General features: G+C 44.5%; 2 protein-coding genes across 9 annotated transcripts; one reads left to right on the forward strand and one right to left on the reverse strand.

Moving 5' to 3' along the window:
* Nucleotides 1–13,902: 13,902 nt before the first annotated feature.
* On the reverse strand, nt 13,903–25,623 carry LOC129699446 (dynein light chain Tctex-type protein 2-like). Its single transcript, XM_055639249.1, has 4 exons — nt 25,429–25,623; nt 20,030–20,248; nt 15,455–15,613; nt 13,903–14,294 (listed from the first exon to the last, which is right to left on the reverse strand). The coding sequence occupies exons 1-4, from the start codon at nt 25,621–25,623 to the stop codon at nt 14,184–14,186; spliced, it is 684 nt and encodes a 227-aa protein (XP_055495224.1). The 3' UTR covers nt 13,903–14,183.
* Nucleotides 24,957–86,400, forward strand: LOC129699444 (endoplasmic reticulum membrane-associated RNA degradation protein-like). Of its 8 annotated transcripts, none has more exons than XM_055639243.1 (19): nt 24,957–25,396; nt 30,620–30,674; nt 33,442–33,639; nt 33,732–33,874; nt 35,852–35,953; nt 38,449–38,538; nt 38,747–38,844; nt 41,606–41,727; nt 43,559–43,673; nt 45,940–46,042; nt 48,694–48,723; nt 65,628–65,696; nt 66,185–66,355; nt 66,443–66,526; nt 72,521–72,600; nt 73,544–73,675; nt 76,336–76,554; nt 79,165–79,278; nt 82,607–83,600. In XM_055639243.1, the coding sequence occupies exons 3-19, from the start codon at nt 33,471–33,473 to the stop codon at nt 82,758–82,760; spliced, it is 1,995 nt and encodes a 664-aa protein (XP_055495218.1). In that variant the 5' UTR covers nt 24,957–25,396; nt 30,620–30,674; nt 33,442–33,470; the 3' UTR covers nt 82,761–83,600. The 8 variants fall into 8 exon arrangements, with proteins under 8 accessions (XP_055495218.1, XP_055495219.1, XP_055495216.1 ...); XM_055639241.1 differs by lacking the exon at nt 24,957–25,396 and adding an exon at nt 25,403–25,541; XM_055639242.1 differs by lacking the exon at nt 24,957–25,396 and adding an exon at nt 25,702–25,895.
* Nucleotides 86,401–144,179: the final 57,779 nt, after the last annotated feature.

The raw sequence follows: 144,179 nt of genomic DNA on the forward strand, positions 1-144,179 counted from the left end.
GTCCTGACCCGAAACATCACCTATTCAAGTTCTCCAGAGATGCTGCTTGATCCACTGAGTTACTCCAGTACTTTGTGACCTCTGCAATATCCAGGCTTTAACTCAAGTGACCTGAAATTGGGAAATTCAGTATGGATACAAGAAACACCAGATTCTGGAAACTTGAGCAAAACACAGTGTTGGGTGATCTCAGCAGGTCAAGCAGCATCTGTGGATGGAGTTCCTAAAGCACTTGCGTTTTGTTGAACAATTTGAGTGTTCATGCTGATAGGTGGCAGACTATCCCAGCAAAATATGAAGAGCTGTTCTTCTCCCCATTCATCTCTTTCTCTTTCCTTCCTATTTACCCATATTTTCTCACGTTCTCCCTTTTTTCCAACCACCAAAACCTCTTATTACCTAGTTATTTTTCCCTCCCCCACCTACTCCAAATGCCGATCATCCATATACTAATTCCACTGGGACCACCTTCTCCTCATCCCATTGTTCCCACCTGCTCACCATCCTTCCCTTATTTGCTTTGATTCCTCCTTTCTCATCAAAATCCATTATCTACAGCTCTTTGTTGTCTCACCAACCCCAGCCTCCGTCACTTTCGCCTCCCTTGGTTTCTTCCCCCCACGTGACTGCATCTGCCAATAAATCCTGCTGCACCCTACTGCTTGGCAGCTCCGGCTCACTCATCTGCGCCCACTCCACACTCTCACCTCTTTATACCGGCTAACTAACCTCTGCTGTACCAGTCCAGATGAAGAGATGAAGCCTGACACAAAATGTTGACTGTCGATTTCTCCCCAGTTGATGCCTGTCCCGCTGAGCTTCTGTTTTTTTGCTGCAAATTCCAACATCGATTGCCTTGTAACTCCAATACGCATTGCAGTGTTGATGGACCAGTTAGCTTGCTCTTATCGTGCTCGTTCTTTCTGCGGCGTCACACACACACTAACCACCCCCCACACATGAACCACACCCCACCCCCCCCCCCACACACAAACACACACTAACCACCCCCCTTGATATATTAATATTATTAATTCACTCCCTTTATCCCATCCCCACCTTATCCATTTCACGCATAGCCCCCAACTCGCAGATGGTCCGGAGAGAGAGGGAGGGAGGTAGAGAGAGGGGGCAGAGACTGAGAGGGGGCAGAGAGAGAGGGGCAGAGACAGAGAGAAAGGGGGGGAGGACAGAGGCAGTGGAGAGAGGGGGGGGGGGGGGGGGGGGGGGAGAGAGGTGGGGAGATATAAGGGGAGATAAATGGGGGAGAGAGGGAGGGAGAGAGTGTTGGGGAGAGGGGGGGCAAGAGGAAAGGGAGAGAGAGGGAGGCGAGAGAGGGGGAACAGAGGGAGGGGGACAGAGGGAGGGGGGGATAGAGAGAGGGGGGGGGACAGAGGGGGGAGGGGGGGAGGGGGGGGGGGGGGGGGGGACCGGGGGGGGAGAGAGAGTGAGATAGAGGTGAGCTAGGAGTTTCTCAGGTACAGGGCTTGACTTGCTTGTTCTTTCTGCGTCTTCTGCTCCCGCGAGCATTCATCGACCGAAGCTCTCGGGAGCTCTCAGGTACAGGGCTGAGCCAAGGCGCAAGCGGGCGAACGTCTTAAGTCGACAGGGCGACTTTTGAGCAATGGTTGGAGGAGGGAGGGGTGGAAGGTGACGTCAATCGCAGTGCGAGCAGATGGCAGGCAGATCGAAAAAGCAGGTGTTTTGAATTCAAAGTTTGATCGGATTTGTCATAATTTTTATTAATCTCAAGAAATAAAGCACAACATTTTCAGGTAAACCGATTTTGGACGCCAGAGGGTAAATCTCTACCAGAATGTAATGTCTTCCATAGGACCTTTTTGTGACCAACACAATGAATACACATCCGACATCTTGTATGACATTCGATAACAATCAGAGCTGGAGCACTTCAAGGCTGACTGCTCAGCCCCCTGCTGTACTCACTCTATACTGTAGACTGCGTCATCGTGCAAACTCCATCATCAAGTTCGCTGGTGACACCACTGTTATGGGACATATCTGATGGGGATGAGTCATAGTATAAAAGAGAGATCGAGCGACTGTCCATATGGTGCCAGCAACATAACCTGGCCCTCAACACCAGCAAACTGATTGTGGACTTTGGAAAGAGTAGGATGGGGGCCCACAGTCCCGTTTATATCAACGGGTCGATGGTTGAAAGGGTCAAGAGCTTCAAGTTCCTGGGCGTGCACATCTCTGAAGATCTTTCCTGGTCCGAGAACACTGATGCAATTATTAAGAAAGCACATCAGCACCTCTACTTCTTGAGAAGATTACGGAGAGTCTGTTTGTCAAGGAGGACTCTCTCTAACTTCTACAGGTGCACAGTAAAGAACATGCTGACTTGGTTGCATCGTGGCTTGGTTTGGCAACTTGAGCGCCCTGGAGCGGAAAAGACTACAAAAAGTAGTAAACACTGCCCGGTCCATCATCGGCTCTGACCTCCCTTCCATCAATGGGATCTATCGCAGTCGCTGCCTCAAAGAGGCTGGCAGTATCATCAAGGACCCACATCATCCTTGCCACACACTCATCTCCCCGCTACCTTCAGGTAGAAGGTACAGGAGCCTGAAGACTACAACGACCAGGTTCAGGAATAGCTACTTCCCCACAGCCATTGGGCTATTAAACTTGGCTCGGACAAAACTCTGAACATTAATAGCCCATTATCTGTTTATTTGCACTTTATCAGTTTATTTCTTCATGTGTGCATATATTTATATAATGGTATATGGACACACTGATCTGTTATGTAGCCATGCCAACTATGTTCTGTTGTGCTGAAGCAAAGCAAGATTTTCATTGTCCTATCAAGGACACCATATAATATAACCATATAACACATGACAATAAACTCTCTTGAATCCTGAATCTTGTAGGAAAAGTTTAATCTGCAATCAACTGAAACTTCTCGAAGGTCACTTGACCTTAGTCAAGAAAGGTGCCAGCTTCTGCTTCTGGCCTCAAGGGGACTGGCCTTATATATTACATTACATATACATCATATCTCCCCCTTCACTTTTACATCATATCTCCCCCTTCACTTTAATTACATTACATCTCTCCCTTCACTTTAATTACTTCACATCTACCCCTAATATCCACATAAGGATTTACACTAGACTGAATTAAGAGTGCTGCTGTTTTTCAATCTAACCTCAAACTCTAGAAAATCTCTTTGCCTTTTGCTGCGACTGGGAGACTGGCTCCTGCCTGCATCTCAGCGCATCGTGTCTTCTGGGGACTTGCCCAGGGGAATTAAAGTGAAGGGGGAGATGTAATGTAATTAAAGTGAAGGGGGAGATGTGATTTAAAAAAATTCCCGTTTGTGCGTCGTTTTTTCGAGATGTGATCAAACACAAACAAATAAATACACACACACATCCAAGATCTGAGTTTTATAGTTATACCAGACCAAGTGGGACCATTTGAGTCCCGTCCCCTCAAAGCGCAGTTGCGATGGGAGGGGGCGGCCTGCGGCGTCACATACACACTAAGCACCCCCCCGCACACACACACTAACATTGAAACATAGAAAATAGGTGCAGGAGTAGGCCATTCAGCCCTCCGAGCATGCACCGCCATTCAATGTAATCATGGTTGATCATCCAACTCAGTATCCCGTACCTGCTTTCTCTCCATACCTCCTGATCCCTTTAGCCACAAGGGCCACATCTAACTCCCTCTTAAATATAGCCAATGAACTGGCCTCAACTACCCTCTGTGGCAGAGAATTCCAGAGATTCACCACTCTCTGTGTAAAAAATGTTTTTCCCATCTCAGTCCTAAAAGATTTCCCCTTTATCCTTAAACTGTGACCCCTTCTTCTGGACTTCCCCAACATCGGGAACAATCTTCCTGCATCTAGCCTGTCCAAACCTTGAAGAATTTTGTAAGTTTCTATAAGATCCCCTCTCAATCTTCTAAATTCTAGTGAGTACAAGCTGAGTCTATCCAGTCTTTCTTCATATGAAAGTGCTGACATCCCAGGAATCAGTCTAATGAACCTTCTCTGTACTCCCTCTATGGCAAGAATGTTCTTCCTCAGATTAGGAGACCAAAACTGTACGCAATACTCCAGGTGCGGTCTCACCAAGACCCTGTATAACTGCAGTAGAACCTCCCTGCTCCTATACTCAAATCCTTTTGCTATGAATGCTAACATACCATTCGCTTTCTTCACTGCCTGCTGCACCTGCATGCCTACTTTCAATGACTGGTGTACCATGACACCCAGGTCTCGTTACATCTCCCCTTTTATTAATCGGCCACCATTCAGATAACAGTCTACTTTCCTGTTTTTGCCACCAAAGTGGATAACCTCACATTTATCCACATTATACTGCATCTGCCATGCATTTGCCCACTCACCCAGCCTATCCAAGTAATCTTGCAGCCTCCTAGCATCCTCCTCACAGCTAACACTACCCCCCAGCTTCGTGCCATCCGTAAAATTGGAGATGTTGCATTCAATTCCCTTGTCCAAATCATTAATATATATTGTAAATAGCTGGGGTCCCAGCACTGAGCCTTGCGGTACCCCACTAGTCACTGCCTGCCATTGTGAAAAGGACCCGTTTATTCCTACTCTTTGCTTCCTGTCTGCCAGCCAGTTCGCTATCCACATCAATACTGAACCCCCAATACCGTGTGCTTTAAGTTTGTATATTAATCTCTTATGTGGGACCTTGTCGAAAGCCTTCTGAAAGTCTGAAAGTCCAGATATAACACATCCACTGGTTCTCCCTTATCCACTCTACTAGTTACATCTTCGAAAAATTCTATAAGATTCGTCAGACATGATTTACCTTTCATAAATCCATGCTGACTTTGTCCAATGATTTCACCACTTTCCAAATGTGCTGCTATCCCATCTTTAATAACTGACTACAGTTTCCACAATACCGATGTTAGGCTAACTGGTCTGTAATTCCCCGTTTTCTCTCTCACTCCCTTTTTAAAAAGTGGGGTTACATTAGGTACCCTCCAATCCTCAGGAACTACTCCAGAATCTAAAGAGTTTTGAAAAATTGTCATTAATGCAGCCACTATTTCTGGGGCTATTTCCTTAAGTACTCTGGGATGCAGCCTATCTGGCCCTGGGGATTTATCGACCTTTAATCCATTCAATTTACCTAACACCACTTCCCGGCTAACCTGGATTTCACTCAGTTCCTCCATCTCATTTGACCCCCGGTCCCCTGCTATTTCCGGCAGATTATTTAAGCCTTCCTTAGTGAAGACAGAACCAAAGTAGTTATTCAATTGGTCTGCCATGTCCTTGTTCCACACGATCAATTCACTTGTTCCTGACTGCAAGGGACCTACATTTGTTTTAACTAATCTTTTGCAGTCAGTTTTTATGTTCCCTCCCAGTTTTCTTTCATAATCTATTTTCCCTTTCCTAATTAAGCCCTTTGTCCTCCTCTGCTGGATTATGAATTTCTCCCAGTCCTCTGGTAGGCTGCCTTTTCTGGCTAATTTGTATGCTTCATCTTTTGTTTTAATACTATCCCTGATTTCCCTTGTTATCCACGGATGCACTACCTTCCCTGATTTATTCTTTTGCCAAGCTGGGATGAACAATTGTAGTTCATCCATGCAGCCTTTAAATGCCTTTCATTGCATATCCACCGTCAACCCTTTAAGAATCAATTGCCGGTCTATCTTGGCCAATTCACGTTTCACACCCTCAAACTTACCTTTCTTTAAGTTCAGAACCCTTGTTTCTGAATTAATTATGTCACTCTCCATCCTAATGAAGAACTCAACCATATTATGGTCATTCTTGCCCAAGGGGCCACGCACAACAAGACTGCTAACTAACCCTTCCTTATTACTCAATACCCACCCCCATTGATATTATATTAATATTATTAATTCACTCCTTTCACCACATCCACTGCCCTATCCACTCACGTGTAGTCCCCAACTCGCAGGCGCAGCTAGAGAGGGAGGGGGTAGGGAGAGAGGGACACAGAGGCACAGAGAGGACCGGAAAGGGACACATAGGCATAGAGAGGGGCGCAAAGATGAACACGGGCACAGAGAGGGACACAGAGGCACAGAAATGGACACAGAGGCACAACAAGAGACACAGAGGGAGGGGTGATGGGAGGGTGAGAAGGACCGTGAGCAGGGTCAGAGAGGGAGCCGGGGTGGGGGGGGGGGGGGGCAGAGATTGAGGAGTGGGGGGGGTGGGGAGCATCGTCACAGGGGAGGGCTGGTTCCTGAATGCAATAATCCCTCACTCCCGGCTGCTCCTGTTTCTCCCACGGCAGGCAGAGAGGGAGCGTGAGGGGGCAGCAGAGAGGGAGGGGGTAGAGTTTGAGGGGAGGGGGGGGACGCGTCGTCAGAGGGGAGGGCTGGTTCCCGAACATCGAAGATCATCGCTGAAGTCTGCTGCATGTGCTGCAAGTGAAGAACGAGTAAGTTGGGCCCTGTATTAGAGCACTCGGTCCGTCTCGGCTCCCAACTGCAGGCTCCGCTCTATAATCTTTGGCAGGCAGGGCTCGAGAACGGGGGGGTGGGGGGAGTGACATCACTCGCAGCGCAAGAAGACAGCGCTCTATGATCGAATGAGAAAATCATTTTTTACACTGAGAGTGGTGAATCTGTGGAATTCTCTGCCACAGAAGGTAGTTGAGGCCAGTTCATTGGCTATATTTAAGAGGGAGTTAGATGTGGCCCTTGTGGTTAAAGGGATCAGGGGGTATGGAGAGAAGGCAGGTATGGGATACTGAGTTGGATGATCAGCCATGATCATATTGAATGGCGGTGCAGGCTCGGAGGGCCGAATGGCCTTCTCCTGCACTTATTTTCTATGTTTCTATGATGTTTGGACAGGGGTTTTTTTCAATTTTTTTCCGGCTGTGACGGACAGGAGCTGAGACGGACCCGAGACCTCTAATACAGGGCCTGGCTTGCTCGTTCTTCACTTGCAGCGCGTGCCACAGTTTTCAGCGATGATCTTCGGTGTTCAGTCGACGGGGCGACTTTTGAACAACAGGGAGGGGTGGGAGGTGACGTCCGTTGCAGCACAAGCAGATGGCACGGCAGGCAGGCAGATCCATTGCACGTCATCAGCGAAAAAAACAGACTTTTTTAATTCAAATTTTGATCGGATTTGTGAAATTGTTTATTAAAAAGTCAAGAAATAAAGCACAACATTTTCAGGTAAACCGATTTTGGACTCCAAGAGGTAAATCTCTACAGGAATATGTAAAAAAAAATTCCCGTTAGCCCGTCGTTTCTTCCAGTAGATGTGATCACACACAAACAAATAAATACACACATATACCCACACACACACATCCACGATCAGAGTTTTATAGTTATAAGTATGATTAGGGAGGGTTTTATTAGTTTGTACAGGGTGTTTGTTGGTGAGGCCACACCTTGATTTCTGTGCAGTTTCCGTTCCATTAAAAAAGCATATAGTGGCATTGGAAGAAATCCAAAAGAAATTCACTAGGCTAATTCCTAGGATGAGATGGTTGGCTTACCAAGTAAGGTTCAAAACGCTGGGTCTGTATTGAAGCATGAAGATAATAATAATAATAATAATAATAATAATAATAATAATAATAATAATAATAATAATAACCATATAACCATATAACAATTACAGCACGGAAACAGGCCATCTCGGCCCTACAAGTCCGTGCCGAACAAATTTTTTTCCCCTTAGTCCCACCTGCCTGCACTCGTACCATAACCCTCCATTCCCTTCTCATCCATATGCCTATCCAATTTATTTTTAAATGATACCAATGAACCTGCCTCCACCACTTCCACTGGGAGCTCATTCCACACCGCTACCACTCTCTGCGTAAAGAAGTTCCCCCTCATATTACCCCTAAACTTCTGTCCCTTAATTCTGAAGTCATGTCCTCTTGTTTGAATCTTCCCTATTCTCAAACATCAACTCTGTCTATCCCTCTCATCATTTTAAAGACCTCTATCAGGTCCTTCCTTAACCTTCTACGCTCCAGAGAATAAAGACCTAACTTATTCAACCTATCTCTGTAACTTAGTTGTTGAAACCCAGGCAACATTCTAGTAAATCTCCTCTGTACTCTCTCTATTTTGTTGACATCCTTCCTATAATTGGGCGACCAAAATTGTACACCATACTCCAGATTTCGTCTCACCAATGCCTTGTACAATTTTAACATTACATCCCAGCTTCTATAGTCAATGCTCTGATTTATAAAGGCTAGCATACCAAAAGCTTTCTTTACCACCCTATCTATATGAGATTCTACCTTCAAGGAACTATGCACGGTTATACCCAGATCCCTCTGTTCAACTGTATTCTTCAATTCCCTACCATTTACCATGTACGTCCTATTTTGATTTGTCCTGCCAAGGTGTAGCACCTCACATTTATCAGCATTAAACTCCATCTGCCATCTTTCAGCCCATAGTTTATAGTTTATAGTTTAATAGTAGTTTAGTATATAGTAGTAGTTTAATATATAGTTTATAGTAAATAGTTTATTAATCCCCTTATTCAGAGGAAATTCAGATGTCCTTGCAGCACACTAATAAAAATACAACATAGCATTCAAGAAGTTTAACATTAAAACATAAAAACATCCCCCCACAGTGGTTCCCAGTGTGGGGGAAGGCACAAAGTCCAGTCCCCATCCTCTTGTCCACCCAGAGTCGGGCCTATTGAGGCCTCCACAGTCGCAGGACCGGCAGCCGTACAGGACAGCGCCCCCACTCGAGATGACATGGAATCATCCAAGATTCCAAGGGGTGTTGACACAGCCAACATTGAGATGTTTTCAATGGTCAAACTAGGGAATGTAGCTGCAAAATAAGGGGCTAGTAGTCATTTAAAACCATCTGGTGTAGACATTTATTTTCTCTTGGAAGGTAATGAATCTCTGGAATCTCTGTGCTGAGGTTGCTCGAGTTCAGATCATTAATTGTATTTAAGGTGGAAATCAATAAATATTTGTAAGATTAATGAAGTTAAGGTTATGGGAAACTAGCACAGAAGAACTCTCCCTACTATCCTACTGTCCTGTACAGTCCCTTGAAAATAAAGTGGAGGACAAGGGCAAGGCTGCTCTATCAAAGGGAGCTGAGGGAATGTTCTGTGCTCTGTTTTACAGAGACATGGCTCACCCCCAGCTCCCCAGACTTAGCGGTCCAGCCTGAAGGGTTCTCCATCCACTGTATGGACTGTACGCAGGCATCTGGAAAAGGGAGAGGAGTCTGTCTCATGGTCAACTCTGCGTGGTGCTCGGACATGGCAGACCTGTCCAACTCCTGCTCTCCACACCTCGAACATCTGGTGGTGTAGTGCCGTCCCTTCTACTTTCCGAGGGAATTCACCTCCATCATCCTGACCGCGGTCTACATCCCACCCCAGGTAGACGTCCGTCTGGCACTGGAGGAGCAGCACGCCGTGGTCAACAAACAGCAGGCGTCTTGTCCCAAGGTGTTTACCACCATAGCTGGGGGCTTCAATAAAGCAAACCTTACAAAATCGCTCCCTAACTTCCATCAGTATGTCTCCTGCTACACCAGATGACCAAACACCCACGACCACTGCTACACCAGCAGTAAGAATGCCTATCGCTCCATTCCTCGCCCTTACTTCTGTAAATCCGACCATACTGCGGTGCTGCTTCTTCCTGCCTACAGGCAGCAATTAATGAGCGCACCCCCAGTGGTGAGGACTGTACAGAGCTGGTCGGGGGTGGGGGGCAGAGGAACAACTCCAGGACTGTTTGGAGTCTGTAGACTGGGCAATGTTCAGGGACTCGGCAACGGACCTGAACGAATACGCCACAGTCGTTACAGACTTCATGTGTGGTGGACTGCATCCATATAAAAACCTTCCGAGTGTTTCCCAATCAGAAACTTTGGAAGTTTTGAACTTTGAGATCCGCACTCTCCTGAAGACCAGACACTGGGCATTCATGTTTGATGATACAGTGATCTACAAGAAGTCCAGCTACGACCTTGTTAAGGCCATAAAAAGGCCAAAAGGGACATCTGCTGCAAGCTGGAGGTTGAGACAGATGTTCAGCAACTGTGGCGGGGCCTGAATGCAATCACCTCCTACAAGGCAAAATCAGGACGCAGCTCGAATGTCAGCGTAGCGTCACTCCCTGACGAGCTCAATGCGTTTTATACACGCTTTGACAGGGAGAACACTGATGTGCCTTCTCGAGCCTCCATTCGCTGTGATGGTATTTCAGTCACAGTCACAGAGGACTGCGTCAAAAAATCCTTCAGAGGGGTGAACCCTCGAAAAGCGTCTGGATCCGATGGTATACCGGGTCGTGTTCTAAAAACCTGTGAGGACCAACTGGCTGGAGTTTTTACGGACATTTTCAACCTCTCACTTCTGAGGTCCGAGGTTCCCACCTGCTTTAAAAGGGCATCAATAATACCGGTGCCCAAGAAGAGCAAAGTGACATGCCTCAATGACTATCGACCAGTGGCACTAACTTCGGTGGTGATGAAGTGCTTCGAGAGGTTGATCATGGCACAAATCAACTCCTACCTTGACAAAAACCTGGACCCACTGCAGTGCGTTTACCGCCACAACAGATCAATGGTGGATGCGGTCTCTCCACTCCGCTCTGGACTACTTGGACAATAAAAACTCATGTCAGGCTGTTATTCATTGATTACAGCTCGGCATTTAATGCAATCATCCCCTCCAAGCTGGTTATCAAACTCCCAGATCTGGGTCTCTGCGCATCTCTCTGCAATTGGATCCTTGACCTCCTCATTCACAGACCACAGACTGTTTGGTGGAAAAGTGTCAGCCTCGATAACAATTAGCAAGGGAGCACCTCAAGGCTGCGTGCTCAGCCCCCTGCTGTACTCTCTATACTCATGACTGCGTTGCCGGTCATAGTGTGAACGCCATCATCAAGTTCACTGACGACACCACTGTTGTGGGACGTATCACTGATGGGGATGAGTCAGAGTATAGAAGTGAGATCAATCAACTGACCAATTGGTGCCTGCACAATAACCTGGCCCTCAACACCAGCAAAACCAAGGAACTGATTGTGGACATTAGAAGGGGTAGGATGAGGACCCACAGTCCCGTTTATATCAACGGGTCGATGGAGGAAAGGGTCAAGAGTTTCAAGTTCCTAGCTCAGGCAGGGGTGGAGATGAAAACTTGGAGGAAGTAGAGAGCCGGCGAAGCCGTGCAGCAAGCAGAGTCTCGGATACGCCACAGAGTCCTGGTGGGAGCAGTGACTCGGGGAAGAGCTGGCCTGGGAATCTTCCCATCTCCCCAGTTTGACAAGGCCAAGGGGAAGGAGAGGCGCAGGCTGGTCTAGGAGGAAGTGAGGGCAGTGGTGGAGGAGGAGAGGTGTACCAGAGCAATTGGATTGAGGCAGGAGGGAGCCTGGACAAGGTTAGAGCAGGCCATGGACAGAAAAGTCACATGGACTGAGCTCTGGCAGGCTGAACCACAGCGCATCAAGTTCCTGGTCCAGGCAGTGTACGATGTCCTGCCCAGCCCATCGAACATCTTCATCTGGGGCAAAGCAGAATCTCCAGATTGCCCGAAATGCTCAGGCAAGGGGACGTTGGAACACGTCCTGAGCTGCTGCCCAACAGCTCTTGGGCAGGGCCAGTACACATGGCGTCATGACCAGGTTCTTAAACCCATTGCAGAAGCCATCAGCATGGGAATCAGCACCTGCAGACGAGCATGGCCCACCACCCAGATGATCACCTTTGTGAAGGCCGGAGTGCAGCTGCCAATAACCACAGCAGCCAGGAATCCGTCAGGAATCCTGGCAACTGCGCAGGACTGGCAGCTTTCCATAGACCTGGTGAAACAGCTGAAGTTCCCACAGCAAATTGCCACGACCACCCTGAGGCCAGATATCCTCCTGGTCTCAGAGGCGACCAAAAACATCATCTTGTAGGAACTGAAAGTGCCGTGGGAGGACCGTCTGGAGGAGGCCCACGAGAGGAAGATGGCCAAGTATGAAGAGCTGGTCATAGAGTACCGCAAGCAGGGCTGGAAGGCAAGGTGTATGGTGCTGGAAGGGCTGGAAGGCAAGGTGCATGGATATTATCTAAATGGTGGCCGACTAGGAAAAGGGGAGATGCAGCGAGACCTGGGTGTCATGGTACACCAGTCATTGAAAGTAGGTATGCAGGTGCAGCAGGCAGTGAAGAAAGCGAATGGTATGTTAGCTTTCATAGCAAAAGGATTTGAGTATAGGAGCAGGGAGGTTCTACTGCAGTTGTACAGGGTCTTGGTGAGACCACACCTGGATAATTGCGTACAGTTTTGGTCTCCAAATCTGAGGAAGGACATTATTGCCATAGAGGGAGTGCAGAGAAGGTTCACCAGACTGATTCCTGGGATGTCAGGACTGTCTTATGAAGAAAGACTGGATAGACTTGGTTATACTCTCTAGAATTTAGGAGACTGAGAGGGGATCTTATAGAAACTTACAAAATTCTTAAGGGGTTGGACAGGCTAGATGCATGAAGATTGCTCCCGATGTTGGGGAAGCCCAGGACAAGGGGTCACATCCTTAAGGATAAGGGGGAAATCCTTTAAAACTGAGATGAGAAGAACTTTTTTCACACAGAGAGTGGTGAATCTCTGGAACTCTCTGCCACAGAGGGTAGTCGAGGCCAGTTCATTGGCTATATTTAAGAGGGTTAGATGTGGCCCTTGTGGCTAAGGGGATCAGAGGGTATGGAGAGAAGGCAGGTACGGGATACTGAGTTGGATGATCAGCCATGATCATATTGAATGGCGGTGCAGGCTCGAAGGGCCGAATGGCCTACTCCTGCACCTAATTTCTATGTTTCTATGTTTCTATGCGCATCGAGGTTGGCTGCAGAGGTTTTGCAGGGCAATTGCTCTACAAAGCCTTGAGTGCACTGGGCATCAATGGAGTGGCGAGGAGAAGAGCCAATGGAGAAGGCCTCGAGATAGCTCTGGATCAAGAGAGAAGGTCCATGGGGAGGAGCGAATGCCACCTGAACACAAGTCGTGGTCTGATCAACCACGGCTGGGTCACCTGGGTGAGGGTGTCTGATGTTGAAAGACCTGAAACACCCAATGACCCCAGGTTACATCACTGATGATGTGTTCAGGAGCATCTATAGACGTATTTGGATCAACCTGAGAAGATTACGGAGAGTCGGTATGTCAAAGAGGACTCTCTGTAACTTCTACAGGTGCACAGTAGAGAGCATGCTCGGTTGCATCGTGGCTTGGTTCGGCAGCTTGAGTGCCCAGGAGCGAAAAATACTACAAAAAGTAGTTAACACTGCCCAGTCCTTCATCGGCTCTGACCTCCCTACCATCGAGGGAATCTAACACAGTCGCTGCCTCAAAAAGGCTGGCAGTATCATCAAGGACCCACATCATCCTGGCCACACACTCATCTCCCCGCTACCTTCAGGTAGAAGGTACAGGAGCCTGAAGACTGCAACGTCCAGGTTCACAAACAGCTTCTTCCCCACTGCCATCAGGCTATTGAACTCAACTCAAACAAAACTCTGAACATTAATAGCCCATTATCAGGGTTGAGGAAGCTGGTGGCCTACTCCTGCTCCTGTTTTCTTCTGTCCAGCAGTTTTTGAAATTTATTTCAGAGTAAAATTGCTTGGATTTAAGTTATAAAATATTTTCTAAAGATTAAAATGAACAATATTTTAATAACATTCAGTTAATTATAGTCTGTGATACTTTCTATTTGTGTCAGATTAGAAAAAAAAACATTTATTCCAGATTAATATGTAATTTATGATATTATTCATAATTACCGATAGTTGCAAATTATCTACTCTTGTATTTATTCCAAAGAAATTACTAAAATCAAAACATTTGGACAAATATATTGATAGGAAAGGTTTAGAGGGTAATGGGCCAAATGTCAGCAAGTGGGACTTACCCAATATGCCAACTTGGTCAGCATGGACATGGTGGGCTGAATAACTAATTTCTGTTCTAAAAGCTTATTGATTAAAACAGAAATGCAGACAAAATTTGGGATTTAGTTAAAACAATTAACTTTATACTCCATGTTTCACATTTCGTTAATGCTAGGTTTCATTTCTTCAACAAAATGTAATTCACTTTTTAAAACGCTTAAATATTTGAACTAAATGGTAAACATTAGATTATATTAGTGCTATTCAAAATATAGAGCATATACAGTCGTTACTACAAAAAATGAGTTGGTTTGAAATCGACTTTCACACCAACTATCATGTTCTGGATCCCATAGAAATCTGCTGGCAATCTGTGGAATGAAAGTAATATCTGTCAGATTGACCATGTCATACGTTCAATTATGTTAAATTGCATTCTTAATTTGATGTAAAAATAGAATCAGAAATAAGAAAACAAGTAAAGGGCATTTGGGTCATTGTGTATTTGCTTGCTCTTCGTTGGAGCGATACAATTAGTTAAGAGCCACTGCCACGCAGTGCCAAAGATCTGGGTTTGATCCTGACCGTGGATGCAGTCTAAATGGAGTTTGCACATTCTCCCTGTGACTGCATGGGCTTCTTCCGGGTTTTCCTCCCACATCCCAATGACAGGTTTATAGGTTAATTAGCCTCTTTAATTGGCTCTAGTGGAATAACACAGAACTAGAATGATGCCTGGGTTTCAGCACCTAAGTTACAGAGAAAGGTTGAACAAGATAGGTCTTTATTCTTTGGAGTGCAGAAGGTTAAGGGGGACTTGATAGAGGTCTTTAAAATTATGGGAGGGATAGACAGAGTTGACGTGGATAAGCTTTTTCCATTGAGAGTAGGGAAGATTCAAACAAGAGGACACGATTTGAGAATTAAGGGACAAACGTTTAGGGGCAACATGAGGGGGAATTCTTTACTCAGAGAGTGGTAGCTGTGTGGAATGAGTTTCCAGAGGAAGTGGTGAAGGCAGGTTAGTTTTTATCATTTAAAAATAAATTGGATAGGTATATGGACGGGAAAGGAATGGAGGGTTATGGTCTGAGTACAGGTAGATGGGACTAGGGGAGAATAAGTGTTCGGCACGGACTAGAAGAGCCGAGATGGCCTGTTTCCGTGTTATAATTGTTATATGGTTATAACTAGTGTGAACAGGTGATCGATGGTTGGTGTGCACTCCGTGTGCTGAGTCCTTTTGCGTTATCATTAAATATTGCCATTGTGACCTATGCACCCAAATCCAAGTTATTAACTCAAATAAAAAATAACAATAGTTTTAACATTAATCTCTGGGGAACCACCAAAACCAATCTCTCCTTCCAGTACAGGTCAGATTACCGGGTCTTCCAGTACAGGTCAGAATACCGGGTCCGGGGATCCAGGCATTTTTTAATAATATGGTGACAAATAAAGTTTAGTATATTTTAAATAAGTACGTTTATGTATTGCCATCTTGTTTTTTTTTAAATGTATATATACTTACTGTTAAGCCTTGATTTTTTAATTCTCCCATGAAAACTCTGGCAATTAGTTTAAATCGTTCAGGTGTCAACTCTTTTGCTATAGATCTTACGTCATCAGAAAGGGAAAGGGTCAATGCCTTAAATTGTTTGGTATCGATTTCCTTATGTCTGAATTTAACCTTTTGAGGAAAATGAGAAATAAAACTTGATATTGATTTTTCGAAATTTTAAATAATTTTTGCTCCTTAATTAATAACTTTCTTTCTCGCAAAGCAAAATAATATAATACAATTAAGATTTTACAAGGTATGTTTTCTTCACCATGGCTGACTAATAAATTTATTTAATCTCTGGCCAGGAAGTGTGACATTCTTTACTAATAGCAGCCGCCAAACAGGCTGCAACAAATCAATACTCAACTGCCTTTCTCTACTATACTGACACTGGAAATATCTAAAAGATAGTTAGAAAGCAATTTGTCCATAAGTGTAACTTTTTTGACTATTTCTTTGAGTTTCAATCTGGCCCACTGAATCTCCATATATGTTAATTACTTTGAAATCTGCTGCCACTACCCCTTTCTAGACAGCTGCACTCCTGACACATTCATTGCCACTATGCTTGATAAACCCATTTGAAATACATTTGGTACTAGGAGCCAATGTGTTTAAATTCCTTCCTCATCATCTCCATAAAATTTCCAGTCATACAACCCTCTGAGAATTTAACATTCATCACACTCTTATGAGCATTGAAATTCTGTTCATGCATCTGTAAATTCCCAAGGAGGCCAGCATGAAGCAGAGTTCCAACAGAATAGAACTTCTGACCATATCCACATTGAATTCTTACTGCCATCAGAAGCTCCAGGATCATATTTTGCCTGAAGTGAAATTTAGTTCTGGAACAAATGACAGCTGTATGGAGTTTCAATCTTTCTTTAAAAAAATGTTTTAAGCTAGTTTCACAATTGATTGATTATGCTGCAGCAACAAATGTGGAACTTACAAATTCTTACCCTTTCCTCACTCCCCTCTCATTAACCCCATGCCCACAGCCCTCACAACACTACGCAAAAAAATATTAATCTGAAACGTTAACAGTTTTTCTCTCCATTAATACTGCAGGATTTACTGACATTTTGTATAATTTCCTGTTTCGATATGTGTATTTTTACAATACTGGAGAGATTTCAGCACAGAACATTATAAATGTCATATCTCCACTGTTTCAAGTAGTATGGTGTTAATATTTTCAGGGATTGGTATTCAAATGTGCAAGAGATATAAGAGATAAAATCAAGTTAGGAATTAAATCAATTCCCTGATTCAACCAGTTTATATCTCAAAAAATATCAATGTTCAGGACACCAAAGATGTGACATGCTTTGACACAATGAAATAAAGAGGCAATTTCTGCATTAATTTAATTTTAATTCAAAAATTTTTCAAGTTTGTTGCTTTGCAGAGATGCATGTTTCAAAGTAATAAGCAAAACGTTTGATGAATTTGGCATTAAGTGCTCTGAATGGCCATATTTCAAAGAGTGTAATGGTGGTTACTCTTAGTGTGCACCCTATTTTAGAGTAACCACCGTTACACCACAACGGTAAATTAAGACCAAAGAACTTCCCAAGGAGATTGAAAATGTTCTAGTTTTAAGAACTCAATAATGAAATTATGAGAAGATTCTGTAAAAGCTGCATGCCAAAATTAATGATGGTATCCACCATCACATGCGCAACACCAGCATTTTGTAGTAGCTATATTTCCATCAGATTATGTACTTGCAGTCTCTTATTATGTATGGACAATTACTTCCATAAAGTTTATTCAAAACATGAGAAAGAAATTACAAAAAAAGAAATACTAGACGTACAGTATCATTTTGGTGTCCATCCTTGGATACTGTGTAATGCACGTAACTCACATTTCAGTAGATAACAGGAATATTGCTCTTTTGGTCACGTACTACATGTTTATAGTGTGTTGGTGTTGTGTAGTGTGGCGGCGCCAAACGGCAGCGGCTCGACTGCAGTCCGTTTGTCTTTTTTTTTTTTTGTCTCGTTAAATGTATGTTTTGACTCGTTTTTATTTATGTTTTAGCTGTGTATATGTGGGGGGGTAGGGGAAACCGTTAATCTCTTTCCTGTACGGGGGACCCGGCTTTTTCCCTGTCGGGTCTCTGATGTCGTTGGGCCTAACATCGTGGAGTCGGCGGCGGCCTCCGGCCGTAACCAACCTGACAACCAGAACCAACAGTTGTGGAGCCTGCAGACCCTGCCATTGCGGAGCTGGCCATCTTCGGAGCAGGAAGAGCTGTGGTGGCGCACGGCTGCAACTCGACTTCGGAGCTTCGGAGGCTCCGGCCGCAGGCCCGGTGGACGGTAACATCGGGAGCTCGCAGGTCCCTGTTGGGAGACCGCTTTTCGGAGCTCCCGCAATGGCAACTTCTCCCGTCGGAATCACAGGGTTTAAAGGACTCGGAGCGGGGCCTAACGTTGCCCCGCGCGGCTTAACGGCTACGGGACTTACCATCGCCCGCTGGGGGCTTTAACATCGGGAGCCCCAGTCGCCTCGATGCTGCAGTTGGACTGCTGGACCGCGGGAGAAGAATAAAGGAAAGAGTTAAGACTTTTGCCTTCCATCACAGTGAGGAGGTGTTGGAGATTCATTGTGATGGATGTTTGTGTAAACTGTTAAGTGTGGGCCTTGGTTTTTTTTGTAATGTTAAGACTGTAGAAAAGGTAATTTTGACAATGACAATGACAATGGAATGACAATAAAAAGGCATTCTATTCTATAGCAAGAATACATTTGTATGTTGAAAAACAGCAAAAATGAAGAAATCAGTTGTTATGCTATAGAAAATAATGACTTTTTAAATTTCATGTAACGGTTGTTATGGTGGACAATAACGGACATTTAATAGCTGACGCTCCAGAGATATGTAATAAGTAATAATGAGCTCGATTTGGACCCAGCTTTCCTATATTGTGAAAGGCTACAGAATCTTTCAGTTATGCCATATTCAGACTTGGCAGGAGTGTTTTACTGATAAGAAAAATGTATAATTGTGCTAACTCTCCATTATTCTGTGAGTGGGAGCCCGAGAAGCACTGAGCAATGTTTGTGCTCATTGTAGATCTTTTGCCACTCACGTCTGACGAATCAATTAAAGATTGCCATGGTCTATCTTCAACGTTTGCTGCTGTCTGCTTTTTAAGAAACAAACTAGCCAGAGTTAATTTAAGTAATGTAACTCCTACCCTTCCTCCATACTGCTGCATAATAGTACAAGTACAACATTTCAGATTGCTAAACAAAGCAGTGTTACCAATACATTATCAACTTCAAACCATTGAAGAAGGGTCTCGACCCAAAACGTCACCCATTCCTTCTCTCCACAGATGATGCCTGTCCCGCTGAGTTACTCCAGCTTTTTGTCTATCTTCAGTTTAAACCAGCATCTGCAGTTCCTTCCTTCTCAAACTATTGATTCCCAGGATGGAGGTATTGTGCTTTGAAGAGCAATTAAGCAGAGTGGCCCGATACTAAACTTTATAAGACTGAGATATAATCTCGTTGAAACTGAAATTTCTGGCAGGGCTTAACAGGGCAGATGTTTCCCCTGCTGCAGTATTGAGAACCAGCTATGAGAAAAAGCACCTGGCCATCCAGGAATTAAAATTATTAGAAATGTCATCATGCAGTGGATAGGAAATTCCCTTAATTCATTATCCAAGAGGGCAGTGGAGGCTCAGTTGCTGAGTACTTACAAGATAGAGTTAGATATCAAGGGAATCAATGGGTATAGAGGGGTTTGTGCAAGATTGTGGTGTTGGGTAATGGATCATTATCACGTGGAAGCACGAGAACCAAATATTCTACTTCCATTTCTCATGCTATTGAAGATAGTCCTGCGAGACTACAACTTTTTACGTAGACTAAATTATTTTAGACCAATCTTCGAGCATATTTACATATTCTCCATGAGAAACAGCTTCAAGGATCCCATGTTTGGGATCTTCTTTTAAAAACACCAGGGCAACGGCCTGTCATTTTCTTCTTTTGTTGTTTTTAGTCTGTTGTTAAATGTTTGTTTTATTATATCTTTACTTTTGTATTATGTGGGGGGGGGAAACTTTTTTTTATCTCTTTCCTTGATGGAGATGCGACTTTTCCATATCGTATCCCCGTCTGCACTGCGGCCTTAACACCATGGAGCTGGCGGTCTCTTTGCTCGCGATCAACTTCAGGAGCTGGAGCCTGCGGACCTAACATCGTGGAGCTTCTGGTCCCTTGGTTATGGACCGACCGGAAGCTCGACTGGGTTTGACTGGCCCATCCACGGGAGAATAAGGAGGTAAGAAGATAAGACTTTATTGCTTCCATCACAATGAGGAATGTGGGGGAGCTGCTGTGGTGGATGTTTATGTTAACTTTTATGTAGTTGTGCGTTTTGTTGCTTTTTTGGTATGACTGTATTGCAAATCAAATCCCTTGTATATTTTTACATACTTGGCTAATAAATTAATTAGAATACAATACAATTAAAATCCCACATTTTCCAAATTATGTTGTGTTTTACATTACCTCCAAAAGCTCATCCATTCTTTTTGCAACTGCAGCAAAGTCAAATTCCCTATCTGGAACCATCTTAAAGGTATTAGCTAATCTTTGTTTCACCAGACTAGGTTTCCATGTCAAAGGTTCTTCAAAAACATCATCATCTTCTTCTTCCATTTCACTCTTGTCTGTATGCACAACTTGAAGGATGGTATCATGTAGCCTTTCCTTTAGGATCTCATGAAACTTCATTCAGAAAGAAAATTGTTAGTTATTAGATTTTCCAGTATTTTTTGAATGTTGTTAGCCTTTACCGATCACAAAGTTCTTTGGTTAGCAAAAGTGCTTAACAATAATAATCGCTCTATGGAGAAAATGAGTGCATATATAGAAACTTTAATTGTCATTGTCTGTGTACAGTACAGAGACAACGAAATGCACTGTAATCTAATTCAACACAGATCTTATTTTATAAATGCATTTCAATAGAGAAAACTAATTTCATGTGACTTATATGGGAAAATAATAAATGTCTGGAATTGGAAAAATTGGAAAACATAAGTCTACTCAGTGGACTTTTTAAATTCACAGTACGTTGTCTGTTCAATCTGTTCAAGTACATTGTCTGTTCAATTAGAAGTTGTGTTCATTGCCTTTGTGAATGAAAATGAAACGTATTTTCTGAAATTTGTAAAAGGGACTTGGTCTCCTAGTTTCCCACGAGAAAACGCTGAAAAAAATCAGCCATAAAATCATAGAACATACGTCAGTCATGGACCTGTTGTGGCGGTAGGCGAACTGCAGTGGATCAAGGCTGATTGATAGGCTGGATTTAATGTATGCGATAATCAGAGGTGAGACTCTCAGAACATTGCATGCTAGCAGGAACATTAAAAAAAGAAACACAATCGGTCCTTCAACTCCTTGTGTCTGCTGCATAAATCATGGCTGATGTTTGATAGCAACAACACTTTCCAACACTAATCATACATCAGCCATGCAAGGCAACTGAGCCTTCACATTTCTTGAGTAAAGAATTAAAAACAGATTCTCTATCCTGCAAGTGAAAAATATTTTTCTCATCACAATCCTAAATGGTATACCACTTATTCTGAGACAAAATAAATAAATATATTACCTGTGGGGGAAAAGGCTACTTTGAGTGATGGTGATAAATTAATCAGCAGTATCAATGAGTGTGTGTCAAGAGTTGCTTATTGTCATATGCGAGTTACAGGTTTAATCAAAATCTTGTTTGCAGCAGTGTCATAAGCACATAGGCCGAGACAACACACGAAAACATAAATTCAAATCATAAATAAATTCTGCAAAATAGTACAATAGAAAAAAGTGGAAAGGAGTGGAACATTGGTGCATCCCCACCACACCGGGTCCCCCTTTGTTCTCGACATGCAGCTCATCCATCTTGGCCTAACCGCTGGTGCTCTAACCTTGGGCCAACCTCCCGGGACTTCGACCGCCAGGACTCTAGCCTGACGCCCCACCTCCCCAAAACTGCTAGCAGGGCAGACCTTCGAGGATGTAACTAGAAGCGTGGATAGGGGAGAACCAGTGGATGTGGTGTATCTGGACTTCCAGAAGGCTTTCGACAAGGTCCCACGTAAGAGATTAGTATACAAACATAAAGCACAAGGCATTGGGGGTTCAGTATTGATGTGGATAGAGAACTGGCTGGCAAACAGGAAGCAAAGAGTAGGAGTAAACGGGTCCTTTTCACAATGGCAGGCAGTGACTAGTGGGGTACCGCAAGGCTCAGTGCTGGGACCCCAGCTATTTACAATATATATTAATGATCTGGATGAGGGAATTGAAGGCAATATCTCCAAGTTTGCAGATGACACTAAGCTGGGGGGCAGTGTTAGCTGTGAGGAGGATGCTAGGAGACTGCAAGGTGACTTGGATAGGCTGGGTGAGTGGGCAAATGTTTGGCAGATGCAGTATAATGTGGATAAATGTGAGGTTATCCATTTTGGTGGCAAAAACGGGAAAGCAGCCTATTATCTAAATGGTGGCCGATTGGGAAAGGGGGAGATGCAGCGAGCCCTGGGTGTCATGGTACACCAGTCATTGAAGGTAGGCATGCAGGTGCAGCAGGCTGTAAAGAAAGCGAATGGTATGTTAGCTTTCATTGAAAAAGGATTTGAGTATAGGAGCAGGGAGGTTCTACTGCAGTTGTACAGGGTCTTGGTGAGACCACACCTGGAGTATTGCGTACAGTTTTGGTCTCCAAATCTGATGAAGGACATTATTGCCATAGAGGGAGTGCAGAGACGGTTCACCAGACTGATTCCTGGGATGTCAGGACTGTCTTATGAAGAAAGACTGGATAGACTTGGTTTATACTCTCTAGAATTTAGGAGATTGAGAGGGGATCTTATAGAAACTTACAAAATTCTTAAGGGGTTGGACAGGCTAGATGCAGGAAGATTGTTCCCGATGTTAGGGAAGTCCAGGACAAGGGGTCACAGCTTAAGGATAAGGGGGAAATCCTTTAAAACCGAGATGAGAAGAACTTTTTTCACACAGAGAGTGGTGAATCTCTGGAACTCTCTGCCACAGAGGGTAGTTGAGGCCAGTTCATTGGCTATATTTTAAGAGGGAGTTAGATGTGGCCCTTGTGGCTAAGGGGATCAGGGGGTATGGAGAGAAGGCAGGTACGGGATACTGAGTTGGATGATCAGCCATGATCATATTGAATGGCGGTGCAGGCTCGAAGGGCCGAATGGCCTACTCCTGCACCTAATTTCTATGTTTCGACACAACAGGATTCCGGGCCTAGTTCCAGACTGAGGGCCTCCACACTGCTACATGTTGACTCCAACTGTTATATGTTGACTAACTCTCCTGGGTCCTACTGCTCCACCATTCCAACAGGGAACCTCAATACTGACTGCACTTGATCCTGCTGCCCCTTGCCTCTATGTTAACTGTGCCGCTTCTCCTACCCAGACCTACTTTTTTTTGTAAACCAGCATCTGCAGTTCCTTGCGTCTCCAGTCATTATTACACGTGGCTACGGACATCCCAAATTGACCAACACTTAATCAGGCAACAAACTAAAGACACCCTTGTAGTTAGGTAGTATAGGGGGGTTGCACGTAAGGTCATAGGGCATGATGCACGGAGTAGCTCAAGCCTTCTGGAGTACTAGGCAGCACCAAGGTGTAAGGGGCTGAAGTAGCAGATCTCTCTGGCCAGCTCCCACTCCTCCCCCGGGGCCAGCGGTGTCCGCCCCGTCTCCCCCTGTTCAGCCGCACTGTCATGGGCTGTGGGTCGGCAGCGCCCACAAACGGGGCCGGGTGGAGCGGGGTCGCGGCTCCGGGCAGTGGACAGACGGGGCCATAAACCCGGCAATGTCCCCATCAGCTGCAGCAGAGTTAGGGAAAGTCTAGTCCCTCCGCCCACCCAGAGTCACTGACTGCGCTGCACCAGACCCCGACCCCCACACCAGGGTGATTCAACCGCCCGACCCACACACGACACATGGGGTGATTCACACCACCACCACACATTGTGATTCAACCCCCCGATCCGCGAGTATGTGGAGTCCAGATGCTGGAGTCAGCGTGGAGTCCGGATGCTGGGACAGAAGACGGGCCCGCTGCACTGGCCCGCTTACCTGACGTTCACCGCTTGTACTCCAGAAGGCATTGCATGGCATCAGTATGGGTCACAGGTCGTTACCTCGACTACCATGCAACCTCCCTATATATTTTTTCTCCAGTAGAGTTTAAATTTACCTAAAAGTTTCTTAATCAATGTTTAGATGAAAAGTAGGAGGCTATGAAGGAATCTGTGGGGGTGGGGGGGGTGCAGTGTTACCCCCACAGGTGCGCTGCAGATCTGTCACTGCCCGTGTGCACGACTTTGGCGCCTTTGAGAGGGGGGCCGGTTTAAAATGCCTTGTTTCCCCAGCCTAATCAAATTGATTTCTGTCAGGCTGTTTAGCTGCTAAAGAATAATCGCTTTGTCTGCCGTTTTATTACGTTTCTTTTAAACTGCACTGAATATTTTACGAACAGGAGTAAATTAAAAATAATCTTCTAAAGCCGTCAACGCCGACAATGGGGACGGATTTCATGTACGGGACAGGTAAAGGAAAGCCATTTATTTTATATAAACTTGCTTCTAAGGATGCCTTTAATCAAAATTTCACATTGCGAAAATGTCATTATGTAAATATACGAACCGGCAGTGTTTTTCCTGCCAATATGAGGTTTAAATTCACTGCAACCGCAATGTTCCAAACCAGCGCGTTCCACAAAATCCCACTCGCAAGATGATTAAAATGGCCATTAATTTACGGGAATTAAACACTAAATTCCTTCCATTTGGCCTATAAATTCATGACCATGAGATTTAAAAATCATGTTATATTGTGAATTATTGTGTGAATGCTATTTGAACACTTTGGCTATTTAAAAATGTTAACTTTATCTTAAGAAATGGGTAGAAATTTAGATCTAGTAATTGAATTTTGTAATTAGCTACAATTGGGTAACTAACTAATTATATGCTTTAATTTCAGGTCATCCAAGTAAGATTGTTTCATATTTGTTTCAGAATGTTTCAATCTATAATAACTGAAAATTTCATTCAGTTCTCTTAATTTTTAAGAAACTTATGGGCTTTTGACTGTCCACATCTTTACATTTGAGTTAAGTCAATGGAAAAGCAATAGGGAACAATATGCTAATTTCAGAGTATGAAAATGGCCATAACTTCTTTAATACTGAAGATATGAAAGTGAATTAGGTGTCAAATTACACTTCTTTTTCGCTGTATCTGATGGGATAAATTGCAGAGTTAATTTTTTTTAACATTGCTAGTGTGGTTAGTCTGGAATATACTGCTAGAATAGGTGATGGGGACAAGTACCCTACCCTCGTGGCATCTGAGAAGCATCTAATAATGTACTTGAATTGCTAAAGTATGTCTATGGATCAAATACAGACAAATGGGATGTGAGTACATGGGTACAACATGCAGCGTGGCTACGGTGAGCCGAAAGGCGTTTCCATGCTGTACTTCAGTGTACACTTTCACTGTTCCTCAGTAAATGTGACACATGAAGCTAGTAATAATGCAATTGTTCTATATGGGACATATGACAATAAAAAAACTCTTGACCTCTCCAAAAGCCAGTCACAACACGGATGCGAGGGCTACCGGCCACGTGATCACGCCGTCATGTCACGGCAGCCATCCAATCAGATGAGCGGTTCGGCACGTGATCACGGAAGGCGGGGCCCTGTCACGACAGACTGTCGGCCGCAAAGATCCTATAGGTCGGCGGGCGGTGAGGTGCAAAGCAAAGATCCTATAGCGCTATAGGATCTTTGGCTGGGTGCAAGATATTGGATCTTTGGCCAGGTGTGAGGGCTTCCAGCAGCGTAACCACGTACCGCGTTCTCCTCGAACACGCTGGACCGGCGATTTCGCCCGGTCGGCCTCCCAGAGTCGGTAGCCGACGCCCTTGACATTCTGGGCCGGATAGGTAACCCCATGCGGCCCAGAGGTACACTGTCCTTGAGCTCGTCCATCTCCAAGGCATCGTCCGACCCTCCGAACACATCGTGCTCTTCTTCGTCCTCCTCCATCTTCCCTTCGCTCCGCCAGCCGAGCAGCGACCGTTAGCGGTTCTACCGGCTTGAAAAAGTGGCGGCAGCGCGCGATGCTTCCCGGGCCAATGGCATCAAGGGTCGCGCGCTCTGGGCGACCTCGCCGCTATCACTGCACGCGCGCCGCGGAAGTGAATTTGGGCCAATTTTGGGTTGTGTGACTGGCCCTTGCGGGAAATACTTGTGCAATTAAATCGCAGCGCACAAGTGGTTTTAGGTTGCTTTTGCACTGCGAAGTGTCATGCTGGATGGTAAGATCATGCAACGGGTCGAAACGTTCTCAAAAAGTAATATATTCGCGAAAGCAGGTCCTTCGGCCCACACAGCCAACATGCTCCAGCTACTCGTCCCACCTGCCTGTGTTTGGCCCATATTGCTCTGAAACTGACCTTTATTAGTTTTGGAGACACCGCCAATCTAGATGTAGAGTCGCGGCCCATCGTCTGTCCATTTCCCTCCACATATGTTGCTCAGCCTGTTCAATTCCGCCAGTTGTTCTCTTTTTAGCTACACGTTCCACCATCTACAGTTTCTAGGAGACACTACCAATGGCAAAACAATTTCCCACGTCTATTGACTTCTGCAGAGAATATAGTGCAATAATTTGTCAATTAACCAGTGCATCTGATCAACAAATAAATTGTAGGCCCTTTATAAGATAGCATATGTATATTATCTGAGGGTTCCTCCTGACCCTGTTTTCAGATGTTAATTTTTAAATGTTCTTTCTTTGTCTACCTTAGTATCTGGTTTGCTTCTAACCTTTCCAAGAGATGGTGAAAGGCTTAATTTTAACAAATATTAACTTCTCTGCGTGCTTAATATCAGACCTGAAGTGTGAAATTATGAGAGATATGGTGTAAACCACCTAGGGTGGCAATGTCAATAGGTTGAAGGTGAGGGGGGGAGTTTAAAGGGAAGTGTGGGGCATGTTTTTATACAGAGTGGAATCATTGCATGAGATTGTGGTGGATGCAGATATGATTATGGTATTTAAGAAGCTTTTAGATAGGCATCTGGGGAATGGGGATTTAGATTTATATATAAAACCAGGAACTAGTTTACCCAATAAAACACAAAGTGCTGGAGTAATGGGGTCAGGCAGCAGAATCTCGGCAGGATGTGGATAGGCAATATTTTGGGTTGGAACTCATTTTCAAATTGATTGTAGTGGGGAAGAAAACCGGAAATGAGCTGGGCATGTGCTGATGGATGCAGATAATGGGGTGTTTGATTGGCACTGGGTGGACAAAGGTTAAACATTAAGGGCGGCATGGCGCAGCAGTAGAGTTGCTGCCTTGCAGCGTTAGAGACCCGGGTTCGATCCTCACTGGGTGCTGCTGTTTGTATGGAGTTTGCATTTTCTCCCTGTGAACACATGGCTTTTCTCCGGGTGCTCTGATTTCCTCCCACATTTTAAATACGTGGGTTTTAGGTTAGCTGGTTTCTGTAAATTGTCCCGAGTGTGTAGGATAGAACTCGTGGATGGAAGGGTCTGTTTATAAACTAAACTAAAAGATCAAAAGCAAACACAAGTATCAGGAAAGGTCTGGGGGAGGGTGGAGAAAGAGATAGTGGGAGAAATGGATGTGTATGTTGGGTTGTAAACTAGCCAAATTGTATACGTGAGCATCTTGGGGGCTTGGCTCCTAGTGAGGAAGGGTTGCCCATTGCCTGCCTTTGCATTCATTACTGGAATCCCTTACACTCGAGGATATTTCACTACAGGGTAGGGAATTCTGGTTTGTTATCATTTTTTTTTTAAATACCCGGACAGGACTTTTGGACTGCCACTGATAATAATTCTATATTATAATTCCGCTGAGACCGTTCCCTCCATAACTCCTTGGTCAATTCGTAGGAAATGAACACTTGTCCCTTTACCTCCCCCCTCAACTCCATCCAAGGACCAAATCAGTCTTTCCAGGTGAGGCAGAGGTGCAGGTGAACCTCTGCCTCACCAGCATCCGCTGTTCCAGGTGTCAACTTCTCTATATCGGTGAGACCAAGCGCAGGTTCGGCAATCGCTTCGCTGAACACCTCTGCTCAATCCGTCTTAACCAACCTGATCGCCCGGTTGCTCAGCACTTTAACTTCCCCTCCCATTCCCACTCTGACCTTTCTGTCCTGGGCCTCCATTGCCAGAGTGAGGCCCAGCGCAAATTGGAGGAACAGCACCTCATATTTCGCCAGGGTAGTTTACACCCCAGCGGCATGAACATTGACTTCTCCAATTTTAGATAGCCCTTGCTTTCTCCCTCGTTCCCCCCCCCCCCCCCCCCCCCCCCCCCCCTTCCCAGTTCTCCCACAGGTCCTACTGTCTTTGCCCTCTTCCTTTCTTTCCCCCCTCCCTCTGACATCAGTCTGAAGAAGGGTCTCGACCTGAAGTGTTGCCAATTCCTTCTCTCCATAGATGCTGCCTCACCCGCTGAGTGTCTCCAGCATTTTTGGCTACCTTTAATATTTTTAGCCAGATTAGTTTAGAAATGCAGCGTGGAAACCTGCCCTTTGGTTCACTGAGTCCACGCCGACCAGCAAACATCCATTCTCTAATTCAATCCTACACACGAGGAACAATTTTGAGAGGACCAATTAGCCTACAAACTTGCACATCTTTGGAATGTGGGAGGAAACCGGAGCAAACCCGCACAGTCCCAGGGAGAATGAGCAAACCCCGTACAGACAGCAGGAGATAGCCCAGCTGTTGGCGGTTGTGCAGTAGCAAGCAGAAGAAGAAGAAGGGTTGAATCTGGGTCTCTGGTGCTGCAAGGCAGCAACTCTACTGCTGTGCCACTGTACTACCCCAAACCTAGAGGGCAGGGGTGGATTTCAGTCCTACATCCTGCTGTTGGATATGTTGGTTTATGAATACCATGGATATTGAACTATATTTATTGGCAACCATGGTTAGACACAAAATGCTGGAGTAACTCAGTGGGACAGGCTGCATCTCTGGAGAGAAGGAATGGGTGACGTTTTAGGTCGAGACCCTTCTTCAGTGGATGTAGTGTACCTGGACTTTCAGAAAGCATTTGATATGGTCCCACATGGGAGATTAGCGGCTAAATTAGGGCACATGGTATTGGGGTGGAGTGCTGACATGGATGGAAAATTGGTTGACAGACAGAAAACAAAGAGTAGGATCCGTTTCTGAATGGCAGGCAGTGACTAGTGGGGTACTGTAAGGCTTGGTGCTGGGACCGCCGCTATTTACAATATGCATTAATGATTTAGATGAAGGGATTCAAAGTAACATTAGCAAATTTGCAGATGACACAAAGCTGGGTAGTAGTGTGAACTGTGAGGAGGATACTATGAGAATGCAGGGTGACTAGGACAGGTTGGGTGCGTGGGCAGAGGCAGTTTAATGTGGATAAATGTGGATAATGTGGATAAATCCTGTTATCCACTTTGGTAGAAAAATCAGGAAGGCAGATTACTATCTAAATGGTTTCAAGTTGGGAAAGGGGGAAGTACAACGGGATCTGGGGGGTCCTTGTTCATCAATCAATGAATATAAGCATGCAGGTACAGCAGGCAGTGAAGAAAGCGAATGGCATGTTGGCCTTCATAACAAGAGGAGTTTAATATAGAAGCAAATAGGTCCTTCTGCAGTTGTACAGGGCCCTAGTGAGACCACACCTGGAGTATTGTGTGCAGTTTTAGTCCCCTAATTTGAGGAAGGACATTATTGCTATTGAGGGAGTGCAGCATAGGTTTACAGGGTTAATTCTCGGGATGGCGGGACTGTCAGGTGCTCAGAGAATGGAGCGGCTGGGCTTGTATACTCTGGAGTTTAGAAGGAAGAGATGGAATCTTATTGAAACATATCAGATTATGAAGGGTTTGGTCACACGCTAGAGGCAGGAAACATATTCCTGATGTTGGGGGAGTTCAGAACCAGGGGCCACTTGAAGAATAAGGGGTAAGCCATTTAGAACGGAGATGAGGAAACACTTTTTCACTCAGTTGTGAGCCTGTGGAATTCTCTGCCTGAGAGGGCGGTGGAGGTCGGTTCTCTGGATACTTTCAAGAGAGAGCTAGATAGGGCTCTTAAACATAGCGGAGTCAGGGAATATGGGGAGAAGGCAGGAACGGGGTACTGATTGGGGATGATCACATTGAATGGCGGTGCTGGTTCGAAGGGCCGAATGGCCTACTCCTGCGTCTATTGTCTATTCAGACTGATGTCAGGGGTGTGGGCGTTACAGAGATAAAATGTAGTCAGAGACAATGAGAATGGTAGGAGAACTTGGAAGGGAGAGGGGATGGAGAGAGAGGGAAAGCAAGGGCTATTTCATGTTAGATAAGTCAATGTTCATACCACTGGGGTGTAAGCTATCCAACTGCTGAGAAACTGGGAGATCAGGTAGGATTTAGGCGGGCTGGGCGGAGGTGTTCAGCGAAATGATCGCCGAGCCCGTGCTCCGTCTCGTTGATATACAGGAGTAGACACCTGGAACATGAGGTTGGAGGAGGTGCAAGTGAACCTCTGCCTCACCTGGAAAGACTCTGGGTCGAGGGGGGAGGTAAAGGGACAGTTGTTGCATCTCTTGCAGTTGCAGGGGAAAGTATCTGGGGAAGGGATGGGTTGACCAGGGAGATGTGGCAAAGACGGAGGAATTGAGTGCAGCGGATAGTACAGGATGGAGGGTGTGAAGAAATATAGTCTAGATAGCTATGGGAATCAGTGGGTTTGTAACATATGTCAGTGTCAACCTGCATCATCTGGAGTTAAGATGCATGTACATCTATGTCAAATAGGTTATTGGATTATGATTACAGCCAATTTATTGAAAATATTTAAAGAGCAGAGGAAACCAACCATTAGTGTGAGATATGGTATAAATATGCAATGCGGATGTGTGGCATGCAAAATTGATATCAGTCACTTAAAGCTGGGTGGATATTAATTGAAAGTTTATCCAATTATTTCCACTTTGCCTGTTCCCTTTTATTCCCTTTTATTTTGCAGATTGAAGTGATGGAGGAAAATGTTCACCCAGATGCTCAGTGATCAAAGTTCAATTGTGAGTCTTGCAGCTAGATCTAGTGTTTGTGGAAATGTCAGAGTGGAGGGGATTGAGCAAAAAATAGTACTTCAGAGCAGTTTTGAAAAATTGCTATCCATAAAAAAGCATTAAATTTAGGCCTTGATTCCTTTCGTAAAGATATCACCTGCTGGCAGTCTCTGCGTTTTTTCATTATTTTTGTTATTTTTTAGTGTGTTAAAAGTTTGTTTTAATGTTCTTCGGTTTGTTTTATGTGGGGGAGGGGGGAGGGTATCCGGGTAAACTTTTTTCAAACTCTTACCTTCCTGGAGATGTGATTAATTTTCGGATCACATTCTCCGGGCGTTCTGTGGCCTTCCATCAATGGAGCTGGAAGCCTCCTCGGCTGTTGTGAGCCCCACCGTGAGGCGTGGACTTAACATCGGAGCTGATCCCTTGCCTGAGATTGCTCCCTCCACGACCACTGCGGAATCAACATCAAGGGCTCGCAGTCTCGGGTGAGGCCGAGTCTGGAGCTCTGAAGGTTCGACCAGCACTGACGCGAGGTTTGATCACCCTGCGCGGGGGAGCTACCATCCCCCCCCGATGTGGGAGCTTGATTGCCTCGATGTGGGGGGCGCGAACGCCGCCGGCCACAGGAGTCAAGATCGTCCCGTCAACGGGGGCTCGAGGCCCACGTCCGAGGAAGAACAGAAGGAAGAGACTTGAACTTTATTTCGCCTTCCATCACAGTGAGGAATGTGTAGGAGTCACTGTGGTGGATGTTCATGTTAAAATGTGTTTTTGAGTGATCTGTTGCTTTTTATTGTATGACTGACCTGTCCAATGAAATGCCTCGTATGTTGTAAAACATACTTGGCGAATAAAGTGTGATTCTGATATGAGGGGAAGAAATATAAATATTTCTTTGCATCATTAAAGTGAAGAGCATGATGGATAGTTCTATTGTAACACGGTAATTGTGTTATGTTCCTATGAGACCTCTCATTATAAAGAACTATCATAAAAACAATGCCAGTGAGGAAAGGGGTTTAGAAAATTTTAGCCATGTGATCATTATCCCACAGATTTAAAAAAAAGAAATTAATTGGCTACGTTTATTTTTGTTACTGCAAGTTAAGAATAGTAAAGCCTATAGGTTAGTATCACTGCACCAGAGTCAATGTAAGCGATTTCCTGTCAATTGCAATGTTATCTGCAGTGAAAATAGCTGTTTTCTTAAGAGACAATTGTGTCTGATCAATGCAGGGAGATCACATGGAAATTTATTTTCCCTACACTGCTTTTTTTTCTAAGACAGCTTTTTTTTCTCTGCGTGTCAATTTCTTAAGTAACACTTATGCGGTTCTCAAGTTTCCAAGAGAGATCACGTTATAAGCAATTCAGCCTGTATAACCCAAACAGTGTCCCTTAATTTACCAGCCACTTCATATTCAATTCACGTGTCCGTCTGAAGGTGAGGGGGGGGGGGGATAGAAGAAATTTAAAAAATTGGGGTGCAATATTTTTTTATTCTACACCAGGACAGAGGGAGCCTTGCCTTTGGGCTCCTTGGACCTCTTGCAGCCGTACAGCCACTGGATAACCCTGGCATTGAGCTCAATGACCGAGAGGGCAGAGGCTTGTTCTCCCGCTATCGTTGCTGCTGTGCTGAGACGGTGCTCGATCTCCGAGTCTGGGCAGCTCACGCTGCGAAGCTTGAGGGCAAGGCTTTCGAAAACGGTGTAGCCGGCAAACGTCTCCCTGGCCAGGTTCTCGATAACCTCGGGCTCAAGTCCGCAGTGCTCAAAGAAACTGTCCGAGCCTGAGCAGGCTCAGGAGAAGCGGCAGCTGAAGTCGTAGTGCGAGTGCCGCAATCTGCCTTCATCAACCCGCTGCTTGAGCTGCTCCTTGGGGCGACCTGCTGCAGCTTCTCGGGGCGCTGATGACGTGGTTACTTGTGCACCCTGGGATGCTGCTGTCGTGGCGACGGGGGGGGCGGGGGGGGGGGAGAGAGGTGGAGAGAGGAGAGAGGCCGGGGAAGGGAGGGGAGAGGAGCAATGGGGAGTGGCTGTCAACCAAAGGAGGAGGGAGGGGTGGGCGAATGCGAGCAATAACGAGATATAAAGCATTACATTTTCGGATGGGGGAAAAATCTCTACTGGAACATCTAAAAATGTTACCGTTAGCGCATCGTTTTTTCGATATAGTTATATGATTGAATCAAAATCAAGAACTATAAATTCACATTTCAAAAATGGTTTCACAATTCAGTAGTACAGGTACTGATTTTCAGTATTCCATACTGATATTTGAGAATGCATGAGGTTGCATGCAAAATACTGATTTTCAAAGATCCAGTTTCTGCATAAACATTCTATTGCATTTATGTGCGAAATACCGATTTCCCTGACAAAATACTGATTGTCAGCCATCAAAATAAGGAAATATAAATTTTTTGTAATCCTGTCTGCCACCCCACTTTTCGAAAAGCTTCGTATGGACCTGATTCACGTATGAAACGCAGTGTTACAGCAGACTTAAAACTCTGGTAATTACTTTATTTAGGAATTTACTTTGCTGCTTTATTTCTTGCAAAAGCACAGAAAATACATTTGAGAGTTGATTATTGGTTTAAATTATATTGAGATGACGGGTCTGAAGAACAATAGAGAAATGTAAGCATTTTGTTTTGCTTCTTCACCTGGTATATTAAGTACTTTGTTCTCTGCAACAAAGTTTAGAATACTGGTCTTTTCATCCTTTGTACAAACTAATTACTTGCATATTAAATGTTCTTTTGAAGGACGTGGGGAAAAACAGAACTCTCTAAAAATGACAACGACTGGACAGATAACCACCTGTCTTTCTGAAACGGTGCATGCTTTGGTTTGTCACCTTGGGCTGGAAATGGAGGATATTGCAGATCTGGACCACATTGTGACTGCGTCTGGGCAAGTTTGCTGGGAAGCCATTACATTTAATCTACGCACATTGGACAATGGTAACCACTTGAATATTTTAAAATTCATGTGAAATAAGGTTGTAACTATGCTGAGGTAAATTATGATAATTCAATTCTAATTATTATTACAGAAGAGCATGATCTGAATTATAAAGAAAGTGTAAGGCTATTGGGGCCCGTGTGTAAAGCTGTCCATTTATATCTACAATCACTCAACGCAAAGCAGTTCAATGACCAATATGGTATTTGGTTTACATGGACGAATAACACAGAGGTAGAGTTAACAAATTAACTTAATCATATTTTCAGTCTGAATAAGTGTCCAGAATGTTGCATTGGCTGAATTACAATGTATTGGTAGTAAGCCCTTTGCTTCACCAATTCTGTTTCTTGCCTTTCTGGATTTTTGTACTATTAATTTGTATTAATATGACGGCTTCCTTTTACCCTATGCCTTACTCGAGCATCAGAATACTGGTTGATGATAAGAAAACATTTCGAATAATTGGTAGAGGATAAGCACTATTTGGGATTAGAATCCATTTCCTGAATAGTGTTTTTAAACCCTCCTGAGGCCTTTTACTCCTTGGGATGATTCCAATCAGAGCTTAGAATTAGCCTATAATGGCTGAAATATTGAAAAGATACAGCAGGAAAACTGGGTGAAGCTGTGGCAACTCGAATATAGTTTAGGCAAGGGTGATGGTAATGTGCTTTGGGAGGTCAAATTATGTCAGGACAGAAGGACAGAGTAAATGACAGGGACATTGGAAATGTTAATGCACAGAGAAACCTTGGGGTGCAAGTTCACAGCTCCCAGAAATAAGTGAAGCAGGTGGATAGAGTAGTGAAAAAGGCATTTGGTGTGCTTGTCTCACAAGCCGAGGCATTGAGTATAAGAATTGGGACGTCATGTTGTAGTTGTAGAAAATGTTGGCTAGGTCATACAGAGCATTTTGTATGGTTCTAGTTGCCACTACTGGAAGGATGTGGTAGCAAAAGGGAGTGCAGAACAGATTCACTAGTATGTTGCATGGAATGGATGGCTTTCATAAGGAGCAATTGGACAGGACGGGTTTGTATGGAACATATTGTGACCATGTAAAGGTTTACAAAGTTTGACGGCCATAGATGGAGTAGATAGTCTATTTTTTTCCCCAGGGTCGGGGGGAGTCTAGAACTAGAGGGCAGGGGTTTAAGGAAAGAGGGAAGAAATTTAAAGACAATCTAAGGGGAAAGCTTTTTGCTTATGAGGATGGTGAATATTTGGAATGAACTTCTAGCTGAGGAAGTTATATAATTTTAAACTCATTTGGACAGATCATCGGGTAGGAAAGGAGTGTACGGAAGCCTGTTTGGAGCAGGTAAATGCAATCAATATAGATAGGCATCACGGGCGGCATGGATGAGGTGGGCTGTGAGGGCCTGTTTCTGTGCACTATGAGAATGAGAAATGTTTTCGTCCAAACGTACAGGATTCTGAAAAAGTGTCCAATTGAATGCAGAAGGATGGTAATGGGGATGTGTAAACCTTTTCCACGCAGATGTTTATTACAATCTGTAATTAGTCTACATTATTTTCAAAGAAGGAGGGGTGATTTAAAAAAAAAACATATAACATCCCTAAGAGGCATGAGAGAGTAGATGTTGAAATATTTACATTTGTGGGAGAATCTTGAAAAAGGTGACATAGCTATAATGAGAGGGCAGTCATTTAAAACTTGAATTTCCTAGAGACGTCTCGCAGAGGACGGTAAATCTCTGAAATCTTCGCCATAGGGTTGTGGAGGCCAGATCATTAGAGTTATTACAAAATCAGAAAATTGAGGGATATGAGGAACTGGCACAGGAGAAGATAAGGCCTGCGGTAAATTAGCCATGATCACATTGAATGGCGAGGTAGGCTTGAGGGGCCGAGTTGCCTGTTTCTACTCCTATTTTCTTATATTCTTATCGGACCGTTCAAGCCAGCTCTACATTCAATATGATCATGACTGATCATTGGAATTTAATAGTCTGTTTCAGCTTTTTCCTTATGTCTGTTGATCCTTCCAGCTCAAAAGAAGATTCATCACCTCCTCCTGCTATGTTATATGCGTAGATGCAACTGTTTACACAAAAAACTTTTGTATGTAGTGTAAATAGTTGCACCCAAGCATATAGCATCCTTGCTCTTTTATACACTGCTTCAAAGAGGCAAATGGCTTTCATTAAAAGTTTATCAAAATTACTTGTTTCTTCCTGATTTCAGTTATTTATTGATGTGTTTGAGGCCATCAAGATTTCACAGCCTACAACCATAGCTCTTTATTTAATGAAATTAACCGCATGCCTGGAACGAACCTTGGGCAATGTAAGTAAAATAACAATGTTGACTTGATTTACAGTGTTAAGAAATGAAAGTACTATTAATTTCTCCAATTATGTTGGGTGAAAAAAAGAGTGAGGGAGATTGTGGGCCTCTTGATGTCCATTCTGTTATTTGTTCACGGGAAGAAGAGTTTTCACTTATTGCCCATCTCTAATTGCCCTTGAACTGAGAGATGGAGAGCCATTTAAAAAAATATTGAAGAATCACTCAATAACCATGGGATAGAAAGTAAAGTGGCGTCACAGTGTGTCTGAAGTTGCAGGTAACCACATGAAGTTGGTATATTTACCTCCTGAAAAAGAGGTATATAAATGGTGGAATTTGAGTATTAGTTTAAACCTGAATGTTAATTGGAACAAAATCATTACATGACATCTATCTATCTATATATTACTAAGACTCTGTTCTTGACCGGTTTTGGTGATCTGTGCTGCGATTTCCGAGAGAACGCCGCCACCTACGGCCGTCATTTTTGGCCACATTGCTCAGAGCTCCCCTCTGCCGCATGTGTGCTGAGGATTTTTCCCGTTGATTAAAAATGACAGAGATATTAATGTCTTTACAAAATTCCCCATTCTCTCTGCTGCCCCCGCTGGCGGCAGGGTGGAGGGACTATAAAACCAGGAAGTGGTGTGTCTCAATCAGTGTCTGCAAGCTGGAGGAAGGCAGAGGGTCACGTTTCTCTGAGCTGTGAATAACACTGAACACATGTCTACTCAAATGTAAGTGCCCTTAGTGGTTCTAAAGCTTGCAAAAAGTGTCTCTAAGTCCTAAAGCTTGCAAAAAATGTCTATTGGTTCTAAAGCTTGCAAAAAATGTCTATTGGTTCTAAAGCTTGCAAAAAAAATGTCCATTGGTTCTAAAGCTTGCAAAAAATGTCCATTGGTTCTAAAGCTTGCAAAAAAATGTCTATTGGTTCTAAAGCTTGCAAAAAAATGTCTATTGGTTCAAAAGCTTGCAAAAAGTGTCTCTATTGGTTCTAAAGCTTGCAAAAAAATGTCTATTGGTTCTAAAGCTTGCAAAAATATGTCTATTGGTTCTAAAGCTTGCAAAAATGTGTCTATTGGTTCTAAAGCTTGCAAAAATGTGTCTATTGGTTCTAAAGCTTGCAAAAAAAATGTATATTGGTTCTAAGGCTTGCAGAAAAGGTAAAGACAGTCAATTGGTTCTAAAGCTTGCACAAAATGTCTATTGGTTCTAAAATGGTTCATACTAGCGCTCCAGAAAGTCCCCCCCCCACCCCCCCCCTTCCTGGTTGGCTTGGCTTGGGTGTGCCTTGAAATTGAAATGCATTACTTACTGCAAATGGGGGTGTGGGTGCATTGGCTTGAAGTTGAAAGGCACCACTTACTGCAAATGGTGGCTAGGGAGCTTTGAAGTTGAAAGGCACTACTTACTGCAAATGGTGGCTTGGGTGCTTTGGCTTGAAGTTAAAAGGCACTACTGTAAATGCACTTACTTCCTGTTTGCACTGTATATTGATTTTAGATAAAACGCTACCACTTACGGCTGTGATTTTTGGCCATCTTACTCGGTCCCCTTCCGCTGAGCAGATGCAGAGAATTCTTCCCATCAATAAAAAATAAAAGTGTTATTAGTTTAAAAAAAAATGTTGAGAATCTTTCTCCTGTCAATCACTCCATGAAAGCCACACCTTTTCCGGTGGGGGGGGGGGGGGGGGGGGGGTTATAAAACCCGGAAATGTGAGTGTGGCTCAGTCTCTGCAAGGTGGAGGAGGGAGAGGTCACGACTCGCTGTCTTTAGTGGCTTTGCACCCTACTTTAAATGGTATGAAACTGAACTTGAATTTGGTGGCCTTGCACCCTGCTAGAAGTGGTAAGAAACTGCACTTGAATTTGGTGGCCTTATACCCTGCTTGAAATAGAATTTCAAGGATTAGCCGTGAGTCAACTACCAGCCCACCAGCCGTGAGTGAGTGAGTTGCCAGCACAACAGGCTTGATTGACTGAGACGCCAGCCCAAGAATCCATTTGGCGCACAATTTGCATACTAGCCCTCTGGAAACCAGTCCCTTCAGCCCATAACACCCATACTAGCGCTCCAGAAAGCCCCCCCCCTCCCAAACTGGCCACCAATATTAGAATTGGTGGAGAGGTGGAATATTGCGTTGGATGACCAGCCCTCCTGTGTGATGCTGGGACCCAACGAGTCCCACTTAGTCTAGTATTCTTTAGATGTATAGCTACATCCCATGCAACCTTCAGGGAATGTGATAATGTGGGAAAGAATATCGTGACTTTCTTGGCTGAAGGGCAATGAAGTAAACAAACACGCACACACACACATCAAATTAAACAAAAGATTCAACTGCAGATATGTTCTGGGTAGGGGTCAGTCCTAATGATAGATTTTGAAATTTCACGATGATTTTCTTGTGCAACTGCAGATATGTTCTGGGTATGGGTCAGTCCTAATGATAGATTTTGAAATTTCACGATGATTTTCTTGTGCATTAGGTGTTTCTCTTGATGGGCAATGACTGTCCTTTTCTTCTGAGAGACTTGTTGGCCTCCCAAGAACTAGCTACAATGTTTGGACAAGATGTGGTAAGGTTATGTTTTTTTCTTATTGTTCATGCTTATTGACTGGTGCAGAACAAGGTTTTTTTTTCACCTGAACATACAGATATATTAAATTTGTCTGTATTACATGTCTGTATTAAATTATGCTGACTGGTTTTGATGCTCCGTGTGATGCATGCGTGCATTAGCTCACACTGTAATAAATTAATAGTTTGTTGTTGCCCAAATGTAGATGAATGTCCTGCGAGTGTTCCTGGGGTCACCACAGAGCTTAAATCTCCGCAACATATTGTGGCATGGCTTTGCAGCTCCTGCGGAAATTCCACCCATGTAAGTATTTTGTTTATGTTCATTCCTGCAACGTGGGAAATGAGTGTTGTTGGCATCTGTAATTCCTAAACGGCAGCTAAGAGTCAACCTTTCTGCTATTTTTCTTGCAAAAGAACATCAAAGAACACAACTAAATACAGTGTAAAAGAAGTTGTATGGTATGTATGTTTGCTTTCATTGGTTCATCCATTTAATACAAAATTTGGGAAGACGTGTTACAGCTGTTTTAAAGAAAACTATTTGTTAGGTCACATTTGGAGCATTGTGGTCACCACACTAGAGGAAGGATGTGGATTATTTGAAGAGAGTGCAAAAGTAGTTCACCAGGATGTTGCCTGGATTGAACAGTAGTACCATTTTGCTCTGGAGCTCCGGAGGCTAAGGGACAACTTGATAGAAGTATATCAAATTATTAGATGTGTAGATAGTTGGCATCTTTTTCCCAGGTTGGAAATATAAAGTACGAGGAGACATGGGTTTAAAGTGAAGGGGAAACGTTAAAGGAAGATGTGCAAAACAATTCTGTTTTACACAGGGAGTGGCAGGTCACCAGAACACGGGAAGTACTGGTGGAGGTGGTGAAGCAGATATAATAACAATATTTAAGAAACATTTAGAAAGACAGGAACAGGCAGGCAAGATATATATGTATATATAAACCATGTGCAGGTACATGGGATCATAGAAACATAGAAATTAGGTGCAGGAGTAGGCCATTCGGCCCTTTGAGCCGGCACCGCCATTCAATATGATCATGGTTGATCATCCAACTCAGTATCCCGTACCTGCCCTCTCTCCATACCCCCTGATCCCCTTAGCCACAAGGGCCACATCTAACTCCCTCTTAAATATAGCCAATGAACTGGCCTCAACTACCCTCTGTGGCAGAGAGTTCCAGAGATTCACCACTCTCTGTGTGAAAAACGTTTTTCTCATCTCGGTTTTAAAGGATTTCCCCCTCATCCTTAAGCTGTGACCCCTTGTCTTGGACTTCCCCAACATCGGGAGCAATCTTCCTGCATCTAGCCTGTCCAACCCCTTAAGAATTTTGTAAGTTTCTATAAGATCAATTAAATAGAATTCATGGCACAAGAACCTGCAGATGTTGGAAACTTGAGTAAGAAAAATAAACTGCTGGAGAAACTCAGTGACAGCATCTTTGGTGGGAAATGGACCAATTACATTTTGGGTTAGAACCCTTCAGATTGATGGAGTTGAGGGGATAAGTAAGTAAGTAAGTTTATTGGCCAAGTATTCACATACAAGGAATTTGCCTTGGTGCTCCACCCACAAGTAACAACATGACATATAGTGACAGTTACGGAAAACACTAAACATTAATAATAATAAAGCATTAATGATAAAACACCATTGATCAAGCATGTGAACCAACAAAATACCAGATCCAAGGGAGGCTACAGATTATTGGCTGTTGAGTAGAGCAACTACTCGTGGATAAAAACTGTTTTTATGTCTGGCTATGGCAGCTTTGACAGTCCGGAGTTGCATTCCAGAGGGAAGTGATTCAAAGAGTTTGTGGCCAGGGTGAGAGGGGTCAGATATGATCTTGCCAGCTCGCTTCCTGGCCCTTGCAGTGTACAGTTCATCAATGGAGGGAAGGTTGCAGCCAACAACCTTCTCTGCTGATCTGACGATTCGCTGCAGCCTCCAGGTGTCGTGTTTGGTGGCTGAGCCAAACCAGACCATGATGGAGAAGGTGAGAACAGACTCTACGATGGCCGTGTAGAATTGGACCATCATTGCCTGTGGCAGATTGTGCTTTCTCAGCTGCCGTTTCCACTGTCTCAAGAGCATTGAGCTCTAGGTTGTTGCGACGGCACCAGGACGCCAGCTGTGACATTTCCTGTCTGTAGGCAGATTCATCCCCATCCTGGATCAGTCCAATCAGGGTTGTGTCGTCCGCAAACTTGAGAAGCTTGACAGAGGTGTCTGTGGAGGTGCAGCCGTAGGTGTAGAGAGTAGAGGAGATAGTACGCAGCCTTGTGGTGTTCCTATGCTGTGCGTTTGCGCGTCCGAGATGTGCTGTGTAGGGGTTAGATATGGTGAGTAGAGGGAGGAGCGGTAGGGATGGAGCAAGTAATGAGAGGATTCAGGTGAGGAGCTGTCAGCTGGGGGAGAGATAGGAACCAAGACTGGAGGTGATAAATGGAGAAGACAAGGGGGTGCACGTTGTGGAATCTGATAAGGAGAGAAGATTGGCAGTAAAGTGTAGATCCTGAGGGAGGAATGGTGGGTGAAGAAAAATGGGGAACCCAAAGTAAGGAATTGGAGAAGATTGGATAAAGGAGGGGAAAGAAAGTTTGTTACAGGGTCAGAGGGAATGAAGATAATGGTGTGATGGGGGCAGGAGGATATTAGATGGATGAGAAGGAAGGTGTGGATGGGGAAAGGGGGGAATTGAAATTGTTCGTCTTGTTGCATTGTAGGCTGCCTAAGCAGAGTGTTGGGTGCTGTTCTTCCAGTTATTTATGGTCTCGCTCTGGCAGTAGTGGAGGCCAAGGACAGTCAGGTTGGTGTGGAAATGAGAAGGGGAATTAAATGATCAACAATTGGGAGCTCCAGGAGGATCTGGAGGACAGAGCAGATGTGTATGTCTTCCAATTGTGATGATTGTCGTTAACATTTTATTGTCTACATAAGTATATAATATCTCCAACATATTTGGTGTGCAATGTTCTAACTTTTTACTGAATCATGTTGATAACTCGGTTTTTAAATGTTTGCATTTAATTATTCCTAGGTACACGTCTATGCTGCTGTTGCTTACAGCTGGTTTAGGACAGATACTGCAGAAAGGTTCCATGCCCCTGCATCGACCTTATTTCAGATTGACACAGCTGGAGGAACTTGCTGTATTTCCTGGTAAGCCATGCAAAATAAAACAGGAAATTAATTATAAAACTATTTGCAAAGGTAATGGATATCTGATGAGGAATGCACCCATTTCCCCAGGTATGTACTCAATCAGCTGACTGCGGCAGCATCACAAGGTGGCAGCATCTTCTGACAGGGAATGAGAAAGGAAATGTAGCTGGGATTAGTACAGCTTGTCATTTTATGGTTGCACATGTGCGAAATAGCCGCTAGGTGGCATTAACTTGGCACATTGGCCTCTGCAACACCAGCAGGAGTCAAATCAATTGGGAGATGAGGATATCCAATTTATTTATGGCCATGAAAAGTCAACCTCTTCTTCAATGTCAGCAAAACAAAGGAGCTAGTTATTGATTTCAGTGGAAGTGGTTGAGGGCTCCAAATTCTTAACAATTTGTCCTGCACCAACTACATTGACACCATTGTTAAAGCACTGCCTCTACGTCCACAGGGGACTAAGAAAGTTTGACATGTTTTCTACAACTCTTACCAATTTTGACAGATGCCCCGTAGAAATCATACTAGTGGGTTGCATTGCACCTTGGTTTTGGAGCAGTTCTACCCAAGACTGCAAAAATTGCAGAGTTGTGTATGTAACCCAGTCCATCACACATATTTAAAGAAAAGTCAATTAAAAGATCGTTAATTTGGCACGGTGACGCAGCGGTAGAGTTGCTGCCTTACAGTGCTTACGGTGCCAGAGACTCTAGTTCAATTCTGTCTACAAGTGCTGTCTGTACGGAGTTTGTTATTCTCCCTGTGACCGCGTGGGTTTCCTCCGAGATCTTCAGTTTCCTCCCACATTCCAAAGATGTACAGGTTTGTTGGTTAATTGGCTTGGTATAAATATATGTATTTTAAATTGTCCCTAGTGTGTGTAGGATCGTGTTAATGTGCGGGGATTGCTGGTCTGTACGGACTTTGTGGGCTGATGGGCTTGTTTCCATGCTATATCTCTGGACAAAACGGGCCTGTTTCCGTGCTATATCTCTGGACAAAAGTAAATTCAAATAACATCCAATGTATTTCAAAAGCTGCCAGTTCAGCATCATCAAAATCCTGAGCATGTTGAATTAATGTTTTTTTTGCTGAATGCAGACAGGAGAAAGAGGACACTCAATGGTCTATTTCTATAAAGAGCAAGAAGTAGGCAAGGCTGGCACACTGATTGTGGGTCTCATTATAAATATGCATCTAAACACAATGGCAAATTGATTTCTGATGTTAATGCTCATTGAATCTACTTTTCTTTAAATGTTACACAGTATAATTTTCATTTAATCTGGTAAATTTCAAGGAAGTGTGTGGAAATGGGGCCCCTGTGAATTTTAAGGGAGCATGGGAATCAGCATGTGAAAACCGAGATGTAGAACCAAATAGATTTCCGAACTAACTATTGAATAGCAGATTATTAGAATTTTAATTTCACTTGCCTTGGAAACCGGGAGACATATGTTCTTCTCCATTGGCCACTCACTTCTTCAAGGACCTGTAATTAAGAACCTATGAATTAAGAGCGGGAGTAGGCCATTGGATTCTTCCAGCTTACTCCACCGTTCTGAGAACATGACTATTATTTATCAAATGTACTAATTTTCATTAATCCCCTTATCAGTTTTTTTTTCTCAAAACACCACAATGATGGTAACCAAATTTTTCTAATCTTTTGTTGCAAGTGGAGGAAACATTTTATGTTAAGGATCAAAGCAGAATAATGGAGAAGTTGGCAAGTAGTAAAAGGGTATGTGAAATACATATAATACACTAAGATCCCAGAAATACTAAAGCATAAGATGCTCTTGTCCATTTCCTCATATAGATATTAATGAAGAAGCTATTGCTTTGGCAGAAGATTTTATTGGTAAATCTGATTTTGTTGTGGAAATCATGACGCCTTACTGGAGAGAGGCAGTTGCAGCTTATAGAAATCAACGGTAGGATTGATACTTCATACATTTATGCAAGATGTGTATTGTATCCTTTATTGATAGTATCTGTTCACATCTGGAAAAGCATTAGCGATAGTCAGCATGGCTTTGTGGGGGAGAAGTCGTCTTAAAGGCCTGTCCCACTGTACGAGGTAATTCAAGAGTTCTCCCGAGTTTTCCCCTGATTCGAACTCGGAGAATGTCCGTAGCGGGTCCGTAGGAGTTCGTGGATGTCTCGTAGTGGCTCGTACGAGTAAAAAGTATCATTTTTTTTCATCGCAAGTATTATCTTATTTGTGGACATTTTTCACAGTGTTGAAAAAACGTCACGAGTTTACTGGATTTCCCGAATAAAATTTAACTGCTATAAAATTTAATGGTTGCAATGTACGATTCGGACAAAGAAGTAGGTGTGCTGGTTAACACGTTTTCAGACAACACAAAAATTGGTGGAGTTACGGATAGTAAAGAAGGCTATACACCAGTTGTAAATGTGAGCAGAGATGGCAGATGGAGCTTTATCCAGGCAAGTATAAGATGTGGCACTTTGGGAACTCGGATGTAAGTGTGTAGTAAATGGCAAGACCCATGGGTGCATCGATGTACAAAGAGATCTTGAGGTGTAAATCCATAGCTCCTTGTTAGTAGATGGGTGGTAAAGGAGGCATGCTAGCCTTCATCAGTCAGTGTGTAAAATTCAGGAAGACACATTGCTGTTTTATAAAACTTTAGTCTGACAACATTTGGAGTATTGCGTGCAGTGTGGTTGTCGCATTACAAGAAAGATGTGGGTGCCTTGGCGAGGGTGCAAAAGAGCTTCACCAGGATGTTGAATGGATTGGAGAATATTAGTTAAAATTAAGGATTGGACAGACTTGGAATGTTTTCTCTGGAGTCAGAGGCTGAGTGAGTATCCTAAATGAAGTAAACAAAATATGAGCCATAAACAGGGTGGATGCTTGGTCTTTTTCTGAGAATATAAATATCAAATACTAGAGGGCATGCCTTTAAGATTAGAGGGGGACAGTTTAAAAGTTTCCAAGGCAAGATGTTTATTTATACAGTGAGTGATAGGTGCCTGAAATCCACTAAAAGAGGAAGTGATGAAAGATGACAATGTTTAAGCGGTATTTAGACAGATGTGAACAGGAAGGGAATTAAGGGATATATATTCCACGTGCAGGCAAATGCAGTTTAAATTGGTATCATGTTGGCACCAACGTCATGGGCCAATAGGCCTGTTCCTAGGCTGCATTGTTGTGTGTTCTCTCTCTCTCGAGCCAATGAGATTTGATCATGAAATGTATGACTTGCTTCAAACAAACTCTTGCCCAACAGTCAAATTACACATAAAACTCGATATTTAAAGCAGTTGCCAATGTTGTATTCCAACCAAGAAGTACAAATAAGATCCCAAGATCAGCACCTAAAACAATGGGCATTTGAAATAATATTAAATTGTGAAAAATGAAAAAAATTACATTTTATCTACCATTTGTCTGTTTCCCAAATTTGACCTGTAAATCAAGAAGGCAATGTTCCAAGCCATTTAGAAGCAAACATGAACATTGTTTCTGGATTATGATTTTAAAGAAGTCCTCATTTGATTTATTGCTGTCTAATGTCCTTATCCAGTCTTTGAAATATGGTAACCGATCCACAGTGACGTGGTATACTGAGATGTTTTGTGAAATAACTTGGCATGCCATTCGGGAATTGACAAGCAAAACGTATTATTAAATAAAACAGAAAATTCTAGAAATGTTCAGCAGGCCTAGCAGCCTCAGCGGTCCTAGACCTGTAATCTTTAAGACTCTCTTCCTGATTTGATTACTATTTCTAGTTTCTGTTGTTGGAAGTTATCCGGTTCATTTGCTGGCTTACCAGAGAGAATCGTGTCACAGAACCTGTCGGAGAACTCAAGAAAGGTGCACTGGCCATGATATGAGCAAACATATTGCCCAGAACTCTATGTTCCTGCCTATTGCATCGCAACAGAGAATTATCCAACAAGACGTTCATGTGCATTTCCTTTGCAGAGTTTTATGCAGCTGTTCTTCCAATCTAAATTTTAAGAATGAAAATGCAAGTAATACATTTTTAGACAAATATTGGAATTGAGATTTAGCAAACTCAGAAATAGCAAAGGAATTGCAATATTTGGCAACTTCTGGTATGTATTACATGATCGCAAATAGTGCTGGAGGCTTTAATTGCTGCTCGGGCATAATTTCATCTTCAGTCCATCGTGACTTGAGTCTTGTTTCCACAGGTATGCGGACTGTGTAATACTACTTCTACCTCAGCTGGAGACCGGACTCCGGAAATTGTTCACAATAGTTAATAACTGTCCCAGTAGAATTCTAACTGCAGAGGTAAATGCATTTGTTTTTGGAACTAAAGGACAAATCTATTCAAAATCAGACTATCTACACAACAATGAAGGCTAATTAAAGAGTAATCTATTAGTTGCAGTGTACTTGGGGGGTGTTCTGAGATTGTTACCAGGTATTATATGAATACATGAACTTTATTGGCTCAAGAATCCTGGACTTGTATGTTGGTGCAGATGAGGGAAGTTAAATAATCATTGGGGTTGCATTGCAGAAATTGTAAATTATTTGCAGTGCCATACCTTCAAATTGTCTAATCCAATTGCAATTGGAATGTGCTGCACTGAATACTCCCTTAACTCAGTGGGTCAGGTGAAGAGGACTAAAAATCCTCATGGTGATACATACGGTGGACTTTTGCTCGAACCAAGCTCCATATGGGCATGAAAGAAAAAGTTACAAATTTCTGGAGCCTATAAATCTTATCCAGAACCTATTTAGCATTGTACTATGGTTCTAGTAGATACAGGGTGACATTCCACTGATGGAGACTTCCGAAGCAGGGAGGTGCACCCTTGTGCAAATTAATTGAAACAAACATGCACTCTGATATAATAAGTCAATATATATGCAGCAGGGCTACCTCATATTCAGTATCAGAGTATCATTATGTCTTAAACACATTATATGTTTTTAATCATCTTTGACACGATTTGGAGTGAATCAACCAAATTCTGACAGTTTCCAAGTATTTTTTTCATCTTGATACCACGACTAAATTATGGCCTCGAGGAACTTCTGTCTCATGGTACAGTCTTTTTCTCTCCTTGATAATTGACCACAAATTCTCGATTGGATTCGGGTCAGCTGGGTTACCAGGGCAGTCCAAGACACCAATCCCCTACTGCTGGAACAAAATAGGTCACCTTTGATGTGTGCCAGAGTGCAAGGCCTAGCTGTAACATCCCCCATCCGTTTGGAAAAGTCTTCGCCATCTCTGGGACCATTCTTTTCTGCAATTTGTCAATCTCATCATTCTGACAATAGGGTGCTGTGGAGCAACACTGTAGTAGCTGAAACAAGCTCAGCACATATTTCCAGGTGTCTGATGAGTTGGTTGATGTGGCATTTTTTCTTTGGTATACAATTGATCTCCGAACTTGTTGGCCCTGAACCAGGAAATGGCTTTCATCACTGACTAACACCTTTCTCCAGTCCTGATGTCCAATCTTTATATTTTAAGGCTCACTGGTATCGTTACTTCTTTGCAGCAGTTAGAAGTTGATTTTTTTCACAGGTCTTCTGGCTATACGGCCGGCTTCACTGAGGTTGTTGCATCAGCTAATTGATATACCCACTGCTTAAAAATCTTTATTCAGGGCATTACTTGTCTTTCATGGATCCTTCTTACTTTCCTGAATCAACATGCCCTTATCTCTTGGAGTAGTTTTCATTTAACGGCCGCACCCACCTGTCCTCTTCGGACCCTTGCTTGACAATCCTGGATACAGAACTTGGCTCACCCCTACCAATTTTGCGATCTCCTACTGTGACTTTAAACAAAGTTGCTACAAGCTTGTTTGCCTCCTTTGAGTTGTAATTATGCTCCTAGAGCTAACTCCTCTTAGTCTAGTTCAGTAAAACACCGAGTCAAGCACCGGACCACTAAACTTTATTTTATGAAACAATAATGAACCCCCTATACAATACCTAACCACCACGGGATCTATCCGTGTTTCTGCTTGTCCAAGCCCTTCAGCCCTGTGCAAGCAGATACCTCCAAAATGTTACGCAGTCCAAAGCGCTCCTCCAGAAGATCGACAATGATCCTTTTATAGGTCATCGAACACTGCGGGGCAGAACTACATGGGGGTGGTATCCCCTACAAACCAATCACAGATATCGATTACATTAAAGTGTTATTGACAGTGCTCTAACCCAATTACAAAGCACCCATTACAATGTTTCTACAAAAGCTTCTGGAAGGAAATCAATCAATCAAGTAATGCAACATTCGCCCAGGGAGTATAAACAATTTAAACAAGGCTTCACACTTCAGCCAATCATCAAACAGTAACACAAATACCTTGCAACATTATTAACAGAATTTACAATCCCTTTGAAGCGGGCCATTCCTGATCATGCATCTGCAACACCTTTGAGATCTTCTGCAAAGTCCTCATACAATTTAACAATAGAGAGAACATCTAGATCTTTCCCCATCCTGCATATCAATCTAGGGTTCAGACCAACTGGCACCAACCCACAGCCTGTAGCTTTTCACAGACAGAGGCCAAGCCAGAAAAATATAAGAACAAATGGTGGACAAAAAATATAAGAACAAATAGCAAAATCAGCCTGTAACGCAATTAATTCCCACATGGATGTAGATGGAATGGAGGACCACACGGTATACATTGGAAATATGAGGTGTAATCAAAACATTCTGCGTACGACAGGCAGCATCTAAGTAGGGAGAAAATTAGTTAATGTTTCAAGTTCACCAAAACTAGTTATCTAAACTTATGAGTAATAATACTTTTTTCTGTTTCAAATTATGATTGGTTTATGAATCTCCATACCGGTTCCTTTTGTATGTAGAAAATCTGCTGTTTTGATTGCTGTGTGATGCAATTATTGCAAGAAAATTGCTGAAGCTTTGAATATTTCAAATTTGATTTCCTTTGTTACAGTCCACAATGCTTTACACCACATTTGATGAGGTAAGTTTGACTTTGTTCTCATTTAGAAACTGCAACTACTGCCTTCTCGCTGTACCTATATGGGCATGCATGAACCAATTATCTACTAAGAATTGGAGTAGCTGTAAAATTTTGCTTCTATAAATAGACAACAACACAAACAGGTAAAGGTAAATCAAGTCAAGCTTTAATCCAGGGGTCGGCAACCTTGTTCTGCATCGGGGCCAGGACGCATGTCAGTGGGCGGATTGTGGGCCACATCTATCTCGTGTACACATGGATTCCGCCTCCATTCCGCCCCAGATGGCAGGCAGGTGGATGACAGAAGGTAGACTAAAACAAAGATCATAGAGCTCCGCTCAATGATCTTTGGACAAAAATGCTGGGGGAACTCAGCAGGTGAGGCAGCCTCATGCAATCCTTGCATGTCTCACCCGCTGAACTTCCCCAGCATTTTTGTCTACTTTTGATTTTTCCAGCATCTGCAGTTCTTTCTTAAACGTGTTCACAGAAGGTGCGCGGCTGTGCCGGCGGCTTTGCGCAGGATGCAGTACAGCAAGAGCTCAGCGCTGGGCTGGATGATTACGGGGGAAAAAAATCCACCTGCGGGACGGATGAGTTTGGGTTGCCATAGTTTCCGACCCCTGCTTTAATCGATCATCAGATGGGAGTGGCGGGGATTTGTGCCAATAGTATACAACTATACTCTTTTGCACCCCGTGTGTCCACTCACCGAACAAAGGACAGGCATCATCGTCAAACAATCTTTAAACACTCCTACCATGTCCATATGTGGCATGACTGAAAAGCTCCATTGAGGTACTAAAGGTACTAATTAAGGTTACTATTAAGGTACTAAAAAAGGTTAGAAAACCTATGCCCAAATTAGGCTTATCCAATAAAGAGTTATTACTTCTACAATTTCATGCGGTTCTCTACAAACTTGGCAGCGAGTCCTTCTTTTAGCCTTGGACAAATGCATGTTTTACTGCAGCTTCCATTTTAATATTTATATTAAAACAACATCTACTCCATTTTGGGAACTATATTAGATTTGACTGTATTAACTCATTCCCTCCTTTTTATCATAACATGATAATATGTTATGATAAAGAACGAACTTTAAGAACGAACTGCAGATGCTGCGAAAATCGAAGGTAGACAAAAATGCTGGAGAAACTCAGCGGGTGAGGCAGCATCTATGGAGAAAAGGAATAGGTGACATTTCAGGTTGAGACCCTTCCGAAACGTCACCTATGCCTTCACTCCATTGATGCTGCCTCACCCGCTGAGTTTCTCCAGCATTTTTGTTTATCTTTGATAATATTCACTTTCCTCGATAGTTACACAATGGTCGCATGCATTTAATAATACAAATTAGAGCAGTGATAAACAGAAAGGTAGAGCCATAATGTATCACAGTATCCCAAAGTCCACCGACCCAACTGTCAGGCCACCAGTTCCCATATCCCTTACCATATCCATGCATGTCACTGCTAACCTTATGAATCCTTCAACTTCCAACAACTTACCTGGATCAGAAAAATGGCAGAACTCTGTGCCGTTTCGGACAAGCTGCTTGAGCACCTCAAGGCTCTCGCAATTTTGCGATCTCCCGCAGCTGCGGGAGCCCCGGACTTTAAACTTTCCCATGCTGGCTGGAAATCACCCGACCCGACTGAGGGCTTTTGCTAGGGCTTCGACAGTTGCATTTGCCAGTGATAAAGTAATTAATTTCATTGTTCTTTCTCTGATTACAAATCCTTTTACAATCGGTTAGGTGTATCCAACGAGGATAATCTTCGACCTTCACTACCGTAGGTGTGGTCAGTTGTACTTGGAAGGGCCCCTTTCACCGTTCTCCTAGTTGTATGGATTTGCCGTTATGGTCAGCTGGTAGTCTCTAATACCTGTGTATGCAAAACTGACAGGGTTCGGGTTAATTCCTGTGAGTACATAATTAGTAAAAGCTAACTTCCACTCTCTAGTCGCACCCCAGCGGGTACATAGCGTGGGGTCATCCTCATTTCAACGAAGGCCATCTTCTGGTAGGTTCATAGCTTGTAGATATATAGATATGCCATTTATTGTCACTATACGTGTACAGTGAAATTGAAAGCTGCTCGTACTCAGTGCATACATATAATTTAGTACAAAAAACAAGAAACAGAAAAACAAAAACAGAAGGGAGAAGGGGGGGGGGGGGATAGGTGCACAATTCTGCGGCGCTATATACATATATACAGATGGAAGTCCGGGTGTTGGGCTGTGAAGTCAGTGCATGTGTGAATTTGAATTAAGAGTAGTTATAATTTTCGGAAAGCAACTATTTCTGAGTCTATTTGTCCTGGATTTGATACACCTATAGCGCCTTCCAGAGGGCAGCAGGTCGAACAGTCCAAACGCAGGATGGGAAATGTCTTTGATGATCTTCTTTGCCCTGCTAAGGCAGCGGGAGGTGTAGATATCCATCAGGGAGGGGAGAGGGCAACCAATGATCTTCTGCGCTGTCCTAGTTATCCTCTGAAGCCTCTCCCTGTCTGCCATGGTGCAGCTGCCATACCATGCTGTAATGCAATATGTCAGCAGGCTCTCGATGGACGAGCGGTAGAAGGTCAGCAGCAGGTTAAAGACCAGGTTGTGCTTCCTGAGGACCCTCAGGAAGTGCAGCCGCTGCTGAGCCTTCTTGATGACCGCTGTCGTGTTGTCTGTCCAGGAGATATCAGCAGCGATATGGACGCCGAGAAACCGGAAGGTGTTGACCCTCTCCACACACTCGCCGTTGATGTGTAGGGGGGACTAAGTCGGTGCTGTGCCTCCTGAAGTCGACAATGAGCTCTTTTGTTTTCCTGGTGTTCAGAGCCAGATTGTTTTCTGAGCACCAGGTTGTCAACTTCAGGACTTCCTCTCTGTAGGCTGCCTCGTCTCCCTTTGAAATAAGTCCGACTACAGTAGTGTCGTCAGCAAATTTGACGATGCGGTTGTTGTTGTGGGCCGGACTACAGTCGTAGGTGTAGAGACAGTATAAGAGGGGGCTTAGCACACAGCCCTGTGGGGAGCCGGTACTCAACCTGCGAGTGGTGAAGAGGTGGGGGCCGAGTCTCACAGTCTGGGGCCGGCTGGGGAGGAAATCTTTTATCCAGGCACATGTGAGAGTGGGGAGGCCAAGGGTGACCAGTTTACCAATGAGAATGTCCGGAATGATTGTATTGAAAGCTGAGCTATAATCCACAAAGAGCATCCGGACGTAGCTCTGCCCCTGCTCCAGATGGCTCAGCACAGAGTGGAGAGCTACGGTATTGGCGTCTTCTGTGGATCTGTTTTGGCGATAGGCGAATTGGTGGGGGTCGAAGTCTGGTGGTAGATAGTCATTGATGTGCTGGAGGACCAATCTCTCGAAGCACTTCGTGATTACCGGAGTGAGGGCCACAGGACGGTAGTCATTAAGGCTGGTGAGGGGAGACTTCTTCGGCACTGGGACGATTGTGGCGGATTTTAGGCAGGACGGAATAACTGCCTGGTCCAGGCACATGTGAGAGTGTGGAGAGTGGAGAAGTTGAAAATTCTGGTGAAGATGGCAGTGAGCTGGTGGGCGCACGCTTTGAGCACCTTACCAGGTACTCCATCTGGGCCGCTAGCCTTCTTGGGGTTCACTGCCAGGAGCACCCGTCTGACATCGTGCTCCCTGACAGTGAGTGGGGTAGTACAGGAGCCAGGTGAGGGTGGGAACAGGGCTGTAGCAGGTGAGTGCTGCTGTTGTGATGTTTCAAAGCGGGAGAAGAAGCAATTTAGCTTTTCTGCCAGCGGCACTGTTATCAGTTCAAAAGGCGTTAACCCTGTCTCTCGAGCTGAAGTTGTTCTGAACCATCAGAATGGCTGGGAATACCGTAACCCATTCCTGTCCAGCCTCGGTCAAGGCTATACTTAAACTCTTTAATTTCCTATTCATTCCCTCCACTAATCCAGATCTCTACGGGTGGTGGGGATGTGAGATCACTCTAACTACTTACAAGGCCGACCCTTTAAAATCATTATTAAGGAAAAAAACAATTTAAAAATTATTCCCAATTCTTCCAATCTATCTCCCCAAATTCACAATTTCAGATTAACAGTTTTTTTCTGGGATTCCACGTGGCCATTGATTCCGCAAGCACTAAGAGCTCTATCTAACTCTGCCGAATCAATGGTTTCCTCAGCTTTCTGGTGTAAAAGGAAAGACAGAAAAGAATCAGGTACACAAATGTGCCCGAGAGGGGTGAGCCAGAGGTCCATCAAAGGCTCAACGGCGCAGCCATCTTGTTTCCAAAAATGGCGTTGCGCAGCATAGGCATCCCCCTGTATTAACTTTACAGTCCCCTGTCTGGCAAAGCCATTCTGTCTACTAGAATCTTTGGTTCTGTGGGGACCAATGTGCAGATTTTGCAAGCAGCCACTCGTATAGGCATTGCACTTAATAATGGCCAGGTGGACTGGGAGGTTTAAGGCTTGCAGTAGACTTGTCACATAGAGTGGCTGGTGCAGTAGCTTGCGCTGTTTTTGAGTTGTAAAAGTCTTCATTTTGATTAATAACTCGAGAAATAATGCATTAAATTTTCGGATGGCGATTTTTGCTTCGCATACACACACACACACACACACACACACACACACACACACACACACACACACACACACACACTAACCACCCCACTTGATATTATATTAATATTATTAATTATCTCCTTTTACCCCTCCGCACCCTAATCACTGACGCATAGCACCAATTCTCAGGCGTGTCTAGAGAGGGATGGGAGGGGAGTAGAGAGTGAGGGCAGAGAGAGAGAGGGGGGCGAGAGAGAGAGAGGGGCAGAGATAGAGAGCTGGGTGGGGGTGAGGGAAGGGGGAGAGAGGGGGGGGGGGAGGAGGGCAGAGGGAGGGATGGAGCACAGGAAGGGGATAGAGGGGGAAAGAGGGGGGGGAGAGGAGAGGAGGGGTGCGAGAGGAGGGGGGGAGGAGGGGTGCGAGCGGCAGCGTCACTCGCAGCACGTGAACACAGCACGCAGACCCATTGTGATGTCATCACATCATCAGCCAAAGGCAGCCGGTTTTATTTTCAAAGTTCTTTCAGATATTTGAACATTTTGATCAATAACGAGAAATAATGCATGATTTTTTCAGATAAAACTATTTTTGACTTCACGGCATAAATATGTAAACATTATGTATATACACGGAATATGTAAACATTTCACCGTTAGAGTGGCGTTTTTTTCGAGAAGATGTGAATCACACACAAACATCACACTCACAAATAAATACACATCCAAGATCAGACTATTAATAGTTACTTGACCAAGTGCAGACCAGTTGGGTCTGCTTCCCAACGCACCCGTCCCCTACCCGTAGTGCCCACGAAAGGCGTGGTCCTCCAACTAGACCCGTTGCTGAAGGTAAGATTCAAGCACTCCTCAGCAAAGATCATAGCTTGTGAGCCTCCCCAGCTCGAGTTGAAAAAAAAAATCCCAATAGCATCTTCCCAATTGCAATACCAATTGACCCTCCCCCTCCTGTCCTGCCAGGAGCTATGATGGCAACATTGTTGCAAATGTGAACTTGCTGTGAGATGCCATTGAGCTGAACAGTTCAGAGTGTTCCAGCCAGAGATCCTGTCTTCAACTTTGTATCAAAGTGTGTTGGAAGCTCTGAGAAATGATTTTGTGGAAAAAAACATTTTAAATCCAAAGTTTTGTCAGATCTTTGAAAAATTTCATTAATACCTTGAGTAATAAAGCAAGAATTTTTCAGATAAGTAGACCATGGACTCCACAGGAAAAATCTCTACCGGAATATGTTAAAATGTTACCGTTACCACGTAGATTTTTCATGAAGATGTGAACACACGCACACACGCGATATGGATGGCATAGGATACAAGAGCAAAGAAGTTATGATCATCCATCCATATCTATATTACTAAAAGTCTGATCTTGAACACATGGTGGTTGGTTTGAAATAAAGCACTGCAAATGGTTGTTGGTGGTGGTTGGTTTGAAATAAAGCACTGCAAATGGTTGTTGGCGGTGGTTGGTTTGAAATAAACACTGCAAATGGTTGGTGGTGGTTGGTTTGAAATAAAGCACTGCAAATGGTGGTTGGTTTGAAATAAAGCACTACAAATGGTGGTTGGTTTGAAATAAAACACTGCAAATGGTTGTTGGTGGTGGTTGGTTCGAAATAGATAGACAGACAGACAGACAATCCCCTCAGGGAAATTCAGAATTTTGCCATTTGCAGCACACCAATAAAAGTAAGACACCCACATTAAAAAAAGAATTGAACATAAAACATAAAAACATCCCCCCACAATGGTTCCCACTGTGAGCGAAAGGTACAAAGTCCAGTCCTCTTCCTGTGTTCACCCATAGTCGGGCCCATTGAGGCCTCCGCAGTCGCCGCAACGGCGACCTGATGTTCAGGCCCTCTCGCCGGATGATGGTGTTCGGCGTTGGGAGAACACTCTTCAGCGGCTTGGAGTGTCTGGAATGGCTGCTTACTGTCAGAGACCACGGCTCCCGAAGTCCACAGGCCACGCTGGTCGGCGAGAGATCCCAGGCTCCGTGGTGTTTAAAAGTCAGCGCCGCCTAGGGTGGAAGCTCTGCAACGACAGCTCTGCGATGTTGGGAATCGGCGGTCTCAGCACACAGCACGGCGACCTGGGCAAGGCAATGCCCCCTTTGAGATGGTGCCCCAGCGCAGCGCCGCCGGCGAAGCCGAATTTTTGGCCGGTCTCAGCAGGAAACGCCGCTCCTGTTCCGGTGGTAGGCCGCCAGGAAGGGGCGAAGATACGGCCCGGAGAAAAGTCGCATCTCCGACCAAGTAGGGACTGAGAAAAATAGTTTTCCCCTTCTCCCTCAGCCCCGACATAAAAAAGATTAGACCTCCAAACTAACTTTTAACATACTAAAAAAATGTTTTAAAGATGAAAGGATGGACAGCTGCAGGCTGGGCATCCATAATCAACGGTGACCCCTGGATAATGCACTAAATAAAGCACTGCAAATGGTTGTTGGTGGTGGTTGGTTCGAAATGGCAAATGATTAAGTCTAAACTTGACAACTTCCTGTTTGCACTGTATATTGATTTTAGATAAAACGCTACCACTTACGGCTGTGATTTTTGGCCATCTTACTCAGTCCCCCTCCGCTCATCAGGTGCAGAGGATTCTTCCCATCAATTAAAAATAAAAGTGTTATTAGTGTTTTAAAAAATGTTGAGAATCTGTCTCCTGTCAATCACGCCATGAAGGCCACACCCCTTCCGGTGGGAGGGGGAGGGATTATAAAACCCGGAAGTGTGGGTGTGGCTCAGTCTCTGCAAGATGGGGGAGGGAGACGTCACGACTCTGAGCTGTGAATCAACTGAACACACTGATTGTCACTGAACTGTGGGGTGGTGTGTTGTGTGGTTTTATGGTGGCCTTGCACCCTGCTTGAAGTGGTAGGAAACTGCACTTGAGTTTAGTGGCCCTGCACCCTGCTTGAAGTGGTATGAAACTGCACTTCAGTTTGGTGGCATTGTACCCTTCTTGAAATGGTAGGAAACTGCATTTGAATTTGGTGGCCATGCACCCTGCTTGAAATGGAATTTCAAGGAATAGCTGTGAGTCAACTGCCAGCCCACCAGCTGTGAGTGACTGAGCTGCCACCGCAAGATTCCATTTGACCCACAATGTCTATATTAACCCTCTGGAAACCAGTCCTTTCAGCCCACAATACCCATACTAGCGCTGCAGAAAGCTCCCCCCCACTGGCCACCAATATTAGAATTGGCGGAGAGGTGGAATATTGCATTGGGGGACCAGCCCTCTCGTGTGAACGTGGGACCCAACTGGTCCCACCTGGTCTAGTTACATTATAAACTTGTTCTGAAGACCTGCATAAAAATGTTGAAAAGAAAAATAAATCTTGGTCCCTCAAATCAAATGGCTGAAGAAATTATAATGAGGAAATGGATGAGCATCAGTCCTCATAGTAGATGTAAATAAACTGTACCAGAAGTATTAGGAGACCCACTGATTATGTTAGAAATCGCTCCAAAGATAAAAAATCAAAAACACAATGTGAAGTGAGAGCAGCGGCAGCTAAAGCGCGCCAGCGTCCACTCTCCCTTCCGACAGCCATCTTGGACACAAACTAACATATTAACTTACAAACAAAAAAAAATTAAAAAAAATCATCCCCCCACAATCATTGCCACTGTGGGGGAAGGCACAATGTCCAGTCCCCATCTCCAGTTCTCCCAAAGTCAGGCCTATTGAGGCCACCGCTATTGCCTCTACGGAGGCCCGATGTTCCTGGCCGTTCTGGCCGGGTGGCGTCGGGAGAGTCCTTTCAGCGGCTGGGCCACCTGGAACGACCGCTTCGTAACTGGGGACGTAACTGGGCTCCCGAAGCCGACAAGGCCGCGCTGGTTTGGAGCTCCCAGGCTCCTGATGTTAGAGTCGGCGCCGCCCGCTCCGCTCCGCAGACCCGCAGCCCGGAGGTGTTGAACACGGCGGTCACAGCTCACCGGAGCTCCAGCGCGTCGATCCAGCGCGACGACCCAGGCAAGGCATCGCCCGCTCCGCTCCGCAATAGCGCTCCAGCGCTGTGCCGCCACCGAAGCCGAGGTGCTGGGCGGTCCCCGACAGGAAACGGCGCTCCACTCCCGCTGGTAGGCCACGAGGACAGTTCAACGGGGCAGCCCGGAGAAAAAGCTGCCTCACCAACCAGGTAGGGACCTAGAAATATTATTACCCCCTACCCCCCACATTAAAAAGTAATTTCTCCCACAGACAAGGCACAGAACACACTAAAACTTCAAAAAAAAGTGAATTAAACGGACGGCTGCTGGTTAGCAGCCGTTCCCCAAGATGGCTTCTCCTCCTAATTCCTTGCAAATACTTCATATGCTCCGTTTTTCTTTTTTTTTCAAGTCCCACCTGCTCATCTGATCCTACACCTATATTTCAGTTGTGTGTATTTTCTTTTATTTTTATGTCAACCCTTAAAGAAGAAAAACTTGCACTCAGAGCATCTTTCATAGTCTCAGTCACCTTAAAGCACTTTGCAGCTAATGAATTGCCTTTTCAAGTGCTTATGCATCAAATTAACTATAAGGTTGAGTTTTAAGGATAATTCCCTCATTCTCCTCAAAGTAACGAATGTCCACCTGAGGCAAACTTAACCTCAGCTTCACATCTCAACTGAAACAAAGCCTTCGAACAATGCAGCATTAAATGGACTTAGACAATGAGATCAAATTCCATAATTTGAGTTACTTTTCAGTGAAGGTGGGCATTAATGTGAAATTCACCATTGCTTCCTGTATGCCCACATAACCTATGGCTGTCTGAGAAAAATATTGCCCAATAACAAAGTGGTCAAACATAGTACATGATCTATCTACTGCACGTTTTTAAGATATGGATTATCAGTCTCTCCGAAATCCTGCAAATTGCCTGGCAGGCTAAGTGAACCCATTTTAGCATACTCCCCCAGGCCAACAGCCCCAGCACCAAGGCATGCTTATAGTCAAGGAAGTCCAATTGGCAGGTTACATTACTTACATGTCTGATATTGAAACAAGCATGCAACCCGAGTTCCATTACAAGAGACTGCCCGGAAGATGAAGTACTGGAAGGCACTGAGCAACACAAAACTGTTTGATGGGGGCACAAAGAGATTGAGCTAAAGTGGCAGTAAGAATGAAGTACCTTCTAAACAGCTTTTCCACTCACCCTTCACCTCTGCCTTACTTGTGGCTGAGTCAATGGGGCACAAATTTACTCATCAGCCAACTAAGGTCATCCTGGATCGCAAGGAATTGGCTAAGAAGAAGTTGGCTCTCTCGACGCTTCATTGGACTGACATCTTGGAATGAGACTTGAACTCAGATTCCTGGGTCTGATCAACAGCTAATTTATGTGCTCCATACAGAATTGTGTGGCAGAATTCCAAGATCTTCTGCTAAAAGGATCAACAAAGCTTTGATTTTTAGAGCAGCTTATCTCATTGTTAAAATGTCTGAAAACACTGTGTAAAGAAATACTTTTAAATGTAATAAATAATCTCGGAAAATACAGCAGCTATTGTCTGTCAGCAGCCTCCCATCAGACTAAAGGGACTAATGATCAGTTTATCCCTTGAAAAGCATGTTGGTTTCAATTCTGTGAAATCATACAGCTCAGAAACAGGCCCTTCGATGCACACCCTACTTATCTATACTATTACTTAAACTCTCATCTTGTCCTCTTCTGGTTTGCGTTTTTAAATTTGTGCAAAAACGGTACCGTATGTCGCTAGGATTTTTTCGCCACCTAACTCACCGTTCTCCTCTGCTCCAAGCGCACCAAGTTTCCGATCGGTGAAATATTACAAAAGTTATTGGTCTGTTATTCGCTAGGACGGTGACGCCCCTTCCGGCACCCACTGTCAATCACCGGCGCCGAGAATAAAGCTGCAGGAGCGGAGTGTGGGCTGTGTTCCGCGGGCGGGGAACTGGCTGTGAGCACGACAGGCGATGGGGATGGGAACCGTTGAGTGAGTCCAGATCCGGGTCCCGGAGCCGGTGAGTGGGTTCGGAGCCGGGGCCGGGGCCAGGAACCGGTGAGCCCACATACCCCCTCCCACACCCCCCCCCCCCCCCTCCCCTCCTTCTAGACGCACCTGCGAGTTGGCGGCTATGCGTCAGTGGATAGGGCAGGGATGGGGTAAAAGGAGACAATGAATAATATTAATATAATATCAAGGGGGTGGCTTGTGTGTGTGTGGGATAGTTAGTGTGTGTGTGGGGGGGTTGGTTGGTGTGTGTGTGTAACGCCGCAGTCCCCCCCCCCCCCCCAGCAAGTGGGCCCCAACTGGTCTAGTTCCTTAGTAGTTCACCAGGCTCCAACCTTTCCCTCCATTTGATTGATCATGGCTAATGTAAGCTGGCCTCAAATTTTACTTCGGAGTCACGTGAGGGACTCCATGAAAGAAACCCGCTACGCGCATGCGTGTCATATCGCATACACGCATTGACGGAGTCAGAAGTGGGAGACAACGTCTCCCTAGAGAGAAAGGCAAAGAAGCAGGTAAGAGACTGCAAAATTTTTCCACTTACCTTGCAGGTAGGAAATACAAGAAGCTGCAGGAGCTGGAGGGAGACTGCAGAAATATTGCAGCCAGAACCAGCTAGCAGCAGCCGTTAGCGGGGAATCCTCCGGAGAGGTTTCCCTAACGGCTATTTTTAGCACAGAACAGCTGTGCCCGACGTTGTTTCCCGCACCGGCAAGACACTGCTGCCGGGCGGGAAACTAAGCTACACGGCCCGGGGAGTTTCTAGACCAAGTCGGGTCTATTTTTAGACGCAGTCGTTCGGCGCTCCGCAGCTGATTAAAGCAGCTGCTCCACCCGGGGGGGAGAGAGAGAGAGAGAGAGAGAGAGAGCAGACATCGGGAACAGCAGCCCATGGACCTGTGCTACGGGGTCTGTGGGGCTGCGGGAGGAAGGACGTTCCTCCGAAAACGGCAGGCTGAAAACCAGTACAGGTAAGAACAAATTTCCCTTACCTTTTTTGGTGCTTTTTCCAGAGTGCTTGCTGAATTCTGAAGAGACTGGTATGTTGCTGAACAGAAGGGAGCCACCTAAGGAAGGCAGGCCACAGCCACAGGTCGTTACTGGTGGGATGCTGAACAGCAGGGAGCCACCGACTGATGTCAGTATAGAGCTGAAGGGCTGTTGTTTAATGACCAGCAGCAGCCAGCTATAAATGTCGGCACCAGCATCTCCCAGATGGGAGCGAGTGCCAAACTTCACCCTAAATGGGTAGAGGTGCCCGTGAGGACCAGGACCATGGGGAACGGTCCAGTGCCCGTAGGCATGGGGACGGGCTGTGGGATATACCGCGTGCGACTAGTGCCCGAGAGCACCAAGGTCGGCAGGAGCGGTCCCATATATTAAGCACCCGCGACGACGAGTGCCCGAGAGCATGTAAGTCGGCTGGAGCGGTTTGCTGGAGTAAAATTCTCCATATTGGCAGGCTCCGGGATTGGAGGTAGCCACAGTGGGCAAATAATAATATAAGTCCCACAGCAGTTTCCCATATGGGCTGCATGAAATGTCGGACGCCTCTTAGGAGGGTATGGAAGGTCTGACGGGGTAAAGCCTGAGCAGGTGATGGAGCCACTGTCCCCTATTGAAGGGGGGGGAAAACAACCTGCCGAACATGATGAGCAGTACTGCCAGCAGAACTCACGGAGAAGGATTGCGAGAGGATGGCTGTGAGTATTGAAGGACTGTGTGTCCACCCATCAACTTCAAGCTAATATTTTGCTGAAGTGTTGGCAAGGCTTCTATACCCCGGAATATTGTGCTGCTCTTAATGTAGCCATTGTTACAGGTGCATTTGCAGACATGTTGGGAAGGCCGTTAGGAGTTGGGGAAAATCCGTAATACTCTGAAAGGTCTCATGGCGGGCATAACAGCTTTGGCCCGCATGTTAAATAAGGTGTACAATATTAGTGACCACGAGGATGCCATTAGCACTATTTTTTTTTTGGAATGTGCAGTTTGAAGGGCCATTAAGCCAGCTCTAGACCCTAGTTCGCTATACTATGTAAGCAAAGGGCTATACACCCCGTTATTTGGGGGGGGAGACCTGTCTAAACAGGTAAAGAATTGGCGAGGAGGCTTCACTTTGGGGCTGATTAAAGCATCCAAAGGTTATCTGGGGAAGACATTAACCTCATGTGCATCCTAAGAGAGGTAGTGTTTTTGTATTATACTACAAAGAATTGGGCAGAGGTACCCAGCAGCAGCGTCCTGTTTAGGGTTTGGGCCGGGACGACCACTGTGGAAGATGCATAAGTAACATTAACCATTAGGCTCTCCACAACCGCATATGAAACCAAGAAAAATAACTTGGTTACCAACAATACCATGGAGGTAGGTGAATTTGGGGCTCCAGCATTAATAGGGAGCACGGAAGTTGGAGGGATATTGCAACTTCATGTTGAAGCGTGGTGTAATATATCTATGGACAGATATATCCTTAGCAGTTTTAAGGGATATCTGATAGAGTTTCTACACAAACAAAACCCTCCAGTACAACATATACCGGACAGATATACATGCTGGTAATGGAATAAACCAAACCTGAACAACAGGATTTGTCTCAAATATCTTTATTAGAAATAAGAAAGATGGGGGTGCCGTATTCTTATGGATTATCAATACTTCACAATGTTGTGCAATTTATTCATTTTAAAAATGGATATTTTTAGCAGTGCTAAAGACTTAGTGTTCAGCAGACTACTGTATGGCAAGTATTAATCTTTAAGATCCTTGCTACTCAATATCCAACAGGGGGAAAAAATTTTAAACCAGCGTTGGGACTGCTGCAACACCAAAATCATAGAGTAATGGTATAGTTGGATGATATCCTTATTGTGGGAATAACTTATGAATCGGCATGTTAGCCAGTGGTTGCCACTAAACTATTGTTTGAACAGCTGGGATTCATTATCCATCCACTTAAGTCAAAATTGACACCATTAACACATTTAATATGTTAATGACTTTACTAATATGGAAAGCCACAGAGTTTAATGGGTGCATATATTATAGAGGTCATTTATTTTGGCCAAGGGGAAAAAATGATAGAAGCTATAAAAGAATTACAATGTGGGGAACACAATGTTTAGTATTGCTCCAAACCCAATAGTTATTCACAACCCGTCTGTGCTATTACAAACAGACGCCAGTGCAATTGGTTATGGTACAACTGATACCATCTCGAGCTATGGGGGAGATGGAATATATAAGAAGCTAACCTACATAACACTAAGGGTTAGAAATGTTAAGTCCATTTCATGGGCAAAAATCTTATTGCTCAGGAATGAAACTGCAGCATGCTAGATGGTAGATAGATAATACCTCGGTAGATAGATGGGTGGAAAGATATCACCAGCTTGTGATGAATTGGCAAATTAAAGTTGGGAATGGTGTGTCCAAAGGAATATTTGGTTATGGGCTACATATCTACCAGGGATACTAAATCAGTGGCAGACACCAGGCCACGAAAAATTATTGGAAGTACTAAATGGATGTTGGATAGATGGTATTTGCTAAAATCAGTAAAGTAGGTAAGGCCGGATATTAGAATTGTATCCGGGGTTAAATCACCAGTTACCGAGGTATGTATCATTGATACCAGATCCTGAGGCAGAAGCTACAGATGCTGTTTTCACTGCACTAGGGGAGGGGTTTTCCATTTATGTATTACCTCCTTGTCTAGTTATAAATTTGGGGTACGAAGGGACATTCAACAGGAATCGGCATTGGGGATGTCTTAGTACCTGATTGGCTTACCCAACTATGGTTTTCCCGGGGTACAGGACATGGTGCTGGAACTATGTATAACGGTAGACGTAGTCCTAAGTTGCTGGTGCATCCAGTAACTGAGGATAGCTATCCATGTCATAGAAAATATTGATTTAGTAGGTTGTAGACTCTATAACACCGCTATGGGACATGGGGCTATCGATACAACTGTGGACATGATCACAGCAGCACGAAGAAGGTCTACTCTATAACAGTATTTACGTCCTATTAATATGGACTAATTACTGCCATGATAACTTTCTGGACCACAGAAATAAGGATGTTCCGGGGGTGCTACAGTTGCTTACCAGCCTGCAATATGGAGGACTGTGTTTCAGCACTGTGAATAATGCCGAAAGTGCATTGTCAAGTTATTTATGGCAAGAAACAGTAACATAACTATATTTGGAATGTAAGTGTGGCTTTGATCTTGCTAAGGAATTGGTCGCCGGCTACAGCATTAAATCTGGATAACTAACTAGAAATGGTATGCTGATAGCGCTAGTCACAGTGTATAAGCTCCAGTTATTGCTAAAAGTAAGACTGGATGGCTTCACTATTGCGGCACGAAGATTGAGGTTTGTGATCCAGGACCGTGTTATTAAACAAAATAGGCCAGGATTAGCGGGGCAGGTCATAGAATTGATGGCCTACCCGGAGGACAATGCCTCTGTATAGTAAAGTATGGTTTTGTTATACAGTAAGAAAAAAGGCTATCAGAGGCAAGGAATTGGCGTTTAATCAGCTTTAAGATACTGTACCATAGAGTGTAACTCATATCCCATATTTCTGCCACCGCAAAATGGTCTGATAGGCGGGAGTGGACAATAACATATTTCATTTTCACCCCACCAGGGCTGCAGCTACATCTGCAGCAAAACGCCTTGATGTATCCATGGACCAAATCATCAGGATTGCAGGATGATTGTTGGAGAATACGTTTCAGAAATGTTAACAAACCAGTTAGCAGTATGGGAACGTGTTTTCGGGGACCAATTTTAAGTTCTGTATGATAATTTATCCCTGAAGAATACAGGGTTATGATTTCAATTAATTCGACATTATTTATCATTTCCATTAAATAATTGGTATGAATGCTTTGAATATAATTAACAATTTCTCTCTAACTACCAAGGCAGTTGTGAAGCATGGACTCGTTTCCACGGCATGAGGTCACAGAGCTTTGAAATCTTTCATGGAGTCCCTCACGTGACTCCGAAGTAAAATAGTAAGATTAAACGAGAACTTACCAGTTTGAAGTTTGATCTGTATTTTATGAGGAGGAACGTTGAGGGAATACATGCCCTCCGCTCCCACCCTCATAGGGTCAAATCTTGAGCTGGTATCTCTTTGATAATCTTGCTATTTTAGGTCAATATAGGGTATCTGTGACCTCACACCGCTGCTTTGAAGGATGACACGCATGCGCGTAGCGGGTTTCTTTCATGTATTCCCTCAACGTTCCTCCTCATAAAATACAGATCAAACTTCAAACTGGTAAGTTCTCGTTTAATCTTACTATTCTCTCTTGTACTAAATTCCCCATAATCATTAGTTCCTCAATCTTTCAAGTATTTATCCATCTGCACTTTAAATATATCTAATGATGTGGTCTTCATCACCCTTGGGAGCAGAGAATTCCCGTGATTCACTGCCCTCCTGGAGAAGAAATTTCCACACCTCAATTTTAAATGATTGATCCATTATTTTGTAGCTCTGTACCAATGTTTGTGACTCGCCAATGAGTGAAAACTTTTCAACAACCTTCCTTTGGATCTTGTATGTTTATTTAAGGTCATCCTTCATTTTTGTAAACCCCAAGGAGTACAAACCCACTCAGACTCAGTCTCCTGCTGGGGCAGTCCCCTCATGCTAATAATTAAATTGCTGAATCTCCATTGGAATGCTTCCATTCCTACTATATCAATTTTTAGATAAGGGGTCAAAACACTATGAGGCATTCCAGGTGTGGCCTCACAAACACTCTGTAAAACTGTAACAAAATCTACCTATTAAACTCCAAGCCTTTAGCAATACAGGCCATTTACTGTTTTATGCTGTGTCCATTTCTGATTCTGTACTTTCAGAAATATGTTAATGCTGTGGTGACAGTGCAGGAGGGTTTTACTAAAATGATTCTAGGAAGGAGGAAGTTAGTTACGTGGATAGCCCACGGCAGCTTTGGTGGCTCAGTTTGGAGCAGGGGAAGTTGCAAAGGAACCCAATAGAGATATTAAAGACCTGAAGGATATAGGATCAAAAAGAAATGGATATAGAATGAAGAGGACAAAGTAACATGAAGAAAAACTTCACAGGGGTTAAGGTTGGACAAGCATTGTTCAGAGTAGTAATGTAAATAGATTCACGGACCATTCGTAAGGGAGTTGGTAGGTATATGAAAGGAAATCATTTCTGGGGCATTATGGTGGAGAGTAAAGAAACCAGACTAGTTAAATTGGATTGAATGACTTCTATGTTGTAACTATTCTGTGACCTGTTTGCATCACTAAATATGAAATATGAGATTCACTTAACGTTTTACAGATGCTGGCGAAATACCTTGAGAATGATGATACAAACCAGCTTCCAACAGCTCTTGGAGATCCTATAATGGTATGTCCCTTGATGACAGTGACACATTTGGTAAATATGTACAGCACTGGTTACCACCACTGATTCTTTGAAATGTATGGGTGCATTGTCCAATGCATTTGTGAAGGGCGGAATTGGCCTGGTAAAAGCAAATGTTCAGCACCACAGAGCAAGGAAGCACTGAAGCAGATGTGCATTCTGCTTCTGGTGCATCTAGATTTAATGCCTTGTAATAGATTGGCCCATGTTCCCAGATAATTAACATAAAATGTACCATCAGGATCTTCACTCGTGTGGCTTACAATTTATAAGTAGAGAAAAATATGATTATCAGAGCCCTGCGATTTAGGAATAGTCAGATAAGGAGCACATTGAAGTACCATGGGGACAATAAGGAAAGACCAATGGGACCTGGAGATATTGTAATAAATGTTTTGAAAATGTTGTGTTAACATCCCTGAAAATTTTGATTCAAACCAACTGATTTGATGCATTTGGATTCCTTACAGGAAATTCTTTGGGATCTTTTAAACCATCAGGAGGGTCCCCGGATCCGAGACCATCTAAGTCATGGTGAACTTGATTTGAAGCTGTTTCCTAAAAAAATGGCTAGTCACATCGTAGCACTGGCCATTGTTTTATTACATCGTTGCTACAAAAATGGAAATGAAATAGCTATGGTAATCAGGTAATTTTTGCATTCACTACTTGTGTAATTTTGTTCGTGAACATTTGATGTCAACTGGTGCATGCTTCATTGAATTTAGGAAAATGAATGCTTGAGGGTGATCATCAGTTCTACAAGTTCATACTGCTCTCGGTTCCATCCTATCGGAAGACTTAAACAGCAGGTACTCTGTTCGTTTCTGTCCAATTTCTTAAATCAAAAATTACAGTGGAATTTCTGTTCCTATTCCTAATCTGAATGTCCTTTAAATGTTGCTTGACTTTTGCAGAACAGAATAATGGTGCACTGCTCTCAGGCAACAGCAATTCAATTCAATTTAACTTTATGGTCATTGCACAGATACAAGTATGGGTACAACGAAATGCAGTTTAGCGTCTGTTCGTAGTAATACAGGTGCACAACCTTTTATCCGAAAGCCTTGGGACCAGACACTTTTCGTAATGGAAGATTTTTAGCGTAGATTTTAACGGCTGGCTCAGTGGTAGAGTGCTCGGCTCATATCCGCAAGATCGCGAGTTTGCGCCTAGATCCCGGCAGTTACTCGATCGCGAGTTTGAGTCTTCAATGTAGTTTTTTCTTGCAGAATAGTAGAGAATAGGGAGGGTTAGGCTGGGATCATTCTCTGCGAGATGATCTTAGTGCGGGAAACAAGTGTAGGAGAGGTGTACTGACTGTGGGCAGAACTTTGGAAGTGATTGCCTACCATTCTCAAAAGCCGCTGTGTCTCCCTGTCCCTCCAACTCCAGAGGAAATTTGCTCCCCGATGGGCCGCTATGGCGACAAGTGGCAGTTCGCCCACAGCCTGAGCTGCGCCACCCCAAGAACAAGACGCACCTTGCACACCATCAGCTTCTGCGTGCTCCTCTGGAGTTGGAGCGGGGCTGGGCTGGAGTTGCTGATCTGGGATCTCCGTGCTTGCAGTGGGCCTGGGGGTCGGTGTCCCGATGAGGGGGCGCAGCTCGGGCTGTGGGCGAACTGCCACTTGTCACTGTAGCGGCCCATCGGGGAGCGGCTTCTGGTGGTCCTGACGTCTCTCAGCTCCTGTCCAGGGGGGTGGCCGGAGACGTCATGACCAACAGGAACCCGCTCCCCGATGCGCCGCTACAGCGAAAAGCGGCAGTTTGCCCATAGCCCGAGCTGCGCCCCCTCATCCGCAGCCCGGGTTCCTCTGGAGTTGGAGCGGAGCTGGGCTAGAGTTGCTGCTGGCTGTGAGTCTCTGGGATCTCCGTGCTTGCAGTCGGTGTCCCGTTGGTCCTGACGTCTCTGGCCACCCCCCTGGAATGGAGCTGAGACTGGGAACTGTACCGCCCTTGCCCCCTCCCTCTGCAACTGCAAACAACCCCACAGTTCCCAGTCTCAGCTCCTGTACAGGGGGGTGGCCGGAGACGTCACAGCCCGAGCTGCGCCGCCTCATCCGCAACCCCAAGACCAAGACGTACCTTGCACACCTTCAGCTTCGTGTTCCTCTGGAGTTGGAACGGGGCTGGGCTGCTGCTGGCTGTGGGTCTCTGGGATCTCCGTGCTTGCAGTGGGCCTGGGGGTCGGTGTCCCGTTGGTCCTGACGTCTCCGGTGACTGGCACTGACCTGCTGGCATCGCTGACGTAAAGACAGTGCAAAGCCCCCGCGCCGGTGTAATGGGCGGGGAGCTGGAGAGGGGAGGGAAGGGGTCACACACATGGCCGGGAAGCAGAGGGGGTGTAGGTGGGGCGAAACTGAAGGGAGCGACAATCTGCTGCTCCCTGCCCGCTGAGTTTATAAAGTTCCTACGCAAGACTCACGATACACTGTGTATCGTGAGTTTACCGTGGGAACTTTTTAACTCAGCGGGCAGGCAGCAGCAGATTGTCAATTATTAACCCTCCCACGCAATATATCCTCACCTTCTCTTTTATGAATGGGGATTTAGTACCCCTTTCTTCAAGGACCGACCGGAGGTTTCGCTGTCACCTCTGCAGGCTGCCCTTGGTGAACGTCTTCAAGGACCGAAAAAATGTCTGCTATTCGGAGCTTTTCGTTATTTTGAACTTCGGATAAAAGGTTGTGCACCTGTAGTGCAATATAGAAATAAAAATACAGAATAAGCAAACAATGTGGACGGAGAGACTGGAGAAATCTATCGGCGGGACTCCGAGTTCAGCAATGTGATAGTGTTGTTGAAGAAGCTGTTCCTCATCCTACTTGTATGAGACCTGAGGCTCCTGTACCGCCTCCCTGATGGGAGGACTTAAGAAATTCCCGTCTCAGACACCGTTTTCGGTGGAGGGCATCCATGGCAGGGAGCGGGGCACCGAGAGAATTGTAATCTGTTTTATCTTAATTGTTGAAAATGATTGATTTTCTAGAATATTACATTGTGTAAACATTTTCAAAGATCCAGTTCTCATTTTGCACATGATAAAATATATTTATAGGAATAGCAGGGAGTAAATACTATTAATTGAACAACCGTTGCAATGTTGTTTTGCCTGTCTCTACAGGTCCGTACGAAGCTTTTCAAAAAGGGGGGTGGCATGACAGGATTACAAAAATTTTAATGTGAAATAATGTGCGCGCTGCGCACATCACAAGCGCGAAGGACAAAGTCCCTCGATCCCAGGGTCCAGGGCCTCCTTAAGGGTGGTGGGTGTATGGAACGAGCAGCCAGAGGAGGTAGTTAAGGCTGGGAATATCCTAATGTTTAAGAGACATTTGGACACGTACATGGATAGGACAGGTTTAGATGGATATGGGCCAAACGCGTGTGAATGGGACTAGTGTAGATGGGACATGTTGGTCGGTGTGGGCAAATTGGGCTGAAGGCCTGTTTCCACACTGCATCACTCTATGATGAAAAAGTTAAGAAGAAAAATGCATGTAGATAAGTAGAGCAAATTTGAAAGAGGAGTAAAATGTAAAGGCAGAGAGAGGTTTATGGGTGGAAAGGAACATAGGAAAGTAGGGGGGGAGGGTGGGCTTGGGCAGATGGGTGAAGGGAAAATAGACACAAAGTGCTGGAGGAACTCAGTGGGTCAGTCAGCATAGATAGAAACATAGAAATTAGGTGCAGGAGTAGGCCATTCGGCCCTTCGAGCCTGCACCGCCATTCAATATGATCATGGCTGATCATCCAACTCAGTATCCCGTACCTGCCTTCTCTCCATACCCCCTGATCCCCTTAGCCACAAGGGCCACATCTAACTCCCTCTTAAATATAGCCAATGAACTGGCCTCAACTACCCTCTGTGGCAGAGAGTTCCAGAGATTCACCACTCTCTGCGTAAAAAAAGTTCTTCTCATCTCGGTTTTAAAGGATTTCCCCTTTATCCTTAAGCTGTGACCCCTTGTCCTGGACTTCCCTAACATCGGGAACAATCTTCCTGCATCTAGCCTGTCCAACCCCTTAAGAATTTTGTAAGTTTCTATAAGATCCCCTCTCAATCTTCTAAATTCTAGAGAGCATCTCTGGAGAATATGAATAGGTGACATTTCACTGAGTGCTGGAATAACTCAGTTGGGTCAGGCAGCATCTTTGGAGAAAAGGTATAGATTTTATTTTGGGTCAAGACCCTTCTTCAGTAATATTCATGATGTGACATGTATAGACATTCCTGAATGCTACCCAAACCATCGTAAGCTACTTTGTGACAGTGCTTGCCCTCTCCTATAACATCTCTGCTGCCTTGGGTGATGCAGGACAGGACACAAGCTTTGGGACATGGTGTGAAGCTGTTGCAGTCTGTCCCAGCTTGGTAAAAGCCTAGAGGAGTGGATGTGGAGAGGATGTTTCCACTAGTGGGAGAGTCTAGGACCAATGGCCACAGCCTCAGAATTAAAAAGACATTCCTTTAGGAAGGAGATGAGCAGGAATTTCTTAAGTCAGAGGGTGGCGAACTGCAGAATTCATTGCCACAGACAGCTGTAGAGGCCAAATCAATGGACATTTTTCAGGAGGAGGTTGATAGATTCTTGATTTATATGGGTGTCAGAGGTAATGGGGAGAAGGCAGGAGAATGGGTTTGAGAGGGAAAGATAGATAGAGTCATAGAGTGATACACTTCGCCCAGCATGTCCCATCTACACTAGTCCCACCTGCCCACATTTGATCCATATCCCTCCAAACCTGTCCTATCCATGTACCTGTCCAACTGTTTCTTAAATGTTGTGATAGACCCTGCCTCAACTACCTCCTTTGGCAGCTTGTTCCATACACCTACCACCCTTTGTTTGATTAATATACCCCTCAGATTCCTATTAAATCTTTTCCCCTTTACCTAAAACTTATGTCCTCTGCTCCTCGATTCACCTACTCTGGGCAAAAGACTCAACCTGATCTATTCAAATCATGATTTTATACACCTCTATTAGATCATCCCTCATCCTCCTGTGCTCCATGAAATAGAGTCCCAGCCTATTCAACCTCTCCCTATAGCTCTGGCCCTCTAGTCCTGGCAACATCCTCGTAAATCTTCACTGTACCCTTTCCAGTTTGATGACATCTTTCCTATAACATGGTGCCCAGAACAGAACACAATACTCTGAATGCGGCCTCACCAACTTCTCATGCAACTGCAACATGACCTCCCAACTTCTAAACTCAGCCTGACCCGCTGAGTTACTCCAGCAATCTGAAACGTCACAAAACAGGGCAAGATTAGCAAGTTTGCTGATGATACAGAAGTGAGTGGTTTTGCACATAGTGAAGATGGTTGTGAAAGATTGCAGCAGGATCCGGATCAATTAGCTAGGTGGGCAGAGGAATGGTTGATGGTTGCATGGTTCCTTGAAGGTCGAGTCGCAGGTACATCAGGTGATCAAAAAGTATTTTGGCACTTTGGCCTTCATCAGAATATTGTTGGGAGGTCATGTTGCAGTTGTACAAGACGTTGGTGAGAACGCATTTAGAATATTGTGTTCAATTCTGGGCACCATGTTACTGGAAAGAGTACAGAGAAGATTTATGAGGATGTTGCCAGGATTTGAGGGTGTGAGCTATAGGGAGAGGTTGAGTAGGTTGGGACTCTATTCCATGGAGCGGAGGAGGATGATGAGGTGAAATCTTTGGAGGGGGGGGGGGGTGAAGGTGGGAGGGGGAGCGAGGGGGAAGGGGGAGGGAGGGGTGGGAGGCATGGGTCCGCGCGGTGGGGGAGAGGCGAGGATCCGCGGTGGGGGGGAGAGAGGCGAAGGTCTGCGGAGGGGGAGAGGTAAGGGTCCACAGCAGGGGGGAGAGGCGAAGGATCCGCGGGGGGGGGGAGGGGAGAGGCGAGGGTCCGCGGGGGGGGGGGGGGAATGAAAGGCGTGGGCCTGGCAGGAGTGGGGGATGGAGTGTGTCCAGCCCAGCGGGGGGGGGGGGGGGGGGCTGTTGTGGGCCCGGCAGCGGGAGGCGAAGGCCATGCCGGAGCAGCGTCTGGTGTTGAGGTTATGGCCGCTGCCAGTTGTTCCCGCTCCCACCCGGCGATGGGAGAACGGTCTCCTGTTAGACCATTCCTGTTAGTTTGCTACCCAGGATAATAACCACTCCCCCTCCCGCAACGTAATATTCCGCTACTTGCCCAGAGTAGACACGAGGCATCCAGGCGATCATTGATTGTGTGGAGTGCAAATGGCGATCTGATCCCACCCGTGCCCACTGCGCACGCACGGAGAGACAGCGTCATTTTGCGTCGCTACTGTGTCAGCGGCTTCCCCCAACTGCGCAGGCACGGATGGCTGCAATTCGTTTTTTCCCCAAATCATCCAGCGGGCAGGAACTTGAATTTCGGGTAAACGCTGATTGCGCTCCAAATGTTTTTTTCCTCGGGATTTTTTCTTACTGTGGGGTGGGAAAGGGGGGTGCGAGCACACCCAACGCACCCCCTCTTCGGACGACCACGCTATATCTTCAGACTAATTAAATGTGACAATTCAAAATGCTCCAAATCTGTTTATTTTTACACCCCTACACTGGTGTCTATCTGACTCTTTTTCAGTTTGTTTACAATGCTCCATAATACTGGTGTGGTTGTGCTTCATGCAATTCCTGAGCAAGAATTTCTTGTTTCTCGATTCCAGTCCCAAGTTATTAAAGGCAGTGAAATACACTATTTGGCCAAGTCTTGTGTAATGACAAATGAAGTTGGCTCGCTATTGAATTAACTGTTAATTGTGCAGTGTTAATTATTCAGCTGCTTTCTCTTACAGCTTCGACATTGCGTTGGAAGCCTACGGAAATGGGATGAGATTCCCGGACCCTCAATAGAGCAGGTGTCTGAAAGTCCATGGTAGGAAAATGGGCCAAATAACAACAATGATAAGGAAAATGCTGCTGTAAGATTGATAAATGGCTTGTAAGTGGCTGATTTGTAGGGACAAGGAAAAGTCACGGGTTCAACTCTTGATCTATGCTGAGGTTTGCTGAATTTTATAGTCTGACTATAAAATTGTGTTTTTATTCCTTTCAATGGGGGAGGGGTAGGGGTGCCATCCACGTAGCCTCTGGGGAGGAGAGAGGATACTGGATATTGCGCAAGGGCTTTATTCATCCATAAGCGGAGTCACATAACATGGATATAGGACCCTTGTCCCAACTGAAGAAGGGTCTTGACCTGAAACATCACCCATTTAGTCTCTCCAGAGCCAGGATCAGCCGGTGCCAGCGCCTACCCCCTGCGCCGGCTGCAAGCCCGGCCCGACATCTCCGGCCGCCCCCAGACAGGGACGGGACATCCAGAAGGGGACGGGGACGGCCCAGCAGCATCCAACAGCGCCCGCAGCGCTGGAGACCCGGGCCCAACACCGACCACGGACCCCGACCTCGCTCACTCACCAAAGCATAAAATAATAAAAACGACAAAATAATCTTAGCTTTTAACAGAGGAACAATAAATAGAACTAATTCATAGTTTGAAAGCAGACAAAAATGCTGGAGAAACTCAGCGGGTCAGGCAGCATCTATGGAGCGAAAGAAATAGGCAACATTTCGGGTCGAAACCCTTCTTTAGACTGAGGTTCCTTCTTAAACATCATAGTTTGAAAGCAGTATTTTCTTACCTAGAAGAATCAAAGCTGGAAAAACAGATGAATAGGATACACAGCTCCACTGCTTCCAGCAATGTTTATCCAGAGTAACCTTTGACCTGGGCATGTGCAGTCGGAATACCGCTTATTAATGTTGAGCCAAACAAATTGAAGATGACGACTTTTTTTTTCACCACATTACTGCAGGTCTGAGTATTGGAGTCAAAGAACACTAGCTACCTCTGGCAGTCTCATGGAGGAAATTGTTTCGTACATAGTAAAACGGCTAAAGCCAGTCTACAATGAAGAACTGAATACGTCACAATTGTTAGCTGAGGAGTAAGTATCATGTCTCTAGGATTTGACAGTTTTACTGTGATTGTTTCGAACACATTGACACTAGTTTGAAAAAAATTTGGTGGCATGCACACTGCAGACCTAGTGGTGTAAAGGTAATCAAAACATAGGAGTGGGACAATTAGAAAATTACAAGGCAGTCATTCAGATTGATTTGTGATTGTGAAATTGCGTTTGATAAATTTGTTGTTTTTTTTGAGGTTGGAGCAAGAAGGGTGGATAAAATAGACTTAATGTGCATTCGATTTCCAGAAGACATTTGCTAAGATGCTACAGAAAAGGTTATTGCATAGATTAAGAGTGTCTGGTGGCAATGTATCAGTAACGAGAGGGAAGTCGTCGGTCATTTTTGGATTGTTAGTAACTAGTGGGGTTTGACAGGGATCCGTTCTGGGACCTTAACGGTGTATATTCTATCTATACATAACTGAAACTCTCATCTTGTTATCTTCTGGTTTGTGTTGTTATTACATTTGTGCACAAACGGTACACGACACCACTTCAGTTTTTGGCCACCTTACTGACCATTCTCCTGTGCTGCAAGTGCAACAAGTTCTATTCCGATCGGTGGTATATTTTAAAAGCTATTAAGGTTTCAAAGTCTTTAAAACCGCGCATGCGCAGATTGGTCTTCTCTCCTGTCGGTCACCACCGGGACGGCATTGCCACTTCCTGCAACGACGCCGCACTGATTGGCCGCGTCAGCTGTCAGTCACCGGCGGCGCCCGCTTCATCCCTCTTTGCCTGGCGCATCCTCTGCTGGCGCGGCCTTAGATGCTGTTGCTTCGGGGCCCCGCCTAGGATCCGAGACCTGGGTAATGAGCCTGGCACTGAGGGTGCTGACGGCTGATGCTCCTCCGGGGCCACGCAAGAAGGGAGAGGAGCGGCAACCTCAAGATCCTGGGGGAGGTGAGAAGGGAGAGTGGGGGGGATTGTGGGAGAGGAGGGGGTAAAGAGGGAAAAGGGGAGGAAGTGGGGGAAGGTGAGGAGGGATAGAAGGAGAGGAGGGGTGTAGGGAGGGAAGAGTAGTTATGGAGGGAGGGAGTAACTGAGGATAGGGGAAAAAGGTGATGGAGGGATTGGGGGAGGGTAGGATGATAGGGAAAAGAAAAGGGAGGAAGAGTGGGGGAGGAGGGGGAATAGAGGGAGGAGAGTGGGCGAGGTAGGGAGTGGGAAAGGAAGGCAGTGTGGGTGAGGAGGGATAGTGGGGGAGATAGGAGGAGGTGAGGATTGGGGAGGTGGGGGATAAAGGGCTAGGATGGGGTAGGGAGGGAGATTAGATGGAGGAATGGGGGGAGTGACTGTGGGTAGGGGAAAGGAGAGGGAGGGAGAAGTGAGGAAGGGATTGGGGAGGGGAGGTAAAAGAAAAGGGAACGTGAAGAGGAGGGGGAGAGAGTGCTGGAGGATAAGCGGAAATGAGCCATCCTTGCGCCGTTGGGGGCTAAGGGTGAGTGGTGGAATATTGCGTTGGGGGAATGGGTTGCTTTGGGGGACTAGGCCTCCCATGTGACAGAGACCCAATGGGTCCCACTTCGTCTAGTATGTATTAATGACCTGGATGAAGGAATCAAGTATACTCTGGCCAAATTTGATACAAAAGTGTGCAGATTAATAAATTTGATAATAATATTAAATTCGGCAGTGTATTGGACAGTGAAGAAGGTTATCTCTGATTGGAATGGAATCTTGACACTTGGGCTAATGGGCAGAGGAATGGCTAATAGTGTATAATTCAGATAAATGAGTGGTGTTGCATTTTTCTACGACAAACCAGGGCAGGCACAGAAAAATGGAACTAGCTTGGATAGACAATTATGTCAGCCAAAGGGCTTGATTCTGCGATGTATTGCTCTGTGACTGTGGCTCTATGACCTTAAGGGTGAGGCGAACACAGACTAATCAGTAATGATTAATTGGATGATGGAGCATGCTGTAGGAAAATCTGACATTATTCACTTTGAAGGGACAAATAAAAATAATAATTCAATGGAGTAGGATTATAAAATATAGTACAGAGGGATTAGGCATCCAAGTAAATGAAACACAGCGGTTGGCATGATTTTTTTGAATGGCACAGCAAGCTCAATGGACCAATGGCCGCCTTCCTAACGGATCATTCAGCTTCACAAGCCTGTTCAGCTGTTATTACTGATGTGTGTCTTAACCCTACTTGATCCTCCTACTTCCATATTCGTTTAATGCTCGCTCCAGGTAACACAAAATTCTTTGAATTTTCATTTCACCTCATCACAATAGGTGAAATATCCATCTTTAGCATTTGAAATTCTCTGCAGTCTTTTCACTGCTTGTGTCAATAAATCCTCCACCTCTACCTCACTCAAATCTCTGAATGTTAGTAACTCTGCTTATACAGTCTTATTTCCCATCACTCTACCACTCCATATTTGCTTCAACTCTTATCTCAGGAAAATCTACATAATTGGCATGTATTTAGTCAGTGGCTCTGACATCTTTTTACCTGTTTTATATGAAACTTTTTTGAAGCAACCTTCCTGAGAGGTGCCCAGGATATTCTCTACAATGTTAAAGATGCTGGATAAATGAGAGTTTCTAATGTTATATCTTTCCCAAGCTCTTGTTTAGTGCATTATCTTTACTGAGGATGGTTCTTTCCATGACAGGCAACTCCACCTGGTAATTAAACTGCTGGCCAACTCCATACACACTTTGTATTGTCCTCGGACTATTCTGGAAGTGGTGGCTCTGCTGAGGAAGGTGGCCTTCCAGTGCCTGACCGTTTCCGAGCAGGTCACAAACGGTGCTGCAACCCGCCAACAACAGTGGTTGAGCAAATCACTGCGCTCACGCCAGAGGCAAAATTATCTTCGGATGTTGGCGAGGTGAGACTTTCCTGCTTCGTCTGCAAAACTGTTTGATCTTTTGCAATTAAATAGCTGAGAAATTGTGAGGTTGTTTTCTTGAAATTGGACTTCCACCACCCCGAGCACTATTTATGAATAGTCCAAAACCTAGATGAAGAGTTTCTGATGAAGGTAACATCTTTTCATCTCCCCCTTTGTACATACAATAGAACAATGTATTTGACTTCCTGCATCATATTTACATAATTTCAAACATTGTGATTTCAACACAAGTACCAAATGTTTGCAAAGAAAGTTCTGATTGTCATGACATTTCTAAGGAAATTGCAACAATCACTAATGTGCCCTGAATGCACATACAAGGTTGCCTCTTTGCAAATAGTGTGGTCATAAACATCACTCAAATAGCATGTCCCCACACAAACAGTTTGGTTTACATGGAAAGGATAGACTTGTGGCGGCACCAAGAGGTGGGCCACACCATTTACATAATTTTCAGCTCTTGGGGGGGGGGGGGGGGGGGTCACGGTGTGGTCATGGGTGCCTTTGGGGAGTATTTAAGGGGTTAATCGTGCGTGCACAGGGTTGGTGAGTGAGGAGAATTAGTGTAGCAATAAAGGACAAGAATTTCCGAGAAACATTGGGGCCGACCGCCAGTAATCACCGCAGCAGTCGGCAAAGTTCATCACCTTTATGCCAAGGACCGGCGTTCGGGCTGAACATTTTTGGTCGATACGGAGGCCGAGGTCAACGTGGTGCCCCTGTCCGGGGTGGTCAGCAGGGGCCCCTGTTGACTGCTGTGTATGGCAGCCACATACAGACGCACACGGGGGTCCGCACCATATCTTTGATATTTGGCGCCTGCCATTTTACTTGGCCATTTACAGTGGCAGATGTGCCCAGCCATTTTTGGGTGCAGATTTTCTCCGGCTGCAATTTCTGATGGTGGACATGAGGGGACAGCGCCATGTCCATGCTTCAATGCTCGAGGCAATCTCCTTGCGCCCTGCTGCGTCTGCTGTGCCAGTTCGCAACTTGCGGCGGTGGACAATATCTACGCACAAATTTTGGCAGAGTACCCAGCTATCCTGACCCCTCAATTCGACTTGATCAACCCAAAGCTTGGGGTCCAGCATCACATTCTGACTTTGGAACCACCGCTAAACGCCTGCGCCTGCAGACTGTTCCCTGACAAACTCCGGCTTGCGAAGGCGGAGTTTCAAAAGATGGAAGCAATGGGAATTGTCCGGCGATCAAACAGCCCATGGGTCTCCCCTTTGCACATGGTGCCTAAGGTCTCCGGCGGCTGGAGGCCTTTCGGCGACTACCACTGCCTGCATGACGCCACGATTGCAGACCGGTACCCTGCCCCACACATTCAGGACTTCTCTGCCCATCTGGCTGGAACTAAATTCTTCTCCAAAATTGACCTGGTCAGGGGGTACAATCAGATCCCTGTGCGACCGGAGGATGTGCCCACAACGGCTATCATCACCCCCCTTCGGGCTTTTCTAATTTGTGTACATGCCCTTCAGCCTTAAGAATGCCCCACAAGCATTCCAATGCCTGATGGACACTGTGAGGCAGGGGCTTGATTTTATCTTCATGCGGGAGAGGGTCGGCGCCCGTTTCCTGTCCCAATGTCTCGGCATGGTGTTGCTCCATTTAACGTGCCACCGGCTCTTGCGGACTGTCAGTATGTCTTCTTCTACCGCGACACCCACAGGTCGCCCTTACAGCGCCCTTACGAAGGTCCTTTTCGGGTGCTACAGCAAGGGCCCACGACTTTTGAATTGGACATGGGGGGGTCTGCGGGAGACCGTGTTGTTGGCTCGTTTGAAGCCGGCCCATTTGGACCTGAGTGAGTCAGTCCAGGTGGCCCAGCCTCGCCATCGAGGGCGTCCGCCGTCGAGGGTACCACCTAGTTCATCCTTACCAGAAAATAAACCCTTATGTGGGGACGTACGTACGAGGCCCGGCCACCTCATTCGGCTGCCCGTCAGTTTTTGCGCCCCCAGTTCTGGGAGGGGGGAAGGGGGGGGGGGGGGGGGGGTAATTTGATGGCACCAGGTGGTGGGCCACGCACTTTACATAACCTTCAACACTTGGTGGGGGGGGGGGGGTCATGTGTCCCGGTGACGAGAGGTAGGGGTCACGGTGTGGTCAAGGGGGCCCCTGGGGAGTATTTAAGCGGTTAATCGCGCATGCATGGGGTTGATGAGTGAGGAGAATTAGTGCAGCAATAAAGGACAGTATTTTCGGACAAACTTCGTGTCTGCCTCGTTCTTTAATGGACAACTCCGCATCCGCCACAGACTGCATATTTCTTTGTTGCCTATATCTCAAAAGTTTCTCCTTTTTTTTCATCACAAGATGTATGCTTTGTTGGCAAAACCAGCATTTAATGCATCTCCTTCTTTTCCCTCAAATGTGGTAGAAGAAATCAGCCTTGAATCACTGCATACAATCCAGTACATGTGCTCCCTTATTCAGGAACTCAGGATCTTGACCTAACAACTACGAAGAGAGTGATATTTTCAAGTCAGGATGTTATGAATATAGCAATTGTATTGTGCTACTATGTTGGTTGTATTCAAACAATCAAAATTATATACTGTTGTTTTACAGTGTTCAGTATTTGCACTCCGTCTTCAGCCTAATTACTCTACTAGTAACAGTGGAACTGCTCAAAGCACAAATAAAAGGTGAAATGGATTCTTCTGAAAAACGCAGTTATTTGAAGTAAGTATATCAGTCAATGTTACCAATTGCATCAACACTAGTTTAGTTTAGCGATACAGCATAGAAACAGGCCCTTTGGCCCATTGAGTCTGTGCTGACTAGCGATCACCCGTACGCTCGTTCCACGCTACACATTGGGGAAAATGTACATGACAATCAACCTACAAACCTGCATTTCTTTGGAATGTGGGAAGGAAACGTATGTGGCCACAAATTGAATGTACAAACTTTGTACAGCCAAGAGTTCATGTGAGTTTATTGTCATGTGTCCCTGATAGGACAGTGAAATTCTTGCTTTGCTTCAGCACAACAGAACATAGTAGGCATGACTACAGAACAGATCAGTGTGTCCATATACCATTGTATGAATATATACACACATTAATAAATAAACTGATAAAGTGCAAATAACAGATAATGGGTTATTAATGTTCAGAATTTTGTCAGAGCCAAGTTTAATAACCTGGTGGCTGTGGGGAAGTAGCATTTCCTGAACCTGGTCGTTGCAATCTTCAGGCTCGTGTAGCACCCATAGTCAGGTTTGAACCTACTGTGCCACTGTGCTGCCCTTTGATATTTCATGTAAGAGGTTGCAAATATGTACCCCAAATATTTTGATGATTGTTGTATCAAAATGCAAATTGAACTAAATGTGCCGTGATATTGATACCATTGTGATGCAACAGATGGGAAGTTTAGGTTGGAATAAATAAAAAGCTACAGATAATTAACTTTTGAATTTCTTTGTCAGATGTTCTCTGGATAGACTGTAGAGGGTTATTTGCCTTGGAACAGAAGTAGCTCTAATTGAGTGTCAGATAAATCAATCGAGGACTGACTTATGGGGAGAGACTTTGTTACGTGATATCAGGGAGGAACTGCCACGGGAGACAGTTCCTTCAGAGTACAAACGGCACGGGTGTATATACTGCCGAACAAACAAGTGTATGTGCAGACTAGCACATATTTTAGTTCCTTAAACAGCTTAGTCAGTGAGTTGCGATTATATCGAAACTGCCTAAATTACATTACTCAGACCCGTACATAGGTTGGTTTTTGCAGATAACAGATAATAACATCACGCACAAAGAAACAGATCTCTGTACACAATGCTCCAATCACTCGGCCAAGGCTTTCCTAACACTCAGAGGGTTGTGAATTGGTGAAATTCTCTGCTACAGAAGGCAGTGGAGGCCAATTCACTGGATGAATTTAAAAGAGAGTTAGATAGAGCTCTTGGGGCTAGCGGAATCAAGGGGTAAGGGTAGAAGTCGGGCACAGGTTACTGATTGTGGATGATCAGCCATGATCACAATGAATGGTGGTGCTGGCTCGAAAGGCCGAATGGCCTCCTGCACCTATTTTCTATGTTTCTCTGTAATGCGGCATCTTTATTTTCGCAATACGTGTCAACAAGCTGAACAATTAAAGGTTAACAAAATTCTCTCACATTGAGGTATTGAAAATAAAGGTTCTAATCAGAGTAGAATTGTCAGAAGAGTAGAGAACCAGACCAAAGGTGACAGGGATAAACACATTTTAATGGAGCAAAAATCTTGCATCTGGATTGCACTACCAAGGGGAGTATTGGAAGCAAGTTGAATTTCTGCTGCTTCACAGCTCCAGTGGCTAGGGTTCAATCCTGATCACGTGCTGTTTGTGTGCAGTTGTGTATTCTCCCTGCGAATGTGAGTTTTCCTGTTTCGTGCAACATCCCAAAGGATGTGCTGGTGGGTTGATCAACCAGTGTGAAATACCTATTTGCATTCAAATGCGGTAAAATAATGACAGTCCATCATCGAGCATGATTGTAGAGCTACAAGGGAATAAAGGGTGAATGGGATTGGTAGAATTGCTTTGTAGCACCGACTGGATGCATATTGTTTTCAAAATTCACCGTGTATTCTGACATATGGGTATTGGATAGCATTGTGCCAAGTTAAACCATGACATTGAATAGTGGAACAGTCTCAAGGGCTATTTCTGCTTCTTTTTCTCACAAGGAAACCTGAGAGGACCTAAGAAAGTACTCAAGTGTCATCTTGAACTTGCTTCAGGTGACACAAATTCTAGTATAATATTACTAAATCACAGGTAACCATTTAGCTGTTCTTGCTGAAGAACAATCAATTTGTCCTCGCTCTCCCCATTGTGTTGGAAATGTCTTTTTTAGTATGAACCATTGATGATGAAGACATGGACGTGTGTTTTGCATGTTGATGATTTGGATGTAAATTGGTGAATTTGTTGGGAAGCAGTCAACTTTCTTTTTTCACTGACTTGCTTTTTCTTGCTCACTGTGTAACCCAGAAGATGAGGAAATTATAAGGAGAAAATGACATATAAGCAGTATTCTATCCAGTTTTAAAATGTCTGTTAATATTGCTTTCTGCGATACTTATACTTCTGGCATAGTAAGGATACTTTACCAGAAGGAGAATTTTTTTTGGAGCACGACTACCTGTTGGGTTGAAATTCCTGTTGGGTTGTCAACTGGACGAGAACCCTCTTCCACCTACTGTGATTGGAAGAAGGCTGCCATAAGCAGTTGTGGTGTCAACTGCTTGGACCCTAAGCTTATCCTCTTTGCCCCTGACTCTTTTTAAGATTCTACCCCACTAATAAAGCTTTTTGTCACTTCCCCTGATATGACGTGAAATATATTGGATGATAATGTTTGTGTGATATGATAATGATGTGATGATAATGATAAAACGGTGGATGGTGGTGGGTATTTTGTTATATGAAGGACCTCATAAATTCCTTTCTTATGCTAACAGTGCACAAAGTTTTAAAATCTGCTCCCTAAGATCTATTCATCCATTCTGGTTAAACCACTAGTCAATTAGATCAAATATGTTTGATAAAGCATAAACCTTCGTCATGAACATTTCTGCATACATAGTCATAGATACAGCATGGATGCAGGGCCTTTGGCCTGCTGAGTCCACGCAAAACATCCAGCACTTTTTTTTTTTAACACAAATCCCACCCTATGCTATTTATCCTCCTTGCATTCTCAGCATCTCTCCCCAGATTCGCCCACTGATATATACACACGGATCGATTTACAGTGTTCAATCAAATAACTAACCAATGTTTTTGGAAGGGAGGAAACTGGAGCACCTGGAGTAAAATTGCATGGTTACATGGAGAATGTGTAAACTCACACAGAGAGCTGATGTCAGGATTGTACCCTAGTCTCTGGAACTTGGAGAAATGGCTGTACTAGCTGCACCACTATGCATCTCTATGACTCTATACATGATTTGATTGAATTATTATAATTTTTACCTCTTTGTAATAAATCCTACGTTTTCGCTTGCAGATTCTTGAAGTCCTTGGTGCAATATGCAGAAAATATGGTGACCTACACAAGCCCGGAGAAAAATAAATGGGGTGAAACATGGGACCTGACTGAAAAGATGCTACTGAAAGTTAAACAGTTTTACAACCAGTTTTTTAATGGAATAACAAGCTAGGCAACATGAGTGTGGTTGAGAGTAATTGATCTTAATCTAAAATAGTTATGTACTTTTAAAATTGCACTCATCATTGTAGTCCTGGAGGATGTAGGTTTATGTGTGTGAGCAGGGATTATGATATGTTTTATTGTGGAGGCCAATGCAGTCGTGCTCAATTCACTCCAAGTACATTCTAAGCATTGATCAGGTAAAGGGTCCTGAGAACATGATCCCCTTCCTAATTGGTCTTGCACAAGACGAGCTAATTCAGCCAAAATTTTAGATCAGATCTACATAGATACATAGACAATAGGTGCAGGAGTAGGCCATTCGGCCCTACGAGCCAGCACCGCCATTCAATGTGATCATGGCTGATCATCCACAATCAGTACCACGTTCCTGCCTTCTCCATAGAGCTCTAACTCTATTTTGAATACATCCAATGAATTAGCCTCCATTGCCTTCTGTGGCAGAGAATTCCACAAATTCCTGCCTTCTCCCCATATCCTTTGGTTCTTAAAGAGCTATCTTTAAGAGCTCTATCCAACTCTCTCTTGAAGGCATCCAGAGAATTGCCCTCCACTGCAGAGAATTCCACAGATTTGCAATTCTCTGTGTGAAAACGTTTTTCATCTCATCTCAGTTCTAAATGGCCAACCCCTTCTTCTTAAACTGTGGCCCCTGGTTCTGGACGCTCCCAACTTTGGGAACATGTTTCCTGCATCCTGCATCTGCATTGTCCAATCCCTTTATAATTTTATATCTTTATAAGATTTCCTTTCATCCTTCTAAATTCCAGTGGATATAAGCCCAGTCCATCCATTCTTTCATCATATGACAGTCCCGCCATCCCGGGAATTAAAGAATGCTGTTCATCGATTACAGTCGGAACCTACACTGCACTTCCTCAATCGGCAACCTGGGCATGACCCCTCCCTCTGCAAATTAGGAGATAACCAAAACTGCACACAATACTCCAGTTCCTCAGGGTGTGTGCTGAGCCCCCTCCGTACTTCACAAAATGCACACCTGTACATGGTACTAACACCATCATCAAGTATGCAGATGATACAACGGTGATTGGCCTCATCAGCAACAACGATGAGCTGGCCTGATTGAGGCGGCACGCACCCCCCCATCCACATTAACGGGACGGAGGTGGAACGTGTTTCTAGCTTCAGGTTCCTTTGCTCCTATACTTGAGGAGAGAAGAAGGTCCATCTTGTCCTCCCAGACTTCCTGACAGTATGGTAGGCAACTCTCGTTATGAAGGCCAACATGCCATTAGCTTTCTTCACTGCCTGCTGTACCTGCTTGCTTACTTTCTGTAGATTGGTTACTTTACTTACTAATCAATGTAGTGCTGTATTATTATAAGCTCTGCCTACTACTACACCATTCATATCGCAACCCGACATGTGCTGTTAGTTGGTACTGCTGCATGGTAGGAGTAACATGCTGTAGTGTGTTGTATTAGTTATGCGACAAATAATGTTATACCGTGAGTAGGAGGAACATGCTGTAGTGTGTTGTATTAGTTACGCGACAAATAATGTTATACCAGATCCGTGAGTATGTGAGTTATTCAACATGGTGTCAGAAGTGGGATCAACCAGAGTGTATGTTATGTCTGTTATCATCAGGCTCGGTGAGTTTATCCGGAGGAGGTGCTGGTAGCTCTTGGTACTCAATATCACAATCTTCATGTTTTCACAGGTGCACAGGCTGCCTTGGGAATGAGCGATTCCCACGGGCTTGACAGTATTTAATGAAATAGTTCTTCTTTTACAATATTGGCATAATTTTCCAAAGGCATGGCACAGTTCGCGATCAGCCAGGGTGCGATCCGCCACAGTTAGAACACTTTTCAATAAATCTTTGACATTGTCGAGATGATGTGTGGGACTGGGAGCGCTGGTTGTGGTAGGAGGTGTCGGTAGCATCAACACGGTATGGGAAATGCGGTCCGGCCCCATTGATGTTCTGAGCGACCTGGCAGAGCAAACGGCTGCAGATACAACTTTACAGCTACTGTCTTCAGTCATCCGGCGTGGCTGGCCGGATAAACAATATCGCACACCACTTCCTCTTCGCCCATACTACCTGGTCCGCGACGAACTTGTGCTGCAGGACGGTGTCGTAATCAAGGGTCACAAAGCAGTCATCCCAACTGCCCTATGGGACAAATATTTTGAAGCCGTTCACAGGGGTCACCCAGGGCGTGGAAGCTCTGAGCAAAGAGCATGTTTTTCTGGCCTGGAATGACCAAATTTGTGTGTGAGAAAGTTGAAGCCTGTGCTATCTGTAACAGCCTGATGGCACACCAACAGAAGCAGCCCCTGCTCTCACACCCTGTTCCTCCTCTGCTTTGGTCCACGCTTGCTACTGACATATTGGAGTGGCGTGGCAAACAGTATCTGGGTTTCGTTGACTCGTATTTTGGCTTACACCTCTCTCCAGTGGCCAAGTCGCCTTCAAACCAACAAGGGCTACGGCCGTTTGGGTTTCATCCACAATCCCGCAAAAGAGCCACGCTCATACCTGGTGAGTGTTGACAAAGGGATCTACAGATGCAACTGCCAACATCTCCTTCCTATGAAGGAACCACGTCCTGCTGTCTCATGCAATGATGCTCCACGTCCGATCTGATTCCTGGGATGTCAGGACTTTCATATGAAGAAAGACTGGATAGACTCGGTTTGTACTCGCTAGAATTTAGAAGATTGAGGGGGGATCTTATAGAAACTTACAAAATTCTTAAGGGGTTGGACAGGGTAGATGCAGGAAGATTGTTCCCGATGTTGGGGAAGTCCAGATCAAGGGGTCACAGTTTAAGGATAAGGGGGAAATCTTTTAGGACCGAGATGAGGAAAACATTTTTCACACAGAGAGTGGTGAATCTCTGGAATTATCTGCCGCAGAAGGTAGTTGAGGCCAGTTCATTGGCTATATTTAAGAGGGAGTTAGATGTGGCCCTTGTGGCTAAAGGGATCGGGGGTATGGAGAGAAGGCAGGTACAGGATACTGAGTTGGATGATCAGCCATGATCATATTGAATGGTGGTGCAGGCTCGAAGGGTCGAATGGCCTACTCCTGCACCTATTTTCTATGTTTCGATGTACCCATCTAAGGACGGACTTTCTCTTATCTCACGATCTGCAGCTGCAGACCTACCCCTGGTTGTGTCCCTAACTCCCACTCCACCCTGCTCGGTGCCCCGCTCGCCTGCCTCGTCGTGTTTGTCCCCTGGGTCCCCTGTGCTCCCACCGCCTGGGACCCCAGCATTCTCGCGGGTGAAGGGAGGAGATGCGGATCTGTACCGTACGCGTGCAGAACGGGTTTGTAGGCCGCCCCTTAGATACAGGGACTTTGCGTGAACCATCTGAACTTCCATGTATGTGGTTACATTATTAATCAGTCAGCATCTAGTGCTTATGCATATATCATTTTATTGGCGATGTGTTTCACTACAAGGAAAAATGTAGATTGGGTACTTTACTTACTAACCACTGTAGTGCTTTATTTTTATAAGCTTCGCCTGCTAACACACCATTCATATTATTGCAACCCGACATGTGCTGTTAGTTGGTACTGCTGCATGGTAGGAGTAACATGCTGTGTGTTGTATACGTTACTCAATAAATACTGTTATACCAGACCCGTGAGTATGTGTGATTTACTCAATACGTTCAGTGACTGATTTACAAGGAAACCCAGGTCTCGTTGTACTTCCCCTTTTCCTAACCTGACACCATTTAGATAATAGGAGGTAAATAAAATGCCTGGAGAAACGCAGCGGGCGAGGCAGCATCTATGGAGCGAAGGAAATAGGCGACGTTTCGGGTTGAGACTCTTCTTCAGACTAACGTGGGGATGTGGGGGCCTGGAAGAAGAAAGGAAGGGGCAGAGACAGTGGGCTGTGGGAAGGGGAGGGGAAAGAAGGAGAAAGCAGGGACTATCTAAGCGAAATATGAGGTGTTTCTCCTCCAATTTACGGTGGGCCTCGCTCTGGCCATGGAGGAGGCCCAGGACAGAAAGGTCTAATTCGGAATGGGAGGGGGAGTTTAAGTGCTGAGCCACCGGGAGATCAGGTTGCGAACCGATCGGAGGTGCTCGGCGAATCGATCGCCAAGCCTATGCTTGGTCTCACTGATGTAGCGCAGCTGACACCAAGAGCAGCGGATGCATTAGATGAGGTTGGAGGAGGTGCAGGTGAACCTGTGCCGCACCTGGAAAGACTGGGTCCTTGGATGGAGCCAAGGGGGTAGGTAAAGCGACAAGTGTAACACTTCCTGTGGTTGCAAGGGAAAGTGCCAGGAGAGGGGGTGGTTTTGGTGGAAAGGGACAAATTTGACCAGGTAGTTACGGAGGGAGCGGTCTCTGCGGAAAGCCAAAAGGGGAGGAAATGTGAAGATGTGGCCAGTGGTGGTGGCGAAAATGTCGGAGGGTTATTTATAGTATGTGACGGCTGGTAGGGTGGAAGGTGAGGACAAGGGGGACTCTGCCCTTGTTATGAGTGGGGGTATGGGGAGTGAGAGCAGAGTTACGTGGTCTAGAGAGACCCTGGTGAGCGCCTCATCTATAGTAGAAGAAACCAGATCATTTAGATAATCTGCCTTCCCGTTCTTGCCACCAAAGTGGATAGCCTCCACATTATACTGCCTCTGCCATGCAACTGCCCACTCACCCAACCTGTCCAAGTCACCCTGCATCCTCATGAATTAATGAATAAGTTTATTGGCGAAATATTCACATACAAGGAATTTGCCTTGGTACTCCGCCCGCAAGGGACAACAGTTAAGAATGACACATAAAACATTAAACATTAATAATAAAAAATTATCGATTAAACATGTGAATTAAATAAATTACCAGAGCAAAAGGAGGCGACAGATTTTTGGTTATTGAGTATAGCTCCTACTCATGGAAAACAGCTGTTTTTATTTCTGGCTGTGGCAGCTTTGACAGTCCAAAGTCGCCTTCCAGAGGTAAGTGATTCAAAGAGTTTGTGGCCAGGGTGAGAGGGGTCAGAGATGATCTTACCCGCTTGCTTCCTGGCCCTTGCAGTATACATTTCGTGAATGGAGGGAAGGTTGCAGCCAATAACCTTCTCAGCTGATCGGACAATTCGCTTCAGCCTCCGGATGTTGTGCTTGGTGGCTGCGCCAAACCAGACCATGATGGAGAAGGAGAGGATAGACTCTACGATGGCTCTATAGAATTGGAACATCATTGTCTGTGGCAGATTGTGCTTCCTCAGCTGCCGTAGGAAGTACACCCTCCGTTGTGACCAAAAAAGTCAATGAGAGAAGAGCTGTAGATGTATATATGGACTTCAGTAAAGCATTTGATAAGGTTCCTCGTGGTAGGCTGCTCTGGAAGGTTAGATTGCATGGGATCTAGGGAGAGATAGCTGAATGGATAGAAAATTGGCTTCAGGGAAGGAAACAGAGGGTAATGGTGGAAGGTTGCTTCTCGGACTGGAGGCCTGTGACTAGTAATGTGCCTCCGGGTTCGGTGCTGGGCCCGTTACTGTTTGTCATCTACATCAATGATTTGGATGAGAACATGCACGGCAAAGATTGGCAAGTTTGCAGATGATACAAAAATGGGTGGTTATGCAGGTAGTGAAGATGGTTGTGAAAAATTGCAGCAGGATCTTGATCAATTGGCCAAGTGGGCTGAGGAATGGTTGATGGAGTTTCATGCAGAAAAATGTGAGGTGTTGCATTTTGGGAAGTCTACATGGGCAGGACCTGCACAGTGAATGGTAGGACTGGGTAGTGATGTAGAGCAGAGGGATCTAGGAGTGCAGGTGCATAGCTCCCTGAAGGTGGAGTCACAGGTAGACTAGGTGGTCAAAAACGCTTTTGGCATGTTGGCCTTCACTAGCCAGAGTATTGAATATAGAGGTTGGGAGGTCATTTTGCAGTTGTATAAGATGTTGGTGAGACCACATTTAATTATTGTGATCAGTCCTGGGAACATTGTTATAGGGAAGATTTTGTCAAGCTATAAAGGGTACAGAGAAGATTTACGAGGATAGTGCCCGGATTAGAGGGTCGGAGCTATAGGCAGTGGCTGAGTATGCCGGGACTCTATTCGTTGGAGTGCAGAAGGATGAGAGGTGATCTTATAGAGGTGTATAAGATCATGAGAGGAATAGATCGGGTAGATGCACAGAGTCTCTTGCTCAGGGGAAGTGAATTGAGGACCAGAAGACAGGGGTTTAAGGTGAAGGGGAAAAGATTTAATTGGAATCTGAGGGGTAACCTTTTTGCACAAAAGGTGGTGGATGTATGGAACAAGCTGCCAGAGGAGGTAGTTGAGGCAGGGACTATCCCAAGATTTAAGAAATGTAGCTGGGATATGTTAGCTGGTGTGGGCAAGTTGGGCCGAAAGGCCTGTTTCCACACTGTGACTCTAAAGTGAGGATATCAGTAGATGCTTGGAACTGATTTAAGACTCCAGAAGGGATATTCTCAATGTCATCATACTCCAGTCTGACCTGGTGAAGCAAATGTTACTATGTAACAGAGAAAGACCTGCAATCGGAAAATATCTCTTTGGGTGAAGTATAAATGTAGACAAAAGCTTGTTGAGAAAGATAAAACATAACTCAAGAAATATGTGGGTGTAGTTCAGTAAGTCATACTCTGAGGGGCAGTATACACCAGGAAATAAACCCGTGGAACTGAAAATCTGTAAGCTCAGATCAGAGAGGCAGGTACTTAAAGCCCTGTCCCACTGTATGAGTTCATTCAAAGAGTTCTCCCGAGTTTGCCCTGATTCGAACTCAGAGATTTACCGTAATGGCTGCTGGTCGGTACTCGGGGCTCTCGTGGACATTTTTCAACATGTTGAAAAATCTTCACGAGTCTTCCCAAGCTTACCTGCCATTAGCGAGTCTTCCCGAGTACCTGCCATTAGCGTTACGAGCCGCTAAGAGACATCCCCGAGCTCTGACGTACCCGCTACGTTCATTCTCCGTGCTTACCACGAGTTTGATTTTTTTTTAAAACTCGGGAGAGCTCTCGAATGAATGTGCATCGTGGGACAGGGCCAATAGTCAAAAATGTTGTTGACTAAGTGCAAAATAAAAATCATCAGCAGATTATCAAGGAAAGATTTAACAGTGAGGCAGCTTTTTCACACAGATGGAGGCATGAATATGGAATGAGCAGTCAGAGGAATTAGTTGAGGCAGGTACAATTACAACATTTAAAAGACCTATAAACAGGCACATGAATAGGACAGGTTTCGGTGGATATGGGTCAAGTTTGGATGGGCGTGTTGACATGGACGTGTTGGGCTGAAGGACCTGTTTCCATGCTGTATGAATCTATGTTCATTATTTTTAAAAGTGTGATTGTTGAGGCAAGTACTATAACAGCATTTAAAATATATTTGGACAGGTACGTGGATAGGAAAGAGAGCGATGATAGCGATAACTGGTTCCAACAATTGTTAACTAATAGGAAGCTTAAACCACAATCCATTGACTGGACTGGACCCAGGACTGTAATTATCAAGAATATCTGTCAGTCAAATTGCAAAGTGTGCAATGAACTGATAATCAAGCAATGTGACTCAAGATACATAAAACATACATTTTGTGGTTATTTTATCTAAAATTAAGTGCGCAGTTGATTCTGTGCTATTTCTGCTGCAAGGATGCATCCTAATTTGCCTCATATCCATGAATCCAATCCATTGCCTGCTGCAAAGTCAAATCTAGGCTCAAACTAAATTCTGAAGAAGGGTCTCGACTCGAAACATCACCCATTCCTTCTCTCCAAAGATGCTGCCTGTCCCGCTGAATTACTCCAGCTTTTTGTGTCTATCTTACTTTTTAAGTGGTGTGCCCCATTTCTAAATCTCTTGCTCTTCCTACTACTGTTCTCTTTCATTCCTGACCATGCTTTTGTTTACCAGCTGTAATATTTCCTTTTGGCTTGGCATCACTTTAACAGAATGATTGTATAAACCTCATCACTGGCACCACCTAATAGCTGTCCGTGAGAAATGTAGCTTTTACACTAATGGGAGTTTATTAAAGCTTCAACGTTTGTGAAGATGAAGAATTGTCAACTTTAAAATTGTCTTTGAGTGAATGAAGACAGTTGCCACATTGAGCATTTGAAATGGAGACATTTGCATCTTCAAAGTAAACATATAAAAATTGGAAAGTAAGATGTATATGGTCCTGAAGTATATTCTTTTGAAAGGGAACAGTGACGGTTGAACTCCTTGTGCAAAAGGGGTGATCCAAGCAAGAAATTTTCACATTTGGCTTACCTGTATGCGACAGTAATTAAATATCAAAAATGCACAGATTGATTAAACATCCATTGCATTGCTTTTAACATTCACTTTTTTTTTGTTTTGGATCTGGCCTGCATTTATTGCCCATTATTAATTGCTCTTCAAAAGATGGTGATAATCCATCTTCTTGTACCAGTGCAGTCTTTCTGATGGTGTTCCCTCAGTGCTGTAGAGGAGGGAGTTTCACAGACTGGACCCAGTGCTGAAGATGAACAGATGATATATGTCAAAGTCAGGAAGTTTGGAGGAAAACCTGCAGGTGGTGGTAATCCCCTGTATATAATACTCTTTTATCCCCCTTGGTGGTAGTCTTGGCTTTGGCAAGTGTGTTTGCAGTAGCTTGAGTGAATAAGCGTAGCACATGGTAGAGACTGAAGGCAAAGTCAACCTTCACGTGGTCCGCCCTGTTTCGACGATTGCAATCAACCTGGCGTGCACAATCAAATAAAATCAAATAGAACAAGTTGTGCTACAACTTTAGGCTGTGCACGCCATATGCAAGAAGAAGAAGGCAGAGTGCCCAATGGATTGGATATTTAGAGTGTCTAATGGCACGTCAATCAATCAAAAAAAAATCTGTCCTGAGCGGTGTGGAGTTTATTAAATTGTTTCTGTTGCCCCAATTCATACAAATGGTGTGTATTCCTACACGTTGAGTGTTCTATTGAGTGTATAAAGCGCATTTAAACATATGTAATTCTTTCAAATTGCTGGCCAACATTTGTCCCACACAGGGCTGGATTTACGTATCAGCTTCACAAGCTTAAACTTAGGACCTCGAGATCTAGTGGGGTCTCGGCAGGGCCGGATTTACCTATAGGCTTCATAGACTGAAGTCTAGGGCCTCAAAATCTACGGGGCCTCCAGCCAAGGTTTTTTTTTCCCAGAGTAAAAAAAATCCTGAGAAAAAAAAGATTGGAGCTCTATCAGCGTTTCCACTTTGACGGAAATTACCCGTAATTCTGGTTCCGGCCCGCCCGGATGTTTTGGTGACGCAGTAGCGACGCAAAATAACGCTGTCCCTCCGCGTGTGCGCAGTGGGCCCGGGCGGGTTCAGATCTCCATTTGCACTCCACACAATCACCTCGATGCCTCATGTCTACCAAAGATCCGAGGTGTCTACTCCATGTAAGTAGTGGAGTGTCCGTGGGGGGGGGTCTGTGGTGTCTGCAGTGCAGAGTTGGAGCCTCGCTGCGTGGGAGGGAGAGAGAGGGGGAGGGAGGAAGAGAGAGGGGGAAAGGGGGGGTTGTGACAAAGGGGGGAGAGAGAAGGAGGGGAGGGGGAGAGAGCGAGGGGAAAGGGGGATTATCTTTAGTGAGATTGCAAAATTAAGGTAGGTTTTAGAGCAATTATATTTTCTCCTCCATATGAATAATATCAAACAATTGTAACTGCTTTCTTTTCCTTGATAACAATACTGAAAAATATGTATTCCATAATTTGCGACTTTGCATCATTTTTTTAATATGCACACACTGACACAGTCGAACTGTAACAGGCAATCAAATCAACACACAAAACAGTTTCTAAAAAAAGGTTTTATTTACTGCAAAAACTACAGTATTTTATTTGCAGCGTTTGCATTCTCCTTTATAACATTTTACATAACATTTTACAGTACAACTTGAATATTAAAACAAGGACAGCTTCAATTCTTGATTTAGAAAAATGTATACAACAATCATTCCATTCCAACCACTCATTCCTCTTGACTCAACCAAAATTATTTCTGAAATATTGGGCATAAATATGGTGCAAAAATGCTCCAAAATAAGGCTCAGAATGCACCAGGGAGCATCTAAAACCCCAGAGCTTCCAGGTCCCTTAAGCGACAAGGGTCTTTGAGCTTCGCGCTTGTGATATGCACTGCATGCACTATTTCACAAAAATTATTGTAATCCTGCCTGGTGTATAATATTTTTGACACTGTCATAGGCCTTACTTACATATGCTGTCACAACGCACCGTAGTCTCTAAACAACACTTCAGTAATTTTCCTTGCCCTCCATTTCAGAATAATAGTGTTTTAAGCTGATAACTCGACACTAGCGCTGGCAATAAATAAAAAGCGCAGCTTTCCAGCCCTTATCTCATTGGCCAACACTTGGCTGCACATTTGGTGTCAATCTGGTGAACTCTGACGGACGTTGCTTAATTCTTTTTACATCTGCAATTGGTAGTAAAGAAAGCAAGCTCAATGGTAGCATTTATTTCAAGCGGGCGTGTATGTAAAAACAGGAATGTAATGTTAAAGTTCTATAAGGTGCTGGTAAGGCCGCATTTGGAATATTGTGAGCAATTGTGGGCACCATATCTGAGGAAGGATGTGCTGGCTCTGGAGAGTGTCCAGAGGAGGTTTACAAGAATGATCCCAGGAATGAGAAGGTGAACCAATTATGAGTGTTTGTCAGCACTGGGCCTGTACTCGCTGGAGTTTAGAAGAATGAGGGAGGTCCTCATTGAAACATACAGAATAGTGAATGGCTTTGATAGAGTGGATATGGAGAGGATGTTTTCACTTGTGGGAGAGTCTAGGACTAGAAGTCAGTATCTGAATTAAAGGACGTTCCTTTTAGGAAGGAGATGAGGAGAAATCTCTTTAGTCACAGGGTGGTAAATCTGTGGAATTCTTTGCACAGAAAGTTGTGGAGGCTGTCTGTGGATATTTTTAAGGCAGAGATAGCTAGATTCTTGATTAGTACAGATGTCAGAGGTTATGGGGAGAAGGCAAGAGAATGGGGTTAGGAGGGAGAGATAGATCAGCCATGATTGAATGGCAGAGTAGACTTGAATGGCCCAATTCTACTCGTAATCTTTATGACCTTATGACATGAAATGTTTAGGACTATAATAAATTGCAAACCTTTCATTTATTACAGCATCCACATATATTTCACTCATGCCTCATTTTGTAGTTTAAATTAACTTGCCTGACATTATTCCAAATATTTGTCATGCATTCAATAAAGAAATCCATGCTGATCTCGGTATTACACATCATTAAGTCAAATTCATGTTTGCTGCTGTTGCTGCCTGTTTAAAGCAACGTGCTATTTCTTAGGTATAGCCTCTTTATTTGGTTGTAATGGCTGCCTTGGCTATTATGGAGGCTGGTACATTCAGAGTTAATGAGGCAGGCTGATTGCTAGAACTACCCCCAGCCCCATATCACTAAATGCGCTAAATAACAGTAATTACATATTCTATTCCATCGGTTCCATTGTAATAGAACTGGATCTCAGTGGCAGTATATGATAAAAAGCAGGCTTTAGTGCTATGGTTGGCCATCCATGCCGACCAGATGCCTCACTAAGCTATTTGGCAGCGTTTGGCCCATCTCTATAACACTAAAACTTCGTCTTTGTGGCTGTGTGTGTGTCAATCTGATTAATTTTCCTGTTTTCCTCTTTTGTTCCAAACGCTAGGCCCCAGCCTTCCCATTTTCACACATTCTACTCACATTTTTCCTGTCGAGGCGATAAACATCTTCCCATCGCATTCCCATCTATATTTCCAAACTTTTTAATCGTTTAAAGTTTTAAAAACAGCCCGAAAACTCATCCATTTCGGGGAAAAAAAACCCAAGTGACGTTACAATGCATTCGCAAGGCAGGGTGGGACACTCTGGGAGGGAAGGGCACTGACGCCCGGCGCACGGTGGGGAGGGTGGTGCTGGAGCTGGAGTGAGGGCTGAGCCCGGGGCTTGGGATGGGGCTGTGACCGGGTCTGAAAAAGAAGCCACTGCTGGAACAAAGGACGAGCCTGGGTCCGGGGTCAGGGACGAGCCCGGTGATGAAGTCCTAGCCTGCACTACAGCCCAGGCGGCGGCCGAGCTGACGGCTGGAGTCCATAGACAGGGCCGGGTCGAGTACGAGAACCAAGCCGAGTTCCTGGCACTGCTCTATAACCTGGGCAGGTCCTGGGGCAGCTAATGGGAGGAGGATGAGGAAAATGAGGAGGAGGGAGATGGGGTGGGGAGTGGGGTAGTAGAGGGAGATGGGGAGGGGTGGAGGAGATGCCCTCTCCCTATCTACCCTCACTCCCACCTCTCTACAGCCTCCCTCTCTACCCACCTCCCTCTCTACCCCCTCCCTCTTTACCCCCCTCCATCTCCACCCCCCTCTCTCTCCCTCCCTTGCCCTCTCCCTCTCTACCTTCCCTCCCTCCCACTAGCCCCCTCCGTCTCCCTCTCTAACCCCTCTCCCTCTCTACTCCCCCTCCCCCCTCTCTACCACCCCTCCTTCTCTACACCCCTCCCTCTCTAGGGATTGAAGAGGAGGAGGTGGGAGTATTGGGGGATAAGGAGAAGTGAGCCGTGCCTGCGCAGTTGGGAACTATGCGTGAGTGGTGCAATATTGCGTTGGGGGAAAGGCTTGCATTGGGGGAATGGGTGAGTGGTGGACCAACGGGTCTGCACTTGGTCTAGTATCCCCCTAAACCTTTCCTATCTATGCACCTGTCCAAGAGTCTTTTAAATGTTGTTATAGTATCTGCCTCCTCTGGCAGCTCATTCCATGTATCCACCATCGTCTGAGTGAAACATTTGCCCCTCAGGTTTGTTTATTGCAAGTACATTGCAGACTCACAGTTCAGCTGTAAAGCCTGTCGACAAATCCCCTGCGAAACCCTGTGCTAGTTGAGTCATTGCCTGCTAAGAAACTCCCGATGGAGGCAGTGCCTGTGGCAACATCTCCTGTGAGGGGCACAGCTGAAGGGCTGTACCATACACGTGCAGGACGGGTATGCAAGCCTGTGGCTAGATACGGGGATTATGTCCAGATGCAGATCTTGGATTCTAATTAACTATAACCGACGTTACTTACATTACTTGCGGTATGTCCTCCATTGCTTTACTGTTGATGATAGTTAATTTTTTTTATAGCTTTATATACATATTACTCTTGCATGCTTCATGTTTGCCCTTTGGGCAAAAGCCCAAGGAGGATGTAGATCAAACAGTATTGCTGATTTGATCCATGTCTGGATTTTGCTGCTGATGACCTGATCCATAATCCATGTCAGGTTTTCCACACCACCACCTTGTGGCATGCGAGTAGCTATGATGCTTTTTTAGTTTTAACTTACGATTCGGTGCCCACAGTACTCATCTCGATGGTCTCTGTATGTATACAACTTAAAGTACTTGTTATGATATGTAATGACTCTATATCATAAGTACTTTGCACACCACCTTGGTATCATGTTGAATTGACCCACAACATAAAACTAAAAACATGAATACTTAGTGTGACACATTTACATCTGCATGATAAATAGCAAAATGGCAGCTCATCACACTTTTAACTGTGATATCTTTTCAATGTGATGTGCAGTACGCTGAGAGGGCTGCACCTGTAAAGATAACACAGGTTACAAAATTCAGGCCTTGCCAAGATGTCTACGTTACAAGCCTTTAATAGACCTGGATATGTGCGCATTTAAGGAGCTCAAGCAAGAGAAGACTATCTAACACAACAGTATCATGGTCAGCATAAGTCATGCCACAGTTTAGCCAAATGTGTTTGCATGCTTCCAAATCGCATGTTGCTCAACCATGTCCATCAGTTTGCCATGTCATGAACAAATTTAACACTCTACTAAAACAACATCCTTCCGACCGGCAGCGGCACAAAGTGGCCTTCAGTTGTATGCGCGATATGGCAGGGGGCAAAGTCCATTTAACAGTCTTATAGCCAGAAGCTGAGGAGCATCCTGCTGGTTTTGCAGGCTAATGCTCCTGTACCTCTTCCCATTCATGCGAAGGGTCTTTGATGATGGAGATGGCTCTGTGATACATCTATATGTCCAAGGAAGGGGAGTGGAGTACCACTGCGGTCTTACTAAGTTGGTGCTGTTTACGCCTCACGTACCATGCCGTATTTACTCTCGACAACCTTTAACACATCCTTTCTTCATTGTATGGCCCCCACATGCGGCTACACACACACGTAACATCTAAAAATGGTAGCATGAATATATTTCTCATATTGTACCAAAATGCTCACACACGTTACATGTTTCTATTCAAATTAACATTTCAATGTGTTTGCAGCTTAACAAGATGGCATCAGTTCCCTCTTTCAGACCCAGGCTATCCCTTCGCCCCTCAACAAAAGATGCAGGTCTGCTTCCATTTGTAGAATGTGCAGTTCTTTATCATTTCTTTATCCTTTCACCTCCTCTGTGTGGTTAGAGACCAGAGCCCTGGCTGAGGTCCTTTGGCAAGCCAGGAAGCTGAATCTGCTCCAACCTTCATCTAACAGTGGACCTGGTGCGGGAAGGTTTGCTACTCACACTCAGCTACAATACAACAATAGACAATAGGTGCAGGAGTAGGCCATTTGGCCCTTCGCGCCAGCACTGCCATTCAATATGATCATGGCTGATCATCCCTAATCAGTACCCCATTCATGCCTTCTCCCCATATCCCCTGACTCCGCTATTTTTAAGAGCCCTATCTAGCTCTCTCTTGAAAGCATCCAGAGAACCTGCCTCCACCGCCCTCTGAGGCAGAGAATTCCACAACAAAAGTGTTATTCACATTCTGGCTTTATTGCTGGATTTTCCTTCTATCGCAATCTCCTGATCCTATTGAGGAATCGAAGATTACAAAAAATAGACAGAGAGTTTAGATTTTGCTTCTGCACACAGAGAGTCGTGAATATATCTCAAGGATCACCTGCAGTAATGAAATGAACAACTCAGTGGATACTTATCTGAGAAAGAAAGTGCTGTGGGGAAGAATGTGGTTCAGATGGATCCTAATGCCTTATGATGGCTCTGCACTTTTCTCTCTACCCCCAGTGAAATTTGCAATGAAATGCTACACTAACAAAAACAATAGAGCAAGTTACGGTGCTAATTTAATGTTGCTAATGATTTGAAGCCACTTTGGATTTACACAAGGTGCCCAGTCCAGACAACACTGTACTTCACAACAAAGAAGTAAAGCCAAAAATATATTGCTGGTTTGTGCAATGCAGCGGCTGGATTTGAATGCATCTGACCTGCGGTAATCTTTCAATTGTGTGGTGAACATTTAAGTAAGGTGCCTTTTTCACTTTGTGGTTATTGGGGACAAAGGCATTCACAAGAACAGCAGGTGAGCATTTAAACAGATTAATTCTATAAATGATTTCACTTGCCTGATAAGAGGAATTGTCAGCATAACTGGATTAGGTTAATATTTCTCTCGTCGCTCAGATGCGTCCTCTGCTTTACCTAGATAAGGTGCATGGTGACAGGTGTGTGTGTGTCAAAGAGATCTGGTGGAACCACAGCTCTTTCATCCTGCTTATCTTTTTTTGCTATTCTAGTTCATTTGCTATCGGGCATAATTCTCATTCTGAAGGTTTCCCCTGCCCCCTCCCCAGACACCACGTGATCACTGATTACTGCTTTTTGACATTAATTGCAACAAAGAAAAGATTAATTCCAGTGTCACCAGATTCTCGTGTGTGGATTTGCATCAGTTCTTTTCCATGTGAGGCCTGAAATATATGAAAGCCACAGCAGTAAAACAGGCTATATATCTATCTCGACCACACCAGCATTTACACTGCACATAAACACAAATATTTATATTTATATGTTGGCTTTTGTGAACTTAGGAAATCTAATGAAACTAAAGAATAACATTTAGTTTTATTATTTATTTTTTAGGATACAGCGCGGAAATAGGCACTTCTGCCCACCGAGTCTGCACCGACCAGCAATCCCTGCACATTAACACTACCATACAGAGCCAATTTTACATTGACACCAAGCCAAATAACGTCTTTGTAGTGTGGAAGGAAACTGAAGATCTCAGAGAAAACCCACGCAGGTCATAAGCAGAACGTAAAACTCCGTACAGTCAAGCACCCGTAGTCAGGATCGAACTCTGGTCTCTGGGTCTTCTTGATGTGTGGTAGAGTGTAATGGCGGAAATGAGATAACCAGTGTGTGCACATCAAGCTCCCACCCTCAATAAAGACCCGAGACGTACGGTTAACAATTATTACCCATCCTATGTCCTTCAGTTGGATGAGTTGGATGATCAGCCATGATCATATTGAATGGCGGTGCAGGCTCGAAGGGCCGAATGGCCTACTCCTGTTATACCTATTTTCTATGTTTCACTCGCAAACAGTACATTGGTGTTCCAAAATAACAGCAAGCCATTAGGCAGTAGATAAAATTTAACCATGTTGTAATGAAATTGAAGTCTAGTTAAAGACAGCAGGATTCCTTCCTTAATTCCCTCAATCCATTGTCCACTGTAGGACATGGAAAATGGTATGCTTGATGGGAGCGTGCTTTTATCGACCACACTTCATAAGCCCATAATTTCCGCAACCTGGAAGGACAAAGACAGCAGGTGCATGGAAGCATCACTTCCTGCTTTTTGTCCTCCCACTTTTGCACCACCTTGCCTGTTCTTCATTGATGCTAGGTCCAAATTCTGGAACTCTTTTCTCAACATATGTGTAGGAGTACCTTCACCTCAAGGACTTCTCAAGGTTAGTCAGGGATGGACAATGAACAGCAAACCTCATATTTCACTTGGATAATCTACAACCCAACCGTGTTAACGTTGAATTGTCCAGTTTTAGGTCACACCCCCCCCTCCTCTTTCCTGTGCCCCACACTGTGGTGCAGCCATTTCTCCCACTATCTCACCTTCTTTGTCCCTTTCATCCCTACACCCTTCCATTTACATCACTCCCTCTGGCTTCATATTTCACTCCTCTTCTCTCCTTATTTGACACCTTTTTGTCTCGTTTTCATCTCTAACCTTTGTCTGCTCATTACCAAATCAAACCCCACTCACATGTATCCACTTATCACTTGTGGGCTTTGTTCTGCCCCCTCTTTTCCAATTTTCTCCACCCTGCAATGATCAGCCTGAAGAAAAGTCCTGACCCAAAACATCACCTAACCATTATCTTTATTAATATAGCGGTTTTGTTGGGGATTCATATTGCCCCGAAGGAGGACTTGGCTTGTTCCTCAGCAGAATTGGTCTATGGTACTCCGCTTACGGTTTCGGGGGATTTCATTCCGGCGGCACATGGTATGCCGGAGCCGCACTCATCTGTGTTGGTTCATTTGCGGGAGAAGGTGGGCGCGCTATCTCCTGCCCCGACGTCTCGCCATGGGTTGGTTTGTTTCCACCTTCTGCCTGCTCTCCAGGACTGTCCGTATGTGTTCCTGAGTCACGAAGCTCACTGCAGCGGCCATACGAGAGTCCTTTCCGGGTGCTGCAGCATGGACTTACAACTTTTGTTTTGGACTTGAGGGGCTGGCGTGAGACTGTGTCGGTGGCTCGCCTTAAGCTGGCCTATTTAGACATTAGTCAGCCAGTACAGGTGGCCCAGCCTCATTGTAGGGGGCGTCTGTGGACCCGGCTGCTCCCGCCTTTGCCTATGCTGGTTGAGTACCCTGAGGAGGGGGATGTGTGTACGAGGTCCGGTCGCCTCATTCATCTGCCGGTTCGTTTTTTGTGCTCCTGTTCTGGGGCGGGTGAGGTCCTGCGGCGTCACCTAGTGGCTAGGCCACTTACTGAGCGAACCCTCTGTACTAGGACTGGCAGGGTCATGTGACTGTGTTTGGCGGGAAGAAGGCGTCACGGGGTTTACTGGGGGGGGCTGAGGTGCCTTGGTTAAACTCTGGAAGAATGCTCATAAAATTTTGAATCACAACGTGTGGCTCGCTATAATACCATGGATTCCTGAAGGAAGCTGAGGTCTTACTTTAAAATTAGAACTGAACTTTGTAGAAAATGTATTTAATGCTGCTCTTTGTTTTTAACATGTAAATAACTGAGCAATTTGTGCCGAGGAAAATTATAGAAATTGTCTGTGGATACTTTCAAATTGCTGCCATTCTGCTGCTGGCCTTGTGATCAACCTCCTTGTGAGATTGAAGAACTTCCTGAATGAATTAGTCAACTATTTAGATTTGATATTTCACACTGTAAAAACCCTCATTCATTTCAACAATGCATTTTAAACTCTTCTACCCAGAAGAAGAAGAATTGAAACCATGCAGATAATTTACACCATTGATCGAGGGAGTAATGATCATAGAAATTATAAAAGATTGAACATTTATAAACTCTAATATTTCTCTCACAGATCCTTTCTGGCTCTCTAATTCTACATTTCTTTCCTTTGTTTTATTTCACTTTCACTGCCCGATTTGACTCTAATTCATTGTCTTTTCATCTTTCTGCTTTCCCATAAATCTCACTAGTTAAAGATTTAAAGCCCCTGTCCCACTTTCCTGAGTTATTCACGAATTCTCCCGAATTTTCCCCTTGATTCAAACTCTGAGATGCCAGTCGTAGGTACTCTGTGCAATTTTTTTACTCGTGGACATTTTTCAACATGCTAAAAAAACATCCCGACTTACCTGATCCCCTGAGTACCTACGGCTGGCATTACGAGCCGCTACAAAATATCTACGGACTCTTACGGCCTCCTACGGACTCGCTACAAACTCCTACGGACTCGCTACAGACATTCTCCGAGTTTGAAACAAGGGGAAAACTCGGGAAAGTGGGACAGAGGCTTAAACAACACTGCTATTGTCCGCTCCCTTCCAGCAGCAATGATCAATTCACAATTCCAGCTAATGTTTCTAAAAGTTAATAAATACTTATAAATGTAGCTTCTTTTGCAATTTAGTAGCTAATTTATGAATAGCAATTTCATAATGAACAGATAGAATCATAGACCATGGAAATAGACTCTTTGGACAAACTCTTTAATGCCCCATCTAAACAAGTCCCATTTGCCCACGTTTGATCCATATCCCTCTACTCGTTTCCTATTCATGTACTTGTCCAAATGTCTTTTAAATGTTGTTATTGTACCTGCCTCAACTATTTCCTCTGGCAGCTCCAATAATAGGGTGACAAAAACTGAATACAATATTCCCAGTGCGGCCTCACCAATGCCTTCTACAACTGTAACATAACGTCCCAGCTTATTTACTCAATTTCATGACTGACGAAGACCACCCTGCAAAAATCATTCTTCACACCCTTCCTACCTACGATGTCACTGTCAGGGAACTATCAGGCCACTTTCAGATAACACTCCCATTCACTGTAAAGGCCCTGCCCTTGTTTGAATACCTGAAATGTAACATCTTACACTTATCTAAATTAAACTATTATCGATTCCTCGGCACACTTGCTTATCTGGTCAAAATTCTGCTCTAATTTTTGATAACGATCTTCATTGCCTATGATAAGCCTATTTTAGGGTAATCTGCAAACTTGCCATGTCTATTCTCATTAAAATTGTTGATATAGATGACTAACTATTGTGAGCAATTTTGAGCACCATATCTGAGGAAGGATGTGCTGGCTCTGGAGAGGGTCCAGAGGAGGTTTACAAGAATGATCCCAGGAATGAGTAGGTTAACCTATGGTGAGTGTTTGTCAGCACTGGACCTGTACTGGTCACTGGACCGCTTTTAGCGCTGGATTGAGCCTCCGAAGCCTTGCGCGTGTGTGTGTGTGTGTGTGTGTGCGCATGCACGCATGGCCGCCAAAAAATTGTGTCCCCCGCCCCCTCCATGTTTTGATAACGAGTTCCGCTCTTGGGCTGTGGGAGAGCTGGGAAGGGGATGGGAAAGAAGGAGAAAGCAGGGACTACCTGAAATTGGAGAAGTCAATGTTCATACCACTGGGGTGTAAACTACCCAAACGAAATATGAGGTGCTGCTCCTCCAATTTACGGTGGGCCTCACTCACTCTGGCCATGTTGGAGGCTTTCCCGAAGAGAAGCCTGAAATCGCCGCTGGGTGGCAGTTTCGTCCAGGCTTTCAATGTTCAGCCTTGGCCGGATCTGCTTCGTTTAAATCCTCCTCTTCCTCTTGAGTTTGATGGACATCATGGAGCAGATGAGGTGATGATCTGTCCAGCAGTCATCTGCATCAATCATGGCCCTTGTGATGTTCACGTCACGGCCCTGGCTTGTACATAGTCAATGAGATGCCACTGCTTGGAGATGGGGGTCTCCAAGATGCCTTTAGTTTGTTCTTCTGGCAAAAGAGGGTGTTAGTGATGATGTTTGATATCTTCTTCAGATATGGTGCCCATAATAGCTCACAATTTTCCAAATGCAGCCTGACCAGCGCCTTATAGAGTCTCAGCATTCTATCCCTGTTTTTGAATACAAGGCCTCTCAAAATAAATGCTAGCATTGCGTTTGCTTTCTTTACTACTGATTCGACTTGCAAATTAACTTTTTGGGAATCCTGCATCAGCACATCCAAGTCCCTTTGCACTTTCGATTTCTGGATTCTCTCCCCATTTGGAAAATAATCTACACCTTTATTCCTACTACCAAAATTCATGACTCCACACTTTGCTACACTATATTCCATATACCACTTCTCTGCCCACTCTCCCAACCTATCCATGTCCTTCTGCAGAGTCCCTGCTTTCTCTAAACTACCTGCATCTCCACCTATTTTCATATCATCCACAAACTTGGCCACAAAGCCTTCAATTCCCTCATCCAAATCATTAATGTACTTGGTGAAGAACAGCAGCAGCAGCACCGAGCCCTGCAGAACTCCACAAGTCACTGGCAGTCAACCAGAAAAAGGTCCATTTATTGCCACTTCACCTTCTGTCATACAGCCAACTTGATATCCATGCTAGTATCTGCCCTTTGATACCATGGGCTTTCATCTTCCTTAGCAGCCACCCATGTGGCACCTCATCAAAGGCTTTCTGAAAATCTAGGTATACAATTACTGACTCGTTTGTCTGTTCTGCTATTTACTTCTTCAAAGAATTCAGCAAATTTATCAGAAAAAACACAAAGCCATGCTGACTTCGGTCTATTTTATTGTGAACTTCTAAGTACTCCGCACCTCATCCTTTATAATGGTCTCTAAAATGTTACCAATGACCAAAGTCAGACTAACCGGCCCATAGTTCCCACTATTCTACTCCCTTCTTGTGCAGCAGGGTAATATTGGCAATTTCCCAATCATCTGGAACCACTCCTGACTCCTGACTCGTGATTCTTGAAATATCACTGTCAATGTCTCCACAATCTCTAAAGCCACCTCTTTCAGAACCCTAGAGTGCAGTCCATCTGGTCCAGGTGACATCCACCTTCAGCCTTTTCAGCTTCTCAAGCACCTTCTCCCTAGTAATAGCTACTCCACGAACTTCCACCCCCTAATTTACAACCTCTTTAACCCTCCAAGGTTCCCTCACTTCGCCATCCTTATCCCTCCTCCTTACTGGAAAATGCCAGTTCTGAACTTCAATTAACTGGCCATTAAACAATTCCCACATGTCAGATGAACATGTCAGAAAAACACAGGCAATTGAAGCCGGATCATGACTGACCCACTTAATTTTTCGACACTATCCTCATCTCTCTTGATTCTTTTAATATCTGCAGTCTATCAAAATTTCAACAATCCACTGGCAGCTGAATGATGAGATTTATTTTCATCTCAATCCTAAATATCCTGCTCCTTACTCTGTAACTCTGACCCCTGCTACTAAATTTCTCAGCCAGGAGAAAACATCCTCCTGCTTCCAGCCTGTCGGGCCCTGTAAGTTATTGTACATTTCAATGAGATCTTCACACAATCCTCGAATGAATGAAGGTCTTGTCTACTCAGTCTCTCATCACATAGCATACGTATTATGCCTGGAAACGCTCTAATTAATCTTCACGGCATTCCCCATTGGTAAGATGTAGTCTCACCAAGACCATATAAATTGCTATGAGACTTCCATTGTCAAATATTCTCATAATAAAGAGCAGCGTATTTTATGCCATCCTAATTTCTATAAGCACCTCATTAAGTCTGAAATGTAAGTATTTTAAAGTTCACCTGCTTCTCTAATATTATTGACTAATACATCTTCAGTTCATTGTTCCCATTGGACACTTATTTTTCTAATAATTCTAGCAGGGTGATTTTGTATCTACAAGGGGCCTATATAGTTGCCCTGGGGAGTCTTTTCTGATACCCATGGAAGCTTTTCCAGTCCAGTCCGTTCTCTTCCATTGCAATGAACAACCCAGGACTGAATTGTGAGAGTGATATTAGTTGAGCCATGCCTGACACCTGGAGTTGGGGTGAAACTAAAGATAAAGCCCATTTATCATCTTGCTCACTCCCAAGCAGCCATTCATCAAAGTACAGAGAACGTTGGACACAAGATAGGTTAAATTATATGGGTTTCCCAGTATCTTAATAGTGTGATTCTCCTGTCCATTTTCAAATACTTTAATTAGATAAGAGTGTAAACATAAACAGCTGCAGAACATCATTTGGCTGACCAAAATAACTAATTGTTTGCAAGCCATCTGTTTGGTAAACCTGTTACCTGCAGTGTAGCGGGGTGTCAATAAAACAACTGCCTCAAATGATGATCTAGGCTCAAACTCCTATGATAAGTCTCCAATAAATCTGATAAATACCACCTCCCTCTTTTATCAGTTCCCAGTAGTTGCTGGAAAATGCAATTGAGAGCAGGCTGTAATATAAACGACTGTACAAAATTGCAGCTAAGATGTTGTTACATTGACTTTCTCTGAAACTCAAACATAAGGAGATGTAAGGGAGAGATAACTATGACATCTGGGAGATACGCTGACCCAGATAGTACCTGTTGTAATTAATCATCTTCTATAATTAACTAGGGATGTAATTAGATCTAATGATACTGAATACATGGTACAACCATTTAAGAACACAAAACATCGGATGTCACCTGTTCTTAATGAAGGGATCAATGACCTACTAAGATATCCTCGTGCACATCAGTTGGTACATCGGTTCAGAAGATAGCCAATGTTTGAGGTGAGCGACTATGGGAACCTTTTATAACCAGTTGCAACTGTGGAAACGCAGATGTAAAATTATCACTTCAATACTGTGAACAATTTCATTCAATATTTTTTTTTTTCCTAACTTAAATGAAGTGCATAGCTGTTGGATTAGAGTCAAACACATTACTCATAATGAGAAAAGGTTAGCCATTAAATGGAACATGATAGTGATGCAGTGAACAGTCTTTGTTTTCTCTCACCACCAAATATCTGGCACCTCAAATATACTTGCAGTGAGACTTTGAAATTATGTTCTGTGTGGTTAAACAGGTGAAATTCAATGCTTCAACATGAAATTACTCTCAAAAGTAATTCCTGTAAAGTAATTTTGCACGGATGAAAATAAGTTACCTAAAATAAGTTTCCTTGAAGTTACCTGAAATTCAGGTACCAGCACAAAGATGTGAGCACAAACATTTAGGCTGATTTTCAGTCAAGGTATCGGGCGAATGCTGCATTATTAAAGGTTCTCTCTTTTGGATTGGACATAAATGTATATAAAATATATCATGCACTATTTTGAATATGTGCATGAGCATGCACCTGGCATCTTGTCTAATATTTATTTCCTACCCAGTGCCACAAAGAATTATTTGCTCATCACAACTTTGCTGTTAATGGGAGCTTTATTTGCTTAAATTAGTAACCCAGTTCCCACAATGGAAATCTAACGTACTTACAAAATACTGCCTAGTTAGCACGCAACAAAAGCTCCAGAGGAAGGAGACGTAGGTAGAGAATGTAGGGATGGGAGAAGGGGAAAGGGAGAAATGGGTGCACATCCAGGTGGATCATAGGGAAGAGAGGGGGAACAAAGGGATGGGTGCTTGTAGATTAGTGGCCTAACAATGGAAAATTCAATGTTTATATTCTTTGTTGGAAGCTAAGCAAGCAGAATATGAGGAGTTGCTCCTCTAGTTTTCTTGTTCTCATTCTGGTAATGGAGAAGGCCGAGGACAGAAAGGTCACAATGGCTTACCACCGGCATGGGAGTTAATATGGTTCGCAACCAGGAGATCCAGTAGGCCTTGGTGGGCCACTCGCCTGCTCAATTAAATGCTCGGCCAGTCTATGCTTGGTCTCGGCAATGTAAAAAAGGCCACATCAGGGGTACTGAATGCAGTATATTATGTTAGAGGATGTGCACCTGAACCTCTGTCTCACCTGGAAAGATTACCGATGTCTGTGGATGGATGAGATGGAGCAGGATAGGGAACAATTGGTACATGTGACAATTAAGTAAAGCACCATTAAAGTGGATAAATCCCCAAGTGCCTGACCAAGTGTATCCTTGGACTTTGTGGGAAGTTAAGGAAGAAATTGCGGAGGCCCTTGGAGAGGTTTGCATTGTCTTTCAGCCACGGGCCGAATTCCGAAGAATAGAGGGTAGTTATTGTACTGTTATTTAAGAAGGACAAGCCAGGGAACAGTGGCCTGGTGAGCCTGAAGTCAGTAGTGGGAAAGTTCTTGAAGGGGATTCTAAGGAACAGGATCTACCAGCATATGGAAAGGCATATTGATCAGTGATAATGAGATAGACACAAAAAGCTGGAGTAACTCAGCGGGACAGGCACCATCTCTGGAGAGAAGGAATAGGTGATGTTTCAGGTCAAGATAATGAGCATGACTTTGTTCCTGGGAAATAATGTCTCACAGATCTAAGTTTTTTGAAGAGGCCATTAAAAGGTTGGTGAGGGCAGGTCTATGGACATCTCTATGGGCTTTAGCAAGGTATTGACAAGTTCCTGAGTGGTAAGCTACTTTGGCAGGTTAGATCACATCGGATCCAACGTGAGTATTCTAATTGGATTCAAAATTGGCTTGAAGGAAGGAGTTGAATACTACTTATAGAGGGTTGGAGATTGAAATCTATAATCATAATAATCATAATCATACTTGTAAATGAGTGACCAAACACACTTGTACTTTACACTAGTCTTTAATGAGAACACAGGGTTAAACACACATCAGCAGTCACTGTCTCCAGTCTGCTACTGTACTGCGCAGAAGGAGAAAAAGGCGTTATTATAATTGGTAACTAAGACATGGTTAGTGGTATTGAGGTATTGGTCGCATGCATAAACCATCTACACCCTTCCCCTTAGAAAACCAAGCATGGCACGGAACCATGGCAACAGAGTTAAACAAAATTAAACAAAATCGCCGTAATGAACAGGCGGCTTAACAACCCGACCCGAGTGCATACGGACCATGCCTTCCCCCCCTTCACCGGAAAGAACAGAGGAATAAGCGGGAGCTGGAGATGGCGATGGCCGCAGTGGATATCGAGAAAGGTAGGGGGGACCGACATGCAGGAGGGGTGAAAACGCGGTCGGCACAGGGTGACCCACACGGAGGAGATCGCAGCACGCGAGGGGTCTGGGGTATGCAGCGGTCAGCAACCGGGACGGTTGTCGGTGGCTGGAACAGCAGCGGCGGAGCATATGGACCCTCGGGCGGCGGTCTCGGCTCGTTCACGGCAAGCAGATGCTGACGGCTCCTGCGATAAACAGTTCCTTCAAAGTCAACCAGGTAGGAGCGGAGAGACTCGGCCACGCCAACCACTGTTGCGAGACAGAAATAGCCGCTGGCAGTCTGCAGCCGAATGACCTGTCCTGCCAGCAAAGGCTTAAGAGGTTTGCACGACCTGTCGTGGGATCGCCGTTCGACGTCATGTCTTTCCTGTATTTCTGAGGTTCAGGAGGTCTAGGTAAAAATCGGAGTTTGTCAGGTGCGATTGCTCCATTAAAAGTTTTGCACTTCGGACCGCCCGCTCTGCAAGACCGTCGCTCTGTGGGTACTCTGGGCTACTGGTGAAATGGTGGAATTTCCATTTGCTGGCGAATGCCTTGAACTCGTTGCTTGTGAACTGCCTGCCGTTGTCGGTCTGCAAACGGACCGGGGAGCCGAAAGTGGAGAAATGTCTCCGCAGCTTGCGGATAACCATCTCGGACGTGAGGGAAGTAATAAGGTTCACCTCGAACCAGTTCGAGTATGTTGGCCAGGACGAGATAATGCTTGCCACGCCATTCGAAGATGTCAGCAGCCAGCAAACTCCAGGCCATGGCAGGCACCGGTTGCTGTACGTGGCTGACGTTGCTGGTAGGGCGCAAGGTTGTTGCAGGTAGAGCAGAACGAGATGTGGTCTCGGGTGTACTTGGCCATGCCAGGCCAGTAGAATTGGCACTGAGCGTGGGCAATCATCGCATCAGCTCCAGGGTGCCCACTGTGGGCCACGTTGAAGTACTGGTCGTACAGGGAGGAAGGGACCATGACCTTGTGGCCCATAACTATGCTGCCGTCCTGGATCACCAGCTCGTTGCAGACCAGGAAGAAGGGTTGAGCCACAGCCGGTGCACTGGCGCGCTTGCTTGGCCAGCCACATTTGATCACGGAAGAAAGTCGCTGCAGAGCGGGATCCGCAGCGGTGTGCTCGGCCAGGCACTGGAGCTGCTTCGTGGGGACAAAGTTAATGCCGAGCACAAGTAGATCCTCTTGTTCGTAGGGGTGGCGGTCGCAGGAAGCCCGTGGGGCGCGAGAGAGAGTGTCGGCAACGTGCATCTCCGTGCCCTTCTTGTAGACCAGTTTAAAGTCAAAGCGCAACATCATCCGCTGCAGCCTGGCAGGAGCGACATGGATCGGCTTGTTTAAAAAGGGTCACCAGCGGCTGGTGGTCGGTCTCGACCGTAAAATGGCTGCCAAAAAGGAAGTCTTTAAATTTAGAGCAGGCGAACACAACCGCGAGCAGCTCTTTCTCGATCTGAGCATACCGTTGTTCGGTGTCGGTCATGGTGCGGGAGGCGTACGAGACAGGATACAGTGATCCATCATCAGAGGACTGTAGGCAGGCCGCACCGAGCCCGAACCTGGAGGCATCGCAGGTGACAGTGATCGGGCGCCGTAGGTCGAAAAACCTTAGTGTCGGGGTGCTGATCAACTTGAACTTCAGACAGTCGAACGCCTGCTGGTGTTGCGGGAACCAGGACCAAGCGGTATCCTTTCTGGTCAGTTGCCGCAGGGACGAGCTCAGCCTGCTGAGATTGGGTATAAACTTCCCTAGGTAGTTCACCATACCCAGGAACCGTTGCAGACCGAGCACGTCGGTGGGGGCCGGCATCTCGGTGATTGTGGCAGCCTTCAATGGGTCGGGCTTTAGTCCTTCTGAAGTGAAGACATGCCCGACGTACGTGACGGCATTTCATTTGGACCTCCAGGGGTCCAAATGACAATTAAATAGACTATTGACTATTGATTGACTTCTGAGACCCAGAACCTGCACTTTTTAGAGTTCAGCTTCAGGTTGATTTGCCGAGCCCGATCCAGGGCGCGGCGGAGGTTCATGTCGTGCTCAGCAACGTCCTTTCCATAAACCAGGATGTCATCCACGATGATGGCGCATGGCAGGTCGGAGAACAACTGTTCCATCGCCCTCTGGAACACCTCGCTCGCAGAATTGATGCCGAATGGCATGCGCAGAAACTTAAATCTGCCAAACGGTATCGAGAACGTCGTCAGGTTGGAGGAGCCCTTGTCCAGTGGTATTTGCCAAAAGGAACTGTTCGCATCGAGGACTGAGAAGACAGTGGCCTGTCCGACTTGGGCTGCAACGTCCTCCACGGTCCTCATGGGGTAGTGGGGGCACCTGATTGCGAGGTTTAAATCCTTCGGGTTGATGCACACCCGTATTTAGTTTCTGTCCTTTTTCAGAGTGGCAACAATGGTGGAGACCCACTTGGTGGGCTCGCTGACCGCCTCCAGCACTCCCCCGGTGACCATGTCGTTCAACATCGACTCAACTTTGTCTTTCATGGCGTGGGACACTCTATGTGGTGCGTGGACCACGGCCGCCACCTTCGGGTCAATGGCAATTCTGTAGGTGATGGGCAGCTTGCCCAGCTCATCGTTAAACAGGTCAGGGTATTCCGATATCGGATCAAGCGAAATCAGCACTTTGTGGACCGTTCGGTCGAACGACACCAGTCCCAGGTCCTGGCATGCCTGGTTGCCCAACAGAGTCACACAGTCAGAGTTCAAGACATAAAACGTAAGAGCCCACGATGTTTTCTTCAGCACGCAATTAAAGGTGGCCTTTCCCATCGGTCTCAGCACCTCGCCCCCGTAAGCATGCAGAGTGGACCGGTCTGCAGTTAGGAGCTCATTGTTTCTAATCTCTTGAACAGGCTTGTTGACATTTCGTTGACCTTGGCACACGTGTCGAGCTTAGCATGGAAACTGCGATTGTTGACAGTAACCAGGACAGTCGGATCGGGTAGTTGGCCAGGTGCGTGGAGGAGTGAGAACACACTCGCCTCCCCTTGAGAATTAATTGGATCAGAATTGTGGGCCGTGTCTAGCGAGGACTGGGAACCATACTGGTTATCAATTTGCATCAGCATGTTTAAGTTAGGTCTAGAAGCCTGTGGAACTTTCCCACGGGAGCGGCAAGCTGCAGAGAAATGATTTAACTTCTTACAAAAGTTGCAGGATTTGCCGTAAGCTGGGCATGGCGACTGCTTTTGATGCATGCTTTTGATGCAATTGAGGCACACTGGGGGGCACCCCGCTGGGACCGTAGCTGGCCTATGGCACAAATTTTATGTTATCCATCCGAGGATGCGGTCTGTTAAACCTCAGCCATTCTGCAGGCGTGCATGGCTTCACTCAGAGTCAGATCTGGTTTCCTGAGGAGCTCTGATCTTAACCTCTGATCGAGCATCCCCGTCACTAAAATGTCCCTGGTAAGCTGGTCTGTCATTGCACCGAAACGGCACCTTTGGGCTAGGTATCGCAGGTCAGCAATAATAACAATGAAACATTCAACAGGTTCCTCCGGCAGCTGCTTTCTGATGAAAAAATGCGCCCTCTCTAAAATACGGTTCGAGGGCAGGTCGCAAATCTCCCTGAACTTGCGCAGCAGGCATACCAGGTCGTCAGCAGTCTCTAGAGGTATCTGTACCTGATCATCGGGACCCAAGACCGGCGGGTCGTAGGTGAAGGTTCTTGCTCTCCTCATGGCATCGGGGCCGGCAAGATTGAGAAGCAGAGACGCTTTGACCGCATTGGGCTCGTTCCAATGTGCGGTGTTGATGTAGTGGCTGAAGTCCAACTCGAAGGTAGCCCAGCGCTCTGCGATGTCAGAATTGAAGATGAGGGGCGCGGGCTTTCGGCACGAGGATGCCAATGGTCAGTGAAAGCAAAACTCAGAGAAAGAAATAAAACTCAGAAAAAGAAATAAAACCCAGGGAAACAGGAGATGCGAGTCTTTTCCGACTGACACCATGTAAATGAGTGATCAAACACACTTGTACTTTACACTAGTCTTTAATGAGAACACAGGGTTAAACACACATCAGCCGTCACTGTCTCCAGTCTGCTACTGTACTGCGCAGAAGGAGAAGAAAGCGTTATTATAATTGGTAAGCAAGGCATGGTTAGTGGTATTGAGGTAGCTATATTATTGGTTGCATGCATAAACCATCTACAATACTTTATTAGCCAAGTATGTTTTGCAACATACAAGCTATGATGCAAAGGTCAGTGATAGGTCCACTACTGTTTGTCATCCAAATTGTTAATGGAGATAACTATGTAGATGACATTGTTAGTAAATTTGTAGATGACATAGTGGTATTGTGACAGTGAGGAAGTTTACAGTAGGATCCAGATCAGTTGGAAAGTTGGACTAAGGAATGCCAAAAATAATTTCACTAACAAATGTGAGGTGTACTTTGGCATGTCAAACTAGGGCAGGGTTTTCACAGTAAATGGAGGAGGTTGTGGATTAAAATGATCTGGGAGTACAGGTGCACGGTTCCCTAAAAGTGGTGGCTCAGGTGGACAGGGTGGTGAAGAAAGCACTTGGCATGCTTGCCTTCAATGGGAAGGGTATCACAACAAAGGTTGGGGCTTCATGATACAGCTATACATGTCATTGGTGAGTCCACACTTGGAGCAGGTCTGGACACCCAGTTATAGGATGGATGTCACTAAGTTTGAATGGGTGCAGAAGAGATTGAGCAGGGTGTAACTTAGACTTGTGGGTTTGAGACACAGGGTGAGACAGGATAGGCTGAGACTTTTCTATCTGGAGCCTAGGAGGCTGAGGGGTGAAAGTGTTTAAAATCATGAAGGACATTGGTAAAGTGAAGGCTCACTGTCTTTTCCCCCAGATTAGAAAGTAAGTATGCAGATACAACAGGCAGTGAAGAAAGCTAATGGCATGTTGGCCTTCATTGCGAGGGGATTTGAGTTTATGAGCAAGGAGGTCCTACTGCAGTTGTACAGGGCCACGGTGAGACCGCACCTGGAGTATTTTGCACAATTTTGGTCTCCTAATTTGAGGAAGGGCATTATTGCTATTGAGGGAGTGTAGCGTAGGTTCACCAGGATAATTCCCAGGGTGGCGGGACTGACATACGATGAAAGAATGGGTCAACTGTCAATGAATCCTGTCAACATTTTTTTTTCATAACATGCTTCTTTTATGGAATTCCTTGAAACCTAATTCTTTGATCATGCTTTTGAACATCTGTGCTTTTATCCTTTTATGTGCCCAGAGTTACATATTTTATTGATCACTGCAATGTTCTACTGCAAAAAGACACGGTTATAATTGTTTTTACTGGTTCTGCTTTTTCTCTTAGGGGGCATTACCAATCCAGAAAACCTCAGGATCACAGGATACATGGGTGACCTAAATATGAGAAAGCTGCAAGACTTGATGAGAGTGACATTAACAATGAAAAGGGTTTTATGTTGGCATAACAGGCATAAGTAGATCGCTTGACTGGCAATTAATTCTAAAAGGGTTGACGGTGGATATGCAATGGAAGACATTTAAAGACTGCATGGATGAACTACAAAAATTGTTCATCCCAGTTTGGCAAAAGAATAAATCAGGGAAGGTAGTACATCCGTGGATAACAAGGGAAATCAGGGTTAGTATCAAAGCGAAGGATGATGCGTACAAATTAGCCAGAAAAAGCAGCATACCGGAGGACTGGGAGAAATTCAGAGACCAACAGAGGAGGACAAAGGGCTTAATTAGGAAAGGAAAAATAGATTATGAAAGAAAACTGGCAGGGAACATAAAAACTGACTGCAAAAGTTTTTATAGATATGTGAAAAGAAAGAGATTAGTTAAAATAAATGTAGGTCCCTTGCAGTCAGAAACAGGGGAGTTGATCATGGGGAACAAGGATATGGCGGACCAATTGAATAACTACTTTGGTTCCGTCTTCACTAAGGAAGACATAAATAATTTTCCGGAAATAGCAGGGGACCGCGGGTCAAAGGAGTTGGAGGAATTGAGTGAAATCCAGGTTAGTCAGGAAGTGGTGTTGGGTAAATTGAATGGATTAAAGGCCGATAAATCCCCAGGGCCAGATCGGCTGCATCCCAGAGTACTTAAGGAAGTAGCTCCAGAAATAGTGGATGCATTAGTAATAATCTTTCAAAACTCTTTAGATTCTGGAGTAGTTCCTGAAGATTGGCGGGTAGCAAATGTAACCCCACTTTTTAAGAAGGGAGGGAGAGAGAAAACGGGGAATTACAGACCAGTTAGTCTAACATCGGTAGTGGGGAAACTGCTAGACTCAGTTATTAAAGATGGGATAGCAGCACATTTGGAAAGTGGTGAAATCATTGGACAAAGTCAGCATGGATTTACGAAATGTAAATCATGTCTGACGAATCTTATAGAATTTTTCGAGGATGTAACTAGTAGCGTGGATAGGGGAGAACCAGTGGATGTGGTGTATCTGGACTTCCAGAAGGCTTTCGACAAGGTCCCACATAAGAGATTAGTATACAAACTTAAAGCACACGGCATTGGGGGTTCAGTATTGATGTGGATAGAGAACTGGCTGGCAAACAGGAAGCAAAGAGTAGGAGTAAACGGGTCTTTTTCACAATGGCAGGCAGTGACTAGTGGGGTACCGCAAGGCTCAGTGCTGGGACCCCAGCTATTTACAATATATATTAATGATCTGGATGAGGGAATTGAAGGCAATATCTCCAAGTTTGCGGATGACACTATCTAAATGGTGGCCGACTAGGAAAAGGGGAGATGGAGACCTGGGTGTCATGGTACACCAGTAATTGAAAGTAGGCATGCAGGCGCAGCAGGCAGTGAAGAAAGCGAATGGTATGTTAGCTTTCATAGCAAAAGGATTTGAGTATAGGAGCAGGGAGGTTCTACTGCAGTTGTACAGGGTCTTGGTGAGACCACAGCTGGAGTATTGCGTACAGTTTTGGTCTCCAAATCTGAGGAAGGACATTATTACCATAGAGGGAGTGCAGAGAAGGTTCACCAGACTGATTCCTGGGATGTCAGGACTGTCTTATGAAGAAAGACTGGATAGACTTGGTTTATACTCTCTAGAATTTAGGAGATTGAGAGGGGATCTTATAGAAACTTACAAAATTCTTAAGGGGTTGGACAGGCTAGATGCAGGAAGATTGCTCCCGATGTTGGGGAAGTCCAGGACAAGGGGTCACAGCTTAAGGATAAGGGGGAAATCCTTTAAAACTGAGATGAGAAGAACTTTTTTCACACAGAGAGTGGTGAATCTCTGGAACTCTCTGCCACAGAGGGTAGTCGAGGCTAGTTCATTGGCTATATTTAAGAGGGAGTTAGATGTGGCCCTTGTGGCTAAGGGGATCAGAGGGTATGGAGAGAAGGCAGGCACGGGATACTGAGTTGGATGATCAGCCATGATCATATTGAATGGCGGTGCAGGCTCGAAGGGCCGAATGGCCTACTCCTGCACCTAATTTCTATGTTTCTATGTTTCTATGCTTATAAATAGCAAATTAGTCACAGCCTTAAATTAAAATAAAAATAGCCTCTTTCTAAGCAGCATTATACATCCATAAAAACAAAGTTTGCTTCCTTCGTGATCTTTGCTGAACAACAGCACTCCCGAAACAAAAACAGTCCACTGCAAGATCTGGAATAAGTAGACCATTTTCCATCTAGTCATACAGTTATACAGCTCAGAAACAGAAACAGGCTCTATCGCCCTACCTGTCCATGTTGACTAAGATCAAGTTTTTGTTAGATAAAGCTCTTAAAGATAGTAGAGTCAAGGGGTATGGGGAGAAGGCAGGAATGGGGTACCAATTGTGGATGATCAGCCATGATCACATTGAATGGCGGTGCTGGCTCGATGGGCCGAATGGCCTCCTCCTGCACCTATTGTCTATTGTTCCATATCTCAAATAAAGACAGAAGCAAGATACAAGATACAAGATACATTTATTTGTCACATGTGCCAGATGGCACAGTGAAATGAGATAACCATACAGCCATACAATAAAAATAAAGAACACAACACACGATAGAATTCAACATAAAAACATCCCCACACAGCAGAATCAAAGTTTCCCACTGTGAGGGAAGGCACCAAAGTCAGTCTCTTCCTCCAATGTTCCCCAATGTTCCCCCGTGGTCGGGGCCTCCCCAAGCCCTCCGCAGTCGCCACAACGGGCAGCCCGATGTTCAGGCCTGCTCGCCGCGGTGATGTAAGTCCCACGTCTGGGCTGGGGGACGTCCTCAGCGGCCTGGACAACAGAGTCGGCCACCTCCTACCAGAGTCAGCGGCTCCCAAAGTCCGCAGGCTGCGCTGGGCGGAGGCTCATGCTGGTGGCCCTCTGCAAGGAGCCCCAGGACTCCGCGATGATGGTCAGTGCCACCCGCGTTGGAAGCTCTCCCAAACCGCAGCTCCACGAATAGCTCCAAACGGCGACCCAGGTAGGCATCGCCCGCTCCACAATAAATCCAGTGCTGCGCCGCCGCTGTTGTAGCTCTGGTCCGGTTCCCGGTCCCCGGCAGGAAAGGCTGCTCCGATCCAGGTGGTAGGCCGCGAGGTGGGGGGGGGGGCGAGGACGCGACTTGGAGAAATAGTCGTGTCCCCGCCAGGAAGCGACTGGGAAACGGTTTCCCCCTTACCCTGTTCCCCTCCCCCACATAAAAAAGTTAAAGTTCCCCCCCAAAACAGACATTAAACTAATTTAAAATTTTAAAAAAAGATTGAAAAGACGAACAGGCTGTAGACAGAGGCTGCAACCAATGCAGCGCCCCTACTGGATACTGCGCCCCTACTGCGCTAATTTTCATTGAAACATTGAAAAATATCCTACATGATTAACAATGATGTTCTGTGTGGTGCAGGTATGAGATTGTACCCACCCTTACAGGATGCACAGAGTCTCTTGCCCAGAGTAAGTGAATTGAGGACCATAGGACATAGGGTTAAGTTGAAGGGGAAAAGATTTAATAGGAATCTGAGGGGTAACTTTTTCACACAAAGGGCGGTGGATGTTTGGAACATCCATGGAAGCTGCTAGAGAAAGTAATTAGGGCAGGGACTATCCCGACATTTAAGAAGCAGTTAGACATAGATAGGCCAGGTTTGGAGGGATGTGGGCCAAACGTGGGCAGGTTGGACTAATGTATCTGGTACACATTGACTGGTGTGGGCAAAGTGGGCCGAAGGGCCTGTTTCCACACTGTATCACTCTATGACTCCAGTATATACCTAAGATACATTATTAAGCTAGTGTGCGTTAACTGCTGAAATAAGCCGATTGAGAGAGTGCTAGCTGACCCTCCAGTGTGCCATGGATTGGTGTATGTGGCTGGGACGGTCTCATAGCTTAGGCTCAGCAGTTAGTGTTGCAGCCACATCTACACAACAGGAGGGCACTGGATTAAACAATTCAGCTCTTTGTCCATCTTTATTACTTGATTTGTAATGGTGTCAAAGGTTAAGAGGGAGAAGACAGGAGAATGGAGTTGAGAGAAAAATAGATTAGCTATGCATAAATGGTGGAGCAGACTCAATGGGTCAAGTGGCCCAGTTCTGCTCCTATGTCTTATGAACCTATGATAGTAAATTCCTACCTCTTTGTAACATATTGATGACCTATGTATCTTGATTTCTCAGTTTGAATGCCCATTTTAACTGCTGCCATGGACCTTAGCCATCATTTCAATTCCCAATTTTCCTCTCCCTTTTCCCCTTTCTCCCCCCCCCCCCTTTCATCAACCTATGTTTTCCTTCTGTGTAAGTATTTCAACCCACCCAAATCTACTGTTTAACCTCTAACCCCCCCCCCACCCAACACTCCAATTTAGATTCTTGTACATCCCCGTCTATAGAGGCATACAGCCCATTGAGTGCACACTGACCTTCATATTCCTTCTAATCCTAATGTCATCCAACATGGAACCATGCCCTCCAGCTCACTCATAAAGCACCTATTTACCCCAGTACCACACTGATACCATGTTTTCTTCTTGCATCTGAGCAACACCCCCCCCCCCCCCCCCCCCCCACACACACCCCAATTCTCCTGGCATCCCCACACTAGTAATATTTTATAGTAGCTAATTAACCTCAGCCAGGAATTTGTGGATGAATCATAAGCAGTGACCATTGAACTCTTCACGTTGTTTCGCAGCTCTTTGGAAGAATCATCTATTTCATTTCAGTTCTATGCTCCATTCCTCAGCAACCTGCCTAATGTTCTTATTTGCAATAATGTGCAAAGGTTTTTTGAAGGTTACCCATTTCAGGCTCTAACAACTCGCTGTGCTCTATTAACTATCTTCAACACACAGGCAATTTGGAAACCAGGTAGAGATATCCAGTACAAGAGTCCAGTACTGGTGTCAGGGGTTATGGGGGGAGAAGGCAGGAAAATGGGGTTAGGAGAGAGAGATAAATCAGTCATGATTAAATGGTGGCATAGACTTGATCAGCCGAATGACCTAATTATGCTCTTATCACTTATGACCTTATGAAGGGGGGCAAGTTGCATCTGAATTGGAGAGGGGCAATGACCTTGCGGGGAAGTCTGCTAATATTACTCAGGTGGGTTTAAACGAGTCTGGCAGGAGGTAGGACCTGGTGCAGTAATCTAATGTGTGCGAAAGATAAAGCAAATATAGAAGTTAAAGTAAGTCCAATAGCCTAGGGCAGTTCAGGGAGCACGGAAGGTTTGATAAGCTAAACTGCATTTACCTTAAAGTAAAATGCTTCACAGAGCAGGCAGGCGAACTCAGAACATTGATCAGGACATGGGATTATGAACTTCTTCACACTTTCCCAAGCCACTGCATAATGCAGGCTCCGGCACATGGGTTGAAGACCTTGCGGTCTGGTTTGCAGGGCTCTGGGTGGAGGGTGGCAGGTAAGTAAGTGCCCCATAGTTTGTGTTGTCTCCCCGCAATCACATTCGGTTGGTCCATCGTTGTTGTACCCCCACTACTGCATGAGGGCTTTGCACAATCCGACCCATGTTCTGAGATGATTGAGGCAGAGCCAGACTGGCCATGTCTCTTTCGCTCCCAATGGAAGGGACTCCTCAGGGTATAGTGTCAGTGTGTGGGGTTTTGATTGTAGGTGTGTCACCCAAGCATCTATCCTACAGGTGCGGGGGTTATCATTCAGGGGGTTCAACTGCATCTAGGATGCTATTTCTGGATTTTAACCTCTTTGGTGCCTGGATGTGTTGAAAGAGTGGGTGACGAGGGTCATCCTCCTGCTTTGTGCGTTCCACTTTTCAGGTTACTGCTCTTCTGATTGGAGGGGGTGCAATACCACACAGCAGGTACAGATCGTCAACTCGTGTGGGTTTGAGGCAACCAGAGATGGTTCTGCATACCGTGTTTAGCACTGGATCCAACTTCTTGGCGTGTGCGGAACGTCCACAGACTGGGGACATTCTGCACCGATGTTACTGTTCTTATGAAAATATAGTTGATGGATGGGCAGGACAGGCAACAATGTTCTGGGTTATCTATGCCTCTGGCATGACCGCAATGGAGATAAGAGAGGATGATCAGTGGCTCTACTGATTAAGGAACATAAAACAGCACAGCATAGAAACAGATCCTTTGGCCTCCAATGTCTCTGTTGACCATGATGCAAAATTAAACTAGTCCTTTCTGCCTGCATGTGATCCATACCAATATCCATCCTCACACTGCCACTCAAGAGGATTTATCCTCCCATCTGTCCCTTCAGTTTCTGATCTGCTGCAGAGATTCCCATCCCCTGCTACTCTACTTTAATTTGTCACGTGTACCATGATACAATGAAACACTTTGTTTGGAGTGCTATATGTGCAAATCAAACCATGCATGTTATTGATTCCCCTCCTGTTCATGTGCAACACTTCTTGTACAGGTCCTTGTTGCCCTGGAAGAGAGCCCACTGATTCATTTTTCTGAAGCCCTCCCTCCTGCACCATCTCCTAGGCCACATTGAACTATACTACCTTTCTACTTATTGTCACTAATTATTGCTCCAATCATTATTGCAAAATATCTGGTTTTGTTTGTAAGATATTAGCTGGCCCATTTCCTATGTTGCAGAATATATTAATTATAAACCTAGCTGTTTAACACTTTGCGGGGGATGTGATGTTTGGAGAGCACAATGGATGAATACATTATTTTTTAATAAATAAATTACCTTCTCTGGTGAATTAATCCAGAACATGATTGATGTACGTGTTTCAAACTTTGGTTTGGTCACTTTTGGAGTATTGTGTGTAGTTGTCGTCACCACCTAATGAGAAGATTGCAGAGACTTTGAGAACATGTGGACAAGGTTTACCAGGATGATGCCATGTTAATGGGTTGGAAGAAAAGATTGGTTAAACAAGGATTTTCTTTTTCTCTGAAGCATCAGAGACTGAGGATGCAAGCTGATAGAAGGATATAACATTATGAGAGGCAGTTATAGGGTAGATAGTCAGAGCCTTTTTCCCAGGATGGAAATGTCAAATATTTGAAGGCACAGGTTTAAGGTGAGAAGGGAAAAGTTTAAAGGAGACTTAAAGGGCAAGTGTTTTTTTACAGCGAAAAATAGGTGCCTGGAACCAGGGAAGTTGAGGATCAATAGACAATAGGTGCAGGAGTAGGCCATTCGACCTTTCGAGCCAGCACCGCCATTCACTGTGATCATGGCTGATCATCCACAATCAGTACCCTGTTTCCTGTCTTCTCTCCTGTATCCTTTGATTCCGCTATCTTTAAGAGCTCTATCCAACTCTCTCTCGAAAGCATCCAGAGAATTGGCCTACTGGCTTCTGAGGCAGAGAAATCCACAGATTCACAACCCTCTGTGTGAAAAGGTTTTTCCTCATTTCCGTTCCAAATGGCTTACCCCTTATTTTAAACTGTGCCCCCTGGTTCTGGACTCCCCCAATATCGGGAACATGTTTCCTGCCTCTAGCATGTCCAAACCCTTAATAATCTTATAAGTTTCAATAAGGCCCCATCTCATCCTTCTAAATTCCAGAGTATACAAGCCCAGCTGCTCCATTCTATCAACATATGACAGTCCTGCCATCCCGGGAATTAGCCTTGTGAACCTACCCTGCAATCCCTCAATAGCAAGAATGTCCTTCCTCAAATTTGGAGACCAAAACTGCACACAATACTCCAGGTATGTTCTCACTAGGGCCCTGTACAACTGCAGAAGGACATCTTTGCTCCTATACTCAACTCCTCTTGTCATGAAGGCCAACATGCTATCCACTGTCATAATAGCGGCGCCTCGCGGCAGCAGACCCTGCAATCCATCTGTCCTTTTAATTTTTGTCCCGTTCAATATGTAGTTTGCTGTGGTTTTTGTATTGTTTTTGGCTGTGTGTGCGTGGGGGGCGGTGGTGGGGGGGACTTTTGGATCTCTTCCCTGCACGGGAGACCCGACCTTTTTCTTGTCGGGTCTCCGTTGTCTCCGTTGTCATTGGGGCCTAGCACGGTGGAGCGGCCTCCACCTGGAGCGACCTAAGGGCTCCAGTCGCGGAGCCTGTGGGGCCTGCAGACTTACCATCGTGGGGCTGGCCGGCCTTGGAGTGTGGGGATCTGACGGTGACATCGGGAGTTCACGGGTCCCTGGTGGGAGACCTCTTTTTGGAGCTCCCACAGCGGCAGCTTCTCCCGCCTGAGTTGCGGAGCTGAAAACGACCCGGAGCGGGGCCTGACATCGCCCGGTGCGGCATTAACTGCCGCAGGACTTGCCATTGCCCGCCAGAGGCTCCGACATTAAGACCCGGAGCAGGGGCTTACATCTCCGGCGCGGCCTTAACGGCCACGGACCTTACCATCGCCCGTCGGGGACTTTAACATCGGGAGAGGATGAAGAGCAGGGGAGAGACAAGACTTTGCCTTCTATCACAGTGAGGAGGAGATTCACTGTGATGGATGTCTGTGTGAATTGAGTTGGTTGTGTGTCTTGTAAAATTGTTTATTTTTGTTGTATGGCTGCAGAAAAAAAAGTTCCAAACGGAAAAATAAAGTTAATTGAATTGAATTGAATTGACTTTCGTGTAGATCATTTATTGTAAATTGCAAATTGTAGATCTTTCCGGGAACATCACCAAATGTAATGCTAATGAATGTATGTATAGCCGCTGAGAATGTCTAAAGCGTTTTGCATCATTCTTTTTATTTATTATGAATAAAGTTTAATTTAGGGAATAAAATAAACAGATATCCTCAGCACCATTTAAGAGGCATTCATACAGACACGTGAACAGGCAGGGATTAAAAAGATACAAACCACGCGCAGACAAGATGGGCAGAAGAGCCTGTTCCTATGCTCTGTTCTAAGAGGGTCAAATCAGGAGTAAATCCTGGAAGCACTTTTCTTGTACAACATAACAGAATTTGGGATCTCTCGCTTTTCCACGATCTATTGTGCAAAGACAGTTTTCAAGCATATTGATAGATAACTGTTGGGCCAAAATATCAAGGAATTTGGACAAAATATAATTGAACGAGAACCTAACATACAGATCATAACTGGGGGTGCTGCAGATTTGAGGAGTTAATAACCTATGAAAAGGTACTCCATTCTAGGTTGTGCTGACAAAGCATAGAGAAAAGAATGCTTGTATCTGCCAAGCCTCAGCTTAAATTAGTCTCTTCATAAAAGTGGGGCGAGGGAAGAAATCGTCATGTGTTAGGGTAAATTGACTTTTAAACATCCATCCAAGATGTATTTTCACAGTGCCTCTCACAGCATCAGGATGTGCCAAATATTGTAACTAATTTGCATATCGCACAGTTCTATATAAAGCAACATTATAATTAATTCTATTTTATTTTACACGTCGAGAATAGATACTGGTCAGGATGCCGCGGGGAACTTCCTGTTCTTCAAAGCTGCGCTGTGGGATCTCTTGTCAACCCAAGAACGTAGACAATGGCCTCTGTTTAGGATTCAAATTTGAAGGACAGCACCCTGACACTTCTGCACTCCTTCAGTAGTGCTCTTATATCGGCCTGAATCTTCGTACTCAAGTGAGCCTGAACCCACGATCTTCTTATGGAGTGACACCACTGACGCTTGCTTGGCAAGAAGCATGTGACACTGTGCAGCACGTGGACAGAATGGTAATCCTCACATGGAACCAAAAGGTTTGGGCTTCAAACCAACAATATCCTTGACATCCGCTATCTCCCAGTCATTTCATCACAGCATTGCTATACAATCTGATTGCACAAGCAATGACAGATGGCAACATTTGGTCTCTGCTCATAACAGATTAGCAAGAGGTTCTCTATGTTGGAGGGACCAATTACCACATAATACCCTTAGGGAACATCAGATGTTCACTGGTGCTAAATAATATTTGAATTGAAAAGGATCTTCCTCTGAACATTATATTCAGTGTTTAATGTCAGCAGGTTGTAATTAGCTAATTAAATGAGTAGGACTGACAGAATGTCCCTGTGGGGGATGATGTACTACAGACTGCACCTGAAATATGAGGTGGAAACATCTTAGAATATTAAGCACTGAGAACAGCTTACACCTTGCACTCTTATAAAGATCTTTTGTGTTGTATCAGAAGTTGAAACGTGTGTTCCAACTGACCCAATTCGCAATGAAAAGATCCAGATGTACCAGAAATTAGTTAACAAAATATAATAAAAACATCATGAAGAATTTCACCCACACATTATTTCCTTGCTAACATCACCCAGAATGATCCCAACCAACACCGAAGCTATCACTTAGTATGATTCACCTCTGTCTCTATTCCTTCTGCAGAAGGTGCTAGCTCTTGAAGGGGTGCAGTTTTATCGCTCCTGTCTCTTAATATACTGCAGGATTATATTGACATTAGAGGCTCCTGGAAGTTTCCTCTGCAGAATTCTGTTTAATTGATATTGTTTCAAAATAGGGAAATCTGACAGCATCAACTGGATTTGTCTGTTCATGTCAAATGGGAAGACCCCTACATTATTTATAGACATATAGATTATTCATGCTCATTACAAGCAGTTAATGAAATGGTTTTCGTTAATGGCCTTGTGTGGATAACCAGGGTGTAACGATCCACACCACCTGCCAAAGGTTTTATTTCCACGCATTCTCCCCACCCTAAGCAATCAAATGCCCATCAACTGCGGCATGTTACAATGCATGTTACAATGCATATTCATTGATATTTCACATTACATGTCCTAGGGGGCTGGCAGGCAGTGCTAAGCACATGACTCCTTTCGAACAATGCAATGGGCCTCAGAGGCAGTGTGTTACTGGAGCCGGCTAGGCTAGTTGGGGATTCATAGATTATCACAGAGATCCTGAAATCTCTATACAAGAAATGGATGCATTGGAAAAGTTAATTGTCTACCGGCTTCATAGAAACTGTCAAATACTGTACCTATATATACTAATCTGGTTTATCGGCACTTGGTCGTTAGTCTTATATGTTCTGGCGATTTAAGTACTAACTCTTTGTCCCACTCTGCCTCCAGAAGGACTCTATTTTATCCTGCCAGTTACTTAATCTCTCTGGGATCTACTCTGATGAAAAGTATTTCTGTACAGGTGCCTTTAACAGTTTGCAACTATGTATTTCTGTTGGGCTCGCGCCTGCTTCTACCTCGAGTCTTTGCCCAACAATCTGCCCATCATGAAACCCCCTTGCCAGAAGTCACCTATTATCAGCTATGTTTTATCCAGCCCTCTCTTCTCTCTTACAGTTTTCTTCCCCCTGCTCCCCCGTGCAATCAGTCTGAAGAAGGGTACTGACCTGAATGTCACCACTCTATTTTGGCTAGAAATATTGCCTGACCCTCTGAGTTACTCCAGCATTTTGTGCCTATCTTTGGTATAAAATAGCATCTGCAGTTCCTTGTTATTCATACTACTGTGTTGTAAGTGCCCAAAGAGAATATGGCATGTTGATCTTAAAATTTGCAGTTGGCTTTTCTGAGAAGAGTAATTGAGAAGAGCGAGGATACACAGTTTGGTGAGACACTGACCTGTCTGTTCTCAGCCTCCTCCATAACAAAACAATTATAACCGTCTTAAATTTTTCTTGGAACAGACATTTGACCAAGAATGGAGAATTATTCAGTTAAATAACGATAATCCTTATTCTACTTTGATTGGTCTGGGAAAATAAAATACTGTGTAGTTTGGAGGTTGGCTAGCCAATAGCATTATGGTGGATGGAAGGGAGATGTTGGAGGCCACCAAAGGGGACCTCAATACTGACAACACTGAGTTCTGCTCCCCTTCCCCTAAGCTAACCAAGCTACTTCTCCTATCCCCTACACCAGTGGTCCTTAACCTTTTTGGCCCCATAACCCCATCAGCCATTCTTGGTCAGTACCGTGACCCCCGAAACAAAAATTGGAAACAAAACAGCCCGATTTATGAAAACATGTCTGCCAATGCTCAGTTAATGGGATGGCTGAAATTGCTTCACAGCCATCAGGCAACCAAAACGTGGATGAATGCTCGACAGGCAGCACCTCATGTCAGCGTCGTTCACAAGCCTATTGTGTACCTTAGTTTTCAGAGTTACCATGGTTGAGAATCCAGACTCACAGCGATAGGTTGAGGGGGACTGGACCAATAGGGTCAGGGCCCTCTTCGAAAGATTAGGACAGTCCTTCACTTTCAGCCAAAACCTGGCGAGCTCTTGTTCCATGAAGTCACTTGAGCTGCACATCTTCACGAATTCAGTAAAATTCAACCTTCGCAGTCACGTCAGTATCGCTGATGGCACCATCTCCAATGGAAAAGGGTCAGAAGATCCACACTAGTGATCGTCCAGTCCAAGGAAGTAACATTCGATGGCTTCCCTAATTGCCAGAAGGTTGGTAAAGTTCTCCTCGTGGAAGTGGCATAGAGCATCTGGCATTGCATCCAGGAGAGTCGTCATCTCAGGGAAGATAGTCATGTTACCATCCTGGACTCTTCTCTGGTAAAGGTTCCTCCTGAACTTGTCACGAGCCGTGTGTAGCATTGGGACGTTTCCTTGAAGGGACAGGTTCAAGGAATTCATCTCGGCGAAGAAGTCAGCCAAGTAAGCAACCTTCATCACGAACAGTTCATCCTGAATCTTTTCATGAAGCTGATTCTCCTTCTCAGTACACCCTCTCTCTAAGAACAGCGCTGTTTCCTCTCGAAGTTGAATCGCACGATTGAGAACTTTACCACACGAAAGCCAGCGCACCTCTATGTGAAATAACAGAACAGTGAAATCGGTGTCCATTTCTTCACACATCGCTTGGACGATTCTTGACCTTGTTGAGCTCCGTCGGATGTGGTTCACAATCTTCACCACATCTAAAAGCACTTCTTGAAGACCAGGAGGGAGAGTCTTCATCGCTAAAGCATGGCGATGTATCACGCAGTGGGTGAAGGAGACATGGAGAGCGACATACTTCACGAAGGCTTGGAAGCCGGATCTGCATCCGATCATGGAAGGTGCCCCATCTGTACACACCACGACAAGGCGTTCTCAGCCAAGCTCATGTTTGATGAGGAAGGCTTCCAGCATTCTGAACACATCTTCTCCTCAAGTGGTAGTAGCCAATTGCTCCAAGAACAGGTACTCCTCCTTCATGGCTTCTCCATCGAGGTAACGAACGTAGACTAGCAGTTGGGAACATCTGTTGACTCGTCCAGTTGCAGTGAATACACTGGATTGCTCTTCACAGCGCTCACTACTTGCAGCAGAATATCATGATTCATATCCGAGATTCATTCAAAAGGGAAATCTGCCTGAACTTGTTTGACTGCTGTTCCCCCAGCTCCAATGTCGCTGCTTCGAGAAGGCATGGCTTGATAAGCTCTTCACCGATGCTGTGAGGTTTCTTAGTCTGTGCGATTCGATAAGCAATCCGGTATGAGGCCTCCAACGCTGCTTCATTTTGATGAGCGCAGTGACCCGTCAATGTGAGAACCCTTGAGTGCGGCTTCTTTTCGTTTGAAATAGTCCACGCCCTTCTCCGCCAGGTTGCTGTGACAAGACTCCAAATGGATCTTCAGTTTGCTGGGCTTCATGCTCTCGTGGCTCAAAACCTTGGCACAGATAACATCATTGCGGCTTGACCATGGATTTTTGAACAATGCTTGTGAAGCCAAACTTGAGAAATGCTTCACTATACGTGCGCGTCTTGGAAGACATGGTTCACAACACACACAGTTTGTGTGTGTATACGCAGGGCCTCAGAGGAATTTTATCAGTCGGTGCAACGTTTATTTCGGGCCCCCTTCCCTTCTCTATTAATCATCCTGTTTTTATCCACTATGCTATGGTTTTATGTCATGAGCTGCAAGGCAAAAAGGGGTATGGAAGATGAGAGAGGGGTGGAATGGAGTGCTCTGCTGATTTTCTGCATTTGAGGCCTTATGCCCCTCTACTATCTCCATAATAAATATAAATAAATATAAATTAAATAAAAGGATCAAAAGCACATTTGTTTTCCTTCGCTCCATAGATGCTGCCTCACCCACTGAGTTTCTCCAGCATTTTTATCTACCTTTGTTTTGAACATCTTTGTTTATGCTACAATACAGATAAGGAGAAATAATTCACATTGAAACATCCTTTTATATTTCAATGCAGATCAGATCATCAGAAGACATAATTATTAGTACAAAGTAAAAGAAGGTATATAGTCTTGGTATTTACTTTAAATAAAGAACTTTCCTGGCCTTTTTTTGTGAAAAATTTCAAATCACAGCATGAAAATTTATTGTTCGGGCATGTTTTATTCAATACTATTGATTCAATACGTTGACATCGTGGGGCTGTGGTCTGCGGAGCTTCTAGCCGCGGGCGTGGCGTGGACTTACCATCCGGAGCCTGGGATCCCTAGCTGGGGATTTCCGGAGAAGAGCTCCGACTGCCGTCCTGCGGCCTATAACATCCTGAAGCCGCGGTCTCCGGTAGGAAAGTGCCGAGTCGGGACCTCCCAAGCTGCAGAGTGTGTTTGTCCGTCCCGATGTCGGAGTTTGGATCATACTGACAGGAGGGCCTGTACATCGGGCCATCCGTAGCAGCGACTACGGAGGGGTTATGGCCCTGACCACCGGTGAACAAAGGAGGAGGACTGGCTGAACCGTGTTGCCTTCCACCACAGTGAAGAATGTTGTGGTGGATGTTTGTGTTCAATTCTATTGTGCATTGTGTGTTCTTTTGAAGTGTATCGCTGCTGGCAAATTAATTTCACTGCACCTCCGGGTGTATGTGACGAATAAAATCGACTTTGACTTTGAATAATTAGCCTGGCCAAATCTACAAGACATTGTAGACCTTAAATAATTCTTAATCAGCTTGAGTTTGCTAAATGACCTCTGCAGAAGTTACTGTTGCTGGAATTGTTAATAGTATTCTTAAGCTAACACAAACATTTGGAAACAGGTCACCAAGTCTATACTCTGTTAACAAGTTCAACGGATCTAATGGTTTTAACTGCATTTATAACTACACACACACACACACTCAGACACACACTCACTCAGCCACTCACATACACCCACACACATCCACACTCACTCACACACACACACACACACCCACTCACACATACCCACCCACCCACACACTCACACACCCACACCCACTGACCCACACCAACCCATACACACTGACCCACACTCACTGACCCACACCACCATACTCACCCACACCCAAACCTAGGCCCGGATCACTGAAACAGCCGCAGCTGCCGACTCTCACCACCAGCCCGGGCGGGGCCACTTTCGCCGACCTTCACTGTCTTCAGAAATCCACCAATGTTGTTGCCCGTATCTTTATTCCAGCTCCCCACGGGCCTCCACCAGCGACTCTGCTGACCCTCGCCTCTCCACCGGCCACCAGCGGGCCAGAGTCGTCACCTCACCAGAATACCAGGCGTAGCACCAGGCCCACAACCTCCACCATGCAGACAGCACGTAGTTTGCCTCTGCTGGGTCCGAGTGCTCCCCCTTCTCCCCTTACACGGAAGATCCATCAGTAGTGATGACTCTGCGGAAGATACAGGGCAGGCCCATCAGTAGTGATGAATCTGCTGGATCCTAGAACCCCCCTCCCCCTTCTACAGGGCAGGCCCATCAGTAGTGATGAATCTGTTGGGTCCTAGTGCTCTCCCTGCCCCCTACAGGGAAGATCCATTAGTAGTGATGGGTCTTCCCCTTCCCCCTCTTTTAATCAGGTTACCCTGACCACACACCCTCCAGTTAAAATTCCCCGCTTTATTATGGATCACAATTTCTACGAATAACGATATATAAAACTCTGTAGGCTTAAACAAAATGTGAAATTTTGTCTTCACAAAATCTATGCAAACATTTTCTGAGATTTCAGGCCCCCCTCCTTCGGCTCCCGGGCCCCCCTTTTGGATTCCAGGCTTGGGTACGATGTACCCCCTGCATCCCCCTCTCATAGGCCCTGTGTATACATACGCGCCTACGCGAACAAAATACTGTGTGTTGTACGTACCTTTGTTACGTTCCTAAAAATGGGCTCAACAATTTTATGTTATTTACAACCTCTTCATGACCCCTGGTAAAACCCCAAACGACCCCCATGGGGCACAACCCCCTGGTTAAGAACCACTGCCCTACACCAACCCTCTCACCCCCTTGTGAAAGTTTGTTTCTTAAAAAGCAGATAGCAACAACGTTGAAGGTAGACCATGGCAATCTTTAATTGATTTGTCAGATTATTTCCATATTTATCCAATCACCAAATCACTTCTTAGTCCACAACTTAGTACACAAATTGTAACAAACTTTTTCAGCCTGTATCCTTTATTTGTAACAAACCTTTGCAGCCTGTAAAGCCCAATCTGGCTATTCTCTCTGGTAGTCTTTTCAAAACACTGTCTCTTCAAGAAACATTGTCTTTTCAATAAACATCTTTTCAAGACACCCAGTCTTTCCAATACACAATTAGTGACAAAAACTTTGTAGCCTGCCGTGCCCAATCTTTTAATTGTGACAAAACACCTTTAGTCTGCTGTGCCCAATCCTTTAATCATTTCCAATGCACAAGCCAATCCTTTACACAAGTGGTCTTTCCTTCGCTGTCTGCTACTAAGGATCTTGTCTGGAACCAGGCCAACCTCAGACTGAGGGACCTTAGTTTTTTACCGGGAGATTCTTCGGGAGGCCAGACTGCAAAGGGTCTGACTAGAGCTCAGTTTCCTCCCCTTCAGATCCCGGTCAACTGCACACTCTTACTCAGTCATCTGATGCTGGTTCCAGCTAGATCCCTGCCGACCACAGCCAAATGTGAAAGTTCGTTTCTTAAAAAGCAATAGCAACAACGTTGAAGGTAGACTATGGCAATCTTTAATTGATTCGTCAGACGGAAGTGGCGAGATTACAATGAGCACAAACATTGCTCAGCGCTTCTCGTGCTCCCACTCACAGAACAAAGGCGAGTTAGCACAATTATACATTTTTCTTATCAGTAAAACACTCCTACCAAGTCTGAATATGGTATGACTGAAAGATTCTGTAGCCTTTCACAATATAGGAAAGCTGGGTCCAAATCGAGCTCATCAATGACAAGTTATTACTTATCTCTGGATCGTCAGCTATTTTTTTCAATCTTGGCTTCTTTATGTAGCAATGTTACAAAATTTTGAGATTTTAAAAATCAAGTCTGCAATTTATCCCATCAGATAAAGCATAAAAAGAAGTTTAATTTGACACCAAATTTATTTTCATATCTTCAGTATTTAAAAAGTTATGGCCATTTTCATACTCGGAAATTAGCATCTTGTTCCCTATTGCTTTTCCATTGACTTAACACAAAAGCTGTGATCGAGGACAGTCAAAAGCCCGTAACTTTCTTGTAAATTAAGAGAACTGAATGACATTTTCAGTTATTATAGATTGAAGCATTCTGAAACAAATATAAAACATATTACTTGGATGACCTGAAATTAAAGCATATAATTAGTTAATTATCTAATTGTAGCTAATTACAAAATTGACCGTTGTGATGGAAATAGTAACACCCAGACTGCCTTGAAAATTCAAAAATATGATATTCTCAAGATCAGAACTTTAATATTATTGTATTATATGCTGTAAGTCCGTAACAGATAGGTCAATTAATTACAATTTCTAGCAATAGACCAAGTCTTTAATCAGTAGCATCATCATACTCCTCAGATTGTAACCAATAAGCAACTCTGTACAATATGGAGGACAGGTTGTCTTTTCAATAAAGACATTAAGATGGCAGCCGGCAGTAATAACATGTGCTTTTTCAAGGCCATAATGCAGCGATATTACAAAACTTACCTTCAGCGGCGCTGCCGCTCTGCCACTGGCCGTGTCTGTGATTTTGCCGCCTTTGAGGCGGGGGGGCGGGATTAAAATCCAATTTTGTACTGCCTGTCGGAGGCGGATTTCCTCGGGCTGCTAGCTGCTGAAAAAAAATCGATCGGACTTCCGTTCCTTTTTTTTTTTAATCGCTAGACAATTTAATTATTGGATTAAAAAAAAATTACTTCTAAACGCCCTCATGCCTACAACGTGACAGATCGCAAGAACGCGACAAAACAAAGGGTAGTCGTGTATTTTACCTATTAATCTAGCCTCTTGGAATGGCTTTAATCTAATTTTATGTTGCGAAAATGTTATTTGGGCCCTATACAATTCGGCAGTGTCTTTCCTGTTCAAATTCACCGCAAATTGCGTTCCAGAAGCAAGATGATTAAAATGCCCTTTTTTTGGACAATCATATAATAAGCTGTCTAAGTTGTCTATATTTTATGTGATTCTCTCTCCATGATCATTATTTTTATACTAAATATTCACGACAGTTTGAGTCACATGTATTGTGCAAAAAACAATAATTTTGATTATATTTTGAGTGTATGTTTCTGGATTAATTTATGTGAATTAAACATTAAATTCCTTCCATCTGGCATATAAATGAGATTTAAAAATCATGTTATATTGTGAATTCTTGTGTGAATGGAATTAGTTTGTTATTTAGATACTTAGGATATTTGAAAAATGATCCTTTTCTTTAGAAATTGAATCTACAGGACATTCTTAATGGGAAAATAGTGGACAGAAAGGCATCATGCGTGGTTTGAAGAGCAAAGACTTGTAGTTTACAATGTCAAAATTGAAAAGTTGAGGAAAAACAAGGTGTATCGAGTTGCTGGTTACACAGCAGAAAAGCTGGAGAAACTCAGCGGGTGCAGCAGCATCTATGGAGCGAAGGAAAATTAGGCAATTTTTCGGGCCGAAACCCTTCTTCAGACTGATCAGGGGTGGGGGTGGGTGGGGACAAGAAAGGGAAAAGGAGGAGTAGCCGGAAGGCTGGAGGGTGGGAGGAGACAGCAGGGGAGCTGAAGGTAAGTTTTGTAATATCGCTGCATTATGGCCTTGAAAAAGCACATGTTATTACTGCCGGCTGCCATCTTAATGTCTTTATTGAAAAGACAACCTGTCCTCCATATTGTGTTTCATATAATTTACAAAGTCATTCAGACTTGGCACCAAGCCATTCTTTTGTTCTACTAGTCCATGCTTTTGTAGAAGAATGACTCCATTTTAGATTTTACTATTAGATTTGACTATTAGCTCTTTCATCCTTCCCTCCAAGATCCCATCCTCCCTCCATAGTACTTCCCCTGAGCTAACTTCCTCCTCTGCCCTCCTCAGAATTTGTGTCTAACCCCAGCCCTAACCACGAATGCATTTTCGCCATCCCCTGACAACTTCCTCTCCAGTGTAACACAGTCACTTCTCAGCAGAGGCCTCATTTTTGTACCTCTACGCCCACACCTCAAGTCCGGAGCCAATCATAATTTTGAGCTCTTCTGCTGCGTCTGCCTCTGGATCTTTCTCACAGACAAGGAGTCCTCGCCTTCCTTTCTCCCTTGTCCAATATGCCTTCTCATCATGGACTCCCCCTATAGGCCTTCTACCCTCTCTTGACCTTTTATTTCCAAGTGCTGGTTGACAGCAACCATCTTCACCTCTCTACTCCCTTACCCACTCCAATATCACCCCTGAATACATCACTCAGTAACAATATAAAAATATTGTTATCAAACCTGCTGACAAGGGAGCTGCCATTGGAGTCTTCAGGCTACCATGCTAAGGCCAGGCAATAGTGATCGGGCACCTCCTCATACACAACCCTTGATCAAGAGCCCATAGACGATCACCAGACCACCATCTCCCAGACTGTGACTGATCTCACCATGTCTGGTGAGTTCCCATTCACATGCTGTAACCTTATAGCCCCATATTACTAATTTCTATCTCCTTCCTAAAATCCACCAACAGGACTGCCCTAGTAGACAGATTGTTTCTGCTTGCTCCTGCCCCACAGAATTAATCTCTAAATAACTTAATTTATCTGCCTTTAAATACCTTATTAATATCTTGACCCTCTGTTCCTGTCTCTTCAGCTCTGTATCCCCACATGTTCGTCAACACTTCAGTACATTTCAATTCCTAGGCCCCTTTTCACTCATCTTTACAACGAATGTCCAGTTTCTTTACCCCTCCATTCCCCACCAAGAAGGTCTCAGGGCCCTTAATCTTCCTTGACCAGAGATCCAATCTGTTCTTAGCTACCAACACTTTCCTCTGTCTGGTGGAACTTGCCCTCATCCTCAATAACCTCACTTTTGACTTCTCTCCCTTTCTTCAAGTTAAAGGTGTAGCCAAGGGCACAAACATGGGCTCCAGCTATGCCTCCCTTTTTGTTGGTTAGGTTGAACGGTCTTTGTTCTAAATTTGTACAGGCACTCCAATTCTTTTTCCGTTACATTGACAATTGCATTGGGACTGTCTTTAGAACTCATTGACATCATTAACTTTACGACTAAATTGCCCTCTGCAGACAAAGTTCAGGCATCATTAACTTTACCCCTTAATTGCACTCTGCCCACTCTGCCCTCGCCTTTCTTGATCTTTTTGTCTCCATCACAGGGAACAGACTATCGATTGATGTCCACGATACCATCGTTATCTGGACTGTATATCCCTCCTGCCCTGCTTCTTGCAAAGTTGCCATTCCCTAATCTCAATTTCTTCGTCTCCTCTGCATCTGTTCCCAACTGGAGGCTTTCACTCTAGGACATCTGAGATCTAGTTTAGTTTAGAGATACAGCGCGGAAACAGGCCCTTCGGCCCACCGAGTCCGTGCTGACCAGCGATACCCACACGTTAACACCATGCAACATACACTGGGGACAACTTACATTTATACCTAGCCAATTAACCTACAAACCTGTACGTCTTTGGAGTGAGGGATCTTGGTGAAAACCCACGCGGTCATGGGGAGAACATATAAACTCCGTACAGACAACACCCATGGTCAGGATCAAACCCGGGTCTCCAGTGCTGCAAGCACTGTAAGGCAGCAACTCTACCTCTGCGCTACCGTGCCACCCCTATGTAATTTTTCTTTAGTGAACATGGCATCTCCCTGCTGTCTTAGATGGATCCCTCACCCACGTCTCACCCTGACGAGCATGTCATCCCAAAAAGATGCTGTGAGTGGCAAGTTAGTTAAGTAGGTTGCCTGCCTTGATGCTGGGTTACAGCTGAATAGTGCAGATAGTAAACAAAAACTTGTAAAACAAAAGCCAAAGGCATGACAATTAACTCTCCTAATTGACAAATAATTATCTCCAGCTGTAGTTCCGTTTTTTTCTTTATAAATGAATGGATTTGTGTTGCTTTCACACCAATTCACAATGTTTACAAATGTAAATCATTCCGTGATTCATGCATCATCAAACTTCCACAAAATGGAACCTTGTGCTCCCCATTTTCCCTTTTCAGTTCAGTAATGTCCAAACTGCACTGTCCCAGAAGATTGCCTAATATCGGTTATTGGTGTCAAATTTCACATACAACATTACAATACAATATAATACGGTTTTATTTGTCACATTAGATGCAATTACATATATTTTTTAGCTTAAAATCAGACCATTTGGCACAACTTTTCTGTGCTGGTGATTGTTTCCTTACAATCTACACCCACTTCACCACATCTCACACAGTCAACATCTCTTTCAGTTCCTCATGCATTTACCTAGTTTCCCCTTATGCGCTTCTCTGTGATTTTCCTACAACACTTCTTGTGGTATCAACATGGCAGCGATGGAAAGTGGAGGGGAAAGTCTGTGACTGTGAACAGGCTGAGAGCTCACCTCATGCTCCCTCAGAAAGCACCCTGTAGTTTTATGGTCAGTTCGGGAAAACTGAACAGGAAACTTCAGGCAGGTGGCTGTTGGAGGCAATAGCCAGCGTGGTTAGAGTGGCCACAGTTTGTGATGTTGGATTGGGAAGATGAGGCAGTCGGAAGCTCTACAGCAACTGGGTGAGCGAGCAGATCTACTGCAACTTGCAGCAGCTGCATGGAGTGGCGGCAGCTGTGAAAGAAACTGATGGCATCACACTGGTGCAGGCTGACCCATACATCATTAATCCAGCATTACCAGAACACTGGGTTTTAAAGTGGAAAAACAAGAAACTGACCTCTCGGCTAAAATTAGACTTGAAAGTTGCAAGGTGGCACATGGTAATTCTTGAGTGCTGTCCCAGAAGAGAATCTACTATTATCTATAACAATTGTTCCACTCTTTTACTTGTGTATGAATATACTCATGATATGATTTGACTGTATAACATGCAGAACAATGCTTTTCATACATGTGATAATAAACTAAAATAAACTCGTACTCTAGCTACAGAGACGTTCCTCCTTAACTCCCATTAAACTCTTTTATACGTACATCCATTATTTTTGAGATCCCAGAATACAGATGCACCTTCATCACATTTATTCTATCAAATCCTTTCCTAACCTTAGAGACCTCTCATTTGATTTATCTGACAGTCAAAAGTTACCCGTAGGGATTGTCTTGCTGGTGCATTCTTAATTTACACATGACCATTCCCTCAATCCAACCAATATTCAATCAACATCACGGCTGTGTTCATCAATCTACATTAATTGCAGTTCTGACCACACAATAATTTAAAAAAATCAAATGTTAACTTTCCTCTCCCGGATCACCTCTCTATCGTGGTAATCAACTGCAGCCTCTGAGATCTCTCCTCAATTGCCCATTCCATCACTCTTCCCTTTCAATTGTGCTTTCACCTGTCTGGATTCTAAAATCTGGTATTCACTCTCTAAACCTTTTTTTTTTAAAATTTCTTTAAAAGTCTCCGTAAAACTTACTTATTTGTGCAAGATTTCAATTATTAGTCCCTCTGTGGTATCTGGAATTCAGAGACACGTTTCAAGAAGATGGGGTAGCTTAGTTAAGACTGTGATGAAGATAAATTTCATCTTCCAGTTTAGTTTAGTTTAGATACAGCACAGTAACAGGCCCATTGGCCCACCGAGTCCATGCTGACCAGCAATCTCTATACACTAGCACAAGCCTACACACTAGGAACAATTTACAATCTTATCAAAAGCCAATTAACCTACAAACCTGTATGTCTTTGGAGTGTGCGAGGAAACCGGAGCACCCGGAGAAAACCCACGCAGGTCATGGGAAGAATGTACAAACTTCGTACAGACAGCGCGGTAGTCAGGATTGAACCTGAGCCTCTGGGACTATAAGCCAGCAACTCGACCGCTGAGCTACTGTGCCGCCAAGTTGATTGTGAATCTTGGAGATTCCCTAGCCAGAGTGTTTAAGAGATTGCATCATATACCCAAAGCTGAGGTAGATTCTTGGACTCTTGGAAAATCAATGTTTGTGAGGAACAGGCAGGAAAGTGATCAGGATTAAATCGTCCTTATTGAATGGTGGAGCAGGCTCAATAACTGTATGACTAATTCCAGCAACTATTTCTTAAATTATTAATATCCCTTTTTTTCAGCCTGCATTTAAAAGTTGTTTTGTAACTCTTCGGTGAAGTGTCTTTGGACATTTTTATTATGTATGGACACGCTACAAAGAAAATGTTTCTGGTTATAGAGCCATAGGAACATACAGTTCAGTCCATCCAGCCCATGCTGACTATTAAGTACCCATCTATACTGATCCCATTTTCCAATACCTGGTCTGTGGCATTCTATGCCTTGACAATTGATCAGGTGCTTCTGAAATGTTGAGAGTACTTGCATCCATCAACTTCTCAGATGCATTCCAGATAGCAGCCATCCTCTGGATGAAAAGAGTCTTCCTCATATCATCACTAAACCTCTTAGACCTTACCCTAAACAGATGCCCTTTGATTTTAAGCACCTTTGCTATGAGAAAAAAGCTTCGCACTGTCTACCTTTCGATCCATTTCATAATTTTGTATACGTCTCTTAAATCTTCCATCTCTCACCCCCACCAAAATAAATGCAGACCATACAGTCTCTCCACATAACTGAAATGTTCTATCCTGCACAATAGTTTGGTAAATCTCCTTTGTATGCTTGCAGCACTAATTGGCCAAATTCAGAGTAACCCACAAAAAGGCCCTGAAGTGTCTCCAAGTTTTTGCCTTTTGATTGTTTGTTTACAAATTAAACTCCAGGCCAAGAAAACTAGATTTTTAGTGGTCACGAAGGGCTGCTGATGGATGAAAAAAACTGCTCTGGGAGTATGAGAGAGAGAGCGAGAGAGAGCAAGAGAGAGCCCAGCAGCTGGTTTCAGAGCTCTGTCAGTGAATGAAGCGCACCTTTCTCACAAGGTCACTCACACACATGTATGCACACAGTGTTTGTCCAGAACCCTCCAGAACCCCCCCCCCCCCCCCCCCCCCCCCCCCCCCCCCCCCACCCCCCGTGAGCTTTTGACAGAACCTTTTTTTTTTTGTGTTTCTCTTTTTAAATGAAAGCCACAGTCATGCTAGAGGGCAATGCAAGCCATAATACACTCTCCCGCACCTGCTGGCTGGAGGACACCTGCCAAAACTGTGGCTTAAAGGCTGCGTCCATCTATTGGAGAGTAAATCTCAGTCTCAGATCACCATCACAGCAATCTGTGGTCTCCCTCAATGTTTGTAATATTGTTTCTTGATCTTGCCCGGAGATAATATGATTGTTCAATGAAATACGATATTAAAATCCACAGGAATGCCAGTTATTCAAAGTTAGAATTTTTAATATTTAGGTTTCCTTGGTAATAGCAGTGAAATAGTGCTTGAATAAACAAACCACGTAGTATTTTAAATAAGGTACCATCTTTGAGTTTAGATTTGTAGGTAGGCGTAAGTGTAGATTTACGTACCACATCAGGTGCCTTTTCAACCACTTCATACAGAGAATTGCATTTCTAGGGGAATGGCATTGGGCTGAAGGGAAGGCAGTAGCCAAACAGCACGAATGATGGTAATAGCTACGTAAAGTTGTCTCTGGTATCTATCCTGTTTTCAGAAATATGTAAGACTGTACATGGAAAATGAGGACGTTGAACATCTTCCGATATCTGAACTCTCTAATTTTCTTGATCATTAAAGATGTAATCACTCCACTGCTGGTACCACATCATCAACTTCTAGACCTCACCTCTCTAACTCCCTATTTAATATATTAAATATATTCACCCTCCTTTAAGTTCCTAAAATCTACCTCTTTGAACAAAGTATGAACTGACTGGGCAAGGACAGCAGATTTCTTTCCTGGAGGGATGTTGCTCAACCAAATTGGTTTACACATTAACCAGCAGTTCAGTGTTGACCATTACTGAGAGCAGATTACATTTTTTTTAATTGATTTATTTAATTACCTAAATTTAAATGAATAAGTGGCTTAGTATCTATGCTGGTGCGTGCTCAACCAATCGAACTTAATTTCTGTCATTTAGTTCATGTAGACCTTAACCACTTGGAGTGGCTAGATGGGCTGAATGGTCTGTTTCTGTACTATATCTTGCAGCAACCAATATTCATCCACTTTTCTCTCAAAATGTACTTGGAACATAGAACTTAGAAAAGTACAGCACAGGAACAGGCCCTTCGGCCGACAATGCCTGTGACGAACATGCTGCTAAGATCAACTAATTCTATCTGCCTACACATGATCCTTATCCCTCCATTCCCTGCACAACCATATGCATATCTATAAGCTTCTTAAACTCCTCTATTGTACCTTCCTTCACTACCACGCGGACAGCATGTTCTAGGCACCCACCACACTCTGTGTCAAAAAACCTGCCCCACATATCTCCTTTAGAACCAGAATGGCACATAGTACTATAAATACAACCTAACCAACGTCTTACAGAGCCGCATCCTAACTTCCTTATGTTACGACTTCCTGATATCATGACTTTCTGCACCATGACATTTCAACTATTCTCTCTGACTGAGCAAGTCCACCTACAACAACTCTTTAAATAAAGAAAGTGCTCCTAATCACTATCCTCAATCTTGGCCAATGGTTCCCAAGCCAGAATAAATTATCTTTCCTTACTCATCCTAACAGGAACATCTATGACTTTTACTAAACCATATTAAGTGTTTTGTTTTATGGTTTCTTCTGTAGCGGATATATCCTTTGTATCACAGATGTCTCCTCATAATAATTGATGTACAGTTGAATGGTATTTCAGGCTGACTCATACCAATTTGCTCACAAATTCAAAACCTACCTTGGCTGTTTGTCACTCTATCTGCCCTGCATGGTAGGACCGCTCCCATTTATCATTGGCTCGATGGTGCAGAGTTATCTAACTACAGTTAATTCCAACATCTCACACAGGAGAAACCAAAGAAACCCATGGAAACAGAAACACAGTCAATTTGCATAAATATAACACCTTTCACGTAACCAGGCATCCCAAAGTGCTTCGAGGCGTTTCTGAGTTTCTAAGGATATACTTGCACAAATGTTCAAATATTTGGTCAGAGAAATAGAGTTAAAGAATCATATAAGAAGCAAGTTGGAATACACACCTTAATCAGCATCAATGATACCGAAGAGGAGATGGTTAAGAGCATCTTCCTCTGAGTAAATATCAGTAACAATTTTTCCTGAACATTGAAGCTATGGCCAAGAGAGCACACCAGCGCCACTACTTCCTCAGAAGACTAAGACAGTTTAGCAGTTTAGCAATAACTCTTATCAACTTTCTACAACAGAAAGCATCCTATCAGGATGCTTCACAGCTTGGTTTGGCAATAGCTCTGCCCAAGACTACAAGAAATTGCCGACAGTTGTGGATGTTGCCCAGTCCATCTCACCGACTAGCCTCCCCACCATCGATTCATCTACACTTCATACTGCCTTTGGAAAGCAATGTAATCCAGGACATTTTCCACTGCAGCTGTTCCCTCCTCTCCCTCTCCCATCAGGCAGAGCTTAAAATCATTTGAAAGCATGTACCATTAGATTCAGGAACAACTTTTTTCTCTTTCTTATCAGACTTCTTATTGGTCCCCCATAAGCTTAGGTGCGGTCCTAATCTTCCATCCTATCATTGCAGACCTTAGACTTTTTTCTCATTACTATAACGCTATAACACTATATTCTGCACTATTTTCCTCTTTGCACAACCTGTGGTTCTGTATGACTTGATTGTATAGTATGATTTGACTGGATAGCATGCAAAGAAAGCATTACCCTGTATCTCTGGAATTCTTTGCCACAGAAGGTAGTTGAGGCCAGTTCATTGGCTATATTTAAGAGGGAGTTAGATGTGGCCCTTGTGGCTAAAGGGATCAGGGGGTATGGAGAGAAGGCAGGTACAGGATGAACTGAGCTGGATGATCAGCCATGATCATATTGAATGGCGGTGCAGGCTCAAAGGGCCGAATGGCCTACTCCTGCACCTATTTTCTATGTTTCTATGTTACATGTGACAATAATAAACCAATACCAATAGATGTTGTCCAACAGCAAGGAACAGGAACTATCTAAAACAATAAATGGTGGTACAGTGGCACAGCTGGTAGAGCCGCCCGTTGCTTCACAGCGCCATTCGGTTCATTACTGATCTGCTGTATCTGTGGATTTTTTATGTTTTCCATGTGACCGATTGGGTATCCTCCAGGTGCTCCCATTTCCTCCCGCAACCAAATGACGTGTTTGTAGATTAATTGGCATCTGTAACTTGCCACAAATATTTTGGAGTGAATGAGAATGTGGGTAACATAGAGAACTAGTATGAATGGGTGATCGATATTCATTGTGGACTCATGGGCTTTTTCCATGCTGTATCTCTAAACTAAACTAAAATAACTTGTGAGGACAGACAATAGGACACAATTAAAAAGATGCTAGATGCTACATAACCTGTCCTTGCAGTTTTTCTAATTACCTCCAATAACAAAGAGTTATTGGCCATAATGTAATACTGCCAGAGAGGGTGTCCTTTGGATGAGACATTAACCCGAGGCCCGGTCTGCCCACTGATGCAGATCTATAATGCATTACTCCTAAAAGCAGCATAATGGTTCATCGGGGTGTCCATTGTAGTATTTACCCTTCGATCAATATCACTAAATAGAAAGAGATAATCTGAACATTTGTAACATTTCTGCATCTTTGATCATGCTGTGCAACCTGCCTGCTAAGTTTGCCGTGTTACAAAAGTACTTCATGGGTTTCAAATGCCAGCAGATACTCAGTTGGTTATGTTCTTACCTTTGAGTCAGAAAGTTGTGAGTTCACATTGAACTCATGAGGCCAGAGCAAAATATACAGGCAGATCCGTACCACCAGTTATGTTGTCTCTCAACCACGAAAACAGCATATTTTGCTGTATTATTTTGCTGTATCAGGGGACTTTATGTGTGTATATTGGTTGCTGGATTGCCTACATTCCGACAGTCGTTCCTGAAACAGGCACTATTCCATGAGCCATCGCAGCAAGAGATTACCCGATTGATCGAGGGATGGATCCTTGAAACACCCTCACCGACTTGTAGGAACCTGTGGCTCACCAGTACAAAGTGGAGAAGGAGCATGTGCGATACAACTGAGAATCATGAGTCCGTTTGTCAGGAGCACAAGGAAGTAGCAGATGGAGTGCACCGCTTCCCAAATTACCCACCCACTCCATCATGCACCTCATGTTTCCCCTGTGGCAGAGTACAAATCCACAAAAAACAGAAATGCTGGAAATGCTCAGTGGTTCAGGCAGCAATGGTAAAAAGAGAAACAGAATTAACATTTCAGGTTCCAGTCCCTCCGAGTGTTGATAACATTTCCGCTTTTTATTTCAGATTTCTATATTTCTACATTTGATTTTCATCTGTAGGTGTCATGTGCCAGAGAACTGGAGTCTGATTCCGAGAAACTGCTCATGAAGAAGACAACACCCTCTTCACCCACTTTCAAACCATGCAGCTAAAACCAAAAACCATTGTTAGCTCCCAAGGGTGTGCGGTGACAGAAACATTCATTTTATAAAGTGCCATGAGAAGGACTTTCACCATAGAAAATGTATTCTACATTTGATTGTACCCAGAATTTGCAACTCATTGCCAAATCTGTTTCATAGCAAAGTTTAAAAGAGCACAAACCTAATTTTTAAATTTGAGTTTATACGAGTTACATACAATTGCATCAAAGTAAACCACAACTTTAAAGAAATAGAGTGAGTAGCGCACCACTTGAAAGGACATAGCATCCCTTCACCCACTTTCAAATTACACTTCTAAAACTGAAGATCAACCTAATTGTTTATTTTCCTAATCCTTCCCCCTGATGGTCTGTGGCATCACAATGAGAGCTGAAACTCTTTTCAGATCAGCCAAACTCCTGGGCAGCTACTCCCTCGAGCTTTTTTAAAATGTGTGTCAGAGTTGTTGTGTCCATGTGGCTTTATTTGTTCAGTGTGTGCTACTACGACATGACAGGACCTTTCCCATGACCCGCTACTTCCTCATAGTAGTCACTTGCTGCTGCCAAGTGAACAGGCCTGAACTCCAGGCCACAAATTAGGAAGGAGCAGGATTCCCATTGCTGTGATTTATGAGGACCAGGGCCCAGTGAAATCTAAAGGGAATCCAGACTAGCTATTTTATTAATGATTGACATTATAATATGACTATGGATTGAACTTTTTTGAAATGAGCAGAGATTAAATCTTTTTATTCTCAGTTTTGTACCTAGAAGCACACTTCCCTTCATCAAACAATTTGTCAAAGACTTCTGAAATCTTTCTTATTGAGACTTCAGCCAATAACAAGGATCTGCAACCAATGAATTATCTTGTTGCACCTTCCAGTCTTCATCTACGAGGTTGTGACTATTTATCCAATCTGCGGGAGAGTCCTGAAATGCTGCTGCATGTGTACTGGACAGGTTTGACCCCTGCAGCCACTGCAAGTGAATAAGCTACTTCATCTCCCATATCAATCTTAGTTCTCAACTGCAGAGGGTTGTGAATGGATAGAAGTAATATTCAAGGCTGCCATGGATAGTATCTTGGACATGAAGGAATGAGGGTTAGGGTAGGTAAGTGGACACAATAGACAATAGACAACAGGTGCAGGAGTAGGCCATTCGGCCCTTCGAGCCAGCACCGCCATTTACTGTGATCATAGCTGATCATCCACAATCAGTGCCCTGTTCTTGCCTTCCCATAGCTCTTGACTCCGCTACCTTTAAGTGCTCTATCTAACTCTCTCTTGAAAGCATCCAGAGAATTGACCTCCAATGCTTTCTGAGGCAGAGAATTCCACGGATTCACAACCCTCTGGGTGAAAAAGTTATCCTTATCTCCATTCTAAATGGCTTACCTCTTATTCTTAAACTGAGGCCCCTGGTTCTGGACTCCCCCAACATGGGGAATTTTTTTCCTGCATCTTGCCTGTCCAATCCCTTAATAATCTTATGTTTCTATAAGATCTTCCCTCATCCTTATAAATTCCAGTGTATACTGTACAAGCCCAGTCGCTCCATTCTTTCAACATATGACAGTCCCGCAATCCCGGGAATTAACCATGTGAACCTACGCTGCACTCCCTCAATAGCAAGAATGTCCTTCCTCAAACTTGGAGACCAAAACTGC

The sequence above is a fragment of the Leucoraja erinacea genome, chromosome 8 (genome assembly GCF_028641065.1).
Source record: "Leucoraja erinacea ecotype New England chromosome 8, Leri_hhj_1, whole genome shotgun sequence".
NCBI classification, from domain to species: Eukaryota; Metazoa; Chordata; class Chondrichthyes; order Rajiformes; family Rajidae; genus Leucoraja; species Leucoraja erinaceus.

Bases quoted from the DNA above. Each gene is read 5' to 3' on its own strand.
- LOC129699444 (XM_055639240.1), top strand. The intron at 33,875-35,851 runs GTAGAGTTAACA...TCCTGATTTCAG, and splicing joins CATGGACGAATAACACAGAG to TTATTTATTGATGTGTTTGA. The intron at 46,043-48,693 runs GTAAATGCATTT...CCTTTGTTACAG, and splicing joins GTAGAATTCTAACTGCAGAG to TCCACAATGCTTTACACCAC.
- LOC129699446 (XM_055639249.1), bottom strand. From the start codon at position 25,623: ATGGAGGAGGACGAAGAAGAGCACGATGTGTTCGGAGGGTCGGACGAT. The intron at 15,614-20,029 runs GTAATGTAAAAC...TTTCCTCAAAAG, and splicing joins GAATGGATGAGCTTTTGGAG to GTTAAATTCAGACATAAGGA. The intron at 14,295-15,454 runs GTAAGTATATAT...TTCATTCCACAG, and splicing joins TAAAAAATCAAGGCTTAACA to ATTGCCAGCAGATTTCTATG.